The sequence below is a fragment of the Podarcis melisellensis genome (genome assembly GCF_964234715.1).
Source record: "Podarcis melisellensis genome assembly, chromosome: 5".
NCBI classification, from domain to species: domain Eukaryota; kingdom Metazoa; phylum Chordata; class Lepidosauria; order Squamata; family Lacertidae; genus Podarcis; species Podarcis melisellensis.
In genome coordinates, this window is record NC_138537.1 from 2,896,521 (window position 1) to 3,040,699 (window position 144,179).

The 144,179-nt window shown below is 45.9% G+C and overlaps 1 protein-coding gene and 2 long non-coding RNA genes across 8 annotated transcripts; 1 reads left to right on the forward strand and 2 right to left on the reverse strand.

Moving 5' to 3' along the window:
• Positions 1-16,068: 16,068 nt before the first annotated feature.
• Positions 16,069-97,584, reverse strand: LOC309370000. Its single transcript, XR_014168335.1, has 3 exons — positions 96,879-97,584; positions 92,421-96,530; positions 16,069-16,083 (listed from the first exon to the last, which is right to left on the reverse strand). It is a non-coding gene; the product is annotated as an uncharacterized lncRNA (long non-coding RNA).
• Positions 42,205-117,192, forward strand: BCL6 (BCL6 transcription repressor). 6 transcript variants are annotated; one of them, XM_081910972.1, is made up of 11 exons: positions 99,735-100,017; positions 101,130-101,242; positions 102,465-102,503; positions 103,871-104,043; positions 104,337-104,558; positions 105,400-106,395; positions 107,400-107,581; positions 109,475-109,642; positions 111,753-111,907; positions 113,923-114,060; positions 115,649-117,192. In XM_081910972.1, the coding sequence occupies exons 4-11, from the start codon at positions 103,883-103,885 to the stop codon at positions 115,790-115,792; spliced, it is 2,166 nt and encodes a 721-aa protein (XP_081767098.1). In that variant the 5' UTR covers positions 99,735-100,017; positions 101,130-101,242; positions 102,465-102,503; positions 103,871-103,882; the 3' UTR covers positions 115,793-117,192. The 6 variants fall into 6 exon arrangements, with proteins under 6 accessions (XP_081767101.1, XP_081767099.1, XP_081767103.1 ...); XM_081910976.1 differs by having other exon boundaries at positions 99,751-100,017; positions 111,777-111,907; XM_081910975.1 differs by lacking the exons at positions 99,735-100,017; positions 101,130-101,242 and adding an exon at positions 42,205-42,546.
• LOC309369967 lies at positions 74,654-84,307 on the reverse strand. The gene is made up of 2 exons (XR_014168288.1): positions 83,457-84,307; positions 74,654-77,016 (listed from the first exon to the last, which is right to left on the reverse strand). It is a non-coding gene; the product is annotated as an uncharacterized lncRNA (long non-coding RNA).
• Positions 117,193-144,179: the final 26,987 nt, after the last annotated feature.

Genomic DNA, 144,179 nt, shown 5'->3' on the forward strand with positions numbered 1-144,179 from the left:
TCTGAAATTTACACAATATCCAGCTTTCTTGGCTGTTTCACAGAAGCCCAGGCATTGGATGGGGACTTGGAAGTCATCTAGCCTCTTGGGCTTGCCGATCTGAAGGTCGGCGGTTCAAATCCCCACGATGGGGTAAGCGCCCATTGCTCTGTCCCAGCTCCTGCCAACCTAACAGTTCAAAAGCACACCAGTGCAAGTAGATAAATAGGTACCACTGTGGAAGGTAGGCAAAACTGCATTTCCCTGCGCTCTGGTTTCCGTCACGCTGTTCCATTGCACCAGGAGCAGTTTAGTCCTGCTGGCCACATGATCCAGAAAGCTGTCTGCGGACAAACACTGGCTTCCTTGGCCTGAAAGCGAGATGAGCGCCACACCCCATAGTTGCCTTTGAATGGACTTAACTGTCCAGGGGTCCTTTACCTTTACCTTTTTACCTTCTAACTCTGCAGTCCAGAGAGCAATCGGACTCCACCTTTTATAGTGCAGCCTGTCCTATTAGGGTCACAGGGTCCAATGACTGACTGAACCCTTGAGAATGCAGAGTGAACACCTTGGTTAGAGGGTAGACTTCACCTGTTGCAAAAACACAGAAAGAGAAATGCTTGCATGCAATAAAATAGCAAAGTTGCTTATTTTAGGAAATGCATCACTTGGATCGAAAAGGTTTCTAGTTGTAGTGCAACTGGCTAGTTTGGAAGTGAGCAAAGGCAGTGGTGCATGTTCCTCTGTCCTCTCAGAGGCTAGTTCAAAGGGGACCTTTCATTCCGAGGTCTGAGAGAAAAGCGGAGGGGGGAGGGGTTAATGGGATGCAACCTAAGACATATCAGTCTGGTAAACAAACAAAGAGATAGAGAAGTGAGCTGATGGGTTAAAGGTACAGGGGTAGTCTGGGAATGTGGATATTCCTCACTCTGCCCCATGCAGACCCTGTTTTTTTGCAAGCTGCGGGTTTTCGATACTTCTGATATTTGAAGAGCACAGTTCAAGAAGGACACTGACAAACTGGAACGTGTCCAGAGGAGGGCAACCAAAATGGTCAAAGGCCTGGAAACGATGCCTTATGAGGAACGGCTAAGGGAGCTGGGCATGTTTAGCCTGGAGAAGAGGAGGTTAAGGGGTGATATGATAGCCATGTTCCAATATATAAAAGGATGTCACATAGAGGAGGGAGAAAGGTTGTTTTCTGCTGCTCCAGAGAAGAGGACACGGAGCAATGGATCCAAACTACAAGAAAGAAGATTCCACCTAAACATTAGGAAGAACTTCCTGACAGTAAGAGCTGTTTGACAGTGGAATTTGCTGCCAAGGAGTGTGGTGGAGTCTCCTTCTTTGGAGGTCTTTAAGCAGAGGCTTGACAACCATATGTCAGGAGTGCTCTGATGGGGTTTCCTGCTTGGCAGGGGGTTGGACTCGATGGCCCTTGTGGTCTCTTCCAACTCTATGATTCTATGATTCTAGTATGCCTCCCCTTAACCTTCTCTTCTCCAGGCTAAGCGGAAACATGGCCAGCTCTCTTTTTTTAAAAAGAAGTTTTCATAAGATGTGGTTTCTAGACCTCTCAACATCTTAGTCACCTTCTTTAAGACATGCTCCAGGTAGCACATGTGCTTCTTAGTGGTCCCGGGCCCTAAGGAAGTTAGATTAGCTTCAACCAGAGGCAGGGCCTTTTCAACACTGGCTCCAGCCTGGTGGAACACTCTGCCTCATGAGACCAGGGCCCTGAAGGATCTGATTTCTTTCCACAGGGCCTGTAAGACAGAGTTGTTCCGCCTGGCCTTTGGCTTGGAGCCAATTTGACTCCCTCCTGTGATGAGGCTGCATTTTAATATTTTAATGTTTCAATATTTTACTGTTGTATTTTAATCTTGTTTTTAAGTTGTATTCATTCAACTTGTTTTTAATATTGCTTGTTAGCCGCCCTGAGCCTGGCCTTGGCTGGGGAGGGCGGGGTATAAATAAAAATTATTATTATTATTATCTGGCATCCAGGACAGAGCTTCAGATGTGACTTGACCGGTGCTGAGACAGGAGCGGATTTATGACTTCTCGTGATCTGGACACCATTCCTCTGTTGTGTGACATCTGAGTCTGAATATGCATTTTACAGAGCTGCATCACAGTGGTGTGTCCTGATTGTGATGCACTGAGGCGCAGGAAGTGAAAGCTGGACCATAAAGAAGGCTGATCGCCAAAGAATGGATGCTTTTGAATTCTGGTGCTGGAGGAGACTCTGGAGAGTCCCATGGACTGCAAGAAGATCCAACCTCTCCATTCTGCAGGAAATCAGCCCTGAGTGCTCACTGGAAGGACAGATCCTGAAGCTGAGGCTCCAAGACTTTGGCCACCTCATGAGAAGAGAAGACTCTCTGGAAAAGACCCTGATTTTGGGAAAGATGGAGGGCACAAGGAGAAGGGGATGACAGAGGACGAGATGGTGGGACAGTGTTCTCAAAGCTACCAGCCTGAGTTTGACCAAACTGCAGGAGGCAGTGGAAGACAGGAGTGCCTGGCGTGCTCTGGTCCAGGGGGTCACAAAGAGGCGGACATGACTAAACGACTAAACAACAAAGGCGCAGGTAGGGGAAACCTGAACTGTACACAGTATTCCAAGTAAGACATCGCCATAAATTTGTACAACACAGTCATGATGTTGGCAGTTTCACTTTCAGTCCTGTTCACCTTCAGATCCTTTTGGATCTCCTCACCGTGCCTTGTTCTTCACCCCACCTTTTGCCAGAAGTGAAGCTGTCTAAATGCTGCATGCAGAAAACGGAAGGGCTTTGGGTTTTTATTTTTTGTTAAATCAGAGAAATCAAAACTGGGGAGACTGAGCTTAGCAGAGCCACCCTGGCTAGGAGCCATCGATACAGTCCGCCCCCCTCCTCCATAAATTTGTGCAATCCTCTTTGTTGCAAAATGCATTTTTCCTGTCTATAAATACCCATCTTCTGATATTTTTCTCCCTCTTTCTTTTGGAGGGGGAAGGAAGAAAAAAATAATAATAAAGCTTGCGAAGAAGTGAGCCAACAAATTAAACTGCATCACCAGAAGTGAAAAGGAGCCGTCGTGACTTAGGGCAAACTCTGCTAGGAAGCTGCTTAAAAGGGATGGGAGCTACGTCAGAGGCCTCTGTTGGAGTCTGCCCTTTATTTTGTAATCCGGCAAAGTGACTGGGTCAACAGAAGCTTTGCTTAGAAAGCTGACTCCGCGTTCTTGCCGGTGACATCACCTTCCCTGCCCGGCTCCCGTCCCCTGACGAAACGCTCCCTCTCGCTCCAAACACACCATCTCTCCAAAAAACAGTGAGTGGCTGGCACAGAGACATCCCTATCCCCCCCCCCTTGCAGTTAAAAAATCATTATAATGATGAGGGCTTTTGTTTCTTTGTGGATCATTTGTTTTGTCTTTAATAAAGCCTAATGAATTCTGCATCGCTTTCAAAGCTCGGGAATTAACCTTGTCCTTCATTGCAAAATTGCAGCAGTGTGCAAAGGATTCACGGCCATGTCCCGCCTTGCGAAACCTTCTCAAGGCCAACTTCTAGCGCCAATGTTTTTTGGCCACCAATCGAAGGCACCCTTTTCGGACCTTGCAGCAGCAGAGAGAGGGGTACTGGTCCTTTCAAAGTAGCACCACCTGGGAGACCCCTGCTTGTTTTCTCCTGCTCTGGAGGGTAGGACTCGAACCCATGGCTTCAAGTTACAAGAAAGGGGATTCCGACTCAACATCAGGAAAAACTTTCTGGCAGTAAGAGCTGTTGGACAATGGAACAAACTTCCTTGGAGGTTTGTAAACAGAGGTTGGGTGGCCATCTGCCATGGATGCTTTAGCTGAGATTCCTGCATTGCAGCGGGTTGGACTAGATGACCTTGGGATGCCTTCCAGCTCTAAGATTCTGTGATTCTCTGTCCTTCCTCTGAAATTGCTTCATAGCTTGGATCAGGGGTGGTTATGAGGCCGTAGGCAGGACATGGCCGGGTTGGAAACTTGCCCTTTCTGAGCCTGGGAAGAGCAAGAACCAGCAAACTGAGACTTAAGAGCATAAGAAGAACTTGCAGGATGAGGCCAGTGGTCCATTTGGTCCAGCATCCTGTTCTCGCAGTGGCCAACCAGAGGCTCGTGGGAAGCCTGCAGGCAGGATTCGAACACAAGATCCCAGAAGCAGGACCTGAACTCAAGAGCAACACTCTCTCGTCTTGTTGTTTCCAGCAACTGATATTCAGAAGCATGGCTGCCTCCAACTGTGGAAGCAAAGTATAGGCATCCTGGCTAGTGGCCTCCTCCATGGATTTGCCTAACCCTCTTTTAAAGCCACCCAAGTTGGTTGGTATCATTGCTTCCTGAGGCAGGGAGTTCCATAGTTTAACTCTGCTCTGCACAATGAAGTGCTTTCTTGTGAGTGTTGTAAGCGGTAGGGGGGTACAACTCACCCCAAACCCACACCCCAAAACCTGTAGAGGTCCAGGGTGATGGACACTCATAGGATTGGCGCTGCCCACATACTTCCAGGTCTACTTAACATTACCGCAAGGGCAGTAGATGGAACCAAGGGGAAGGGCTGTAAGTTCAATGGGTAGAGCATCAGGCAGAAGGTCCCATGTTCATTCCTCAGGTAGGGTTGAGAGAGACTGAAATCCCCAAGAGCTGCTGCCAGTCTGTGTCGGGCCAATGATCTGACGCAGGGTCAGGCAGCTTCCTAGGCTCCTATTTAAAATCGGTGTTTGTTCGAAACCATGAGGACTACCATCTTTATTTCTCCGGAAAGTTAGCTCAGTGGTACAGCATCTGTTTACATGCAGGAGGTCCCATTGTTCAATTCCTAAATGGCATGCCCAAAACCCTGGAGAGGTGCTGCCTGCCAGTGTAGACAGTACTGTGTTAGATTGACCCATGGGCTGAGTTGGTACAAGGTGACTTCTTATGTCCCTACAGCTCCTGCAATCCATCTAGTAAGGATTGATGATGCACGGAAGGTGCTACCACAGGTCAAATTACCAGTCTGAGTTTTGCATTTTGCATAACAGGTTTGCACAACACAATCACTGCAATGTCTTGATCTCTCAATAATCCTCAGGACACCACTGACAGCCTGCATGTAAACAGATGCATCCCTGCAACTTCCCCCTCTTGGCTCCATTTCCCCCCTCCGTCGCCTGTTTTAAGGTATGTTGCATCATCACCATGTTTGCAGTCTTGCCAACCATTATGCTTTAATGGCACGAGTGGCTTTATTTTTGTATTTTGAAGGGGGGAAATCTACATTGTTTGATTGTCAAAACCCCCCAAAAAATTCAAAGTGCTTTACAAAAAATAAAATAAAATTATCACTGCAAAGAAATAACAGCAATAATTTGAAACTTTGAATGTTAAAATAAGAATAGACTAAAAGCAGATTAATACTTACATCAACTTCCTAAACATCAGGCTAGGCTTGCCTAAACAGAAATGTTTTTAGCAGGTTCCGAAAGAGGGAACACACCTGCCTGATATCAATAGGCAGGGAGTTCCTAAGTTCAGGTGCTAAAATATCAAGTTCTTACATATGTGGAACCGGTATTATATGGCACCTATAATGGAGCCTGTTGTCTTTGTCCATAGAGTTTTCTTGGTAGGGATACTGGAGTGGCTTGCCGGTTCTTGCTCCAGGTGGATCACGTTTGGTCAAAACTCTCCACTATGACCTGTTCATCTTGGGTGCCCTGCACAGCATATCTCATAGCTTCTATGGGTTATTCAAGCCCCTTCGCTGCGGCAAGGCAGTGATCCATGAAGGTGCTGCTAGATAGCATCTTAAAAAGTAGAGACATCACCTTGCTAACAAAGGTCCATATAGTAAAAGCTATGGTTTTCCCAGTAGTGATGTATGGAAGTGAGAGCTGGACCATAAAAAAGGCTGATCGCCAAAGAATGGATGCTTTTGAATTCTGGTGCTGGAGGAGACTCTTGAGAGTCCCACGGACTGCAAGAAGATCCAACCTCTCCATTCTGAAGGAAATCAGCCCTGAGTGCTCACTGGAAGGACAGATCCTGAAGCTGAGGCTCCAAGACTTTGGCCACCTCATGAGAAGAGAGGATTCCCTGGAAAAGACCCTGATGTTGGGAAAGATGGAGGGCACGAGGAGAAGGGGACGGCAGAGGACGAGATGGTGGGACAGTGTTCTCGAAGGTACCAGCATGAGTTTGACCAAACTGCGGGAGGCAGTGGAAAACAGGAGTGCCTGGCGTGCTCTGGTCCAGGGGGTCACAAAGAGGTGGACATGACTAAACGACTAAACAACAACAACAAATAATGGAGCCAGTTTTACTGAACAAAGTGGTTGAGTGGATACATTTGGGGTAAGGGGATCTCCTTGATAAACTGGTCCCGAGTTGTCAAGGTCATTATATACTAATAATAACACCTTGATCTTGGACCGATAGAAAATCAGCACAGATCTCGGAGCACAGGTGTTGTATGCCAGCAAGGCCTCACCCCATCAGCAATTGTGCTGCAGCATTTTGCACTAACTGCAGCTTCCAGATCACAGAATCACAGAATTGTAAATGCACCCAAAGGTCATTTAGCCCAACCCCGTGCAATGCAGGGATCTCAGCTAAAGCATCCATCCAACCGCTGCTTAAAAACCTCCAAGGAAGGAGAGTCTGCCACCTTCTGAGGGAGACCGTTCCTCTGTCGAACAGAAAGCCTTTCCGTAAGTTTAGTCGGAATCTCCTTTATTGTAACTTGAAGCCATGGGTTCGAGTCCTACCCTCCACAGCAGGAGAAACCTGGCTTGTTCCCTCTTCCATAAGACAGCCCTTCAGATATTTGAAGATGCCTGTCTCCCAAAATACAGATGTGCTTTTACCTTCGCAAGACTGGATGTTTTTCCATCTGTGGTACTTGAGGGTCAATTCCAAAAGATCCCGTCTAAGAAATGTCTTTGCCCCTGTGGATATAGTAGCACCGAAACAGCGGCACACGTCCTCCTGTCTTGCGCTCTCTACAAAGACCTGAGGAACGAGATCACCACTTCACTTGTACTAACCATCCCAGGGCGCTCAGCCACTGCCACGATGTCCTTTCTTCTATCAGGTCAAAATGAGCAGATAACAGCAAAGGTTGCTAGGTTCATAGCAGGGGCAATCAGAATAAGGGCCACTAAATGACGACTGATTGTGCTCTTATATCAAATTTCCTTTCCATGTACAGTGGTACCTCTGGTTATGTACTTAATTCGTTCCGGAGGTCCGTTCTTAACCTGAAACTGTTCTTAACCTGAAGCACCACTTTAGCTAATGGGGCCTCCTGCTGCTGCTGCACCGCCGCTGCACAATTTCTGTTCTCATCCTGAAGCAAAGTTCTTAACCCGAGGTAATATTTCTGGGTTAGCAGAGTCTGTAACCTGAAGCGTATGTAATCTGAAGCGTATGTACCACTGAGGTACCACTATATACTGTAAAGTTTTACTTTTGCTATGGCCATTGGCTAATGCGAATAAAGTTTTATCTTATCTATCTATCTCCTCTCAGTCTCCTCTTAACCATGTAAAATATACCCAGCTCCTTCAACCGTTCCTCATAAGGCTTGGTTTCCAGACCCTTGATCATCTTGATCACCCCCAAGATAATTACCGTATTTTTCGCTCTATAAGACACACCTAGTTTTTGGAGGAAGAAAACAAGAAGAAAAAAAATTTGAATCTCAGAAAAAAATCGCTCCACAGTGAAAGCAGCAATCCCTCTTGCTGTTTTGGCTTCTGAGATAGCTGTGCAGCCTGCATTCGCTCCATAACACACACACACACACACACACACACACACACTTCCCTTTACTTTTTAAGAGGGAAAAAGTGAGTCTTATAGAGCAAAAAATATGGTAAATTGTGGTGCCCAGAATTGGACACAGTATTCCAAGTGTGGTCTGACTAAGGCAGAATAGTGTGATAATATTACCTCCTTTGAACTGGACACTAGATTTCTGTGGATGCAGCCTAGAATAGCATTAGCCTTTTTTGCTGCTGCATCACACTGTTGCCTCTTGTTAAGCTTGCGGTCCATTGAGTCCATCTTTTAATTCTGCAGCTTTCTCTTCCTTCCTAAGTACAGGACCTTACATTTGTAAAGTTCAAGGGTTTTTGCCTGCACAGCCTGTTAGGGAACCTTTCTGCCCCATTTACATCTTTGGAGGGGTTTCTTGAAGGATACAACTGAGTTTCCCCTACCTGATCTTCCTTGAGCTGGCTGGTATGTCAGCTGTATAACTTTGTTGTTATTATTTTTGATGTGAACTTGCCCTACAGCTGGGAACAACTGTGCAGATTTTTTTGCCCCCTCAAAAAAAGAAGAAGTTTCTGCAAATGCACACCTGCGGAGTTGCACAGCTGTGTCCAGCTTTGCAGAAGCCTCTTCTACTTTTAATAATGTCTGCAGACCTAGCAGAGGGGGAAGAGTGCCATGGAAGACACAGCGCACCCTGGTTCTTTGGGACATTGATAGAAGTTTTTAACATTATGGATGGTTAGAGAAGATTTTCCTCCGCCTTCTTGAAACATGAGAAGTCAGGGACATCCAGTGAAGCTGAATATTGGGAAATTTAGGTTAGGATTTCTTTGTGCAGTGTAAACTGTGGAACTCCCTGCCACAGGACACAGTGATGTCCGCCATCTTGGATGGCTTTAGACAAGGATTAGGCAAAGTCACAGAAGAATATGCTATTGAGGGCTATTAGCCATGAGGGCTACGTCATACCTTTAGGGAGGTCCTAAAGAAAACCGCCCCTTCATGGATCACTGCCTTGCCGTGGCGAAGGGGCTTGAAGAACTCAGAGAAGCTATGAACTATGCCGAGCAGGGCACCCAAGATGAACAGGTCATAGTGGAGAGTTTTGACCAAACGTGATCCACCTGGAGGAGGAACCGGCAAGCCACTCCAGTATCCCTGCCAAGAAAACTCCATGGACAAAGACAACAGGCATATAAAAGATATGACGCTGGAAGATGAGCCCCTCAGGTCGGAAGGCGTCCAACATGCTACTGGGGAAGAGCGGAGGGCAAGTACAAGTAGATCCAGAGCTGATGAAGCGGCTGGGCCAAAGCCGAAAGGACGCTCAGTTGCGGATATGCCTGGAAGCGAAAGGAAAGTCCAATGCTGTAAAGAAAAATATTGCATAGGAACCTGGAATGTAAGAACCATGAACCTGGTCTGAAGCTCAACATCAAAAAAACGAAGATCATGGCCACTGGTCCCATCACCTCCTGGCAAATAGAAGGGGAAGAAATGGAGGTAGTGAGAGATTTTACTTTCTTGGGCTCAATAATCACTGCAGATGGTGACAGCAGCCACGAAATTAAAAGACGCCTGCTTCTTGGGAGAAGGGCAATTACAGGCCTAGACAGCATCTTGAGAAGTAGAGACATCACCTTGCCAACAAAGGTTCGTATAGTTAAAGCTATGGTTTTCCCAGTCGTGATGTATGGAAGTGAGAGCTGGACCATCAAGAAGGCTGATCGCCGAAGAATTGATGCTTTTGAATTATGGTGCTGGAGGAGACTCTTGAGAGTCCCATGGACTGCAAGAAGATCAAACCTCTCCATACTGAAGGAAATCAACCCTGAGTGCTCACTGGAAGGACAGATTGTAAAGCTGAGGCTCCAGTACTTTGGCCACCTCATGAGAAGAGAAGACTCCCTGGAGAAGACCCTGATGTTGGGAAAGATGGAGGGCACAAGGAGAAGGGGACGGCAGAGGACGAGATGGTTGGATAGTGTTTTCGAGGTTACCAGCATGAGTTTGACCAAACTGCGGGAGGCAGTGGAGGACAGAGGTGCCTGGCGTTCTCTGGTCCATGGGGTCACGAAGAGTCGGACACGACTAAACGACTAAACAACAACAACAACAAAGAAAACCGGGACATTCCAGGACATTCCAGGATCAAATCAAGCCTCCGCAGGAGTAGAGTGATCCCCGCAGAGGCTTGGGAAAATGTCATCAACTCTGGGAAATGGGGGCACTGGAGGGATCTTTGCACCACGGTGCTGGATATGCTTAAGACCGCCCTGGCTGCATGTTTTGATTTCAGCAAATTAAAATCAGTCCGCATGCACAAAACACTTTTGCTGTATGTAGGAGACGCGGGTGGTGCTGTGGTCTAAACCACAGAGCCTAGGGCTTGCCGATCGGAAGGTCAGCGGTTCAAATCCCCGCGACAGGGTGAGCTCCCGTTGCTCGGTCCCTGCTCCTGCCCACCTAGCAGTTTGAAAGCACGAAGTGCAAGTAGATAAATAGGTACCGCTCTGGTGGGAAGGTAAACGGCATTTCTCTGCGCTGCTCTGGTTCGCCAAAAGTGGCTGGCCACATGACCCGGAAGCTGTACACCGGCCCCCTCAGCCAATAAAGCGAGATGAGGGCCACAACTCCAGAGTCATCCACGACTGGACCTAATGGTCAGAGGTCCCTTTACCTTTAGGTTTCATTTTATTTATTTTTTATCTTATATTTTGGAAATGTACATCCAGGTTTTTTTCCTTTAATTTTTGGGGGGCAGAGAGAGTGGGGCCCTAAGCTATAGCTTGCTTAGTTTATATGTAAATCCAGCACTGGACCCTGAGAGTCAATCACCGCGTTGCTTCCCAGAAGGCGTCTGAAAGAGGCAGCAGCCACGCTGCATAAAACTCCCTTAACAGCCTTAAAGAACGAGAATTAAAACTGAACTTTTAAACCCTGGACACATCAGCTGAGGGAGCCAGAAAGCGTCCCGTTCCCTCACGTGGCTCTCGCCTGGCTGTATCTCACCGAGTTCATTTTACCAACAGAAGGTGTGCTCTCAGAACAGCCTGGGGCAGAGTTTGTACTTTGCCTGGATTCGAACTTTTGTTTACCGAGGCAATAAACCAGCCTCTTCTTTCGCAGGTGTGAAAGCTATTATGAAAAGGCCTGTTTGGTGCGGGTGACCCCGCCTCGCGCGGGCCTGGAATGCGCCCTTGCGTCCTACTCTTTGGAGCCTTGTCCTGGATTCCTTTTCCGAGCTGGGGAGGAGAGAGGACAAAATGCAATCGCCGCATCGGTCATGCACATGGAGGCGTGCAGCTGTTGTCCTGCAGGGTTTAAGCTACTGGGAGCGGCCAAAGCCCTTGAAAGCTGCCCTGTCCTTGTAATGTGGTTCCAGTATTCCAACCTCTTTCCTAAGAAGTGTTGCCAGCCCAGCCCTACTCACGAGGAGTGCTTGCATTTGGAGCAGAACTTTAAATCCCAGCTCAGGGACAAGGCAAAGCCATGGGTTAGAGGCCTGGTTGTGTGCTCTGCTTGGACAGGTGGCTTAAACCCCAGTGACTTATTAGGTCATGCCTCCATTCCACACAAGGGACGTGGGTGGCACTGTGGGTTAAACTGCAGAGCCTAGGACTTGCTGATCAGAAGGCTGGCGGTTCGAATCCCCGCCACGGAATGAGCTCCCGTTGCTCGGTCCCTGCTCCTGCCAACCTAGCAGTTTGAAAGCACCTCAAAGTGCAAGTAGATAAATAGGTACCACTCCAGCGGGAAGGTAAACGGTGTTTCCGTGCACTGCTCTGGTTCGCCAGAAGCGGCTTAGTCATGCTGGCCACATGACCCAGAAGCTGTACGCTGGCTCCCTCGGCCAATAAAGTGAAATGAGCACCACAACACCAGAGTCGGCCACGACTGGACCTAATGGTCAGGCATCCCTTTAACTTTTACCACTCCACACTCTAGGGCTGTGGTTCCCAATGTGGGGCACATGCCCCACAGGGGCGCGATTTGATTTTTAGGGGGGGCAATTCGAGAATGAGTTATTAACAGTTGATGGCCTTTTAGGCACCGCTCCACGTAAATAGGAGTTCACTTTTTGAATACAGTGGTACCTCTACTTTTGGATGTGATCCATCCCAGGGTGCCGTTCGCACCCCGAAAAGTCCATAAGTTGAGTGCCGCTTCTGCGTGCGTGCGTGACTCAATAGAGCACTCCTGCGCATGCATGAAGTGCACAGAACACTTCTGTGTGTGCATGCGTGGCAAAACCTGGAAGTATACACTTCTGGGCTTGCCGTGTTCACAACCCGAAAGTCCACAACTTGAACCACAATGCAACTAGAGGTATGACTGTAATAAGAATTATATGTCATGGGGGGCACCAGGCTTTTAGAGGTGCTTAGGTGGCCAAAAAAAGTTGGGAACAACTGCTCTAAGGCCTCATCCAGACTTGTCCTTGCCCCGTAAATTCCCCCGGAAACCACTGAATCCAAGCAAATGGCTATCAGGTGTGTTTTTTTTTTCTTCTGGATTGACATTTCACAGAATCTCAGAATCCTAGAATTGTAGCGTTAGAAGGGACCCAATGGTCATCTAGTCTAACCCTCTGCAACGCAGGCATAATGCAACTTATGTTTTACATATGGGCCCAAGGTGACAACGCACAGGCCCTTCTCTCTCTGTGTGTGCAGACGGGGCTTCTAGAACCTGCCAGACCAGGGTATGATCTGGCCCCAGGTTGTGATTCCTGAACTGCAGCCGGTTGGACTAGATGACTCTTAGAGTCCCTTCCAACACTACAGTTCTATGAGTCTTTGAGTCTATAAGCAGGTCTGGGTTTGCTCAATGCCTCCACAGTCAGAGGCAGCGATGCTTCTGGATGCCAGTTCTGGAAAACACAGCAGAGGGGAGACTTGTTCTTGTGTTCGAATCCTGCTTGAATGTATCCAGTAGGCATCTGCGTAGCCACTGTGAGAACAGGATGCTGGACTGGGTTGGGCACTGGTCTGATCCAGCAGGCAGGCTTTTCTTGTGTTCCTGCTATATTTTTGGGGTTAACCCCCGACCCAGCACAAATGCAAGCTCAGTTTGGCAGCTGCAAGAGCATGCACATTGAAACTGCAACCTCAAGCACCCCGGGAAATGATGCAATTTGGGTTCAGGCAACGCTTGTCCCTGGGAATGACCCCGTATCCTTCGATTGTTTCCTGGGGACAGCTGAGGCTGCAGTTTCAAAGGGTGATGAAGTGCAGAGGCATGCTTGCCTTTATTAAAAGGTTTCGTTGCAATACACAGAAAACTCTGCAAAATAAAAAGAAATAGAGAAAACCCACACACCTTATTCCTGAGGTGAGGGGACAGAGTTCAATGGCAGAGCACTTGCAGCTAAGGCAGGGCTGGGAAAGACAATTTTATGCCTTAAACACTGGAGTTCAGCTGCAAGTCAGCAGAGTACTGAGCCAAATCAGGGGTTCCCAAATGTTTTTGGACCATCTTGGTTCCATGAACTCATCCCAGTGCCCCCTGCCCCATAAAAAGCATTCTTTGGAATAGCGGTTTGCACGGCCCGCTAAGAAAGATGATGATGATTTAATAATAATTTTTTAAAATTTATATCCCACCCATCTTGCTGGGTTTCTCCAGCCACTCTGGGCAGCTTACAACACATATGAAAACAAAGTAGAACATCAAACATTAAAAAGACAAACTGCTACAACAAAACAACAATGTAGATTTACTGCCGGGTAATACTGTCTTCCATGAACGCAGTTTTAAAAGTGAGTCCGTAAGTGACTGTGGAGGCCAATTCTGAATCCAAACGTCCCTCCACAGTGGGGACATTGGTTTCTGGGTGGGAGTTGACCACGGTGAGGGTTTGCCAAGCGTGCCTTCCTCTTAGCACTTTTCTCCCTTGCGTCCTGAGTTCGAGTTTCTTCAAAGCCCATGACACCTTTGGTAAAGCCTGTTCTGAGTTAGCAACTACAGGTGTCTTTTAAGACATATCAGTATCATCCTTCCCATACTGCAGAGTGGAGTTTGAAACTATTATTCATATTTATCAATATCCCACCTTTCCTTGCTCAAGGCAGCTTGCATAATAACACAGCAGAAGTCAAAACACTAACAGCACTTTGAATTGTGATCTGAAACGTACTGGGAGCCAATGTAGGTCTTTCAGGACCAGTGTTATATGGTCTCAGCGGCCGTTCCCAGTCACCACTCTATCTGCCACATTCTGGATTAGTTGCGGTTTCCGGGTCACCTTCAAAGGTAGCCCCACGTAGAGCGCATGGCAGTAGTCCAAGCAGGAGATAACCAGAGCATGCACCACTCTGGGGAGACAGTCTGTGGGCAGGGAGGGTCTCAGCCTGCATACCAGATAAATGTTGATTTGATCTTGAAATATCAAATAAAAAACGTATTAGGAGATTATTTGCAGGGGGGCGGGCAAGATTTTGACTGTCTAGAGGCCTCTCACTTCCATATGTATGGAAGTGAGAGCTGGACCATAAAAAAGGCTGATCGCCGAAGAATTGATGCTTTTGAATTCTGGTGCTGGAGGAGACTCTTGAGAGCCCCATGGACTCCAACCGATCCATTCTTAAGGAAATCAGCCCTGAGTGCTCACTGGAAGGACAGATCCTGAAGCTGAGGCTCCAAGACTTTGGCCACCTCATGAGAAGAGAAGACTCCCTAGAAAAGCCCCTGATGTTGGGAAAGATGGAGGGCACAAGGAGAAGGGGATGACAGAGGACGAGATGGTGGGACAGTGTTCTCGAAGCTACCAGCATGAGTTTGACCAAACTGCGGGAGGCAGTGGAAGACAGGAGTGCCTGGCGTGCTCTGGTCCAGGGGGTCACGAAGAGGCGGACACGACTAAATGGCTAAACAACAACAACAGAGGCCTCTAGGGGGTTTGATCTGGCACTGCCCCAGGGGGGTTCTTGGGCGGGTGGCATCCATCACTCTTCCTCATCCAACCAGCCCCTGACATCACCTGAGCCTCAGGGCTGGAGCCAGGGCAACTGCCTCGCTGCAAAGTTCCTTCTGGGGAAGCCCAGGTGTGTCTGCAGCAGACAAGCTCTTTGTCATTGCGGATGTGAGAATTCAGTACACCCCTGTCTGGGCAAGATTCAGCTTCAATTTATGAGCCCAAATTCAGATCACCACCTCAAAGCACCAGCCTACTGCCTCAAGCAACTGTCCTTGTTTAGATGCAAGAGAAAGATAGAATCGGGTGTCCTCCCCACATTGGTAACAGCTCGTTCCAACCACCCTGGCAACAGTTTCCCGTCCTTTCAGATAGGTGTCAAACTTCTGGGAACAAGTTGTAATTCATTGTAATTTAAACAGCAACGCTCAGGATTGCACCAGGCACGTAGCCTAATAACTAGTGCTGCCAACGCTTAAAATGAATTTTAAAAATTGGGTACCAGGTGCGTTCTGGAGCAGAAATCTAGGCCAGGAGATAAAGACCAGAGTAGGTGGAGTCAGAGGGACAGCCCAGTGGGTTGGGTTGGGTACACTGGTGGACCGCAGCACTCATGAAGACTTTTCATTCCTGATGGGCCAAACATTTGAACTTTTGGATGCTTGCCTGTCCATAAAAAGGGGTGAATTGGGACAGAGGAGCAGTTCTTGTGCCTGAAACATCTGCAGAGAAATGGCTGATCCCTGCGCCTGTGTTCCCCATCTGTAAAATGGGACAAACGGACTTCATGTTGCCGTTTAGATGTTTTGCCAGCTGCAAGCAACTGCTTAATAGTTGGGGAAACATTTTCATTACTTAACTTTTGGTGTGGGCAGGGGGCAACAGAACGGGGAATTGGGGAAGGTCCAACGGCCCCAAATGGGTGATGCTTCTCAATAAATAAAAAAAGTTTACCTCCACCAATCCAGTTTCTGCAGCACCACAGAATCATAGAATCTTAGAGCTGGAAGGAACACCAAAGATCATCTAGTCCAGCTCCCTGCAATGCAGGAATCTCAGCTAAAGCATCCAGGACAGAGTCCACCACATCACAAGGGAGTCTGTTCCCCTGTTCTGCAGCTCTTACTGCCAGAAAGTTCTTCCTGGTGTTTAGTCTGTATCTCCTTTCTTGCAACCAGTGTGGTGTAGTGGTTAAGAGCGGTAGTCTCGTAATCTGGAGAACCGGGTTCGAGTCTCCGCTCCTCCACATGCAGCTGCTGGGTGACCTTGGGCCAGTCACACTTCTCTGAAGTCTCTCAGCCCCACTCACCTCACAGAGTGTTTGTTGTGGGGGAGGAAGGGAAAGGAGATTGTTAGCCACTTTGAGACTCCTTAAAGGGAGTGAAAGGCGGGATATCAAATCCAAACTCTTCTTCTTCTTCTTCTTCAACTTGAAGCCATGGGTTCGAGTCCAACCCTCCAGAGCAGGAGAAAACAAGCTTGCTCCATCTTCCATGTGACAGCCCTCGAGATATTTGAAGATGGCTATCATATCTCCTCCCAGTCTCCTATTTTCCAGGCTAACATATGCAGCTCCTTCAACTGTTCTTCATCAGGCTTGGTTTCCAGATCATCTTGGTTGCCCTCCTCAGCACATGTTCCAGGTTGTCATCCTTCCTAGATTGTGGTGCCCAGAACTGGACACCGGACTCCAAGTGTACTCTGACCAAGGCAGAATAGAGCTTCACTATCACTTCTCTTGACTATACAGCATGAAGAGGCTGCGATTCTACTTGTGCCACCATGAAAACGAAGAAGATCAGAATGGTTTGGTGGCAGCAAGAGATGGAGGAGAAGTTCAGTTGGGCTTTTTAATGCAACCTACCCAGTTTCCACTTCCTGAAATAATCTGCAGACCTTAAGTCAGTTATCTTTTGAGATTCGCACTTCTCCAAATTTTGTAATGCAGTTGCCCAACCCAAAAAAATGGGTTCAAAAATTTTGCATGTGCACAATAGACTTTCATTTTGCATACAGTTTGTGCTTCATGTGTACATTAAGAATCAATATATCTACACCTGGGAGAAGAACTGGTGGAGGAGGACTGGAAGAAATTTAAGGACTATCTACAAAAACATTGTAAATTGTATGAATGTTAAGAAAGATGTAAGATTAGCAATAACATGGTTCCAACAATTTAGTTATAAGGAATATGAATCTAAATGCAATTGAAAGAAAAGACAAATTTTGGATAAATATTATGTTAAAACTAAGTCTCTAAAAGAGTGATCTAAATTTTCTAAAATTTGAGATTTAATATTGGAAAATTACATTACATGAATTGAAACAAGTTAATAAATTGCTGGCAAAATTTAAGAGTTTGGAATGCAGGAACAAGAGTTGTGAGGAAGTCCAATGATGAGAATGAAATGTGGATATTGGAAAATACTATGTTACTATGTATGTCTTTTATTGTTTAAACAAAATTTCAATAAATATTATTATAAAAAAAAGAACCAATATATCTACAATGAGCTTAAAAGAATGTTTAAGGTATCTTTTTTTTAAAAAAAACACCTCTTGGGGATACTAGGCCCAAAAAACGCAAGGGAAATATCCTTGTACGCCACGGTGGGTGCAAGAATATTGATAGCTATGATCTGGAAGGGTGATAAAATACTGGCAAAGCTGGACTGGCAAAATAAATTGTTGGAATATGCTGAGTTGGCGAAATTAACAGCAAAACCGCGAGACCACACTGAACAAACTTTTATTAGGAAACGGGGTGTGTACCAAAGTATCTCAAGGATTGTTGTGATAACATAAAGTCTGTGGCAGCTCTTGAATAACTTCTGTGAGATATTGGATAAGTATTAAAAAACATAATATATATGGAACTTAACAAAAGAAAATTGAAATAAATAGTGTGATAGGTAAAACAATGTTTGCGGACATGAGGGGTTGGCGGGAAGAATCTTAAGAAGAATGTGATCTAATGTAACAAACACTAATCTCTTTTCCCTTTCCCCCCTTTTTGTTATACATTACTTTGTTTCCCCCCTTAATTTCAATAAAGCATTTTTTTAAAAAAAAAGAACCAATACATCAGTGAAAATAACCAAAAGTAATGCTTTATTACATAGTAGGAAATTGTTTGTGAAAATAAACTCACTAAAATGCTGAGAAATCTTCATGAGGACTTGTTATTGTTATGCTAGCTGATGGAGAAATATGGCAAACTGAATTTAAGACTGGGGAGGAAATAGGAAAAAAACGAAAAATGAAATTGATAGAAGCCCCGGCTCATACATTGCTTGTGTGAAGAAGCTAAGCGCGTAGGAAGAGCTGTGGGACTGTACAACTCCCCCGTGGTCATGTTGCACACAGTTGTCTGAGGAAAAAAGCTTATGTTCCTAAAAAGGGTCAGGAAGAATCAATTTTGATTTCCCCAACCCAAAAAAAAAAAGGTGGAGTGTGTAGTATTTGACAGCAGATGAAAAGGAAGTCAGAATAAACTGCTAGTGAAGAACAGGGATTTGATTTGGTTTGCATTTAAAGGCAAATTTACATCATAATGCAATTTCCAAAATGATACATTGGCCGAAAGAAGGCCATTCCCGCAATGTATTTTTTGCCAGGCAGTTCTCTGACCAAGTAATGTACACAGAAATGCATATAATAGGGTAAAGCACACATTTTAAAAAATGCATATATTCATAAAAAAGCACCCCAAGATGCATTATATTGGGGAAAATTGATATGGGAAAAAATCTGCACATTCGGCAAAATGTGTGCATTTATAGAAATTTGCACTGAAATGCCTATTTTTTAAAAAAAATATGCAAAGTGATATGGAGAATTGAAGATAAGGTTGGGAAAATGAGAAACTGAGAGAAGCCAAGACAGAGAGATTCACCCACCCTTAGTGACGGAAGCTAGAGTAAGTTTAGGACTTGTGCCACAGATGTTTGGCAGCCTAGATAATGTGAACAAACTCAATATGATGCTCCCTCCCTCCAAGTTTTTCCAATGTTCGGCACAGCTGCTTCTCTGGCAGATTGCATGTTTTGTAACCACTTTGCCCACTCCCCTATTCCTGCACACTGCTGGTGGGTGCTGTTCCTGGGTTCTAAATGGGCGCAGCTGGCAGTCAAGAGCAACGCCTTGCGCTTGGTGCCAGTGTAATCTATGGCATGTGCATAATTCATGGCGCCAGTTGGCATGGTGGCTTTTTGCTGTTGTTGCAGCCACAGACAGGAGACCAGAGTGGGCGAGGTTGGCATCATCAGGAGATTTTGCTCCCAAATGTTCCCAAGAATGCTGAGATGAAGGGAAACTCTTCCTTGTCAGTCTTGAGAACCAACAGGCCCCAAAGCTGGCATGGTTCCATGTTCTGGGCTCCACAGCTCGCACAGAGCTTTGCCCAAACCTAACTGCCACACAGAAGTTAGTTGCAGCTGGGGAGAGAAGGGTTAATGCTGTCCTTTGCATGTCATGAGAACATAAGAACATAGAATCATAGAGTTGGAAGAGACCACCAGGGCCATCGAGTCCAACCCCCTGCCAAGCAGGAAACACCATCAGAGCACTCCTGACATATGGTTGTCAAGCCTCTGCTTAAAGACCTCCAAAGAAGGAGACTCCACCACACTCCTTGGCAGCAAATTCCACTGTCGAACAGCTCTTACTGTCAGGAAGTTCTTCCTAATGTTTAGGTGGAATCTTCTTTCTTGTAGTTTGGATCCATTGCTCCGTGTCCGCTTCTCTGGAGCAGCAGAAAACAACCTTTCTCCCTGCTCTATGCAACATCCTTTTATATATTTGAACATGGCTATCATATCACCCCTTAACCTCCTCTTCTCCAGGCTAAACATGCCCAGCTCCCTTAGCCGTTCCTCATAAGGCATCGTTTCCAGGCCTTTGACCATTTTGGTTGCCCTCCTCTGGACCCGTTCCAGTTTGTCAGTGTCCTTCTTGAACTGTGGTGCCCAGAACTGGACACAGTACTCCAGGTGAGGTCTGACCAGAGCAGAATACAGTGGCACTATTACTTCCCTTGTTCTAGATGCTATACTCCTATTGATGCAGCCCAGAATTGCATTGGCTTTTTTAGCGGCCGCGTCACACTGTTGGCTCATGTCCAGTTTGTGGTCAACCAAGACTCCTAGATCCTTTTCACATGTACTGCTCTCAAGCCAGGTGTCACCCATCTTGTATTTGTGCCTCTCATTTTTTTTGCCCAAGTGCAATACTTTACATTTCTCCCTGTTAAAATTCATCTTGTTTGTTTTGGCCCAGTTCTCTAAACTGTCAAGGTCGTTTTGAAGTGTGATCAAGAGCACTCCTGGATCAGGCCAAAGCCCCACCTGTGAGATGCCTCTGAGTAGTCTGCAAGCAAGAGATCAGCGCAACAGTACTCTTTGCACCTGTGGTTCCCTGCTATCCAGAAGCACTACAGAGATGGAACTCGTCTGGCGATAGCTTTTGAGCACATGGCACGGATCCTGCCTTGCCTACTCTGCCTGCCAGTCACCTTCCAGGCCCAATTCAAAACACAATGGTACCTCGGTTTTCCTTTTTTTAAAAAAAAAAGATATTTATTAAAGTTTTACAAAGAGAAAAAAGTTACAGAAGAAAAAAGAAGAAAAAGGAAAAATACAAAAAGTACAAAAATACATAGGAAAAAAATGCAAAATACAGAAAAAATAAATAGAAAAAATACAGAAAAAATAATACAAAATACAGAAAAAATAAATAGAAAACAGCTAAAAACAAATCAATCTTTTCATATCTTAGATTTCATTTACTTATTTCCCTGACCTCCTCACACCTCCCTTTTTTGTATTCCAGTTCACATGGTTAATTCAGCAAATCCTTACCTATATATCTTATATTCTATATCTTAACGTATTATAACTTTATATTTTCATCCGTTATCAATCCATTTTTACATATTCTAATTAACCTTGCTGCTAAGGCCGCTTCATTTCAATCCGACATCATTTTAACATTCATTAATTTTACAATGTTTCTGCAAATAGTCTTTGAATTTCTTCCAATCTTCTTCCACCGACTCTTCTCCCTGGTCTCGGATTCTGCCAGTCATTTCCGCCAGTTCCATATAGTCTATCACTTTCATCTGCCATTCTTCCAGGGTGGGTAGATCTTGTGTCTTCCAATACTTTGCGATGAGTATTCTTGCTGCTGTTGTGGCATACATAAAGAAAGTTCTATCCTTCTTTAACACCAATTGGCCAACCATGCCCAAGAGAAAGGCCTCTGGCTTCTTCAGGAAGGTATATCTAAATCCCTTTTCATTTCATTATAAATCATTTCCCAGAAAGCCTTAATCCTTGAGCACGTCCACCAAAGGTGAAAGAATGTACCTTCATTCTCTTTACATTTCCAACATTTATTATCGGGCAAACGATAAATTTTTGCAAGCTTGACTGGGGTCATGTACCACCTGTATATCTGTTTTCCAATGTAATCCATTCCAGAAGACTGTTTGAATTCCAAAATGTCCGAAAACCGAGGTGCAAAGGGCGTTCTGCAAATCTAACAGAGAAAATTGGGAAGAATAACATATACAGATGTACCTAGGCTCCTGAAGGCCTTGAGAGTCGAACATTACGGCTCCCGTATGATCAAAAACTGGAAGTGAGTGTTCCGGTTTTTGAACATTTTTTTGGAAGCTGAACGTCCGATGTGGCTTCCGCTATTGTTTCCGGCGCGCCTGTGCAATCGGAAACCAATCAGAAGCCGCGCCTTGGTTATCGAACATTTTGGAAATCAAACAGACTTCTGGAACGGATTCCGTTCGACTTCCGAGGTGTGTTCAAAAATGGAAGCATTTACTTCCAGGTTTATGGAATTCGAGTTCTGAAATGTTCTGGTGGCTTCCAGCAAAATATAAAAAATAATAAAATGTCAGACATTAAAAACTGATTTCAGCTGATTTCAGATGTCTTCTAAAAGTCAGACAGCTCTTTATCTCCTTGACATCTGATGGGAGGGCGTTCCACAGGGCGGGTGCCACCACCGAGAAGGCCCTCTGCCTGGTTCCCTGTAACTTGACTAATCCCAATGAGGGAACCGCCAGAAGGCCCTTGGTGCTGGACCTCAGTGTCCGGGCAGAATGCTGGGGGTGGAGACACTCCTTCAGGTATACAGGGCCAAGGCCATTTAGGACTTTAACGGCTAGTACCAATAAGAAACATACTGGAAACCAATGCAGATCTTTTAGGACTGGTGTTATATGGCCCCAGTGGCTGCTACCAGCTATCAGTCTAGCTGCCACATTCTGGATTGTTGTACTTCGTATTGGAGGGCACACCATCTTCCAGGGAGCTGGTTAAACATTCCCCTTGCGGCAGGCAGAGGCCACTCCCAGTATCCCACTGGAGCCTTCCCCTGGGTCTTTTGAATCCACTGGTTCCGGCCCTACCCCCTGGAGCCACAGAAAACAAGCTTGCTCTGTCTTGCATGCAACAACCCTTCTGAGAGCCAGTGTGGTGTAGTGGTTAAGAGCAGTAGTCTCGTAACCTGGGGAACCGGCTTCGCTTCCCCGCTCCTCCACCTGCAGCTGCTGGGTGACCTTGGGCCAGTCACACTTCTCTGAAGTCTCTCAGCCCCACTCACCTCACAGAGTGTTTGTTGTGGGGGGGGAAGGGAAAGGAGAATGTTAGCTGCTTTGAGACTCCTTTGGGTAGTGATAAAGCGGGATATCAAATCCAAACTCTTCTTCTTCTTCTGAGATTTGAAGATGGTCAGCAGTCCAGGAGAAATCTTTGAACAGGTGTTCTTCTACAGTCTACACGCTTGTCAACACAGCTCATGTTTCAAGTGAAAGGCAACTTGAATAACCTGAATCTCACAAGAATGCACCTCCTTCGAAGAAGAGTGGCCTGAGATGTAGGTTCTTTGTAGCATCAATAGTTGCTTGGATAAAGGTAAAGGTAAAGGTACCCCTGCCCGTACGGGCCAGTCTTGCCAGACTCTGGGGTTGTGCGCCCATCTCACTTAAGAGGCCAGGGGCCAGCGCTGTCCGGAGACACTTCCGGGTCACGTGGCCAGCGTGACATCGCTGCTCTGGCGAGCCAGAGCTGCACACGGAAACGCCGTTTACCTTCCCGCTGGTAAGCGGTCCCTATTTATCTACTTGCACCCGGAGGTGCTTTCGAACTGCTAGGTTGGCAGGCGCTGGGACCGAGCAACGGGAGCGCACCCCGCCGCGGGGATTCGAACCGCCGACCTTTCGATCGGCAAGTCCTAGGCGCTGAGGCTTTAACCCACAGCGCCACCTGCGTCCCTTGCTTGGATAAGTAGCGTCTAATTGGCTGGTGGGGGGAATTATTGATGTAATACAGAGCCTTTTGTTCTTCGTACTCCTTGTGCCTCTGATGATTTCAGTTTCAGGTTTACGTTTCTGTACATTTTGCAAGCCACGTGTGTTACACCTCTTGATCTCTCTCTCTTTTTCCTTACATGGTGCTCTCCACTAATCCTCTAATCTGTGCCTTATCACAAACATCCAGATATTATCATTTTTTTCCTTGTGAATGTAACACTCCGTCCCAGCCTTGGCTTGGCTCAGTTAAGATTTTTAGGTGTTTGTCTCAGCAAGTTCTGTTTTGTTATTTGGGTAATATGGATTAATTTTTAATTTTTTTTTAAAAAAAAGAGTAGTCAGGAGACCCAGCTCTAAAGATGCCTGTTTCTTATTTTGTGTTGTAGCTAAATTTATAGACTGCTTTTCCCAACAGGGCCCTCGGGCCTATTTACAATAAAACCACTGTAAACGGAGTATGACAACACCATAAAACAACCCATTAAATGAACATGGAAGACATGTGTGTTTTGTTGCAGGTCTCCAAACAGTCCAAGGTCGTAAGAAGCCTGGCAGAATAACATCAGGACCCCTTTAAATATCGCCAGGGAATGTGTTGGTTGCAAGGGGGGAAAATAGGTATAAAAGGAGAATTCCTGGATGCCAATATCCAAATTTGGGGCAAGTACTCTTTGGTGAGACAACCGAAGCATAGAATTAAAATTACAAATTATGCAGCAAAGTAACGCCTGGAAATATAGGCTGTTAGACCTTTAAAATATGCACTTCTGAGATCCTTCCACAGTTCCTCTCTTCCCCTAGCATAGAAGAAGACCAAACATTTGTTAAGCTTAAAATGGTTTACTTACAAACTCTTCAAAGGCTGGATTCATGTGCTTTTCCATACAGCATTCAGAAAAAAGTTGCTTAGGCAGTACAACTTGGTTTAGTTACAGCGGTGAAAGTTCCTAAATTATCGGTATAGGAATTCAAGAGTGGCTTGCGAGAACCATGTGGTCTGAGGTGGAGCAACTGAGCTTCTCAGGTAGACTGGAGGTTGAATAATAGGCTTCATTACCCATTTCCTCCCAAAGTGATCTAAGCCTGGCAGGACAGCTTACTCTATGGCCTTAACCCCTTCATTGGACTTCAGCATGTTGGTTGGATGAGGCTGGTTGTCCCACAGAATGGACCCAGCAAAGGACTTTGCTTGCTTGCTAGCAGATGGTTTAGCTTGGAGAAGAGAGGTTGATTGAACCCAAAATGACACCTCTCTTGCAGTGTGGCCCTGTGGCTTACTTTGCTGAGGGCAGTTCCCAGTTCAAAGTCTTTAAGAGGACATAAGAACATGTGAAGAGCCGTTTGAGGAGAACAGTGGCCCATGCAGTCCAGCACTCTGTTCTCATAGTGGCCAACCGGCAATGCAAAACAGGCAAGCAGAATTTGAGCACAATTGTCCTCTCCCGTTCCGTGACTTCCAGCAATGAGAAGCACTGAGACCTCCAACTGTGGAAGCAGAGCACAGCCATCCTGGCTAGTGGCCACCAACAACCCTCTCCATCTCCATGAATTTGTCTACTTTGATCAGGAATTTGATTCTGGTGAAGGTTCAAGCAGGTTGTCAGAGAAGTGTCTCACCCCTGTGATATCAGTCAGGCACCTCCGATAGGGTCGATGCAGCTGCCAGTTCCTCCTATCTGTAAGGAGCCTCCTCCAGGAGAGTAAGTTGGATACTGAACTGGCACCTCTGGCACCAAGCACATTGAAACAAACCCCACAGAAAAGCGGACACGGAGCTATGGATCCAAACTACAAGAAAGAAGATTCCACCTAAACATTAGGAAGAACTTCCTGACAGTAAGAGCTGTTTGACAGTGGAATTTGCTGCCAAGGAGTGTGGCGGAGTCTCCTTCTTTGGAGGTCTTTAAGCAGAGGCTTGACAACCATATGTCAGGAGTGCTCTGATGGTGTTTCCTGCTTGGCAGGGGGTTGGACTCGATGGCCCTTGTGGTCTCCTCCAACTCTATGATTCTATGATTCTAATTGAACAAGGTGCATTAAATTTGAGTCCTACACATTTTGCAACCATTTCAACTTTACCAGTATAGATTGAGTCTCTTGATTCAAGTCAACCTTGCTGTAACCGATAAATTGAGGCTGTCATGTTTCTCAAAATCCAGCAGACAGCACTCTGGGCATGATGGCAATTGCATGCTTGATTGTTCGTTATATGAACACCCTATAGGTGGTATTAGAGCTATGATGTGCCATAAATGACCCACCTTATTTTTATGGTTGGAAGTTGTTTTAAATTGCTTTTATGTTGTGTTTTAATGCTGCAGGGGCACCAACTATAGGGGGCCCTGGGGGCCCGAGCACCCACTCAAAAAATTGTTGCAGCCCCCACACTGCAGGGCCCCCAACACAACTTCCGGTGCCTCGTGAAGCACCGGACGTCACGTCCCAGGCCTCACGAGACCTCGGAGATGCTATACGAGGCCTGTGAGGTCTCAGAAACCTGACTTCCAGTGCCACCACAGAAAAGGCCCACTCCCATGTTGCCATCCTCCAAACCTCTCCTGGAGGGGGCACAAGAAGCATATTAAGGTAAATCTCTCCTAATAAACAAGAGGGACGCGGGTGGCGCTGTGGGTAAAACCTCAGCGCCTAGGACTTGCCGATTGCATAGTCGGCAGTTCGAATCCCCGCGGCGGGGTGCGCTCCCGTCGTTCGGTCCCAGCGGCTGCCAACCTAGCAGTTCGAAAGCACCTCCGGGTGCAAGTAGATAAATAGGGACCGCTTACCAGTGGGAAGGCGTTCCGTGTGATGCGCTGGCTCGCCAGATGCAGCTTGTCACGCTGGCCATGTGACCTGGAAGTGTCTGCGGACAGCGCTGGCTCCCGGCTATAGACTGAGATGAGCGCACAACCCTAGAGTCTGGCAAGACTTGCTCGAACGGGCAGGGTACCTTTACCTTTACTCCTAATAAACACATTTTTGTATGCAGTTTTGGTTAAGATACACATCTTCGCGAGGAATCCCTCCTAATAGAATGCATTTCTCCGTGGTATTTTCACTAATGTGGTCCTTTTGGTGCCCTTTCCCTCCAACTTCATGTTTTTGTAAACCTCGGTTGGAGAACTGCATTGCAAAATTCAGCTTTGTGCAAATCTCAAAGGATGTCTGTTTCGGTTTTCCTATTGTTTTGGAAATCTGATTTGTCTTTAAATGCAAACCGAAGGTAGCTTCTCCCCCATCCCTCCTGTTCACCCGGAGTCTGCTTAAAAACCTCTAATGAAGAAGACAATTCACCACCTCCTGAGGCAGTCTGTTCCACTGTTAAACAGCTTGTACCATCAGAAAGTGTGTGTGTGTGTGTGTGTGTGTGTGTGTGTGTGTGTGTCATTCAAAAAACCTAGAATTTGAATCCCAACCCTTCAACTTTGGGGCTCCAATCAAACCTACCTTAGTTTCCCCATGTTTCCAAACAGAAGATGACATAAAATAGGATTTGACAGCTCATAATTCATTTGGAAACCAACACAAACTGCTTCCCACCCACCCTTTCAGTTTGAATGTTCCACACAGTATCTGTTACTCCTACCTGGACAATTCACTAGCTCTTAAAAAGCCCTTAGCTAATACTCTCACGAATACTACTGATATACTACAATGAGTGAATCATTCCTGGGTGCGTAAAAGGACAGCTTCGCCATGCACAAGGAAACAGGTGCAAACACCTTTGAGGGATGTTAGAGCTCCAGCCTGGTGAGAGACTATTTGCACAGTACTTTTGGGTGCCAGCTGGCAAGCTGTTCCTATAATTCATCCGCAAAGTTGCAGTGCAGCCAGGGAGCAGGCAAGCCGTACTCCGGCAGAAATTGTGGGAATTTCCATTGTGGAGGCCGATACAAAAGGAAGATTGTCAAGGTACTTCTTCCACTTTGTACGCAGACTGCGAGTCTTACCGCAAAAGAGAAAGCACTGCAAAGTGGCGTGGGCTCAGCAATTTGCCAAAGACGAACAGTGCGAGACGACATCTTGATTTTCATTCCTATGCTGAGCTCCTTCTACGCACCCAGAATTCCACTGGCAGAACTAGTGGCAGACCTACATCTGGGGGGACCCTGAAGCCTGAACCACTATGGGGCCACCTTTGCAATCATCAACAAGGTCTGGGTAACCCCTGTTATCGTCTTCAATGGAGCTCTTCCATGAAAGCTCACCACAATCTCTTTTAAAGAAATTAACTACTACACGTCAGATTTTGATTAGAATTGCTGTACTGGATTATCTCACATGTCAAAGTCATCGGTGTGAATAAAAAAAGTCCTATGCCTCATTTTTGGGGGGGTTATGGGGGGGGTGAAAATTGGGGAAATGCTATATACATGCATAAATAAAATTGCTTCTGGGCCTTTCCAGAATTATTAAGCTTAAGCTTCATAAGTTTCATAGTAGATCTGGCCCTCAGCTGAATCTACTTTCTCTTCACCCCTGTGTCAGGGAATGCCACTACCTGTCCCTTAAGATCAGGAGTGGAGTCCCACTCCACTCGTTCTGCCTGGACGCTGAGGTCCAGCTCCGAGGGCCTTCTGGCGGTTCCCTCATTGCAAGAAGCCAAGAAACCCAACCAGATGGGCGGGGTACAAATAAATTATTACTGTTATTATTATTATTATTATTATTATTATTATTATTATTATTATACTAGTGAGCTGTGGAGTTGGAAGAGACCCAGAGCTATTTCTACTCCAACTCCCTGCAACAAAGTTGGTGAGATTTGTGGCTCATCTTTCTCTGTGGTTGCCCCAAATCCTGCAAAAACATGGTTGCTCTAGCACAGCTTAACAGCATGGATTTCCAACAAAGTTTGCAGATAGATAGATGATAGATAGATAGATGGTGTGTCCAGGGTAGTAAAGACTGCAGAGAGAATAATTGGGTGCACTTTTCCCACCTTAGATCAAATCTATGCTTCCAGGTGTCATAAGAAAGCTGCAGAGATAGCGCAGGATAGTGCGCACCCCGGAAATGGTCTTTTCCACCTTCTGCCTTCTGGAAGAAGGTCCAGGGTTATAAAAACTAGGACTAGCCGTCTGAGAAACAGTTTCTATTCAAATGCGATTTTGGTTTTAAACGCAGTGTAAGGTAGTCTCTGTGGGAGTATATTGTATTTAATTATGGGGTATCAGAGTTTTTAGGGGGCTAACCAGGCTGGGATAGCTGGGATAGCAGGCTTGTTGTTTTTTAATAAATAATAATAATAAATTTTATTTATATCCCGCCCTCCCCAGCCGAAGCCGGGCTCAGGGCGGCTAACAACACCAAAATAGTGTGACATTATAAAAACATTATAAAAATTAATTAAAATCAAGATTGATGGCAGCCATAAAGTTTTGTAAAGGTTGCCAAAGGAGGGAGTCAGGCTGCGCCCTAACCAAAGGCCTGGCGGAACAGCTCTGTCTTGCAGGCCCTACGGAAAGATGTCAAGTCCTGCAGGGCCCTTGTCTCTTGTGACAGAGCATTCCACCAGGTTGGAGCCGCAGCCAAAAAGGCCCTGGCTCTAGTTGAGGCCAGCCTAACCTCTCTGTGGCCTGGGACCTTCAAGGTGTTTTTGTTTGAAGACCGTAAGTTCCTCTGTGGGGCATACCAGGAGAGGCGGTCCCGTAGGTACGAGGGTCCTAGGCCGTATAGGGCTTTGAAGGTTAAAACCAGCACCTTAAACCTGATCCTGTACTCCACCGGGAGCCAGTGCAGCTGGTATAGCACCGGATGAATGTGATCTCGCAGCGAAGACCCCGTAAGGAGTCTCGCTGCGGCATTCTGCACCCGCTGGAGTTTTTAGGTCAGTCTCAAGGGCAGCCCCACGTAGAGCGAGTTACAATAATCCAGTCTGGAGGTGACCGTCGCGTGGATCACAGTAGCTAGGTCAGGGCGAGAGAGGTAAGGAGCCAACTGCTTAGCTTGGCGGAGATGAAAAAATGCCGCCTTTGTAATAGCTGCAATCTGCGCCTCCATGGAGAGGGAGGTATCGAAGATTACACCCAAACTCTTAACGGACGGTGCTGGCACTAATTGCACCCCCGCAAGAGATGGGAGTTGCCCCCTCAGTCCCATATCATCCCGTCCCAGCCAGAGGACCTCTGTCTTCGAAGGATTTAACTTCAACCGGCTCCCACGTAACCATCCAGCCACAGCTTCCAAGCATCTGATCAGTGTGTCTGGGGCCGAGTCAGGATGGCCGTCCATCAACAGATAGAGTTGGGTGTCATCAGCATACTGATGGCAGCCCAGCCCAAAACTCCGGACAAGCTGGGCGAGGGGGCGCATAAAGATGTTAAAAAGCATCGGGGAGAGATCTGCTTGTTCTTTTCTTCCTTTTATTCTTACTTTATTTTTAATTCTTTTTTTTTTTTTTTATAAAAATTTTTATTAAGATTTTTTACCGATACATATTTAACAAACAAAATAGGTTTCATAACATCTTTTCATTCTATTGCGGACTCCCTCACGTCTCCCGCTTCCACTTTCATCATTAAAAACGAATTTTTCCAAGCAAATTATCATCTTGTTTATACTCTTAGGTGCAATATTTAGGTTAAACTCAAATAAAAAATTATAATTTAATGGTAGACAGTTATTTCTGCTCTGGCTTCCTTGTTAGGATTCAACCAAATTACAGTACTTTTGTAAATAAATCTTAAATTTCTTCCAGTCTTCTTCAACCCTCTCCTCTCCCAGGTCGCGGATTCTGCCAGTCATCTCAGCCAGTTGCATATAGTCCATCAGCTGCATCTGCCATTCTTCCAGTGTTGGTAGATCTTGGGTTTTCCAGCTCTTAGCAATAAGTATCCTTGCCGCCGTTGTAGCGTACATAAAAAATGTTCTATCCTTCTTTAGCACGTTCTGGCCGACCATGCCCAGAAGGAAGGCCTCTGGTTTCTTGGTGAAGGTATACTTAAATACCTTTTTTAACTCATTATATATCATTTCCCAAAAGGCCTTCACTTTAGGGCAGGTCCACCAGAGGTGAAAGAATGTTCCTTCATTTTCCTTACATTTCCAACATTTGTTATCAGACGAATGGTATATTTTAGCCAATTTCACTGGGGTCATGTACCATCTATATATCATTTTCATTACATTTTCCTTCAGAGCATTACATGCTGTGAAGTTCAGCCCGGTAGTCCATAACCTTTCCCAGTCCTCAAACATAATGTTGTGCCCAATATCCTGGGCCCACTTTATCATAGCCGATTTAACCAATTCGTCTTGTGTGTTCCATTTCAGCAGCAAGTTATACATTTTTGAAAGTACCTTGGTCTTAGGTTCTAGCAGTTCTGTCTCCAGTTTCGATTTCTCCACCTGGAATCCTAACTTTTTATCAATCTTAAACACTTCCTTAATCTGAGCATAGTGTAACCAGTCTCGCACTTTATCTTTCATTTTCTCTAAACTCTGCAGTTTCCAATTGTCTCCATCCCTTTCTAGTATTTCCCAATATTTTGGCCAATTGGCCTCCATATTGGGTCTTTTTCGGGCCTTGGCCTCCAAAGGTGACAGCCACCTCGGTGTTTTGTTTTCTAATAAGTCTTTGTATCTTGTCCAGACATTAAATATTGCTTTTCTGACAATATGGTTCTTAAAGACCTTGTTGATCTTAACCTTGTCATACCATAAATATGCATGCCATCCAAATGCATTGTTAAAACCTTCCAAATCCAGCACATCCGTGTCCTCCAGAAGTAGCCAGTCTTTTAGCCAGCAGAAAGCTGCGGCTTCATAGTACAACTTTAAGTCTGGCAGGGCAAAGCCCCCACTTTATTTTTAATTCTTGCATAGCTGTGGCCTGTTGGCTTTGCTAATAAAGTTTTGATTGATTCATCGGGGAGAGAATCGCACCCTGGGGCACACCACACACCAAGGAGTGGCGCGATGACAATTCCCCCCCAAGCGCCACCCTCTGTCCCCGACCAGAGAGAAACGAGCGCAGCCATTGAAGGACTGTGCCCTGGATCCCCACGTCGGCAAGGCGGTGGTCCAGAAGTTCGTGATCGACCATGTCAAAAGCTGCTGACAAATCTAGAAGAATCAGCAGCCCCGACCCGCCTCGATCCAGCTGTCTACGAAGATCATCTGTTAGGGCAACCAGAGCCGTCTCGGTCCCATGACCAGCGCGGAAGCCGGACTGGAATGGATCCAGAGCCGATGTTTCATCCAGAAACCCACCAAGCTGTTCAGCAACCGCTCTCTCAATCACCTTACCCAGGAACAGAAGATTCGAAACCGGGCGGTAATTTCATAGATCTAAGGGATCTAATGATGTTTTCTTTAAGAGCGGGCGCACCACTGCCTCCTTCAGTTCCCCTGAAAGTCTGATGTAGATTTTTTCAATTTTGTTGTTCTGTATGGGACAAGGACAATAAAGATGATCGTATCATATCGTATCGTATCGTTTAACATGGTGCTATTTTGATTGTGCTGATTTTAGGTAGATTGTTTTATTGTAGGTTTTATGTTGGTGTTTGTTATCTGCTTCTGAGGTCTATTATCAGCCTATATCTTGATAATTGGAGAGGATAGACCTTTCTTAAGCAAACAGAGCTAAATTAGCTTGGATTAGGTGTGCCAAAGTATACTGACCCTGTTCGGCATAGATCGAAAGAGGGAGAAATGTTTATCGGGGAGCTGATGGAAGGATGGGCAAGAAAAACTGATGGAATATGCTGAAGTGGCGAAATTAACCGCAAAACTTAGAGACAATAGAGATTTTTTAAAAGACTGGGAACCATTTATGTTGTACCTACAGAAAAACTGTAACGATGTAGACTCACTAGCAGGGTTTGAGCAAATATTTACAATTAACAACACAGAAATTAAGATGTAAAAATTGGAAAATGATAAAGTGCCAGGGGAAATGTAAAAATAAGTAGGGTATAAAAATGTGAAGAATAGAATAACATTTAAGTTAAAGACTGCATATTAAGGTAAAATAAAACAAGAGGGGGAAGTAAACATTCAAAGAATCAGAAAAAGAAGTTGAGGGAAGTTGGGAGAGGGGAGGGGGGTTGGGGATCTATATTCTATATTGTTTTTGAGATAATGTTGATTGTGATGATAATAAAATTTGTAAAACTCAATAAAAATTTATTCAGAAAAGAAAGAAAGCGGAAGGATGGGCTGGGAACCTGCCCAGCGGAAACGCCACTTGCCCCCACGTGGACCTGTCTGTTCCCTTGAGACCATCATTGCACCAGGTGATCCTGCCGACAATGACCACAAGCAGTGGTGACTGCAGGTATGAACGCAATAACGTAATAAGAGACTCTGGATCAGGCTAGTGACCCATCTAGTCTAGCATCCTGTTTGTGATGGCCTGGGACTCGAGCTCAGATTCGGAACCAGAGGAGTCTCAGTCCGCACCGGATCCTTTGCCTCAGGCATCACCTGAACCAAGTCTGGGGCCTGATCCTGAAGAGTCCCAGTCTACACAAGGTTCCCTTGCAACAAACCTAGCTGGGCTGAGTCATGGGCCTGAGGCTGCCCTGGCTCCAGATGTGGGGATGACCTGGTTGCCTCCAGCTGAGCCATCACTTACAGCTGCTCCACTACCGGTTGTGTCAGGGGAGGCTGAGGTGGCCTCTGGGTCTAGTAACCCACCGACGTCTCCTGAGCTGCAGAGACTGAGGTCTGAGAGAAGGAGAGACCTGAGAACTTGCAGGAGGTTTGCTCGCCTTTGGGCGAAGCAGGGAGGTGAGTCGCCAGGGGATCAGGACTGGCTGCTACCCCAACAAAGATAAAAGGCTGTTGGACCCCACCCCAGGTTGCGGGAGCAACATTGCTGTATGCCAGATCCTGCCTGAGATCCTGTACCTGTCCTTGCCTGGTTTCCTGCCTTGGCCCTGTCGGACTGACTCCTAGCGGAACCTTTGGATTCTGGACAGGTCCTGGACCATGTTTCATGGGTTACCCCTGGGCCCAGCACACTGTTCTCACAGTGATCAACCAGATGCCCCAATGGCAAACCCGCAAGCAGGATTCAGCCCCCTCTCCTCCTGTGGCTTCAGCACCTGTCTGGTCTGCTTCGTTTAGTTGTTGTTCAGTCGTCTTAGTCGTGTTCGACTCTTCATGACCCCATGAACCACAGCATGCCTTGGAAACTCACTTTCTTCTCAAAGCTTCTCCTTTTTTATGTCCATGAAGTTTTCTTGGCAAAATACTGGAGTGGTTTGCCAGTTCCTTCTCCAGGTGGGTCACATTTAGTCTAAACTCTCGGCTATGACCTGTCCATCTTGGGTGGAACTGCACAGCATAGCTCACAGCTTCTTGGAGTTATTCAAGCCCCTTCGCCATGACAAGGCAATGATCCATGAAGGTCTGCTTTACACCAGCTTAACTCAAGCCAAGGGAGCTTCAGCTGGCTTCCCATCCTGAGGATTGCTCCCTAGGTTTGTCGTTGTTGTTAGTCATTTAGTCATGTCCGACTCTTCGTGACCCCCTGGACTAGAGCACGCCAGGCACTTCTGTCTTCCACTGCCTCCAGCAGTTTGGTCAAACTCATGTTGGTAGCTTCGAGAACACTATCCAACCATCTCATCCCCTTCTCCTTGTGCCCTCCATCTTTCCCAACATCAGGGTCTTTTCCAGGGAGTCTTCTCTTCTCATGAGGTGGCCAAAGTATTTGAGTCTCAGCTTCAGGATCTGTCCTTCCAGTGAGCACTCAGGGCTGATTTCCTTCAGAATGGAGAGGTTTGATCTTCTTGCAGTCCATGGGACTCTCAAGAGTCTCCTCCAGCACCAGAATTCAAAAGCACCCATTCTTCGGCCATCAGCCTTCTTTATGGTCCAGCTCTCACTTCCATACATCACTACTGGGGAAACCATAGCTTTAACTATATGGACCTTTGTTGGCAAGGTGATGTCTCTGGCATTAGTAACTGAAGTCCATTGATTGCAATAAGTCTGCTCTGAGTAAAGACTCAGCCAGGTACAACTCAATGGATAGAAGGAACGTTGGAGTCCAAGCACTTGGCTGAGCAAAACTGTGCAAGATTTCTACCCTCTTCTTCCTCTTGGACGATCACTCGTAGCCAAGTAAGATTGTCTTCCATGAACACAGTTTTAACAATGAGTCCGTAAGTGACTGTGGAGGCCAATTCTAGATCCACACATCCTTCCACAGTGGTGACATAGGTTTCCGGGCAGGAGTTGATTGCGGTGAGGGTTTGCCAAGCGTGCCTTCCTCTTAGCACGTTTCTCCCTTCCGTCCTGAGTTCGAGCGTTTTCAAAGTCCATGACACCTTTGGTAAAGGCTGTCCTCCAACTGGAGCGCTCGCAGGTAAATGTTTCCCAGTTGTCAGTGTTTATACTACTTTTTTTTAGATTTGCCTTGAGACAGTCATAGAATCATAGAATAGAATCATAGAATCATAGAGTTGGAAGAGACCACAAGGGCCATCGAGTCCAACCCCCTGCCAAGCAGGAAACCCCATCAGAGCACTCCTGACATATGGTTGTCAAGCCTCTGCTTAAAGACCTCCAAAGAAGGAGACTCCACCACACTCCTTGGCAGCAAATTCCACTGTCGAACAGCTCTTACTGTCAGGAGGTTCTTCCTAATGTTTAGGTGGAATCGTCTTTAAACCTCTTTTGTTGACCACCAGCATTATGCTTTCCATTTTTAAGTTGGGAATAGAGTAGTTGCTTTGGAGGACGATCATCAGGCATCCGCACAACATGACCAGTCCAATGAAGTTGGTGTTGAAGAATCATCACTTTGACACTGGTGATCTTTGCTTCTTCCAGGATGCTGGCATTAGTTTGCCTGTCTTCCCAAGCGATGTGTAAAAATTTTCGGAGACACCGTTGATGGAATCTTTCAAGGAGCTGGAGATGGTGTTTCTATCCAGTGTCTTCTTGCACCACTAAATCTCCCACCACAGCATAGTAGAGACAGCCACAATGTTAGATAAAACAAATTGCAGTAATACAATAAGATTGGAAATTGAACTAGACAATGCTAGTCTAATTTGCTTTATAAGGACCACAGATATCACATTATGGCAGTGAAGTGCTATAATTGTCCAAACAATGTGGGTTACCCCCAGCTGCTCCTTCTGTATGAAACACCAAATGGGTGCTGATCCCATGACAACCACTCAGGGAAGATTTGCTCAATTGCTAGCTCATCTCTGAGAATTAATAAAGCCTTTCTTTCAAATGCAATCTCCTGCTTGCATTTCCCAGATTACCCTTTTCTAGGTGAAATTTATACATGCAAATGGATCGTCTTTGGAAAAGGCATGGGGTGCGCGTGTGGAGGAGCACTTTCAAAAGAGTTTCTCATGAAATCTCTCCCTATTTTTATACATGTTCCTCACACCCACCCCAATTCCCTTAATTTTGCATATGGTGGAACCAGAATGGCAGCCTTCGCCTCTAAATAGCGAGTGGTCCACCATTAATGAAGTGCTATTTATTTATTTAATTACTATATCCACTGTTTCTTGTATTACTATAAGACCACTGTTTCTTGGTGGAATTCAGTATGTACATCAGGGGAAAATGTACGTAAAGATGCACACATTTGTGAAAATAACACACAAAATTGCATCGCAGTAGTGGAAATTGGTTTTAAAAATTGTGCATATTAGGGAAAGTCACATACAAAAAATGTATATAAGGGGAGGAATCTGCACTAAAATACTGGTGAGTTTTGTGAGAGATTTTTGTGGGCGAATCACAAATTAATGTGGAGAACTAAACTTATGGTTGCAAAGAAGGAGGAACAGCCTAACACGGTGGCTAAATGATGACTATTTTTAACTTTTTTTGTTTTTGTTGCATGGTGCTATGTTTTTATTAAACCATATATGACACAGCAGTATACAGTGGTACCTCGGGTTAAGAACTTAATTCATTCCAGAGGTCCGTTCTTAACCTGAAACTGTTCTTAACCTGAAGCACCACTTTAGCTAATGGGGCCTGCTGCTGCTGCTGCCATGCTGCCGGAGCACGATTTCTGTTCTCATCCTGAAGCAAAGTCCTTAACCTGAGGTACTATTTCTGGGTTAGCGGAGTCTGTAACCTGAAGCGTCTGTAACCCTTTTTTAAAAAATAAATTGTTAAATGAGCAGAGAGAAAATGTGACAGATAATAATAGTGGCAGTAGTGTAAAGACGGACATTGCCTCCCCTCAAGGCACCTTCATGTCTCCAGATTTCCTCCAGAGCTATCTATAACAACCTGGGAATCCAGAAGAGAATCCAGAAGAGACAGCCTGGTGTTGCCCACATCTCAGGAGCTTCCCAGCTTTACTGATGATCCATGAAGGACTCCCAAGCTTTCTGTCTCCCCATTGCTTCCAGCCTTGCTTTCCCTCTCCTTCATTTTCCCTTTTCAGAAGCACCTAAACGGCCTCGGTCCAGTATACCTGAAGGAGCGTCTCCACCCCCATCATTCTGCCCAGATGCTGAGGTCCAGTGCTGAGGGCCTTCTGGTGGTTCCCTCATTGCGAGAAGCAAAGCTACAGGGAACCAGGCAGAGGGCCTTCTCGGTAGTGGCGCCCGCCCTGTGGAACGCCCTTCCAGCAGATGTCAAAGCGATAAACAACTACCTGACATTCAGAAGACATCTTAAGGCAGCCCTGTTCAGGGAAGTTTTTAACGTGTAATATTTTACTGTATTTTTGGTTTCTATGGAAGCCACCCAGAGTGGCTGGGGAGGCCCAGCTAGATGGGTGGGGTATAAATAATATATTATTATTATTATTATCCAAAAGCCAAGGGAGCGATGCCCCACCCAGGCTGGAGGTGAAAACAGGAGCAGAATGAACTGGTCCATCTCCCAGAAGAAATGAGAACTGACCAAGACTTCATCTGAAGAGAGGATCTGAGTTGACCTCCTGGAGCTGTCCTTGGAGCACCCATGGTACTCGGCTGTGTTTGAAAGGCGTGGCTTCCCATTGGGAGGTTAAACAAGGATTGCTCGGGGAGACTCTTGAGAGTCCCATGGACTGCAAGAAGATCAAACCATTCTGAAGGATATCAGCCCTGAGTGCTCACTGGAAGGACAGATCCTGAAGCTGAGGCTCCTAGACTTTGGCCACCTCCTGAGAAGAGAAGACTCCCTGGAAAAGACCCTGATGTTGGGAAAGATGGAGGGCACAAGGAGAAGGGGACGACAGAGGACGAGATGGTGGGACAGTGTTCTTGAAGCTACCAGCATGAGTTTGACCAAACTGCGGGAGGCAGTGGAAGACAGGAGTGCCTGGCGTGCTCTGGTCCAGGGGGTCACGAAGAGGCGGACACGACTAAACGACTAAACAACAACAACAAAAATAAACACTTTATGCTAACAACCTGTCACTCACAAGGGAACTCTGCCCCCGGCTCTCCCCGCCACGTTGTTTCCCTTTTATAGCTAGAACAAATGCTTCGATTTTGGGCAGGCACCCTGCATGATTTCTGAAACCTCCGAATTGCCCAACAACACTTTAGAGATCCTCCACCCCAGTTTGGAGCACTTTGGAGACATTGGCCTTCAACCCAGACCAGACCCACACCTGTCCAAAGCAACCGACTTTGGTTTAGGATTAAGAACATGAGGAGAGGCTGTTGGGTCAGGCCAATGGCCCAACTCGTCCACTTCTCACAGTGGCCAACCAGATGCCCACTATGGGAGTGTCGCAAGCAGGATCTCAGCACAAGAATGGCAACTGGGTTCCAGAGGCATTTATTTCCTCCAGCTGTGGAGACAGAGCACAGCCTACATAGTGGTTAGAAGTAATAATAATAATAATTTATTATTTCCCCAGCCACTCTGAGCGGCTTTCAACAGAACATTAAAAACAGGTAAAACATCAAACATTAAAAACTTCCCTAAACAGGGATGCCTTCAGATGTCTTCTAAATGTCAGGTAGTTGTTTATCTCTTTGACATCTGATGGGAGGGCGTTCCACAGGGAGGGCGCTACAACCGAGAAGGCCCTCTGCCTGGTTCCCTGTAATTTGGCTTCTCGCAATGAGGGAACCGCCAGAAGGCCCTTGGAGTTGGACCTCAGTGTCCGGGCAGAACGATGGGGGTGGAGACACTCCTTCAGGTCTACTGGGCCAAGGCCGTTTAGGGCTTTCAAGGTCAGCACCAACACTTTGAATTGCCATCTCCTCCTCCATGAATCTGTCTAATCCTCTCATAAAGCCATCTAGGATGGCAGCCATAATTGCCTCTTGTGGGAAAGAGCTCCACAGTTTAACCATGTGCGGCATAGTTTCTTTCTTTCAAAGTCAACTCTACTTCATAGCCATAATGTCTCCATTATATTGACATGGTTCTCATGTGCTCCATGTGAGTTGCATCCCAATCCAACCCGTTCCAGGCATTTCTGCCCTTCTGGCGAAAAGGAAGCATATTTGTGGTGTCTTAGTTGTGGCACAGACCTTTCCCCATCAACGCCCAGGTGTTGTGGCCTAGATAGAGTTATTAAATGCAATAATCCCACTGGAACGAGCGAGCCAGTGACTCGAGAGAACGTGCATCTCTCTGGGCATTTAATTTTGGTTGGGTTGAGAAACAGATTTAGCAACAGAGAGCTGGCAACCCTGGACCTTCTCGAAAGAAATACACCACAGGCAGCAGGCCTGGCCTCCACCCACAACACCCTGTCGGCCAGCGTGCCTTGATCTCATTTCTTTGAAGATTTGGAATCAGCAAGCCAATGTGACCCGGTGAATGTACCATGCCATATACCGTACTTTTCGCTCTATAAGATGCACCAGACCACAAGACGCACCTAGTTTTTGGAGGAGGAAAACAAGAAAAAAAAATATTCTGAATCTCAGAATCCAGAACAGCAAGAGGGATCGCTGCGCAGTGAAAGCAGCAATCCCTCTTGCTTTTCTGGCTTCTGGGATAGCTGCGCAGCCTGCATTCACTCCATAAGACGCACACACATTTCCCCTTACTTTTTAGGAGGGAAAAAGGGAGTCTTATAGAGCAAAAAATACGGTATTCTCCAAAGAGATGGTTGTGTCTTTGAGGGGAGTGGCAAATGGATGGTTTCAGTTGACGCAAGTTGTGCGAGGAGTGTTACATTGGAAGATTCAGGACAGATAAAATAAAGCCCTTCTCCACGCATCACATAATTAAACCATGGAACTCCCTCCCACAGGAGGCAGTGAGTGAGGGTCACCAACTGGGATGGCTTTAAAATAAGATTAGACAAATTCATGGAAGAGGAGAACGCTAGTTGCTGAAAACCATAGGAGGGGAGAGTCGACTCTTGTACTCAAATGCTGCTTGCGTGGTTCCCACAATCATCTCATTGGCCACTGTGGGAATAAGATGCTGGACTAGATAGAGCACTGGTCTAATCCAGCAAGCTCTTCTTATGTTCTTATGTGAGGATGGGTGGTGATGCCTTGGATCTGAGCACATTGCATGAAGGAAATAGCCGAGTATCAATGTCGTATCCAAGTAATGGGGGGGAACTTCACATTTTACAAAACTACAGTGGTACCTCGGGTTACAGACACTTCAGCTTACATACGCTTCAGGTTACAGACTCCGCTAACCCAGAAATATTGCTTCAGGTTAAGAACTTTGCTTCAGGATGAGAACAGAAATCGTGTTCTGGCGGCGTGGCGGCAGCGGGAGGCCCCATTAACTAAAATGGTGCTTCAGGTTGAGAACAGTTTCAGGTTAAAGAACAGACCTCCGGAACGAATTAAGTACTTAACTTGAGGTACCACTGTATAGGGTTTTTGTCATGGTAGTGTTTTCAATGTATTGTTATAAGTTTGGAGAAGTATCAGTCTGGATGATGCCCGAATCCAGTGCCAGATTTACATATAAAATAAACAATCTATATTGTAGTTTAGGGTCCCACTCTCTTGGGGGCCCCAAAAAAATTTAAAGGAAAAAACACACCTGGATGTACATTTCCAAAATATAAGATAAAAAACAAATAAAACAAAACCCGCATGCAGCAGCAGTGTTTTGTGTTGTGTGGGCTCCTATGATGTAATTACGTCCATAAATTACCATGCAGCATATATTCAACACAAAAGAACAGTGACAGTTGGTTGTTGACAAAGGACAGCTGGACATATAAAGGGCCCCATTACCTTCAGTAGCTGAGGGCCTCAACAAACCTAAATCCGGCCCTGCCTGCATCCCTCCCAGTTCCTGGGGTTCTGTGTCTGGAGGGGTGGTAGAATGTATGGGAGCAAGCTTGCCAAATCAGTCACTTTGTCTAGGTGATGGTTTTGGCTGATTGGTTAAGTACCACAATTGGCGTAACCAACAAAGGTGCTCTGTGCCGTAGGGTGGGGGGCTTCCCTTCTAACCTAGATACTAGGTAGGACAGGCAAGTCCGATCAGTTCAATCCTGGGGCAGTTCATCTCCTGAGGTAAAATCCCCCCAAAAGCCCAACAACTTCTGGTGGGAATGTAAGAAAGTAAAAAAACTTCTGGGAAATGATATATAATGAGATGAAAAAGATGTTGAAATATACATTTTTTTAAAAAAAACCAGAAGCATTTTTACTTGGTATTATAGGTGAAGATATTAATAGGCAAGATGTTAAATTGTTTTTATATGCAACAACAGCAGCAAGAGTATTGTTAGCCAGAAATGGAAGCAAGAAGAAATTCCGACGAAAGAAGAATGGCAGACAAAATTAATGGACTACACAGAATTAGATAAAACGACAGGAAGGATTTGAAACCTGTGGGACCAGAGATTCACAGAAGATCGGAAGAAATATACGAACTATTTGAAGAGCAACTGTAATCAACAAATTACGCTAGTAGGACTGCAAGAAGTTTTGTAACGAGAAATATATGAAATATTGCAAAGTAGAGCAAGAATAGAGATATTAGTTATGAGATTTAAATGTAATAGTCAAAGTAAGAAATGTATATTAAATGAATAGATTGGAAATTTTTCAGATGTGATTGATGGAAGTCAAAAAAATGGTATAAGATATGAAAGTATGTTTAATTACAGGGGTGCCTCGCTAGACAAAATTAATCCGTTCCGCGATTCTCTTCGTCTAGCGGATTTTTCGTCTTGCGAAGCAAGCCCATTGACAGCTTAGTGGTTTAGTGCTAGAGCTGTCAAGCGGCTTCCAGCGATCAGCTGTTAAGCAGCTTATCAGCGGAACAGCTGATAAGCGGCTTAGCGGCTTAGGAAAAGGGCAAAAAAAGCAAAAAAAAAAACCGCCGGGGGACGCAAGATTTTTTCGTCTTGTGAAGCAACCCCATAGGGAAATTCGTATTGCGAAGCACCTCCAAAACGGAAAAACCCTTTCGTCTAGCGGGTTTTTCGACTTGCGAGGCGTTCGTCTTGCGGGGCACCACTGTATTGTTGAAAATGATATGTTGAAAAACTAATAAAAAGTTATTTTTTTAAAAAAAAAAAGCCCAACAACTTCAATCCTAAAAAAAAGAGCTCAACAACTTTGGGGTAAAATCCCCCCAAAAGCTCAACAACCTCAATCCTAAAAAAGCTCAATAATTTTGGTCGGACCTCACGCACGTTCACTTCATCAAATTTGGCCCTCTTTGGAAAAAGTTTGGGCGCCTCTGAAGTAGGAGAACCGTAGACAGAGAAGGTGTTTGAGCTGAGCTGGAACAGGCTGGAAGCTGGATCCACAGAGAGCTGCTTGCTCTGTGCTGGATCCAAAGGTGCGACTAATGGATTTGCAAGATCTGTTGGGGTGTCGATGCCCTGAGCTCCCCACCTTGTCCTAAAAATTCCACCGTCTCCACTGACCCCCATTCTCTGGAAACAGAACCCTGGGGAAATTCTGGAATCTCCCACCACTCAGAGAATGGGGTGGCTTGTAAGATTATTTTTTAATTTTGTACCGCCTTTGATCATCTGCACTCATAGTTGGCTCCACATAAGAGATGCATCTCTTTCTCACCTTAAACAAAATGCAAATTGCTCATTTTAATTATCCATCATCCCATGGCTCTCTCCTTATTCCTGAAATTAAACCACAAGGCATGCACTGTTCCTCTCAAATGAGAAGGGCCTCAAAGTCCTGAACCTTTGCAGATTCCATTGGCCAAGCATTCAGACTCTTGCCTCATTTGGTTTCATCCTTCCAAGAGGCTGGTTCCTAGAGTGAGCTGCTTGCCTTTCAATCTCTGGCTCACATCTTGGGGCGTGTCTCTCCAAACCTGCCTTTGGTGAACTGGAAAGGCACCTTTTCGCTGTTGACTGAAATCAGGCGTCCCAAAAGCTTTCGCGCTTTCAACCGGGGAGACTTGGCAGCTTGCATAAGGAGGTGTGCTCCACCAGGACACAACCTTGGCTGTTTAGGCAAGCATGAGATGTCCCGGGGACACGCCCCTACTTGACTAGATTCAATATGGTACTGGGAACTTGCCCAAGTTCAGAGACAGGAAAAGAGCCGGCAGGCGTTGTAAAAGCTGGCAAATGTGCGGAAACTAGAGTGGCGACTTCGGAGTAGAAAGTGGTTGAACCGGAGTCAACAGTGGCAAGGAGGCAGCTTCGAAGATGGGACTGTAGCACCATCAGCAAAGCAAGGTAAGCCTGTGGTCAACAGTTTCTGCTAACCTGAAACCCTGTGCTTTGATGCAGAATGAGAAACACACGACATTTTTTATTTGACGCAAGTATGGAAAGGATCTCAGTCAACATTGCCCAGGAGGATCAACAGATGGTCTAATGGCAGGCGATCTCTAGGAACGAGTTCTTAGAAGCTGCGAGACCAACCACTTACTCACATCCTTGTGTAGAGAAGGCAGGCTCCATAACTCTAACCATTCAGTTGCCTTCTGCAAACCTTTTTATTTTCTTCCCAAACCTTTCTCAATGAAGGCTTAACTGTATTCACACATTGTTCTTAATGGAACAGAGCGGTGTTTAGATTCTTCTTGCAACTGAGATTTATAACATGAGCTGAACCTACTTTGTATTTTACATATGGATGTTGCGGTCAGCCACTTAGATGCACCTGTTTGAAGCATCGTATATTCAGGGCCGGATTTAGGTTTGATGAGGCCCAAAGCTCCTGAAGGTCATGGGGCCCTTTATATGTCCAGCTGTCCTTTGTCAACAACAAATTCACAATTTTTAGTGTTGAATATATGCTATATGGTAATTTATGGACCTCACAGGTATGTAGGATTTTTATTTATTTATTTATTTTTATCTTATATTTTGGAAATGTACATCCAGTTTTTTTCTTTATTTTTTTTGGGGGGGGGGCAAGAGAGTGGGGCCCTAAGCTATAACTTGTTTAGCTTATACGTAAATCCGGCACTGAGTATAATAATGGTCTGCTCTGAGTATTCTTATTTTTCATGAATTATTTGCAAATTTAGTAAAGGAGAGGAATGGATAAAAACTAAAAATATATAATTGGGGGGGGGTTATTTAAACATATATATATTTAAAAACATTTTCTAATTATTTTTTTAAAAAACAGATGCCTATAAGTTCATATTGTCTGAGAGAGCCAGTTCGAAAACCTTCCACTTTCTATTCCATGAGCTGCTCCCCATTTTTCAAACTCTGGTTTCCACTTCACCTGTATGAACTTGCCAGGTATTAAGGTCAGAACACTACTGATAGCGCTACTAATAAATGAGGAAGAATAATGTTTTTTATTTACACCTCCAGACCCTCCCCTCCACAGCTGCCTCCTTGTCTTAGCACACCCCTAGGATATCCCTCTGCCTAGTGGATGGTACGGACCACTTTGGGAACTGTTTTCCTAAACCATGTCACATACCGTATTGACCTGAGTATAAGCCTCACGTTTTTTTCCAAATTCTGAACGTGAAAAGTGAGTTAAAGTGTGGCTTAAATTTGCGACCTTGCAAAAATCGGCTGTTACGATATCGCTGCTGAAACAGACATACGGTAAAACAGAACAGGTGTGAGCGCCTGTAGAATTTTAAAGGACTGGCTTATATTCAGGTATTGTCTCCCCCCCTCCCCTCCTTGAATTTTAAAGGTGTGGCTTATGTTCGGGTGCGGCTTATATTCGGGCAAATACGGTAATCAATAGAAGTGATTCCTTCGCGAGAGGCTCAGCCACGCCCTCTGACGGCCACGCCTCTGCTAAGGTTACATATCCTTTTGGGTTTATGCAGGAATTCTGTAATTATACAACGTTAACAACGAGGAATGCATCGCCGACAATTAGCACAGCTCTCCCTGCGTTGCCCTTCAGCAAGACCTGTTTTCTGTGCAACATACTCAGGCAAATCATTTGGCATGCTCCAGCAGCTTCTTCCAGTGTAGCAACCTTAATACTTAGCAGGAGTTGCCCACCGTTCTCTGAAAACTGAAGCACCTGGTGCTTCTGGTGTCCAGAAATGCTTAGCTTTGGAGCACAAAGAATAAGAACTGTTTGGTATTCTTCCTGGGTGCTTTCTCCCAGATTGATCCTAGGAGCCATTCCTCACTTCCTTTTACTCCAATTAGCTGCAGCCAGCACAAAGGGGAATAGGACTTATTCTCAGTGACTCAAAGACACTTTTACATGCCGTTTGAGTGGCCCTTGGACCCTGGAGACTGGGACCATGGTGCAGCAATAGGTTCAGGTCTGCAACCCCAGACCACTGCCCCACTGATGTCCAGCAAAGAATTTCTGGAAGTAGTATAGGAGAAACATACCATAGATTCCGGTGACTGGGCATATAAAATGACCCCCAGCTTTTGATGTTCAATTTTAGAGTTTCTAAAAGTTTGAACACCACCAGGGCAGAGTTATAGAGTTTGAACACCACCAGGGCAGAGCATGCACCCCTCCACCGCCTCTGCCATCGCAGCAGCAGTAGCAGCAGCCCAAGGCGAGGGGTTTGGCGGGCGGGTAAGCACCGCACTCAGAAGGACTTTCCACGTCCCCTTCTGAGAGGAGGGAGGAGGAGCGAGGGCAGAAGGGGTGCCTCTGCTCACCGGCTCCCACTCCTCCTTCCCAAGGCGTATACCCGGCGTATAAGACGACCCCCAACTTTTGTGGTGATTTTCCAGGGATAAAAAGTTGTCTTCTACGCCGGAACATACAGTAAATAACTGTAGAGTCAGGAGGGACCCAAAGTGTCATCTAGGCCAGTCCAAAGCAAACTACGGTGGTACCTTGATTCTCAAACGCCTTGGTACTCAAACAACTTGGAACCCAAACACTGCAAACCAAGAAGTAAGTTTTCCAGTTTGCGAACATTTTTCAGAAGCCGAACGTGCTCTGTTTTGAGTGTTACGCTGAGGTCCGTCTGTTTTTGCTATTTATTTTGTGTTTTTGTGGCTCTTTTTTGTTTTTGTGACTGTGTGGAACCCAGTTCAGCTACTGATGGATTGATTGATTGATTGTGTGACTGCAGTACATTGTTTGTTGCTTGCGTTTTATGGATCAATGGTCTCGTTAGATAGCAAAATTCATGTTAAATTGCTGTTTTAGCGGTTGTTTTTAAAGGTCTGGAACGGATTAATCCATTTTGCATTACTTTCTATGGGAAAGCACGCCTTGGTTTTGGAACGCTTTGGTTTTGGAACGGAATTCCGGAACGAATTAAGTTTGAGAACCAAGGTACCACTGTACTAAATAATCCCTTACAGATGGCCATGCAAACTTCTGCTTTAAAACCTCCGGTGAACAATAATGCAATTAACACTTAAGGGCAAAACAACAGCCCGAGAGCAGCGCAGATTAAAGATATTACGTCTTAAAACTTGAGGCAATGAAAGCTGGCACTGCATGTTAAAAAGCGATTGTCAAGAAATGGTTTTCGATTCCTGGCAAAAGATGCAAATTTGGACAAAGGTCCAGTTAAGGAACCTGCGGAGTTCCACTGTCTGGGTGGGTACTGACCCGGGGTTACCAGACGTCCCCGGTTCCCGGGGACAGTCCCCAGATTTGCAAATCTGTCCCTAGAAAATGTGGCAGCACCAGCCTCAGCAGCCCAGAGCCAGCCTGGAAGCACAGTTGGCTCTGGCCGGCTTCAGGAGCTGCTCACTGCCATGGCGCCTGCCTTTTTTCCTCTTCGGAAGTCCCCATAATGTGTTTGTGTGTGGTTTTTCTGCTGGGCAAGGTGCAAAGCAGTTCTTTCACACCCTGTGAAACATAAATGCGCAGTTTTTTTAAAGAACCAGGCTATGGCACGCCACACGCCCATGTCTCCCGAGCCTCCCCCGATGTCCTGCCCCCTTCCCCCTTTGTTTGGACAGATCAGGGGAGGCTTGGGAGTTGCGGACTGGCAGCCGTTGCCCAGTTTCCCCGGATTCATTGAAAAAGGTCTGGTAACCATATACTGACCTCGGGATCCCAGGATTTATTGGAGGAATTATTGGAGTTTGATGATATGTCCCGGCAAGGCCAAAACACTCAAGGAAGTTATGAAACACCTGCTCTAGAACAAGGACATCCGCACTGGCAGGAAGCTTTATGCTTGCTCATAGAATCATAAAATTGTAGAGTCGGAAGGCACCCCCTGAAATGCAGGAATCACAAAATAATGGGTGGGATGGACGGAACTGGCAGGGATGAAAGCCAGAAGGGAATATGTCTCGCCTCCTTAGCCCTTTGCATCACGAAGGATGCATCGCATTGATCCTGGCCCGGTTTAATTCAAATCCATCAAACCTCCTTTGGGGAAGGTTCTCAGGCAGGGTGGAAGGAGAAAGAACTTGCCCATGTGAAAACCCTCTGGTGGAAACCCTTACACATCTGGTTCTTAATTGTAAACTATATGCTGATCTCTGCCAGCAATTTCTAGATCAACTCTGCATCCCCAAATGGAAACCAAATTTGGAGGTCATACATTTTCTATTACTGGGGAATGATTAGGAGCTCATCAAGTTAGTGGCTAAATATCTCTGTTTGGTCTTTTTGTTGTCAAAATACACTGCAGACGCCTGATCCTCCCTGGAGACCAAGAGATGCGATGATAGACTGCTCTGCCTCCTTTCTTTTAGCAAATGTCTTGTGCTGCTGGGGAAGTGGCAATTCTGTATTGATTTGTTTTGGATGTTTGTATGTGATGCCAATAAAAGGGTTGTTGATGATGATGATGATCCTGGCCCAACTTAGGCAGCTAGGGACGGCGCTTGGCAGACTGGCATGGCGCAGTGTACTAGATATGAGCTCGGATTTTGGAAGTCAAGGCTTGAGCCTCCATGCCAAGCAGAAAGTGAATTATTTGCTCCCGGGTCCCTCCGCTGCACTACAGAAGTAAAAAATTGCCTTTGGCACAGAAGGGAGCACCAAATTAGCCGCCATATTCAATTGCGAGATGCCCTTTGGATTCTCTCCCCACTTCTATTAGCTGTGTCTTGATGGGTTGATCCCCTGTAGAAGGAAAATAAGACACTGTCTGGTGCTCTTGGTTGCAGCTAGGTGGGTTGAGAGGACTGGTATTTTACTAGAAAGAGATTTCCTTGAAGAGGCGGTTTCAAGGCATTCGTGGCAGGTTATGTAACAGGTGGATGGGTGGGAAGAGGAAGGAAGTTTTATCCTGTTGTTGTCAGGGTGGTAACCATTGCTAAGAAAACGATTGGCCGTTTAATCCAAGTGGATTGTCCTGGGCTTGGTTTTTTATCCTAGGAAGTTGGCAAAACTGGGAATCTTAATTTTTCTCGTAGTTTTGCTTGTCAACCTTAGGGCAGAAGAGTTAATTTGTTGTTTGTTGGACATGTTCATGCATTTTTGTGATTACTGCATATTGCTCTTTTCTTTTCTTTTCGATTCTATTGTTTTTCTTGTTTGAATTACTTTTGCTGGTCATTGTCTTCTTGTTGCTTTTTCCTCACTTTCTTCGTTGCTCTGGGATTGAAAATACGCAGCGGAGAGCGGTCTATAACTGTAAATGACTAAGTAAATATTGAGGGCCACTGTTGTAGTCTCCTATCAAGGCCATCTGTCTGCTTTCTTTTCAACCTGCCTACTCAGTACAGCTGCACAGGAGTGCAGAAGGAGCTGTGCCCTAATTCAACGTTTATCGCTGTTTGCTCTTGTATTGCTTGCAAAACAGATATAACAGTAATATTGAATTGAATTTTATTATTTCGGTCACAGACCAGTTCCAGCCCACATACAATATCAAGGAAGTCATAAAACACAATAGGGATACATTTGTATTTGCAATTACAGGGACGCTACAGATAGAGCAACAGTTAAAAAATATATAAATTCAAACTTAGTCACTAACATATAACCTAAAATTATTGTTTAAGGCCTTAATCATTATGATAGCACAGCTTGTTAACAGTAATATTGGTAAATGGTATTGCACGAGACCCATGCAATTAATAATGTTGCACAAGGACCATTATTTTGCCAACACCCCTCCCTACAAGTCTGTGATGGCTCCAGAACCAAAGAATTGGAAATGTTCCCAGAGGTCATCTATCCCACCCCCCTCCTCAGTGCCAACTCTGTGCTGGATTCAGGGAGCTGAACTAAATAACCCCTGGGCTCGCTTCCAGTTCTATGATCATGTTGTGTTATTGAGGAGTTTGGAGCATCTGGGAAGTAAAATGATTCCCAGTCTCCCTTCTGACAACCCCTACCCCTCAGATCCAAGCTTAGGAGGGAGCCATGCAAAATGTGCCTCCACCTCCTTCTGTGATCCCTCGTAGCCGAGTAAGATTGTCTTCCATAAACATGGTCTTAACAGTGAGTCCGTAAGTGACTGTGGAGGCCAATTCTGGATCCAAGCACCCTTCCACAGTGGGGACATTGGTTTCTGGGTGGGAGTTGATCACGGTGAGGGTTTGCCAAACATGCCTTCCTCTTATCATGTTTCTCCCTTGCGTCCTGAGTTTGAGTGTCTTCAAAGCCCATGACACCTTTGGTCAAGGCTGTTCTTCAATTGGAGCGCTTGCAGGCCAGTGTTTCCCAGTTATTGGTGTTTATACTACATTTTAAAAGATTCTTTAAACCTCTTTTGTTGACCACCAGCATTACGCTTTCCATTTTTAAGTTGGGAATAGAGTAGTTGCTTTGGAGGAAGATCATCCGGTATCCGCACAACATGACCAGTCCAATGAAGTTGATGTTGAAGAATCATCACTTTGACACTGGTGATCTTTGCTTCTTCCAGTACACTGACATTAGTTCGCCTGTCTTCCCAAGTGATGTGTAAAATTTTTTGGAGACACCTTGATGGAATCTTTTGAGGAGTTGGAGATGGTGTTTATAAGTGGGCCATTTTTCACAAGCATACAGTAAGGCTGGTAGTACGATAGCTCTGTAAACAAGCATTTTGGTTTCCCCGTGAATGTCCCGCTCCTCAAACACTCTGCACTTCGATCCAAATGGAGCTGTGGGTTTTGGTTCTATTTCATATGTGTTGTGTTGACTCAGATGATGAATCTTCAACTAACTTTGTGTAAAAGTGCAAGGATTAGCACTTGTGCAAGAGGATTGCCTCCTCCCTCCCCGCTCACACCCCACAATGCCCCCAAATCTGCTCTGGAGGGTTAGAGAACCCCCTCCCCCAGAACAGATTTAGTGGGCAGTAATGAGAAGAGGGGACGCGGGTGGCACTGTGAGTTAAACCACAGAGCCTAGGGCTTTCCAATCAGAAGGTTAGCAGTTTGAATCCCCACGACGGGGTGAGCTCCCGTTGCTCGGTCCCTGCTCCTGCCAACCTAGCAGTTCAAAAGCACATCAAAGTGCAAGTAGATAAATAGGTACCGCTCTGGCAGGAAGGTAAACAGTGTTTCTGTGCGCTGCTCTTGTTCTCCAGAAGCGGCTTAGTCATGCTGGCCACATGACCCGTAAGCTGTATGACAGCTCCCTCGGTCAGTAAAGCGAGATGAGCACCGCAACCCCAGAGTTGGTCCTGACTGGACCTAATGGTCAGGGGTCCCTTTACCTTTACTAATGAGAAGACGTTTGGATGAGCTTGTAATTTGATCCAGCTACAGGGCATTTCTTATGTCCTCGTTATTGGAGGGGGATGCCAGCCGGTGGCAGAGGACAGAGTGACTCCAGGAGACATAGGTGTAAAAACACCAAACGGAAAAACGAAGACTTTATTACTAAACAAATAAACACAAGCTCTGGTGGATGTTATTCCTGCAGGCAAGGCAACAAAACTCAGCTTTTTTCCTTTATAGCAACGGTCACCTGCAGCCAATTAATCCCAGAAACTTCTTAAAGGTATACACACATGTTTCTGTGCCGAATGTCCTCTAACACCCCCTCTCATTCAAACAGAAACAATAGTATTTTAAACAGAAAAGAACATATTTACATATCACACACTGCAACTCCCAACTTTGTTACCAGTCGTGTATGTTTTTCAAGGGTTAACGCTTTTGTAAATACATCCGCCACATTTTGTGTACTTTCACAATACTTCAGCATTATCTGGTTCTGTTTTACATTTTCAGCTACATTTTGGTATTTAATTTCTAAATGCTTTGATTTGTTTCTAAACAGGTCAGATCCAGACAAGGTTATTACGGCTTGATTATCTTCCATAACTTGAATAGGATAATTACACTCTACGTCTATATCCTTGAGGATCTGAACATAAAATTTTACTTCATTACATAATTCCGACAATGCACAGTATTCGGCTTCAGTTGATGATGTGGCCACTATAGTTTGTTTTTTGGATTTCCATCCTACTAAAGAATCTCCAAATTGAAATGCCATTCCAGAAATTGATTTTTTATCAGGCAGGTTGGCCCAATCGCTGTCCACGTAACACTGCAATTTTGTGGACCCTGAAGATGGTAATTTTAAACAATAATCAAGTGTTTGCTTTAGATACCGGAAAATACGTTTTAAACCTTTCCAGGCATTTTCTGTAGGACAGCTTACTAGTCTGCTTAGTATTCCAATTGCATAACTCAAATCTGGTCTGCTCCACAATGAAATGTATAATAAACTTCCAATTATTGAATGGTACATTTCAGGATTTACAGGTTCTGTGCATTTTTCTTCATTTTTGAAAAAAACCTATTTCCATTGGGGTTTTTATTCCCTTGCAGTTTTGCATATTGTTTCTTTCAAGTAACTCCACTATTTTGTCTTTTTGACTCAACAAAAAACTTCCATCGTTTGTTCTTTGAATTTCTAAACCGAGATAATTTTTTACTGGCCCCAAATCTCTTACTTTAAATTCCTTTCTTAGTTGTTCTGCAAATTTTTTCACTTGCTTGTCACCTTTTGTAGAGTAAAGCAAATCATCAACATAACACAAACACAATTCTTGTTTATCACCCTTTCCTTTAGTGTATAAGCAGTTATCAGCTAAGCTTCTTTTAAAACCAAGATTTTTTAAAGCATTATCAAGACATTCGTTCCAATTTCTAGCTGACTGTTTGAGCCCATAAATTGCTTTGTTCAGCCTATATACAGAATTCTGTTCTCCTGCCTCAAAACCTGGCGCTTGATTCATAAAAATTTCTTCTTGCAGATTTGCGTTAAGATAAGCTGTTTCAATATCAAAATGGTTTACCTTAAACCCACGTTGTGCTGCAAGAGCTAACAATAAGCGTACACTTTCACTCCTTGCAGTAGGAGAAAAGGTTTCATCAAAGCTTTCACCTTTTCTTTGAGTAAAGCCTTGTGCTACCAGTCTGGCTTTGTACTTAACATCACCACCTGCCAAGTGTTTTATTTTATACACCCATCTACAGCCCACTGCCTTTTTTCCTTCTGGCAATGGCTCAATGGTAAAGACATCGTGTTCTGCTAAAGATTTCATTTCTGCTTTCATTGCATTTTTCCACCTTACTATTTCCTGGTGTGGTAACTTTAAAACTTCCTCATAATCACGAGGTTCCTTTTTCACATCAACAGTTTTAGCTTCTTGTATAGTAAACCTTTCTGGAGGTACCCCCTTATTGCTTCTTTGTGACCTTCTAACTTGAACACTCTCCCCCTCTGAACTATCTTCCCCTTCTGATTCATCCTGCTCAGGAGAAATTGGTTCAGCTTTAGGAGATTGTGTACTGGGATCCTCATCCCCTGAATCCTCATCACTGTCACTTTCAGAACTTTCTTTAATTTGTGGCTTATCTTCCTCAGATTTCACAAATTTATCTGTATTATCAGAATATAACATAACTTCTGAATTTCCATGTAAACGAACCCAACCATCTTGCTCACAAAACTCTGCATGTCTTGATATTACAACTCTGCCACGCCCTAGTGCAAAACGATACCCCTTTGACCAAGTTTGATAGCCAACAAACCTAAGTTTCTTTGCCTTGGGCTCACCTTTCCTTCTCTGTCCTTTTGGGATGTGAACCCAAGCCCAGCAACCAAAAGTTTTAACATGGTCCAAAAAGGGTTTTTTTCCATAAAGCAAAAAATGAGGGGTGTTGTTTATGGTAGAATGAAACAATCTGTTCTGTATGTAGTTAGCACACAGAATTCCTTCTCCCCAATACTTCCTGGATAGGCCAGAATCACATAGCATTGAATCTAACATTGTTTGTAAAGATCTTATCTTGCGTTCTGCAACTGAATTTTCTTCAGGTGAAAAAGGACACGATTTACGGTGACAAATACCACGCTTTTTCAACCAAACTTGGAGGGCTTCAGACATGAACTCGCCTCCACGGTCACTTTGTAACTGGGTAACTTTGTAAGGAAACTGCCTTTCTATATAGTTGATCCAATTCTTAATCAGTTGACCAGTTTCACTTTTGTGTTTTAACAAATATACCCAAGTATACCGGCTATAATCATCCACAAGAACCAAAAAAAACTTTGCTCCTCCTTCAGACTCTGCAAATGGCCCACAAAGGTCTGAATGTACTAAAGCAAATGGCCTCTTGCTAATTCTAGTACTTTCAGGGTAAGACCCTCGCTTACTTTTAGACTCCTTGCAGGTATTGCAGTCTAGAAAAACTGAACATTTTTTCATTTTAATTCCCTTGCTTAATTCTGGCATTTTTGCAATACTGCGGAAATTGGCATGCCCCAAACGACGATGCCACAGATGCTGGCACTCATCATGCAAGGCTCTATTACAGGCTTTAACACATGCCCCAGACTCACTTACTAGCTGGTCTTTCAAAACAAACAAACCATTTTGTAGCGACGCTGTAACCACTTTTCCAGCTTTCTCTATTCTACAGCCTGAACCAGAAAAGGTTACTTTAAATCCCTGCTTAACAAGACTTGTAACTGAAAGCAAATTATTTTCTAAGCTTGGTACACATAAAACATTGGTAAACTTGGTACTAAACAAACACAAGCTCTGGTGGATGTTATTCCTGCAGGCAAGGCAACAAAACTCAGCTTTTTTCCTTTATAGCAACGGTCACCTGCAGCCAATTAATCCCAGAAACTTCTTAAAGGTATACACACATGTTTCTGTGCCGAATGTCCTCTAACACTCGTGACTTATGGCTCATGCAAAACTTTCACAAACCCCAAAACAACTACCTGTCCATCCGCGTCTCTAGGCAAAACACATCTTCTGCATTTCCTCCAGAAAGCTATGTCCTTTCTTCAGCCCTGAACTCCCTGTGAGGTCTAGAGAAACCGTACAATCTGAACCTCAGTCTTCGGTTTTTCATATGAGAAATAATTAGGCGGCAAGATTTAATCTGTCCAATCAGTAGATTAATCAACCTATTAGGGGCCCAGCATTATTGCTGTTTTCCTCTTCGTGGGAGATGGAGACCTGGGAGACGGCGATTTGGCAGGGGCCACCCAGGGAGTGCAAGCTCAAGCTGAAATTTTAGTTCTGACTTCTTAATCACCTCACTGCATTCGTATGGGGAGAACCCAGGAAAAGGTGCATTTTGATCAACACAGACTTAAAACAGGGTGGGGGTGGGAATTAAGATCAGTTTAGGAATGAGGGTGAAATTCAGTTCAGTTCATATTTCAAGGCAGAGCCATAACCCCACCACCTAACTGGCAGTTTCCAAAAGCAATATGTGGAACGAAACACATCCATCCTTCGAAATTAGCATTTCTCCAAATTTTGCAATGCAGTTCTCCGGTCAAGAAATGTTTTTTAAAAAGCATAATAATGCAGATGTGTGCATAAGGTGAACGTGTGCATAAAACTGCAGTTATTAGTGAACATGCAAGCGAAAAATGCCTTGTATTGAAGGAAATTGCTTTGCAAAAATATGCATGTTAGGCAAAATTGAATAGATAGATATAGATTGGATTAATTTCAGCTCCATGATTCTAATAGATTGACATTCTGTAAAATCAATGAATGTTAGAAAAACGTTGGAATGAAGTTATATGGCTTTAGTAGAAATGTTATAAGGAACTAAGTACAAATAGATTATTAATGTATTAAAGGGGAAAAATAAGGTTAGAACATGTTAAGAAAAATTACAGGACAGAAAACAGAGGAAGATGGAAAGGAATTGCTGAAACAGTTAACTGAAGTGGAAAAAAAAGGGAGGTGTGAGGAGGTTGTTGAAACAAGTGAATGAAAGATAAGATATTGAAACTATTGGATGTGTTTTAAACTGTTTTTGTTTTGTTAACTCAATGTTTTAGTGTTATTGTTATGTAGTGTCTTGTTTTTGTATTGTATTGTATTGTTTTGTTTAATTCTTTTGCTTTCTTCTGTAATCTTTAAACTGTTAATAAATATTATTTTTTAAAAAAAGATTGACATTTGCGCTTGAGTGCTGGTGAATTTTCACAAGGAAATTAAATAAAGAATTTACAAACGGCAAATGTGGAGGACCAAACATAAGATGGCAGAAATGAGGAATGGAGGGAAACTGAAATTGGCAGGTTCTCGCACCCCCTACTTCGGAGTGGTTAGATGCAGCACAAGGTCTTCCCTCTTCTTGCTCCAACCCAAACACAACTTTGGCAGAGCTGGTTCGGTGTGCCCGCTGGTGCGTTTGCACTGCACCAACCATATCACCAACCCTATCGTATAGTTAAACCTATGGTTTTCCCATTAGTGATGTATGGAAGTGAGAGCTGGACCATAAAGAAGGCTGATCGCCGAAGAATGCGTGCTTTTGAATTCTGGTGCTGGAGGAGACTCTTGAGAGTCCCATGGACTGCAAGAAGATCCAACCTCTCCATTCTGAAGGAAATCAGCCCTGAGTGCTCACTGGAAGGACAGATCCTGAAGCTGAGGCTCCTAGACTTTGGCCACCTCATGAGAAGAGAAGACTCCCTGGAAAAGACCCTGATGTTGGGAAAGATGGAGGGCACAAGGAGAAGGGGACGACAGAGGACGAGATGGTGGGACAGTGTTCTCGAAGCTACCAGCATGAGTTTGACCAAACTGTGGGAGGCAGTGGAAGACAGGAGGGCCTGGTGTGCTCTGGTCCAGGGGGTCACGAAGAGTCGGACACGACTAAACGACTAAACAACAACATAACTTCCCTTGATCTGGACACCAGACTTCTGTTGCAGCAGCCAGGAATCGCATTAGCCTTTTCTGCAGCTGCATCACACGGTGGACTGATGTGAGACCCATAGAGCCTCTTCACATGTCAAAGCGATTCCTACCTTTATCTAAACGGCTGGACGTTCCTGAGTCTGTCTAAGCTCCAGGGAAACTGTAAGTGCTCCTATTAATAAGTGCATCAACGTAGATTGCAACAGACATGGAGACAATTCCTTGAGTGTTAGCAAGTTGCCAAATGCATCACTGTTGTTGATTCCAAGATTTTGCATAGTAGCAGTAAGGATCCAATGGCTGTAAAGAAACATCTCTCCCTCTCTCTCTGCCATTACCTTGTCCACAGCTGATCCACCGTATTCTAAATCAAATATTTGCAAGCAAATACATTAAAAACAGATGCATTAATAATGTCACTGCCTTCTGCAACAGCTACCCGTTTCCCTTCTGGCACCAAACTGTGGTGCAAACAATTAATAGCAGCACAATAAAAAGCTTATCTGTCGCCTCTGTGAGAGCCGGCTGATGAGCTATCAGTTTTGATCCTAGAAAGCAAACTGTCGCCTTTATCTCTTCCAAGGGTGAAGTGTGTTGGTCCAATCCAGACAATCTCTATAGCCTTTCATTGCTCTTGGGGTTTGAGTGCTGAGTGAGTGCAGATGAAATGAATGGCAGAGCTGTGTCACCGCAAGGTCCCCCCCCCCAAGATCATAAGAAGTGTGTGCTGGACCAGGTCAGCAGGTTTTATAAAGCCCAGAATCCTGGCCTCACAGTGGCCAACCAGATACCCCTGTGGGAAACCAGAAAGCAGGATTCGAACACAAGAGCGGCTCTCGCCTCCTGTGGTTTCCAACAACTGGTAAAAAGGTAAAAGGACCCCTGACCGTTAGGTCCAGTCGCGGACGACTCTGGGGTTGCGGCGCTCATCTCGCTTTATTGGCCGAGGGAGCCGGCATACAGCTTCCGGGTCATGTGGCCAGCATGACAAAGCCGATTCTGGCGAACCAGAGCAGTGCATGGAAACGCCGTTTACCTTCCCGCCGGAGTGGTACCTATGTATCTACAGTGGTACCTCAGGTTACATACGCTTCAGGTTACAGGCGCTTCAGGTTACAGACTCCGCTAACCCAGAAATAGCACCTCGGGTTAAGAACTTTGCTTTAGGATGAGAACAGAAATCATGCTCTGGCGGCATGGCGGCAGCGGGAGGCCCCATTAGCTAAAGTGTTGCTTCAGGTTAAGAACAGTTTCAGGTTAAGAACGGACCTCCAGAACGAATTAAGTACTTAACCCGAGGTACCACTGTACTTGCATTTTGATGTGCTTTCGAACTGCTAGGTTGGCAGGAGCAGGGACCGAGCAACGGGAGCTCACCCCGTCGCAGGGATTCGAACCACCGACCTTCCGATCGGCAAGCCCTCGGCTCTGTGGTTTAGACCACAGCACCACCCACGTCCCTTCAGCAACTGCTATTCAGAAGCATTTTTGCCTCCAACTGTGGAGGTGGAACAGAGCCCTTATGGCTAGGAGACACCAGTAGCCCTCTCCTTCTCCATGAATAATAATAACAATTATTATTATTATTATTATTATTATTATTATTATTATTATTATTATTATTATTAATACCCACCCTTCTGGCTGGGTTTCTCCAGCCACTCTGGGTGGCTTCCAAAGGAATAGTAAAATACAATAACCTATTAAACATTAAAAGCCTCCCTAAACAGGGCTGCCTTCAGCTGAATTTGTCCAATCTTTTAAATCAGTCTAGCTTGGTGGCCATCATTGCTTCCTGTGTCAGGGAGTTCCACAGTTTAACTCTGTGCCGTGTGAAGAAGTGCTTTCTTTGATCTGTCCTGAATTTCTTTCTTTCTTTTCATCTGTCCTAAGTGCTGGCCTTGGCTGATGGGAGTTGTAGCACAGAAGACCTTGAAGGCACCCAGTTGGCAAAGGCTGCCGTAGCCACTTTCAAGTTCCCGTAGCTGCCTTGAAGAGAGGAAATGTCTGTTGAACCGGTTTAGGCCTGTACCATGAGATATGCCCTCGGTGAGCTATAATCTTCAAAGCAGATCTAATTCTCTCTTTCCCCACTCTCTTCAGTGCCAGGAAACCCATCTGGGAGCAATGTGGCACACAGGCACCGAACACGACTTGATACCCCAAGCACATGTGGTGATTTGACAAACCTGTTTGTGCCTCAGAGCCCCACAGCCCTTTGGATCGGGGCCCGTGTCTATATCCACTGCTCCATCTGACTGAGATAAGAGTCGCAGAGCTGCTCCCGTTGAGAAAACAGTGCTAATAATTGAATTACGGCAATGACACAACGGTAGCTTATCTTCCAGGAGAAAGAAGTGGGTGAATTTTAGGCCCTATCTGCACCTCACCTTAAAAGCACTTTTGCTTGGCGGGCCCCGAGCCCTGCAGTTCCCCTAAGAAATAAACACACAGATACGAGTATGTTGGGTTAATGGGATAAATTAGGACACAACTTTATTGGTTACAGATGTGAGAGGTTTGGCTTAGGCGCTTGGGTGAAGCCAGACTATAGCCTGACTCTCCTGTCCGTCTGCAGGAAGTCTCTCGAGGGTCAACCACCGATAGGGGGAGCCCTATGACATACAGTGGACCCTCTGGATATGAATTAAATTCGTTCCGGGGGTCCGTGCGCACCTCCCAAAAATCCGTATCCAGAGGCACCGCTTTTGCGCACGCATGCAGCGCTATAGAGTGATTTTGTGCATGCGCGAGCAGTGAAACCTGGAAAAGTGCTTCTGGGTTTGCCGCTTTCGCAGCCCAAAGTTGACATTACTTGAGAGTAATGTAACCCAAGGGTCTAGGTAAAGGTAAAGGGACCCCTGACCATTAGGTCCAGTCGTGGCCCATTCTGGTGGCCATCACTGTTTCCTGAGGCAGGGAGTTCCATAAGTTAACTCTGTGCTGCATGAAAACGGACTTTCCTTTGTCCATCCAGACTCTCCTGTCAGTGGGGGGGGGGATCCCTAGAAAGGGCGGACCTGGCCGTTTATGGAATATTAACCACAGAACTGCAGAAATAGTGACCATGGCCATCTGTGGCGGATGCCTGAGCTGAGATTCCTGCATTATAGCAGGTTGGACTACATGACTTTTGTGGTCCCCTCCAATTCTAGGTTTGCCTTTTATTTTTTTAGAAACGGTTTACCTGTTTTGAGAGTTTGTTACCTTTGCATTTTTCCCTGTTCTGTCTTCTTGTGGACCTCTTCGGTTGTTTCTTGCTGTGCTTTATAAATATGCAAAATAATAAATAAATACTTTTAGAACGATGAGGGCAGGAGATACACTTATTTTTGCATTTCAAACCTTTGCAAGCGACAAGCTGAGGCGTTCCTGGAAAGGCATGTTTGTATGCGCACCTTGCGTGTGGGTGGGTTCGCGCATATGACTGCATATCAATATATTCAAAATCAGTAGGGCACATTTGGGCAAAGCTCTGCCCGCCTTTCCTCCCACTGCCGACAGGAGACCTATTTTCGTCCTGCCGCCTGCTTACTCAGCATAAAAAGCAAAATAAAGACTTTGCTCAGCAAGGAGTTAAAAATTGATTTGGAGGAAGGTGGGTCAGAGAGGGAGATTAATTGCCGTTGATTGGCTTAACACCTCCTAATTGGCAGGCCTGTTGCTTCCTCATTAAGTCAGATTGTGCACGGGATACACAGCAGAGAATAGCAATGACTACTTAGCTGTGTGATAAGGCATGCTAATCCGTATTTCTGTGCTTGCTGAGTGATATTTAAGAGAAAAGAGTTGCATGGAGCTGTTAGCTGTGAGGTGCAGACAGAAGGACAGGGAAAGGAAGAGAAAGACAGATGGATTCACAGAGTCTGTTTCGGGGGCCTAATCCTTTTTTAAAAAAAGATTTTTATTAAAGTTTCAAAAATTTTATAAAAACAAAACAAAACAATAATACAAACAGACAAAAGTAAAAACAAGTATAGTTTCAATCCCTTATTTTCTTATAACTTACTTCCCCGACTTCCTCATACCTGCCCTTTCTGTATTCCAGTTTTTAATTTATTAATTCAGCAAATCCTTTCCCTTAATTTTCATTTAGTTTTTGGCTTTTCTTTTCTTTTTACATATCCATTACAGCTGGAAACCACGCAATTTCTAAACCAACGTCATTCTAACATTCATTCATTTTGCAATGTTTCTTAAGATAGTCCTTAAATTTCTTCCAATCTTCTTCCGCTGTCTCTCTCCCCTGGTCTCGGATTCTGCCAGTCATTTCTGCCAGTCCCATATAGTCTATCACCTTCATCTGCCATTCTTCCAAGGTGGGTAGATCTTGTGTCTTCCAGTACTTTGTGATGAGTATTCTTGCTGCTGTTGTAGCATACATAAAGAATGTTCTATCCTTCTTTGGCACCAATTGGCCGACAATACCCAAGAGAAAGGCCTCTGGTTTCTTCAGAAAGGTATATTTAAATACCTTTTTCAGTTCATTATATATCATTTCCCAGAACGCCTTAATCTTTGTTTCGGGGGCCTAATCCGGCCCGCTGGTCAATTTAATCCGGTCCCCATGGCAGTATATGTCCTGGGGTAAAATCCTAAAAAAGCTGAATAACTTTGAGCTCCCTCCCACATTTCACTTCATCAAATCTGGCCCTCTTTGAAAAAAATTTGGACACCTCTGGTCTACAGTGCCTGGGATTTTACTGCTGGAGTGTCCTGCAAATCCAGATTATCCCCTTTCCTTTGCTAGCACCTAATAAGCGACAAGCGGGTGGCGCTGTGGTCTAAACCACAGAGCCTAGGGCTTGCCGATCAGAAGGTCGGTGGTTTGAATCCCCATGATGGGGTGAGCTCCTGTTGCTCGGTCCCTGCTCCTGCCCACCTAGCAGTTCGAAAGCACGTCAAGTGCAAGTAGATAAATAGGTACCACTCCGGTGGGAAGGTAAACAGCGTTTCCGTGCGCTGCTCTGGTTCGCCAGAAGTAGCTTAGTCATGCTGACCACATGACCCGGAAGCTGTACTCCGGCTCCCTCAGCCAGTAAAGTGAGATGAGTCGTCTGCGATTGGACCTAACGGTCAGGGCTCCCTTTACCTTTAATAAGTGACAAATTGCACAATGCAGGATACTTTTTGCGAGCATAGTATTCAAAATCATGCCAATACGCAATGCTTACTATTTGCAACCCCCACCCCATTGCTCATTTCCATTTTCAAAAACAGATGTCTTGTAGGAAAAAAATGGAAAAGCACAAAAGTTGAAACCGCTAAATTTATTTTAAATTGCAAAAACAAATGATGCAATGATATTTGATTGTTTTTTCTTAAATGCAAAAGGAAATGTTTTAGCACGCGGGTCATTTTGAATAAGCTTGTGGATTGCGGTTTTGTAATGCAAGTTTCTCAAAAGTTTCAATTCGAAATCCTTTTCCTTTGCAAATTTTATCACCAGTTCCTTCGGGTCAAGTGCCGATAGGTAAAGGTACCCCTGCCCGTACAGGCCAGTCTTGACAGACTCTAGGGTTGTGCGCTCATCTCACTCTATAGGCCGGGAGCCAGCGCTGTCCGCAGACACTTCCGGGTCACGTGGCCAGCGTGACAAGCTGCATCTGGCAAGCCAGCGCAGCACACGGAACGCCGTTTACCTTCCCGCTGGTAAGCGGTCCCTATTTATCTACTTGCACCCGGAGGTGCTTTCGAACTGCTAGGTTGGCAGGCGCTGGGACCGAACGACAGGAGCGCACCCCGCTGCGGGGATTCAAACCGCCGACCATGCGATTGGCAAGTCCTAGGCGCTGAGATTTTACCCACAGCGCCACCCGCGTCCCTCCAAGTGCCGATACTTGGGTGTTTTCAAGTGATATAGTTGGCCAAGCAAACTGGTCTCTTTGGAAACATGTGCACATGTAAGTTTTTATTAGTCTGAGCTGTGAGAAACCGCATCCATCGTTTGCCACTGACCCTGGAAACAGTGTTGCCAACCCATGGCCTTAGCACTCAGAAAAGTTTGATGGGTAAAGGATTAGTTTTCTGTAGAAAGACTGCACAAGACTGGAAATGCCATTGCAGGGTCTCTCTCTCTCTCTCTCTCTCTCTCTCTCTCTCTCTGTGTGTGTGTGTGTGTGTGTGTGTGTGTGTGTGTGTGTGTGAGAGAGAGAGAGAGAGAGAGAGAGAGAGAGAGAGAGTAGGGGTCAGCAAACTTTTTCAGCAGGGGACCGGTCCGCTGTCCATCAGACCTTGTGGGGGGGCTGGACTATTTTGGGGGGGGGGGATGAACGAATTCCTATGCCCTACAAATACCTCAGACATGCATTTTAAATAAAAGCACAATTCTACTCATGTAAAAACATGCTGATTCCCGGACCGTCTGCAGGCCAAATTGAGAAGGCAATTGGGCTACATTAGGCCCCCGGGCCATGGGTTAGAGTGTTAGACTAGGAGCTGGAAGATCAAGGTTCAAATCCCTGCTTGGCCGCAAAGTGGTAGTAGTAGTAGTAGTAGTAGTAGTAGTAGTAGTAGTAATAATAATAATAATAATAATAATAATAATAATAATAATAAATTTATTATTTATACCCCGCCCATCTGGCTGGCTTTTTCCAGCCACTCTGGACGGCTTCCAACACAATATTAAAATACAATAACCTATTAAACATTAAAAGCTTCCCTAAACAGGGCTGCCTTCAGATGTCTTCTAAAAATCTGGTAGTTGTTTTCCTCTTTGACATCTGGTAGGAGGGCATTCCACAGGGTGGGTGCCACTACTGAGAAGGCCCTCTGCCTGGTTCCCTGTAACTTGGCTTCTCGCAGTGAGGGAACCACCAGAAGGCCCTCGGCGCTGGACCTCAGTGTCCGGGCAGAACAATGGAGGTGGAGACACTCTTCAGGTATAGTGGGCCGAGCTCATTGGGCCAAGCTTGTTTTCTCCCATCCTGGAAGCAGGGACGTTCTAAGGTGGGAGCAGGGGGCAGTCTGCCCCAGGTGCCATTCCAAAGGGGGGGGGACGACAAAATGCCAACCTCCAATCGGCGGCATATCTGGGGCACGCCACACCCCCCCGGGACGAGCGCCACCCCAGGTATCGGAGCAGTTTGCTTCACCTCTGTCTGGAAGGTAGGACTCAAACCAATGGATTCAAGTTGCAGGAAAGGAGATTCTGACTAAACTTCAGGAAGAACTTTTTGACAGTAAGAGCTATTTGACAGAGGAAGGTTCTCCCTCAGGAGGTTGTGGACTCTCCTTTTTTGGAGGTTTTTAAGCAGAGGTCAGAGGGCCACCTGTCTTTTTTTATAATAATATTTATAAAAGTTTCAAAAAAGTTACAAAAATGAGAAAGAAAATATGAGGGAAAAAAGAGAAGGGAAAAAAACAAAAATTACAAAATACAGAAAAGTAAAAGCAATTAAAAACATTTCCCTCTTTCCATGTCTTATCTTTCATTTACTTATTTCCCTGACCTCCTCACACCTCCCTTTTTTGTATTCTAGTTCAATTAAATATTCCAGCAAATCCTTTCCAGCTTGGTTTTTATGCTAATAGTTTATCCTAATGTAGTATAATTTTACATTCTCGTCTTTCAACAATAAAAAAAACAATTTTTACCTAGTCTTTTATATCATTTCTGCTAATACCACATTACTTCATTCCAACATCCTTCTAACATTCCTGAATTTTACAATGTTTCTGTAGATAAACTTTGAATTTTCTCCAATCTTCTTCCACCAACTCTTCACCTTGGTCTCAGATTCTGCCAGTCATCTCCGCCAGTTCCGTCTTGGATGCTTGAGCTGATATTCCTGCATTGCAGGGGGTTTGACTAGATGACCCTTGGATAAGTTCCAATAATAATAATAATAATAATAATAATAATAATAATAATAATAATTTATTATTTATACCCCGCCCATCTGGCTGAGTTTCCCCAGCCACTCTGGGCGGCTCCCAATCAAGTATTAAAAACAATACAGCATTAAATATTAATAACTTCCCTAAACTGGGCTGCCTTCAGATGTCTTTTAAAAAGAAGATAGCTGCTTATTTCTTCACATCTGAAGGGAGGGTGCCACCACCGAGAAGGCCCTCATTCTGGTTCCCTGTAGCCTCACTTTTCGTAATGAGGGAACTGCCAGAAGGCCCTCAGAGATGGACCTCAGTGTCCGGGCAGAATGATGGGGGTGGAGACGCTCCTTCAGGTATACAGGACCAAGGCCGTTTAGGGCTTTAAAGGTCAGCACCAACCCTTTGAATTGTGCTCGGAAACATACTGGGAGCCAATGCAGATCTCTCAGGACTGGTGTTATGTGGTCTTGGCAGCTGCTCCCAGTCACCATTCTAGCTGCTGCATTCTGGGTTAATTGCAGTTTCCGGGTCACCTTCAAGGGTAGCCCCACGTAGAGTGCATTGCTGTAGTGATGATCGATGACCTTGGCCATTCACTGACTCTCAGCTGGACCTACTTCACAGTGTTATTGTAGGGATGAAATGAGGAGAGGAAGAAGATACGTGGAAGAGGAAGAAGATACGTGCCACCATGAGCTCCTCAGAGAAAAATGGTGGGATCCAAATGCAACAAACAAATGGTGCCCCCAAATTTCCTACAGCTATCACACTCACTTCCCTCGGCATAACTTCTGTGAGCATTGAAAACAAATTTCACGTGACTTCAGAAACCGTGGCAGGGGTGGATCCGAACCTGCTTGTGTTTTGAATACTTTCCACATTTCAGTTGTTGCCTTCTTCTTTTTTTAAAGGCTTTGGATACTATGTAAATATGACATTAAATTAAACCCAAGCACCCCGATCATATGCCTGACTGTTCCCTTCGCCTTCTGCCTTTCCTTTTCTTTTTCCACATCTGATTTTGCTTTTAGCCTCTTGCCGAAATGGAAATTTCATTTTAATAGTTTGCCATTCGGTTGTTTGCCATCCAAAGCGGCAATGTTTTCCTTTGCCGCTCCGTGCATTTTTTTTTGAATTTTTTATTGAAGCTGTTTCATGATGCCTTGTGGCTTTTATTGTGGTTTATTGCTCCGTGCATCTGAGGGTGGTAGTGGTGGGAACTGCAATTGTCTCTGGGAAGGAGTCTGCGAAAGACCTCTGTCCGTTCGCCATCGCCCACCACCCATCCTTGGAGCCCCCCCTTTAAAAAACCCTCTTATCTGCCCTTCGACTTTGAGCACACTTTGTCCAGAGTGAGGGCAGGGGCACCTTGAAAGAGCAGCTCACCCTGTCTAAAGGTTCTTGCCTGGGATAAACAAGGGAACTTTGCAGGAATGGAAAACTACAACGTCTCTCTACTCCCCAAAGCACGTTGCAGGCCTGGCTCAGAGCGGAGTGTGGAGCAGCCTGCCTTCTGCAGGCAGGTGTGTGTGTGTGTGTGCGTACGGAGGGCGTGTTGCACGAAAACAAGGCAGGCCAGTCTGGTTTGACTGCTCCCCTCCCTTGGGCTGGGAGGAAAAGATCCAGACATGCAACCAAAACACTCCACAGTCAAACAAATAGGACTGGCTAATGAGCAAAAGTCATGCCAGACCCTTTCTTTCGTTTTGACAAGGAGAAATCGTCTCTTTCTCTCCCTGCACCACCTCAATACTGCACATTCTTCCTGCTACTTTCTTTTCTTGCAACCGTGCAATGGCGACTCAAAAGCTGCCAGGCAGGCCGAAGAAGCAGCCTCTGGATTCCGAGGAGTTCTGCCGGCATCGCAGCGAGACCTTGACTTCTGGGGAGGAAAAGCAGAACTTCTTCCCCTGGCACAGCCAGAACATCTGCGGCTCACTGGGCAGAGAGTGTTAGACATCTACACACACACACACCAGCTCCCTTCCTCTCCCCTCCTATAACTTATTAAACTAAATAACGCGAGCTGGCATTTCAAAGAGTCAAATAAAATTCATGAGGACCGGCTGCCAGCTTCTCCGGGGGACGCTTCTGGGAGCAGCTGTTGAGATTTCCAAACTTTGCCCCTCTGCACATCCTCTCCCCCCCTTTGCTTCCAAATGTGCCCAGGAGACAGTCTGCGAGATTTATAAGCACCAGTTTCATTGGCCTGCTTTTTTTTGTTCCTTGGAGAGGGTGTGTCGCAGAAAGTCACGCCATTTGGATCGGATTAATTAATCTGGAACAGCTCCTCTTTTGCCCCCATTTCTGTGGTTGCAGCAGCCTTGTGGTTTCGAAAACATCCCAATCCGAGGGAGAAAATAAGAAGAGCCTGCTAGATCACGGAACGGCGTGGTTGGGATGCCAAGGGTCATCTAGACCAACCCCCTGCAACACAGGAATGGCAGCCAAAGAATCTCTGGCCGATGGCCATCTAACCTCGGTTTTAAAACTTCCAAGGAATTAGAGCTCACCACCTCCCAAGGGAGTCTGTTCCTCGGATCAGGCCCATGACCCATCTAGTCCGGCATCCTGGTCTCACAGTGGCCGACCACATACCTGTGGGAAACCTACAAGCAGGATTTGAACACAAGAGTAATTCTCCCCTCCTGTGGTTTCATAAAATCATAGAATTGTAGACTTGGAAGGGAGCCAAGGCGTGCAATGCAGGAATCTCAGTATGACTGATAGCATTACTATCCACCCCCATCGTTCAGCCCAGACACTGAGGTCCAGCTCCGAGGGCCTTCTGGCGCTTCCCTCCCTGTGAGAAGTGAGGGTACAGGGAACCAGGAAGAGGGCCTTCTTGGTGGTGGCACCCGCTCTGTGGAATCCGTTTCATAACCCAACCAAAATTAAATGCCCAGAGAGCTGCACGTTCTCTCGAGTCACTGGCTCGCATGTTCCAGTGGGATTATTGCATTTAGTAACTCTATCTAGGCCACAAGACTTGGACGTTTATGGGGAAAGGTCTGTACCCACAACTAAGACACCACAAATATGCTTCATGGTCGCCCGAAGGGCAGAAATGCCCAGAAGGGGTTGGATTGGGGTGCAACTTGCATGGAGCGCATGAGAACCATGTCAAGTATAATGGGATGAGAACCATGTCAAGTATAATGGAGACATTATGGCTATGAAATAGAGTTGGCTTTGAAAGAAAGAAAGTATGCCGCACATGGTTAAACTGTGGAGCTCTTTCCCACAAGAGGCAATTATGGCTGCCATCCTAGATGGTTTTATGAGAGGATTAGACAGATTCATGGAGGAGGAGAGGGCAATTCAAAGTGTTGGTGCTGACCTTGTAAGCCCTAAACAGCCTCGGTCCAGTAGACCTGAAGGAGTGTCTCCACTCGTTCTGCCCGTTCTGCCCGGACACTGAGGTCCTGCTCCAAGGGTCTTCTGGCGGTTCCCTCACTGCGAGAAGCCAAGTTACAGGGAACAAGGCAGAGGGCCTTCTCGGTAGTGGCACCCACCCTGTGGAACACCCTCCCATCAGATGTCAAGGAAATAAACTATCTGACTTTTAGAAGACATCTGAAGGCATTCCTGTTTAGGGAAGTTTTTAATGCTTGATGTTTTATTATGTTTTTAATATTCTGTTGGGAGCCGCCCAGAGTGGCTGGGGAAATCCAGCCAGATGGGCGGGGTATAAATAATAAATTGTTGTTGTTGTTGCTGTTGTTGTTGTTATCTGCACTGATGTAGATAACTGAGAACATACAATTGAGAGGAGGGGTCTAGTGTACATATGGCTGAAAAAGGAGGGGTATGCTTTAGCTGAAATTCCTGCATTGCAGGGGGTTAGACTAGATGACTCTTGGGGTCCCTACAATTCTAGGATTTGTGAGAAAGCACACCCTCCAACTTTTCTCCAGTTAAAATAGGGGCATCCAATTCCATCATGATAACAATGTTATTATTTATACCCCACCCATCTTACTGGTTTGCCCCAGCCACTCTGGGCGGCTTCCAACTTATATAGAGAAACATAATAAAACATTAAACATTTTTTTTAAAAAAAAAAACACCCCTTCTAAAGATTGCTTAGTTCCTTGTCTCCTTAGCTCAGGGCCCCCTAACTCCATACGCTCCAAAATTTCTCCGGTGAAAATAGAGACGTCCGAAGGAAAAGTGGGACATTCCAGGATCAAATTGGAAACCAGGACAGCTTCTGCAAATCTGGGATTGTCCCTCGAAAACAGGGCCCCTTGGAGGGTCTGAGAAAGAGCCCTAAATCCAGGGCTGTCAACCAGTGACAAGTTTTGCCAGCTGGCTGATCATTTGCCAGTGAAGTGATAGATCAATTAATTAATCTGTTAAATCAAAATGAATGTGCAGGTTAGCCAAATTCCATGCAGGCTACCTTGCAATATGAAGCAGTAAATGATGCTTCGTGCTCTGTTTACGTCCTTGATCAAGTAACAAACCTGAATGAAAAGGAGCTCAATGGACTAAACTAAAAATAAATAAATAAATAAACTGTTGTGGCTGATTTTACTTGGGTGAATTGATGATTGTTTTTCCTTTGCTGACTTTTCTTCACCGGAAAGCCACAGTTTGGTTTACAACATAGAAACATAATTACAAATGTAAAATAGATAACACAATATTCATAAAATGTAATTTAAGAAGTTACTTGGATAAAACTAATAATCATATCACAGAAATATTGCTTTTATTTATATATTTAACCAGGTTTCTCTATCACTGAATCATCAAAAGTTCTAAGTGGTTTACAAAAAAATATAAAACTTGCATTAAATTTACTGATAAAAGCTAAATGTTTAAAAAAAGTTAGGCTTAATTTTTAGGGAGGGGAATCTGTAGTTTTAAAATATACATTATAAAATAAAATTTATAAAATATATATGTATATATTAAATTCCAGTTCAGATTTACATATTTGGTAAAAAAAAAAGAGAGAGAGAGAGAGAAAGGTTTTGGTCGGCTCCAAAACCAGTACTGCTTCCGATATTTTTTATTTTGCCTTCAAGCTTATGAGCAACTTTAAGAGCCGGTATAAAACTTTAAAGGCTGCAGAGATATTCTGTAAAAATATACATAAATAACTCAGTTCTCAGCCCTGCCAATTAAAATGAGCCTCTCCCCTGATGATCTTCTAGAGTTTTAGTTGATTAGATACTGATCAAACTGATTTAGGCTTGCAACCTTAGCTAATGTTTATTATTATTATTGAATAATAAAAAGCATGCTAGATCAGACCAACAGCCCATTAAATGCAGTATCTTGTCTTCTGCAAAGTCTCTGCAAAGTCCAGAAGCCATGCATAAAACCAGCAGCCAGCTCTCTCCCTTGTGATCACCAGTAACTGGAATTCAGAGGCACAGGGCATCGCTGGTCTTACTCAAAGTAGACCCACTGAAATGAACAGAGGTGACAAACTGAGGTCCATTAATTCCTAGGCAGAAGAGAACACAGTTGAATACAGCCCATAATATCCCAAATGGTGGAGGTGGTACACAGCCCCCATGCCTTTCTCACCCATGAATTTGTCTAATGACCTAATCTGCTTTTAATAGCACAATTAAGTGGGACGTTTACCTCCTCGAGGTCTCTGGGAATTATTAAATGGCAAGACCTAAGGGAGTGGCTGGCACCCCAATTACCACAGCAAGAACGATGGTTGTAAAAACCGGAAATAGTGTCGCACAGTGAACATTAAATTCAGGGCCTGAAATAGTGCTAAATTGAGCCTTTTGACAAGTTTTCCTAATGAACCTAGAACCCATGTTTTTCTCTCCCTACCATGGAGTCATCTGTGGTATGTAATCGATATTGTTGCAATTAGTTGAGTACGTGGAACTAATAAAATGCAAATAAATAAGCAGAAGGAGAAATCACTGCTCCAGACATTGAACTGTATCAGACGATGTTTCTAATACCAGTTGCTGGAAATAAAAGGAGGATGTTTGCAGGTTTCCCAGTGCCGGATTTACATATAAGCTAAACAAGCTATAGCTCAGGGCCCCACTCTCTTGGGGGCCCCCAAAAAAATTAAAGGGGAAAAACTTGGATGTACATTTCCAAAATATAAGATAAAAAACAAATAAAATAAAACCTACATGCAGCAAAAGTGTTTTGCGTTGTGTAGGCTCCTATGATGCAAGTCATGGGCCCCGCCTGCTAGCCTGCTCCCTAAAATATCACTGGTTTGCTCCTTTCTATAAACAGCGGTACCTTGGTTCTCAAACTTAATCCGTTCCGGAAGTCCGTTCCAAAACCAAAGCGTTCCGAAACCAAAGCGTGCTTTCCCATAGAAGGTAATGCAAATCGGGTTAATCCGTTCCAGACTTTAAAAAAACAACCCCTAAAACGGCAATTGAATGTGCATTTTGCTATCTAATGGGACCACTGATCCATAAAATGAAAGCAATGATCAGTGTACTGTACTATAAAATTAATAATAATAATAATAATAATAATAACAACAACAACAACAACAACAACAATAATATATTTATATTCCGCCCATCTGGTTGGGCTTCGCCAGCCACTCTGGGTGGCTTTCAACAAAATATTAAAATACAGTAATGCATCAAACATTAAAAGCTTCCCTAAACAGGGCTGCCTTCAGATGTCTTCTAATAAACAAACAAACAAATAAATAAATAAATAAATAAATAAATAATGAGTAAAATAAATGAATAAATAAATATCATTGTAGATGATAAAAATGAAAATGATTTTTTTCCCCCTTGCCTGCATTGATGTCATTGTTTGGATGAGGGGCTTTTATCCATATCAAGGGCCCCATTACCTTCAGGAGCTTAGGGCCTCATCAAACCTAAATCTGGCCCTGCTTCAGGCAGCAGAAGCTATCAAGGTGTCACACCCATGGGTGCCCTGCCTGATCGCCACCTCCTCCAGTGTTGGAGAAGCACCACTGCCAGTGGCACCGATTTTGGGGACGATCACGGCCCATTTGGAGCAAGATCTGCTTGGCCATTGTGAGGACACGATGCATGTTTAGATGGGCAGTGGACCTGATCCGGAAACGATCTTTTCCTGTGCTGAGCCAAAGCTGGCGTAAGTCCCCCCCCCACAAAGGGGGCATGAAAGAGGCAGGACTAGAGATGGCGACAGAGGTCGGATCCTAAGCCCATTCAGAGGAGTCACGGAGCAGAGCACGATTTAAAAGTTTTCATTTTCTGTCTGCCAGGCTTAGTAGCCCCATCGGTGACTGGGGTTTGGATCCGGTGTAAATTTACGCCAGCTTAATTTACGACACTTTGCTCTATGCCCCTTTCTTGTGCACAGGGATTGCTCGCTTACAGTCAGTGGGCTGACTCTGAGTAGGGCTGACACTGCATACGGCCTGAAATCATGAATAAATATGCCACCAAGTATTAAAAGTTAAATTCCAGTTTATAGCATCAGTAAGATTAGGACAGAGCTATTACATAAATCCTGTATATATTTATTTATTTTAAAAAGGAATATTACTTATTTTTACTTTTCATTTAATACAATTCATACATTTTATTCATTCTAAACCCTCCAAGAGTTAAAAAGAATTACGATGGAATTTGATATGCATTCAGGCCCTCAAAACTCTTACGATAGCTCTCCGGCAATCGGTTTAGGGGATTTTCATTGCCGAGGTGAAAAACCGGGTTCAAGAAGATGTCCCGGGAGATTGCTGCCTGTAGTTTATGTGGTTAGGCAGAATGGTGACTGTTGAGATAAATGTGCCTCGAGAGATGCTCTCTATTTAAGAAAGCCCAGATTTTGCATTCAGGTCCATGCTCTTGAAATCTCAGTCGTTAACATCTGGCAAAACACTCTCTGCAGCCGATGAAATACTTAGCCCTACCGCCTTGCGGAGAGCTCCCCCCGACCCGAAAGGACCCTATAGCAAATACAAAGTCACTGCTGTCTTGTTTTTATTGATAATTGTATTCAGCTAAGATGCCTCCATCATCTGCAACAGAAGAAGGGAGCTGAAATATCACCATGGTTTGCTTAGGGAAATATCAAATATAATTGAAGCATTCTGTTTTAGTGGTAAGGGGCAAGTTTAAGAATGCAATGACTGGAAATGGAAATCTGTCGTATCCTGAATCAAATCCATTGATCCATCTTAGTCCAGAACTGTCTGCTTTGATTGACAGTGTTTCTCCAGTGGGGATTTCCCAAATTTGTGACCTGAGTTTGTATGTGTCTGTGTGCGGACGTGTGCATTGCTATTATAAACCTTGCAGACTTGGGACACATAAATGCTATCTATAAATAATAACCGGACATATCACAGCCATCCATAGTCTTCTTTTAAGCCAGCACCTCTAAAGGGTCTCCAAAGTTGTGGAATTACTCGAGAGTAGGGCTCTTTAAGCTCAGCGTCACTTCCCTCGCCCCACAAAATCTGAACAGAACCAGGAAGCACATTTTCTCTTTGGTTAACTATTTGCCTCTGGAATAAAAATAATTAAAAATTGTTTAGTAGTACCTTATAGACCAACTAAGTTTGTTCTGGGTATAAGCTTTCATGTACATGCACACTTCTTTAGATACACTGAAACAGTGTATATAGTGGGAGGGTGGGGTTTTACGAGATGGGTGATTAACTCAATGGGTATGGTCAACCTGTTGATGACTGTTAACGACTGCAATTAGTCCTACAGGAAAAAGCAAGGGATAGTATGCAGATGATTAGCATATGTAATGAGACAGGAATCCCATATCTCTATTCAGACCAGATCTCTCCATAGTTTTCCATAGTTAGTGATAAGTTGTAATTCAGCAACTTCTCTTTCAAGCCTGTTTCTGAAATTCTTTTGTAATAAGATAGCTGCTTGGAGATCCTGTATTGAATGTCCTGGGAGACTGAAGTGTTCTCCTACTGGCTTCTCTGTCGTGATTCCTGATGTCAGATTTATTTCCATTTATCCTTTGGCGTAGGGTTTGGCCTGTTTGTCCATTATAGAGAGTTGAAGGGCACTGCTGGCATTTGATGGCATACACAATGTTAGAAGGTGAGCAATTATTTGCCTCTGTTGAGAGAGGCAGTGTGGTGTAGTGGTTAGATCTGTTGGACTAAGGGCTGGGAGATACCAGTGCCAGGGCCATGAAGCTCGCTGGGTGTCACCGTGGGCGCCAGTCTCCACCTTTCAGCCTGTCCTACCTTGTCAGGCTGTTGTGGGGATTAAATGAGGAGGGGAACAAGGCACGTATTTCCACCTTGAGCTCCTTGTTGGGGGGGGGGAGAAGAGGATATAAATGCAATAAATACATGAAATAATAAATGAATAAGTCTCTGAGAATCATGAAATTCCTCCCTGGGCACAACTGGCCTTTGTGCCAGTTATTGCAAGAAAGAAAGAAAGAAAGAAAGAAAGAAAGAAAGAAAGAAAGAAAGAAAGAAAGAAAGAAAATAAGGAAGTAAATAAATCAAATTGGAAATGGATTTCACCACACACTGGATAAGAAAATTTGGGATGGGATGAGTCAAGGGTGTATTTCAAAAGAGGACTTGCTTAATCGGTTATCAATTGATTACGCATTTTGCGAGGGGAAGGGGAAATCCCTGCTGGCTTCAATAATTTGAATGTGAAGATACCCTTAATGATCAGAGAGTAAATGGGATTTGGTCCTCCCTCGGCTCAATTGATACATAGTGATTAACTGTGGCACAGAATTCAAAGCGGTACGATCAAAGTTTTATTCAACTATAATATATGGTACTAACATCATTATCTGTCTCGAAATAATGTCCAGCGAAATAGGACATTGTGCGGGGGAGAAACATTATGGGATCAGAGTTGTGCAAGAACTTCACGAAGGAATTTCCCTTAGAGAAAAGCCATTGTGGGATGCTTTGCCAATTTGCATTTCGCACCGCATGAATTGGATAAAATATACAGAGAGCGCTTTAATAAACCCTGGTGGTACAACTGTTTGTTTGCAGTTTTCCTACACATCTGTAGAACGGACCACAATATTGTTGAGTTTAGAAATTAGCATGTTTATTCCAAAGTCCCGCTGAGTTCGATAGGACTTACTCTCAGATCGGTGTGAGTAGGATTGCAGTTGAAAGGAAAATAAAATTAATGAGACTGCGGGTTTTCTCGTCAGATCTATTGGCTGGGTTATTTAGATTTATTAGGCAGAGCACAACTCCTTTACTGATTCCCCAAGCTTCAGGCAGCGACCAAGATAATCGTTGCAAAGAATCGGTGTTGCAGTACATCTCCATCTGTCAAACTGTGGCACGTCACGCAAATGCCAAAACTTAGCAGAAATAATTTTACTCAGAAAAAGAAGACAAGAGAAGATACAGTTTTGTCAATATATCTCATGTTTATTCATTGAGCTCTGGAAAACTAGCCATGGTATTTTGATATTTCCAACACATTTCTGTTATAATTTCTAAATGCTGCGTTTTCCACTTTCCGGATTTATTTTCTTTTATTGATTTATGAACAAAGGGCAAACATAACAAAAACAGAAGAAGAAAGACAAAGAATCAGACATTTAAACCACAAAGCGTCACAGTCTGAAAGGGCACAAAGGTACAGGGAGGCTCCGAAGAAATAATAATATATTAACTCATGCAAAGATTCCCTTCGCAAATAATAAAGATTTCTAAAATAAAAGCATTCTCCACTGGTGTGGGTCCCATAATTATTAAGAATAAAGGTTCTATCTCGTCTTAAATGAGCCAGACCTTTGCATACGCTGGTAGTACCTCAGTATTTGTATATGGAATAAAATCAGGCCATCAAGTTCTTTAGATACTTTCAGTTTCTGAGATATCTTTTCCAGAAGGGCAATTTGCCAAAGCTTTGAATACCAGCGGTCCAACTGGTTAAGCTTAAATGTATTCCTACATTTGGCAAAAAAAAACAGAGAGAGGGAAATGAAAGAGGGGGAAATGAGGTGTTGATGGAATATTCACCCTGGCAATATACCGTACTTTTCCATGTATAAGACTATGTGGTTTTTTTACTCTAAAATAATGCTCAAAATCTGGGCTTGTCTTATACACGGATAGTATCTCCCCCTGTTTTCTTAAATCGGAGTCCCCCAAAATAGGGGGCATCTTATACATGGGGGGCGTCTTATAGATGGGGAAATACAGGATCATTCAGGACAAATGGCTGGCCTCTAATAGCAGAAATTTATTTATATAAATCTGCCTACATCCTCCCAGATTTTAATACTCCATGTGGAACTTCACCCAGGATGGATCATTACCAAAGTTGAGTTGGAGAGATGGAGAGGACTGTGCCTTTCCTTTGTAGGAATAACCAAAGGGTCATCCTGGATCAGGCCATTTGGCCACCGAATCCAGCATCTTCTGCCTAAGCAGATTCTCCGCCAGCAGGGTGTGGGGCCCTCAGAATGCCCCCTCCCCAATATTTGTGCTTGAGCGTTTGGCTTTCGGAGGTATACTGCCTCTGCAAATGGAAGTCCTTTTTTAAAATAAAAAAAAGCCGTCATGCCTAATAAACAAAAGCTTTTAAGGGATTGTCGCCCACAAAGCAGCCACAATTAGCTTCCACAACTCTGAGGTAGCAAAGGGTTTTCAGGTCTAAAAAGCCTAACTTCCAGGAATGCTGAAACCACGCCTCTCGATGCAGAAAGGCGTTTGTGACACATGCATGTTCTTAGGGGAAGGAAACGATGGGGTCTGTTCAGTGCCAGATTTATGTATAAGCTAAACAAGCTATAGCTTAGGGCCCCATTCTCTTGGGGGTCCCCCAAAAAATTTAAAGGAAAAAAACAAAACCTCTGGATGGACATTTCCAAAATATAAAAGACGAATAAAATAAAACCTACATACAGCAACAATGTTTTGTGTTGTGTGGGCTCCTATGAGGTCCATAAATTACCAGGTAGCATACATTCAACACAAAAAACAGTGGCAATTTGTTGTTGACAAAGGACAGCTGGACATAGAAAGGGTCCCAATTCCCTTCAGTAGGTGAGGGCGTCATCAAACCTAAATCTGGCCCTGGGTCTACTCATAGGAAGGGTTCTGTTTGGAGATGCAAAGTTCTACATGTATTAAGTCCTAAATTCAGCACCCAGGTTGTCCCCTGCAGTGATCCTAAGGTTTGTCCCCTGCCCAAGGACAATAGGATCTGGGATGGGGAACATTTGCATCCCTCCAAGCAGCTCTGAAGAGGTACAGATCTTCTCCTTCCCAACTTTAGACACTCAGCGCCGGGTTAAGCAATGATGGATGTATCTAAATCAGCCAGTCCACTTGTTTAAATGATCTAAAACACTGGTTACCAAATTGGGTGGTACCACTCGAGGGGGGGGGAGTAACCTAGGTGATGTTAAGAGGCAAGGGGGGGCAGTCCTGGAGGTATAAATGACTATCAGAAAAGGTGGATCATCAATTTTGTTGAATTAAACAAATTAGTTTTAATTGGATTTTGGATAACCGTGCAATTAATTGTTACTGTTTTTGAATTGTATTGCTTGAGTTGTGCAAACTGCTATTCTGAATAATGCCTTTTATAGAGTTGGGTAAGGGGCACGAGGAGATGAGCTTATGGGAACAAGGGGCCTGGAAAAGTTTGGGCTGCATCATACGAAGGAACACATTACGATGCTTTTGCAAAAGTTCAGCTTTAGTGCACCACCCAGCTCAAAACAATTCTGCCGTCACTGGTATTATAGACTAGTAATGCTGTTTTGGAGATCAATTGGAGGCTTGCTCCCGGCTAATTATTTAAGTGCATCTGTAGTCCAGGCAAGGAGCAGAAAAGCAAACCCTAGCAGCTTGGTTACATGCATTGCTGATGCTATAAAACCAGAAGACACATAATATTAAAAAAATTAAAAATTATACGACCATGCGATGTTTATGTACATTAAGCAAGCAAGCAGGCAGGCAGTTAAAAACTGAACATCAGGGAGATAAGATCTTGGACACCTCATGCAGTCTGCTGTGAATTATACCGACGCTTGGGAACAAACAAATAAGAAACGTAGTAGCAGGAGAAAATTATATGTCAGACCTGGAAATAGCACAGGGGCTGTACAGAAAGCCGCCACCCAGCCCCAAACTTTTTTAAAAGAAGAAGAGGAGGAGGAAGAAGAAGAAGGCTAGATCGATTGCAAAATAAGGCTGAAGTGCTCACTAACTGGTCAAATAGCAGGCAATAGGGCTCTCCCTAATGTGCAAACAATCCACATTTTGGCTAGGATGCTCAAGAGGCAGCTAGTACAAATCTGGTAGTGCAATAGTTACATTGTTTTGACATATCGAGGGATGAAGGGGGATAACAAGAGTGGATGCCCTTGTTTGCATTTTATGGGCTCATGAGAAGAAGAAAAAGAGGAAACGTTCATTTTTTAAAAAAACAAAACCGACACCATTAAAATGTAGCCCATAATATTCACCAGTGCAAGGACAAAGGCAGATGGGTTTTATACCCACCAGATAATAATCATGGAATATGCCCACTCTGTTCTTAATCTGGGTTAATCAGTCAGGAATGACTATCGGTTTCACATATGCACACACATTCCGTATTATATATCTTTGGACAATAATCACCAGTGCTTTTCTTCTAGAAAAAATGGTACTGGTACTCTTCATGAAGTCGTTACAGTAAATGCCACATTTTTAACCAGTGCTTCTCTTCCAGATAAAATGGTGCCAGTACTGCATACCTTTGAGTATCCGCAGAAATAATAATAATAGTAATAATAATAATAATATATGATCCGAAGACTCATGAGGCTACCTCATTGCAGATGCTAAACATGTCCTCTTGTTATAATCCAGGTGGGAGACTTCCGGGGAACCCCTTATACATTGCCTTGGCTTCTAAAAGTGGGATATAAATCAAAGTTTTAATTTTTTTTAAAAATGCATGGATTAAAATTCCAGAGATAATTTCCCATAAATAATTTTTGTGGTCTGAAAGAGATGAAAAATCTCCTTTCCCTCTGTGCATCACATAAATCACTTTGAGGGTCTCTAAACCACAGTAGAGATGTGATACAGGGCAACTTATCGAGCTCGTTTATGAGCCCGTGTTCCCTGAATAGGTTAATGTTTCCCCTCCCTAAAATTGTTGCAATTGAAGATGTAATTGGGTTATTAAAATATGCATTCTTCTCTCGTTTTTGTGGGGGGAAAGAGTGAGGAATGTAGGTGGAGGTTAATTTTGAAAATAAGGAGAAAAGAAGAAGAAGAAACTTATTAGAAGTTCTATTATGTCCTGCCACGGAAGGTAGGGTTGATGGCATGTAATGACAGCTGTCATGTTACCCCGTGGGCCTTGCTGTGAGGCCTCCACCTCAGAGAGGGAAAGGTGCACAACCAAGGACAGGACGGCAGTCGGCATAAACATGCAACCAGTTTAATTTCCCGTGAGCTGTCCTGCTCCGTTTGGAAGGGCTTCGCTTTCTTTTGGAACTGGACTCGTTCTGCTCCCTAGAACTGCACATTATTCTACTGTTGCTCCTGCCCTTAAACCATGTGGTGAAGAACCAGCTTTCCTTCAGGGTCTTGGAGATCACCCTATCTAAGGCCAGTTCCTCTTGGACTGTGAGATGACTGAACAGCCTTCATCGGGTTTGGGACGGCTGTAGAACCAAAAGTGCAGCCAAAAGTGCGGCCCAAACAAAACGGCTGCTAACTCTTCCCTGAATGCTCGAATATTTGCCAAGCAATATTCACCAAAGATTTCTTAACTTGCATTGAAACCAGCCTCGTGATTATTTGATTCCAAACCTTTTGATGACTGCCAGTCGACACTGTTTGATAGCTGACAAGCAATGCTGTTTGCTAGGAGAGCATGGCCCAGCATTTAGCACTTGACAGCTGACAGCTTACGGGATTTCACATTTCATGCCTGCCAGTGCAATCGGCAAGACACCCACAAGGCTAGGGTTTCCAATTTTGAAAAGCTTCACATTCAGATTTCTAATGCCGGAGATTCCAATTTGGGACTTGATTGAAGTTTGGAGATGTGCAAACACTTCTTTTGAGTTCCAGACAGTTGCATGATTTCTCTTGTTTGCCCCTCCCAATGTCCCTGCTCTCAGTTTTGGGGGGCACTGTGGCATGCAAAATGGACTCCATCAGTTATTCACCCGGAGATCATCAAGCTAAAGATCTGCTGCATCTGTACCATACAATTTGGGTGAGGGGAAACAAGAGAAGGTACAGTGGTACCTCAGGTTAAGACTTAATTTGTTCTGGAGGTCCCTTCTTAACCTGAAACTGTTCTTAATCTGAGGTACCACTTTAGCTAATGGGGCCTCCCATTGCTGCTGTGCGATTTCTGTTCTCATCCTGAAGCAAAGTTCTTAACCCAAGGTACTATTTCTGGGTTAGCGGAGTCTGTAACCTGAAGCGTCTGTAAGCCGAGGTACCACTGTATCAAAATAGAAATTATTTGCAGTTGCAAAAGCATAACAGAATTGTTCCGTAAGAATCAATTGTGACTTAAAAATGTGTATTTCATAATCTGTGCTTCCGTCCCCTTAGGAAAAGATCCTGTGACAGGGCCCTCGTTACAAAATATCTGTGCCTTTTTGGTGATTTAGGCACCATCCTTCAGAGGACACTTCATTTGCTTAATTCCTCCAATCGAAAAAAACAAGTTTAGTGACAGGATGTCAGCTTATTTAAAGGGATGAATTTGAGTGTAAATCTGCTCCGAGAAGCAGCACTCCGGCTAAGCTCCTCCAAGGCATGTTGAAATCATTGGGATTTACTTCCAAGTAAACATGCTCACGTCTCAATGGCATCATCGAACGCTCCTGCGTTTAAGTCATTTGCTGGATCAGTAAAGCTTTGGGGAGGAGGGTTATTTTGAGGGTGTTTGCTGGGGTCCTGCAATGGGCATTTTAACCTGACTGCTCATCGAACGGTCACTTAAGAGCACGACAATTAAATGGCTTAAATGTTTTGTGCCATCCCTGCACAGAGCTTTTCCAGGAAGGGAAACAGCAGGCTAACTTCTCCGAATGCGAGGCCAGGGAGTGGGCAGGCAGGAATGAGCCATTTGGCTGGGGAGCCAAGGCTCAAATATGCCCTTTTTTAATTTCCATCCGATCAGAAATAGCAGCTCCAACCCAAATGCAAAGCAGATGCCCACTTGTTGTTGTTGTTGTTGTGGGTTTTTTCCTGCACGCAGGGCCAACCCATCCCCCCTGGCCACAGTGGATGTCCTACACCCCATTCTCTCCTGATTGCTCTCAGATGAAACAAAAGCCCCTCCATTCACTTATATGGGAAAATCAGTGACTTATCCGGCAGGTCCTGGGGTGAAAGCTAAATTCCCTCCTCAGCTGCATGAAGCAAAATTGATGGAGAGGGCAGGATCCACAGTGAGAGCTGGATGAAAATATATAGATGAACCAGCTGGAGACAGAACTAAGATTTTAAAATATAAGGGACCTTATTTATTGTATTTCAGGAGGGGTGGGTGGGCAACATGGTCAGTTTCAGTTTCCTTCAGTTTCTCATTTTTTGCAAATGTTAAATTCAGTTCACCTTTCTATATCACTTTTCATTTTTAAAAAACCACTTTTCAAAGTTTTCATAAATATTCATAGCTACTGCAAATATCTCCCAATATACACAATTTTGCATGCAGATCTGCCTAATAAACATATTTTTTGCAAAAACATTTCCCTCCAATACATTCTGCAGTAGCACGTAAGACTCAGGCAGTTCTGCTGTTAGCTTCTGTGAGACAAGGATTGGAAATCTAAAGGGCAAATGCCAACAGTTATTTATTAATTAATTAACTTTCTATACCACCCTTCATTTGAAGATCACAGGGTAATTTACAATATAATGTAAAAGAGATGTGTTATAACAATGCATTAGGTATAGCTCTCTCAAAACATCGAAACATCTCTTGAAACATCTAACCACTGCTGGGTAATTCAAAGGGAGACTGAACTCAGCTTGTTTGATAAAGAATAATATCCCTTCTTAAAGTTTATTAATGGCGGAGGTGAGTTTAGAGAGCCTCCAGTGATTCAGTCATCTTCATGGCAGTTTTATTTGAAAATATTAGTGACTTAGTTTGGGCTTCCAGGTGTATAGCAGACTTAATATTGTATGTAATACTGTTGCATTGCATCGTGCCAGAGTTGTCCATGATTTTTCTCTTTTGCTACTATTGAAAAGAACGTTGTGATTTCTTTAAGAAAGAAAAAAACCAGTAATGTATGCCTTTAATGCATACTTTGCCCCCAGGATATGCATTTCCGTACACATTACTCGGCTGTAGAACTGCCTTGCAGAATTCAGAAAAGTGCAAATTTCGAAGGACACTTCCACTTTTCGGTTTGCTTATTATTCACAGAAAGTGCGAATTAGGTCAGTTTGCCTTTAAATGCAAAACCGAACTCAATTTCTCCCTCATCTCCAGTATGCATGGTGGGTGGTCGGATTCCATAGCCACCTATCGATCAAGGCTCCTGTCTATACCTTGTTGCCCCATATACACTTTTGCTTTGCATTTATATTGTGCCTTTCCAGGGCTCTCGGCGTTGTTCATCTCGGTCAGACAATTCCCCCTCACAGTCAACTGTGTGAGGGCATTCAGTCTCGCGATTCCCATATTAAAAATGGCAGGTTCCACTTTCAAAGTGGGGAATGGGGTGTAACAGAGATGGGGACCCTCCCAGATACTTAGAATCATAGAACCGTACAGTTGGGAGGGACCCTAAGAGTCTTCTAGTCCAGCCCCAATGCAATGCAGGAATCTCAGCTAAAGCATCCCTGACAGATACTTATGGAGATGACGCCTTGCAGGGATATTTGCAGACACGGGGACTTCAAAGCATGCAATGGGGAAATGGCAAAATCAGATATTCCTCCCCATTCTTTTCTCTTTTGCACAGAGGGGCTATTGCAAATAAACAAACAGCTGTTTCCTACCCAGATCCTTTTCTCGGGGCCTCTCTACCGAGGCTTTAAAAACATGGAAGCAGGTGCAATGTGTGTGTTTGTGTGCACTTGCTAAAAGATGCTCGCTTTGCAGGGTTGATGGGCTTGGGGGGGGTGCAGGGGGAGGAATCTGGTCCCTTGAGAACAGCGCTTGAAACCCAGCTGGGAATTTGCAAAGGCGATTCATGGCTTCTTCCTCCTGCTCTGCAGTGCCCCCTCTGGCTACTTTAGGAACACTACCCTCTGACCTCTGAAGGGGAATGGCTCTGAAGAATAATACATTTCTTCCCCACTTAAAATCAGCCTATAGGGAGGAAATATTAGGCTGCGGGCAGATGATGGCACACAGGGAGGAGCGCAAATAGGAGGCGCACTCAAAGCCTTGAGGTCCATTTTACTTGGGGCCGCAGGCAGACATCAAAGTAAATAATTTCAGCCAGTTTGGTCCATTATTTACAACACACATATGCATTTATATTCTTTTTGGCTCTGTATTGGCTGACATCCTGTCATCTAGTGGGTGGGAGCATGGTTCGCAATAATGAATTTGAAACGAGTTTTCATACTCCAAGGAAACACAATAGGAATTTTGTCTCCCCCTTCAAACTGCGATTGTGCTAAAGCATTAAGGTGGTCAATGTCAAACCGTTCGAACAGCCCATTCACTGCCTCAAACTCGAGAGATTTAAATTTCAGGAAAATATAGATTTTTATTTTCAGGAAAATAATGACTTGTAAATATAGTTGTTATCTATCTGCACACAAACAAACAAATGCAAGGACAAATCGTCCCTCTGATTTATGGCTCTATTTGCAGACATCCACCAAAACATTGTGCCCTTTGCTCTGCAATCGACAAAATGAGATAAATCCATGTTCCTGAATTGCAGTTTTTCTTAAACTGCATTTAAAGTCTGGATTCTCTGCAAGACATTAATCGCTGGAAGGTGCATAACCCCCAAATCATATGTATTTCTTCCTTTCTCAAAGATCTGAGAGGATCTATGCGATATTTATACTGAGAATTAAACACACACACTGAAGTTACAGCTGAGTGTTTCAAACAATTTGCATGTCATTTAATCAGTTTCCCTAAGCAATTTGATTAGCCAGTGTGACTGTGCTGTGATTCAAACTTGGAGAGATTGTTGTAAACAAATTTCCATTCATAGTTTATCGAGCTTCCTTGATTCTCTTCCCCTCCCCCTTCTGTCAAAGGGGGGGGGGAGTTTAAGAGAGAAAGAGTCACTGAGCTATTTATAGATCCTCCCACAATCTCATAACAATTAGAGGTTTATTATCATTAAATAAACAAATAATTGAGAACTCTGCTTGATAGGACGGCATCCTGCTTAGGCCCTGATACTGTACAGTGAAAGTCGGAAAGACATCTGCATCGTCATAAGTTCCAAAACAAGAACAACAACACCTTTGATCCTCAAAGTTTTGGCAAACCGTCTTCCCCCTCCATGCCGCCTCCCAGGCCATGCAGGGATACATATATATATTTACAATCTATTTAGCTTGATAAAACCCAACAGGCCACACGTTTCCAGGTCTAAAGTCTCCTTCAACAGTTAAAAAGAAGGGAGGCCTTTTCACACAAACACACAGGCAGTTCTGAAATGCTACAAAGCGAACAAATAATCCCCCCCTCAAAAATTCCTAGCAATAATTTTCAATCTACAACTTTAAAATAAAGGCTTTGCAGAGACTCTGGAGCACGCAGAACGATCCGCATTAAACTGCTCTCATTTCTAATCAAGGACAAGCTTTCGAGGCAGAAAACTGTTTTGACAGCTAGGGATTCCCAAAGCCTGGTTTCATTTTACATTTGCTCCAGATTGAAACCCCCCCCCCAACACACACAACTCCCCTTCAAAACCAGAGATCTGCTATGACCCAGCCTGCAGGGCACAAGGGGGTCTGGATCTCCCCTCCCCCGTCACCCAGCTGCCCACCCCACAGCTGCAACCCAGGCGTGGGTACTGCAAGGCCCGCTTGCGGTTCCACCATAAGCAAAGTGGGCTCCTTCTGCAACTTTTCCTCTTGCCTTCCCCACTGCAAAGGACTGAAAGGAGCTGGTCCATTTGGGAGCCCCCGAAGGCCCACAATCTGAACAGGGGAAAGGGGGGAAAGTGAAGCGTCCCAGAACCGAACCACCACGCCAGAATCCTTCAGAAAGATAAGCCGAGTGAGTCCTCCCAGCAAATTGAGTTTGATCAAGAGTCCTCGATTTATAGAAGAGCCAGTTGGAACGGAGGGGGAACCCCACAAAGCTGAAAAACTTCTAGAAAAAGTATCTAGAACGGAAAAACAAAAACAAGAATCCACAAACCAACCACGACCTTGTTTCTCCAGCAGCGAATCCTCCCCCTTCTCTGAAATCACAAGAGCCCAGAGGAGATGTTTTCCAAAAAAGCAAAAAGGCAGGTCCCAGGTCTCTCTGGAAAGCAACGTTCCACAAACGCACTGTCGATAAATTAAAAAAAAAGAGACAAGGTATTTGCACGCACAAACACACGCAAAATTCCCCAGTAAAGCACAGAAGAAAAACAAAACAAAAGTGTCTTATTTCTGAACGGGCTTCTTCTCCTTCTTCCTCGCTCTCAGCCCGAAAAACTGCAGGTCTGGGTCCCCCCCCTTCTTCCTTTTTCAGTTTTTTAAAAATACGAACCTTACTCCAATTCTTCACCCTCACCAGCGCCTGCGGCGCAACGAGGATCTCTCTTTGCCCTCCTCCTGCTCTCGTTTCTTTTTCTCCCCTTTCCTACTGAATATTGCTGGCGGCGGTGGGGGGGGGGGAGAGAAAAAGCAAAAAGTCAAAGCAACCCCCCCCATCAAAAGCTGCATATTATTATCACCATGTTTTGGGTCTCTCTCCCTCTTTCTCTCTCTGCTTAGGACCTGGAAAGCAAATGCAAAAACCTTTGGAACGAGGAGGGGGGGTTGTTAAAGCTTTTTTTTTTCTTCTCCCCTTAAAGAGATGCTGGGATGGGGGGGTGGGAACCGAAGCTGCGAAATGGAATTCGCCCCGGATCCCCGGATTTCTCTTATGTCACCGCCAAGCAAATTAGTTCTCAGAATTCCAGCGGGGGGAGGCGGGCGGGAGGGAGGAGGGGGGAGGAAAGCGAATAGAACTCTGCAACATTGTATTGAGGCCGATCCCTGACGTCACGGTAGGCAAGGTCCCCACGTGACTGCCAGAGAGGAGCCTACCATTGGCGACGGGGGGGTCCGGGCCCCGCGCCTCCCTCCTGGCCCCTTCCCGCAAGTTTTTCCCCGGGGGTCTCCTTGGAGACCCTTTCCATTCGTCTCTCTCCAAGCTCGGGGGTGTTCCCGAGTGGGTTCCGGGCCCCCTTTGGCCCCTCCTGGCAGAAAGCCCTTCCCCGGGATCCTCCCCGGGCTGCCCGCGATGGTAGCGCCTGCCGCTCAAATTCCGAGAATTGAGCTGTGTTGATTCTTAGAACTGGGGTTCTTAGAAGTGGTGATGCAAGGAGTTTCTAGGAAAGCGCGGAGACCAGGTGATTCGCTCTCGCTCGCTGCTTTGCATTGCTGCCGCTGTCCGGGCTGCTGCTGCTGCTGCTGCTGCCTGCGCCGTGCCTCTTTGGATGAGGACGATTAATAATAACCAGAATAATAACCATAATAATATTGAGAGCAATAACAATAGCAACGCAGCCAAGATGCTGGCGGCGGCGGTGCCAGGGCTCCGTTGCGCGCTGCGCCTCTTTCATTTCCATCCATCCCATTGCCACCTTTTTTGTTGCCTGGAAATCGGGGGCTTTCTTGAGCAAGGAGGGGGAGGTGGCTGGAGGGGGGGGGAAGGCTCTGGTCCCGTTCGGCGCCGGTGCTTTTGCAAAGGGGGGTCTGTTTCTCGCGTTGTATGTGTGTGTACCCCCTCTCTTTCCTTCTCCCTGGCGCGGCAGGTGGAAGGCAGGCAGGCGGGCGGGCGCGCAGGGCTCCCCCTGCTCTCCAATCGCCCAGAGTCACCAGGAGGGGGGGGGGAAGCCATGCTTGGCTCTTAAGCCTTGTCAGTCTCCCCGGCGGGGTTTGCTTGCCTGCCTGCCTCGCTCTCCTGAGCTGGTCCATTTCTGCTTGCAGGGAGCAGAGAGGGTGGCTGTTTTGACGCTTGTCAGTTTCATTTTGGAAAGGCGAGGAGGCGCGGGGCGTTTTGCCGAGAGGATCGTGGCTGTTGTGTTGGGATCGCGTGTTTCCTGGGCTGTTTTTTTGGGAAGGGCTGCCCGTGGAAGGAAGCTGGCGGGGAGGGAGAGCGCGAGAGAGCTCTGGGGGAAGCTGGTGGTTGGGCTGATCGGGCGAGCCGAGCAGGGCACCTCTTCTCCGCGAGTCCTTTCCACGCACAGAGCCGGCGGCTGCCTTTGCTCGTGTTTGTCCCATCGTGACCGGGTCTTAATATTTTTTGGCCATGGAGGCATTTTTCAATTCCCCCCCCCACCCTCTTATTTTTATTTTCATTTTCAAGCACTTTGCAAAACTGGGTTCCCCGAAACGTGTTTTGTTTTTTCCTTCTCCCCCCTCTAGTCTCTTTCCTTTCGGGCGCTCGAGAACGCCAGCTCGCCTCGCTCGCCTGGCGCCGCTCCACCGACCAGGGCCTCGCGTGCGCGCGGGCGAAGCGCACAAGGGCAGCCGGGGAAGGGAAAGAAGCGGAGGAGGAGGAGGAGGAGGAGGGGACGGTTGTTTGTTTGTTTGTTCCACCGGGCGACCCAAATATAAATAAACAAGCACAAGTAAACATGCAACCGGCTGGCGCTCCGAAACCCACCAAAGCGTGTATATATAGGATTGCGCGCCGGGGTGAAGGGGTTTCCTCAATGGGGCTTACTCCCGAGGAAACATGCAGAGGATAGAAAACACGCACCCCCCAAAATGCCCTTTTTGTCTTTTCTCGGGGGCAGACAAAAAGCCAGCTTACGACTGACTTATGTCCGGGCAACTCGCCCCCCAAAAGAGATCGGCCGGGTCCCGAGGCTTTGGGCACCTGCCGCGGCGCGTCTCCCGGGATCGGGGCCGGAGAGGGAGGGGGGCGCCTCTCTGGCCTCGCTCGGTGTGTGTATTTCTGCGGCGGCCGGGGCTGCGTGCCTGCCACTCGCCTCCCAATGGCCGGGCCGGCCTCCTCCTCTCTCCTTCCTCCTCCTCCTCCTACTTCTCGGCCGGCTGTCATCCGGCGCGGCCCGGGTAGCCGCCGCCGGAGCGCCGCGCGCGAAGCCGGAGAGCGCCGGGGCTCTTGCAAAGGCGGGCGCGCGCGCGGAGGAGCGCGGGAGGCGGAGGTCCCTGGCCCGGCGCGCAAGATGCGCGCACGAGCCCAACGTAGGACGGTGCTTCCCTCCCGTAACAGCCCCAGAAAAAAAGGGAAAAAAACCTGTCTGGTTCCGCCGGCAGCCTCTGCCGCAAACCCAGAGAGGCAGGCAGTTTCCAACATCTCTATCCCCGCATCGCAATTTCACATGTGCATGTACAGTATATATATATATAAATAATATATATATATATATATATGTATTTAAATGGAGCTGCAGAAAAAAATATTTGCCACGATGCCTTTTGTTTCTCTCTTTAAAAATATGGGAGGCGATGAATATATGGGGGATTCATGTCTTTGAAAAATATTAGGAAAGGCGAAATCCTTCATCTTGGATACTTTGGCGATGCCGGGGGACTTTATCACGCAGCAGAATTCTCCAGGGTGGGTTATATTTGGGTAGGGCGATGTGAAGAGAAAAAGTTAGGGGGCAGACCCTCTTGTTTATTTATATCCGCGCCCCTGCCTCCGCGGGGCGCCGGGTTGTTGTGTTTCTCCTGAGCGAAAAATAGGCAGGTCCCGGCCCCGAGGAGACTCCATCTGCGTTCGATATCGGCTGGCGCGCGTCGGGTCCTGCTGGCGCGCGCATGTTTCCAGGCTCCCCGGCGTGTGTGTGCGTGGGGACGGTGGCGGGGGGGAGAGAAAGGCAGCCAGCTGAGCCTGGGAACAGAAGCTGTGCCATGAAAACAGAGTCTGCCTGGTGGAGGTGGCTGTTGGATTAATATTAATCCCTGTTTTCTCTTCTTCTCTTCCCCCCCCCCCCGCCTGATAGCAAATGTGGCGACTTTATTTTCAAGAAACAATTAAAAAATGAGCCTCTCTGAAGGATGTAGGAAAGTCTGGTTTCCGAAACACGAGCCCAATTTTTAGAAGAAGGAAAAAAAACCTAGTGCATTTGAAAGATACATGTAATATACTGTAATAGATATGGGGAACACTAGAATTTAATCTATAGATGTTTTTGCTGGACTGGTGATGGGAAGATCAGGCAAGCCTGGAGTGCGGTTTTAATTTTTTTTTGGGGGGGGGGTCTTTTTGCTCTCTTATTCTGGAGTCACCTACTCCGGAATAACAGACCCCTTCCCCAATTCCATACTAGCCAAATTTTGCCACTCCCCTCCCCTAGACATTAAGCCTTGAAATAGGTGTGGGGAGATGGGAGACCTCATCTTTCTCTACCCCTTGACTATGGAAGTGGGGCAGTTACCGCGCAGTTAAGCCGCGCTGGTTGCTCCAGGCTTCCCCTATCTCTCCAGAATGGCCCAGACGGCCCCTTTAAAAAACAAGCAAACCCAGACGCTTGAAGAAGCGTTCCTGGAAGGGAACACAGGAATTAATAGCGGGGAAGGAGACGCATTTATTAACACTTACCCGTCTGTAAACTGATCTCCTTTATCCCTGCAGAGAAAGAGGCAAAATTTAGGATCTGGGTTTGGACAAGGTGGGGGTGGGGAGCCCTCTCCAAAGCCCTAAAAACCAGAGCAACTAACGGCCCCCTCTGCAGAGCCAAAGACCCACGAGTCAGGGGTGCCCGTTTGTTTTGGTACCCCCTCCCCAAATTAAAATGCTTTGGCGGGCGAGAGCGGGGCCGTGGAGAAGACGGCGAAGTCTTGTTTGTTTGCTTAAGGAACGGCCAAGGCGAAAGGAGATCGAGCGCAGCCAACTCCGAGAGTTCAATCCTCTCTCTCTCCTCCTCCGGCACTTTTTGTAAATTTCTTAAAGCGCTTCCTTAGAATAAAGGGGTCTATATTTACGGGTGGGGGGCGCTGAAGTGGGGGGAAGAGAAGGGGGAAATCGTGTTCTCTTGGGGACAAAGTTATCCAGGTGTAAGGGAAAGTTGTTAGAAATCCAACCTCTTTATTAAAAAAAAAAAAAATCGAGGATTTCCCCGTCCTTCGCTTGACAGTGTGTTTAGGTGTGTCTTCTCCTCCGGAGTGGGGGGGGTGGGAAAACTTTGTTGTGAGTTGGAATGGGGGGGGGGGAGAGACTTCTGATTTAAATCGGTATGTTTGAGTGTGGGGCAAGATTGACCCCTGGTGGTTAAATGTGGAATAGCGGAGAAGGATCGCTCTCCCCTCCCCCCCAACCTGCCCCCTATTTGGCAAATCTGTGGGGTGTGCGTACCGTATTGCAAAATAACCTCGGTTGTGGGTGCTGAGAACGCTGTTGGGGTTTGCCCTTGTCCTGTGGGTGAGGTGCTGCCTCTTATATAAAACAGCATTTGCCCAACGTTCACAATGCTTTGCAAAAGGCCTAGAGTTTGTTTGCGGAGTTTTGTTTTGGGCTTTGAATTGTTTCTGTCCACCAGCAAACCCGCCCTGTGACCCTCAGATGAAGAGCTGTATCGAAATCTAATACATTTAAACTTTAGTTTAAAATAACCCCTAGGCCCATTTTGCAGATGGGGAAACTGAGGCTTCAAAACCACAGGCAGAGCAGGGAGTCTGAATATGGGTGTCTGTATGTCAGGTACTAGAGACACAGAAGGGGAGAAGGTTGCTCTTGTACTCAGATCCTGCTTGTGGGTTTCCGCAGAAAGGCATCTGGTTGGCCACTGTGAGAACAGGATACTGGATTCTATGGGTCATAGGCCTGATCCAGACAGGCTCTCCTTAATGTTCTTATGTGTGATTCTGCCCCACATTTAAACTGTGTATATGAGCAATAGAAAGGAGTTTTGCAGGGTCTAAAATAGGAATGGGGAACCTGTGGCCGTCTAGATGGTCACTGGCTTCTCCTCATGGTCGTTGGCCATCCTCAGGCTGACGGACAGGCAGGTGTTGGAGTCCAGCACCATCTGAAAAACTGCAGGTTCCTCACTCCTAGGTCTTAAAATCAAACCAGGAAGCTCCAGGGTTTGACACACTAGAGTTTGGCAATGGGAGAAAAGTCCTTACCATCCAGTACAAGGCTTGTGTTTTTCCACTTCCATCAAATCAAAACACAAAGAGAGGCTTGATCGGAGGTTTGTTTGTTTTTTTAAAAAAATTGTTTTAATTATTGTTTGCGACGCCGCAGGGAGAGATTTAAAGGAGGAATACAAAGTACAGGCTGCCTTCAACTCTTAGGGGGGGGGGGTGTCCAAGCTTGCTTCAGAGTAAATTGAGGCAATCTATTTGAAAAGAGAGAGAAACTGGACCAATAACTGACATTTATCCAGCTAAATGGATGGGTAACTACTCTCAAGTAGAAGGTCTTCTCATATAGGTAGGGGGGAAAGTGCAGAACTTCACCAGGGAAAGGGTCCATCAGCTCTCGGGATTACCTTTGGTTCCAAATCGGATACCAATAACAAACTTAGTTAGTCTCTTAAGGTGCTACTGGAAGGGATTTTTAAATTTTGTTTCATCTCAGGGAAGTTTGTCAGACAACCTATAAAAGGAAAAACATCTTTATCACTTGAGTGTTGGGTCTTCTGATGACTCTTGGCTGTGCAAAGATCACCTAGTTTGGTTAAAATCAGCCTTCATCATTCTGGTGCCCTTTTCCAGATAGGTTTCTGGAAGAATGGTAGCTTTATTTGCACCGGTGGGTTCCCGGCTCAAAGCATGGCCCCTTAACCTAGGTGAAGCCCACCTGGTGCCTTCCAGGTACTGGACAACAACTCCCATCAGCCCCTGTAGGAGGTTGATGGGAGTTGTAGTCCAATCTATGGAGGGCGCAAGGTCGGCAAAGGAACGAGCTTGTCTTCTCCTGCTCAGGGTAGGGCTCAAACCGATGGATTCAGATTGCAAGAAAGTGAGATTCCAACTAAACATCAGGAAGAACTTTTGAGAGTAGGAGCTGTTTGAGAGTGGAAAGATAGCTGGTGGTTTCTCCATCGTTGGAGGTTTTTTAAGCAGAGCTTGGATGGCCACATATCAGGGATACCGCGTGGCGGTAGACTAGATTACCTTAGAGGGTAATCCAATTTGACAATTCTGTGATACCAGAAGTCAAATGATTTGGGGGCAGCAGCAAGAGGACTACTTGTTGGAGAATGTCTCCCCATATATATGTCAACACCCACTGTTTTGCCTTGCACAACTTCTCATTTCAATGGGGTTTGCGCAACACAGTGGATGGAGCCTCAAGTTTCAGCTTCCCAAACTAAAGGATGCCAAGAGCTGTAGCTTAATTTTAAGAAAACTTTTTGAGTTCTGCAAAGGTGTGAAGAGGTGAGTGGGGGTGTTAATTGGTGGGGGTCTGGGGTCAGTTTTGAAACTTGAATTTGGAGATCGGGTGCTGGTAACTGGAAAGCCAGCAGGGCACATCAGAGTTGACTTTTTTTTAAAACAAACAAACAAACCATAATACCAGTCAATCAGGAAAAAACCTGATCCTAGGATTTCAGCCATTTCAGTTTCAGGAAACGCGTGCTTAGCTCTCCCATTGAAATAAATGGACTTTCTGTGTGCTTGATGGGCTGGATTAATGGGTTTTTGTGTTGCTCATGTTGCACTGAAGTCTCTGTGTGCAGAGGAACCCTTGGAAAATTGAACAATGCTTTCCGCCTCCCTCCAAATATGTACTCGTAAGTATTGAGCCAGTTCAGAACTGGGCCCGTCAAAGTTGGCTCTGCATTGTCCTTGGCCAAGCCAGTACGCTCCAGATGTTTTACCTGAAACATCTGGAGGGCACTGGCTTGGCAAAGGCTTGCTCTGCGCTGGAAGAAATCCCATTAGCAACGTCTGAGCTGGTTGGAGTGAAATGCAACACTGGTTTTTGCACGGTGGTCCGCGTGCGAGAAGCTTGTTTACTCTTCCTCCTTCGTCTCCCACGAACTTTCACTTTGTTTTTCGGGTCAGTATCACTTGTGGTTACTGGGGAGGCAAGGGAGCGGGTGGGGGGGGGGTGAAGAAAGAGATGGCTTTGGGGAAGTGGTTACAGCCACGGAGTCCTGTTTTCACTCTCGCTCTTGCTCTCCCAGTGGCAGGTTATATAAAAACTCTGTTTGCAAGTCCCCCTCCACCACTTCTAATCTGTTCTCTTACTCATTGTGGGCATAAAAACATTTATTATTATTATTATTATTATTATTATTATTATTATTAATAATAATAATAATAATAATAATAATAAAACCTCTTGCATGTTATGATTACTGATTTATTTTCTGCGCTCTTGATTCATTCATCAAACGATTCTCACGAAACTTAGCCACCCCACACAAAGCTTGATTTTATTTACCCATTTCAGTAAATTTATATACTGCTTGATTGCAAAGAAAACCCCAAAGCGGTTTTCGTTAAAAGACAAAGCAATAAAATGACCGCAGTGCAAAATTAACAACAGAACGCTACTACCGTTTTCCCTTTCTGGGGGAGGGACAGGTGAAATATCAGGAGGGTCTGCTATGCGTCTGTAAGTCAAGTGCCCCAAATGAACCAGAGGCGTTAAGAAATTCTCCCCTTCTGAAGACATCTGCGGTTGACTTCCAGACCATAGTAAATTTGTTAGCAGATCCACTGTAATTGAGGGGAAATCTAATCAATTTCATTGGGTCTCCTCTAAGCATAACTTAAGTCTGGATCCAACCCTTTGTTGAGCCCAGGGATGGGGAATGGGGCACCCTTTAGGTGACGATTGCCAAACTTCTGTTGTCTACGCTCCTGTAACCTCTAGGTTAGAATATGGCAATGTGTTATATTTGGGGCTGCTTCTGAAGATGGTCTGGTAGTCATTTACACCTCTAGTGCCCCCTTGCCTCCCTCCTGCCTCTTAGCCTCCCCCCAGCTCCCTGCCCCAAAGTGTCCATTGATTATAGAATAAAATGAGAGCCAGCGTGGTGTAGTGGTTAAGAGCGGTGGACTTGTAATCTGGTGAACCGGGTTTGCATCTCCGCTCCTCCAGCTGCAGCTGCTGGGTGACCTTGGGCCAGTCACACTTCTCTGAAGTCTCCCAGCCTCACTCACCTCACAGAGTGTTTGTTGTGGGGGAGGAAGGGAAAGGAGAATGTTAGCTGCTTTGAGACTCCTTAGGATATTGATAAAGCGGGATATCAAATCCAAACTCCTCCTCCTCTTCTTCTTCTTCTTCTTCTTCTTCTTCTTCTTCTTCTTCTTCTTCTTCTTCTTCTTCTTCTTCTTCTTCTATTAACTAGCCTGCCTGATCTGTAAGGAAATCCCCATGGACTCTAACCCTTAGTTCATCCTCTTTTGCTGCATCTCTGCTGAGGTTTCCCTTCCGCAGATGGCAGCTGCGATGTAGTGATCATACTTTCCCCAGGACCAGCTGGCACCCAGGCTTTGAACCCAGATCCATAGCTGATCCTGTTTGTCAGAACATTTGCGTTTGAGCTTCCATCCCTGATTGAAATCCAACTGGGAGGATTGCTGATCCCTGCGAACTGGCGGTGGGGAAGGGTGTTTGTGAAATCACGGAATCCAACAGTTATTAACACCAGAAAGTTCTTTCTGAAGTTTAGTTGTTATCTCCTTTCCTGTCATGGAACCCATTGGTTTGGGTCCCGCTTATAAGATGGTGTCATATCCCCTCTCTTTCTCTCAGATAAACAAACCCAACTCCCTCAACCGTTCTTCATCAGGCTTGGTTTCCAGACCTGTTATCAGATCTTTCATATGTGTGTGTACAGGGGGAGAGTAATTTTCTTGAATATGGGAATTGGCCTTTGGGAATTGGCAACAACTCAAACATTTCGCACATGAGAAGAGAGTGTGTCTGCGTGAGTCAGGCAGCCTGTGTGATAAGGGACGGACGGACATGGGATGCCCTGAGCAGGAAGAAAGGAGGGAGTGTTGGCAAGTCGGGGTGAGCAGTGGTTACATATTTTCATGCCCACTGCTCCTTGTGCAATTTTCTAATCTATGGGTTGTGCTGAAGAAGATTCTAACGAAACAGTCAGATTATCCGGGATCACTGTCCTACGTTGTTCTTCACTTACTATTTTGGCACCATGAACTCCTAAAAAAAGTTTTACCGCTTAGCCCACAGGATAGCATCTATTACTTTGTTTCAACCATAGACTCATTATACTTCTATGGATTTCCAAAGATTGACAGATGTGTGTTCATTTGGTTACAAATATATTAGAGAATTTACAAGTGTACACGTTTTGTTTTTGTTGGACTAAATCATGTATATTATGCAATAAGAATCGCAGTGCTATCTAGTATACTGGTCTTCGTGTTGCTTGTGTTGTTTGTTGTGTTAAGTTTGCAACACAGGGGTTTGTTGTTCTGTAGGGCTGAGCACCTTGGCCCATAAGAATGGGCTTGAGTCAGAAATCCTTGCAGGGAGATCTACTGCTAGATTCAAGTATACCTTACGTCGCCTGCACCTTTGAGGGAAGAAGCACCACAGCTCAGTAGCAGAGCATGCACTTTGCAAACAGAATGTCCCAGGTTCGAATTCTCAGCATCTCTGGGTAGGACTGGGAAAATCATCCGCCTGAAACCACGGAGAGCCGCTGCAATTCAGGGCTGACAGTTCTGAGCTCAATGGGCCAGTGGGTTCCTATGTTCCTGTGCTCAGATCGCTTTAACTGACAATGCTGGGAATTCAACCTGGGATCTTCTTGCATGCAACCTTCTCGTAATGGTTTTGCATGGCCAGCATGCACTTGTAACTGGCTGTATAACTGTTTGTGCTCATGGTCAGCAGGTTTGTGGGTCTCCTGAGTTGAAAAGCAGAGCGTGGATTTAGTAAAATGTGCCTCACCGCTGAGCAGGGTTGTGATGTTTTTAGAACGAAGCTTCTCCTTCACCCAGTGCAGAGTTAAACTGTGGAACTCACTGCCACAGGAGGCAGTGATTGCCGCCAGAGACGGCACCCCTTTAACACTAACCCTAGAACTTGTAGACATCTCATGAAGCTGAACGTTGGAAGACCCTGGATGGCTGGATGAAATGGCTTATCCGTGAAGCACATAGTTAGCCTACGGAACTCCCTCCCACAAGAGTGGCTTTAAAAGAGGACTGGACAAATTCATGGAGGGTGGCTACTAGCCACAATGGCAATGCTCTGCCCTCCACAGCTGGAGGCAGGAAATGATTCTGAACGCCAGCTGCTGGAAGCCACAAGAGGGGTGTTGTGTTCGAATCCTGCTTGCGGGTTTCCTTCAGGCATCTGGCTGGCTGCTGCGAGAACAAGATGGTAGATGAGATGGGGCCGCTGGCCTAATCCAGCAGCCTCTCCTCATGTTCCTAATGCTTTGAAGAGTGGAGGAAGGAGGACATCGTACAAAGTTGCAGGCCTCCTTACCTGAGTCGTCGCAAAAAGGGGGCTTCCCACCTCCCTAGCCTTCTCCTTTCGGCAATTCTGAGTGGAGACCGCGTGCGTGTTTCTGGCTTTTTGTTTTCCTGGTTACAGGCTAACAAACCTGCCCCCTTTCTCTGCCCTGCCATTGTGTTTCCTAGAAGCATTTGTGTCTGCTCTGGCAGGAAACTGGATCAGGCAGGAGCTTGGAACAAAATGCTCAGTGTGGTAACCTCTTAGGCGCACAATACAGGAGGGGAGGAAGCTGGCAGAATCAAAGTCTCTTTGATCTGCACTGACTAAGGAGTTTCGATGCTCAGAGCCGTGGTTGGCCTCCATTCTCGTCGCCCTCACCTCCATTTTCCTCTCGCTGCTGCTGTCGAATCTCAGGTCGCTTGTCTTAGACAGCAGACAGGGACGGCTAACTTGGGAAGTGAGAGAAAGAAGGCCTCTCAAGTCCTTCTACCAGGAGGGGGAAAACCCTGCAAGCGATCTTTGCTCATTGCGAGAAATGCTGTGGCGAGGATCAGTGACTTCCAAATTTCCCCTCTTCCGAGAACTCTATCTGCATCAATCTGCTTGCTGCAGAACTCCTGGTTGGGGGGTCCAATTGCCTTGCATAGAGTGCATGAACACCAGGAACAGTGCCAGTGTTCGAAATTAGCCATGCGCCAGGCGCGTTTTGCTACCCGTGCAGTCCCATTTGCAACCGCATGGGGATTTCTGGGCACCAGGTTTAAAAACCTCTGCCTTACTCTGTAGTTAATACCGTTTCTGTTTCCACATTGCATGTTTCTTCTTCTTGCATACTGGGACAAGCAAATTGTAAGAGCAAGCGCAATATCAAAGAATCGTGGAATTGTAGCATTGGAATAATAATAATATTATAATAATTTATTATTTATACCCCACCCATCTGGCTGAGTTTCCCCAGCCACTCTGGGCGGCTTCCAATCAAGTGTTAAAAACAATACATCATTAAATATCAAGAACTTCCCTAAACAGGGCTGCCTCCAGATGTCTTTTAAAGAGAAGATAGCTACTTATTTCCTTCACATCTGAAGGGAGGGCGCCACCACTGAGAAGGCCCTCTGTCTGGTTCCCTGTAACCTCACTTCTTGCAATGAGGGAACCGCCAGAAGGCCCTTGGTACTGGATCTCAGGGTCCGGGCTGAACAATGGGGGTGGAGACGCTCCTTCAGGTATACTGGACTGAGGCCGTTTAGGGCTTTAAAGGCCAGCACCAACACTTTGAATTGTGCTCGGAAACGTACTGGAAGCCAATGCAGGTCTCTTAGGACCGGTGTTATGTGATCCCGGCGGCCACTCCCAGTCACCAGTCTAGGGGATCCCAAAGGCCATTTAGTCCAACCCCTGGGCAAACTGACATTCTGCGTTGGCAACCGCAATCTAGATTCAAGGTGCCATTCGGCGCCTAGGTTATATATCTGAGTTTTTAACATTGGAACAGCCATAGCTCAGTGACGGAGCAGCAGGCAGAAAGAAGGTCTCCTTCCATCCCTGGGATATCTGCCTTGAAACCCTGGAGAGAAGATGCTGCCAGTCAGTGTGGGAAATGCTAAGCTAGTCAGACCAGCACTATGGCTCTATCTAAAGCAGTTTCCTATCTTCCTGCGTTTGCCAGAACTTTAGGAGTTCAGCATCGCCTTGGGTGAGCCGAGAGCAAAGACAGGAGAGCACCTGCTACTCCTATGATCACGTTATGCAGAGGGCCTATAAGTTGTCCTTCGGGGAGGCTTGTTTGCCATTGCAGATCTGCTTCCAGGGGTGGGGGGAGACTCACAACTGTGGCTCTATTCCTTCTGAGGGATACCTGGTTCCCTTCAGATTTGCTTTGGCATTTGCATTTTGCTTTCTCAGCAACAAATGTTGGGCAAAAAGGGAACTCAGAAGGATCGCAGTGGCATTAAGGAACAACAACACATTGTAGCCGCTGAACTATCAAGCCGAACAGCATACAGTGGTACCTTGCAAGACGAATGCCTCGCTAGACGAAAAACGCGCAAGACGAAAGGGTTTTTCGTTTCTTGAGTTGCTTCGCAAGACGATTTTCCCTATGGGCTTGCTTCGCAAGACGAAAACGTCTTGCGGGTTTGCTTCCTTTTTCTTAAAGCCGTTAACACCCAGGGAATCCGCGCTCCGCAAGACGAAAAAATCGCAAGACGAAGCAACTCGCGGAACGAATTAATTTCGTCTTGCGAGGCACCACTGTATAGACAAAGCAAACGGCGACAGCAAATCCATCAAAACAATTAACACAATTTAGAAATGATGTATTGAAATTTTTCCGAGCAGTGGTGGTGCTGAAGCATAAGAAATATACTTTAAAAATAAAAACCACCTTTTTTTGGCGAGGGCGTGCCTTGCAACTGAAATGAAACAGTACGGAATGCAGTTAAAAATTCCTTCCCTGCAAGGCCTTGAACCCAGTGACCCTTTGGGTCTCTTCCAATTCTATGATTCCGTGAAAAAGAACCCAAATGCAGCAGAGGTGATGCTGCCTTCAGAAAGGGGGGCAATGAAGGGTGTTTGGGGATGATGGAATTGCTTCCCAGATGCTGTCCAAAGGCAGAGTTGGAAGAGACACCAGGTGTCATCTAGTCTGACCCCCTGCTGCAATGCAGGAACCACAGCCAGAGAATCCATGACAGATGGCCATGCAACCTCTGCTTGAAAACCTCCAAGGAAGGAGAGTCCACAACCTTTGGAGGAATTCCGTTCCAATGTCTCAGAAAGCTCTTCCCAATGTTTTGTTGGAATCTCCGGACTTGTAACTTGAATGCATTGGTTTGGCTCCTGCTCTGCCTTCCATATCTACGGGACCGTATCTACGGGACGGCCTTTCCTGGTCTGCCCCGCAGAGGATCTTAAGGTCCATGAATAACCATAGTTTAGAGGTCCCGGGCCCTAAGGAAGTCAGACTATCCTCCACCAGGGCCTTCACAGTGATGGCTCCGATCTGGTGGAATGTTCTGTCCCATGAGACCAGGGCCCTTCAGGATTTAACCTCCTTGCGTTGGGCCTGTAAGAGCTATTCCGCCTGGCCTTTAATTTGAATTCAGCCTGATCTTTTATTTCCCTTCCATTCCCTCAACCGCTCTGAGACCCCACAGCTAATTCTCCCCTGGCCTCCTTGCTGGCCCAAGTAGGACCAATTCAGCCAGCTAGCCCTGGGGATTATCTAATGCTTATTTCCCCTAAATTGATTTTTGAATTTTATTGTTATTCATGTTTCTATACTGTATTTTATGCTGCTTTTATAATTAAGTGTTTTAAATTTGTTGTTAGCCGCCCTGAGCCCGGTTTTTGAACCCGGAAGGGTGGGGTATAAATAAAAATATATTATTATTATGTGGCAGCCCTTCAGATATTTGAAGTTGTAGTCTCAACTCCCTCATCCCCAACTCCCTCAACCGTTCCTCATCAGGCTTGGTTTCCAGACCCTTGATCATCTTGGTCACCCTACATTCCAGCTCGTCAACATCCTTCTTAAATTGTGGACACAATCGTACAATTTCCCTATAGGAGTCTGGATTTCTCTTGTGCATGGTGAGAAATTGCATGAGCGTTTTTTTATCCTCTTTCCCCGAAGGATTGGGAGATCTTGATGTCTTATCTTTTATTGGGCCAGCTTCTGTTGGTGTAAGGCTTTGCGGCTTAGGGAAGGCCGGGAGATTGTGTGGAGCAGGAAGGCAGGCGATTGGATGATTGGATCCGGTAGCTTTCCATTCTGTGTGTAGCCATTCTGTTGTGCCAGCTGAATGGGTGGGTAGCTGGTCAATGATTGCAAGGCTGGCTTGTGATCTAAATTCCTTCAATAAAAGGAACTGCAAGAAGGGACATGGGTGCATTTCTCATGCAAGGCTGCCCTCTTGCGGAGAGAAAGGTGGCTACAATTTTAGTGTGAAACTTTCTGACGAGGGCAAGCGCGATGATGATTAATTTTAGCCTAGCGGTTTTTGTTTTAAAGTGGAGCATGGCAGCTGAGTTGGAGATGCACAGAAAAGGCTCTCTCTGCCTGTGAAAGTGAGATCTGGTCTGGAGAGTTGATGGTCAACGTGCTTTCTCTTCTTCCTGTTGGTATAGGAAACAGGCTGGTCAAAAATAGAAAAATACAGTTTCAATCCCTAACTAGTGAATCACAGCTTCCCTTGATGGCTTTTAATGAGAAGCTCTGACAAACATCCGAATGGGTATATAACTGGGATTTTGTGACGTGCCCCAACCTTTGGTGCAGCTGATTTAAGCAAGGGGGGAAAGGCGAAAGATCTGCAAATCAGAAGAGAAGGCTTACTGAGACCAGTAGCCTTCTGTCCCGCAGCTGCCAACCAGATGATGACGATAATTTAATTCATATATCGTTTCATGCCCAAATAGGCTTCTGAGTGGTTTACACAGTGAAGCCGCCAATTACACAAACATTATATCACCCGTAATTAAAACGCGCTATAAAACAATCTCAGTAAAACAACCCAACTATTAAAAGTGGAAACTCTGGTCGAGAGATCAAGAAAACCCAAGACGCCTCTGGGTTGTCCACAAACAGGTGGTGATGAGGGCATATGGATGGGCGACTGGAGCAATGTTGTGCACATTTTAGCAAAGCAGGAGTAGGCTATGAGCAGGAAAGGGGGGGGGTTCCCTTTAGAAACTGAAGGAGGAATGAGGAGTTCGGAAAGGGTGCTTGCATGTTCACAAGGCGTGAGATCCCTTCTACCAACTTTGCAGGAGTTGCTAAACTTTGCAGGCCCCCTGCAAGATTTTATTGTTCAATCTTCCACAAACCGTTTCCAAAATACCTTATCAGCTCCTATGCAATATTTTTTTGCAATTGTGGCAAATCTTTTTGCAACATGACTGATGTTTTCTCTAGACTAGACTTGTTATTTGTTTTAAAAATTCCTAATAAAAACATTGATTTTTAAAACATATTAAAAGTTTTCCCGCTTGAGCGCAGGAATCTGGAGGCAGAGCATTGGCTCTCTGGCTTTTGTTGCTGTCCATTTATTTATTTCATGGAATTTATACAATGTTTGATGGGTTTTTTTTAAAAAAAAAACACAAATCCTCAGAGCACTTTACGAAAAGATAAAACGGGAAAATCAAGAAAAAATTACCACTGTACCTCGAAAACATACAAAAAGTTAAAATACTGAAACAGGTTAAAACTCACATCAAGTTTCTAAGCATCAGGATAGACTTGAAAAGAATACACTGATATCAATAGGCAGGGAGTTCCAAAGGATAGGCGCTGTCACACTCAAACATTGAGTTCTTACACACGCAGAACAGATGTGATTTGGCACCTGGGCTGCCCGTTCTACTGATTGAAGAGATCAAGTGGGCACATCTGGGATGAAGCAATCTCACAGGTAAACTGCTCCCAAGAGGAACACCTTGGATTTGGTCTGGTAGCTAATGAGCCCAGATGTTAGGCGCTGGCACGCCTGTTCTAGCTGCAGGTAGCTCCCTGCGTCTTGTGTCATCACAACCGCCACAGCCGCAACGCGCCCCTGGCACTCCCTCTTCAAGCTTGATGGCTTGAGACGAGCTGTGTCAAGAGAGGCTATCCTCAGAGCCTTCAAAATCTGAAGCGGCAATTATGCAAGATTCCCGGGCGGCTTTGTGGAGGGGCTGCTCTCCCTTTCATGTCTCCGAAATGGAATCGTAATGGCACACATTTTTTACGCTGGCAATTAGATGCTGCATTGCAATTCAGCGCCACACGTCCCACACTGTTTTTTTCCTTTGTGGGTGTGGGAGTGTTTTTATGGGCCAGATCACAAGAGCCACATAACAGAGGATTTTTTATTTTATTTTTACAGTGTGGTTTTTATTGAGATTTCAAAATGCAACGCTGGGAAGACAGGGGATCTGTCCCCGGCTAGATTTAAAAGAAAGAACTGCGGCATTAAAAAATAATAATGTGTGGGATGTTTTTGGTTCCACCTCCATTCCCATCCCTGTGGATCAGAGAATTGTAGGGACCCTCAAGGGTCATCTAGTCCAACCCCCTGCAATGCGGAGATCTCAGCTGGATGCAATTTACATGACAGATGGACATCCAACCTCTGCTTAACAGTCTCCAAGGAAGGAGAGTCCACCACCTTCCAAATTAGTCCGCAGAAAACAGTCTTGCTGCATCTCCCATGTGACAGCCCTTGAGATATTTGAAGATGACTATTGATGGGAAGCTATTGTTGGCACCACAGGAATTGTCCTATGGTTTCCCACAGGGTCCCACATTTTGTCCCCTTTGCTGTCTGACATCTGGGAGTTGTCATCAGGAGGTCTGGAGTGAAGTGTCATCAATATATGGTTCGCACTCGGCTCCATCTCTCTGTCCCATCTGAATCGGGAGAGGCTTTTGAGGTGCAAACTGCATCTGTTGCAGCGAAACTATATTTAAACTGTAATCTTCACCAGCTGTAATCTTTGCATTCCATTGCCATTCAACTCCCACCTTTCGATATTCTCCTTTTAGATACCGGCCACCTAAGATTTCGCACCGGGTATCTGACGACATAGGCTCGAGTCCATGGGAGCTTTATGCCATGATAAATTTGTGGTGCCACAAGATTCTTCTGTGCTTTTTGTGTAAGAGCCTGACACCTCTATTATTTTTTTTTATAAAAAACAACAACCACACATCTGTTGTGTGACTTGTGATGTTTGGAAAAGGTCATGGGAGGGAGTTTTGCAGAAGTGTGTGTTGGGTTTTGTTGCTGCTCTGACAAACCCCACCCTGATTTTGTGGTCCAAGTGCCTTTGTAAGACCTTTGGGGCAGAGTAGGTGAAAGAAAACTACTGGTCATGCACTGAGCATCTTCAATGGAGTTATAACTTTCACACTGTACTATAGAAAAAAAGCATTGACCACTTGGGTCCCCATCATGTTAATACGTGGCTAGAACTGTAGTTTTATTTTGTTTATAATATTTTGTTAAGAGCCACCCAGAGTGGCCAGGGACAACCCAGTCAGATGGGCAGCTAATTGTTGTTGTTGTTGTTGACTGCAATTCCAGACTGCTGAATGTTGCCAGACAAAGGGAACATGCCACTCCCTTGTTAAAACGACTTCACTCACTATTGATCTGTTTCTGGGCACAATTCAAAGTGTCCAAGCTACCTGAAAGATCACATCTCCCATTATGAACCTACCCAGATGCTGAGATCCCTGGCTGAGCATCTTCTCTCGGTCTCGCTGAGTTCCCTTAGTCTCATCAACATCCGAAGTACAGCTGGTGGTGACCTAGACAGAGCCTTTTCTGTGGCTGCTTCCATATTAGGGCACTGGCTGTGCTTTGGGTCCCTTCCAACTCTATGATTACAAGGAAGGAGATTCCTTGGTGTCCCTCCAACTCTATGATCCTACGAATTCACTCCCAAGAGAGGTCAGCCTGGCTCCCTCTTTGTTATCCTCCTGGTTTCAGAAAGGCCTTTGGAGATGAAGGTGCAGACATTGCTGACCGCTGGGCTGCTCTCGGGGCAAACTGTATTTTTAATTGCTGGTTCTCAATGTGTCCTGGTGTATTTTAATTATTGTTTTCAACCAGTTTGCATTCATTACTTTGCATTTTATAATGTTGTTTTTAAATGTCAGGAGCCACCTTGAATCTCAGCTTAGGAGAAAGGCGGAATATAAACACAATTATTGATAATTATATGAATACTTGCGGTTTTCCTGTTGGGGCCTTTGGCTGGCCACTGTAAGAACAGAATGCTAGACTAAATGGACCACTGGCTCAATCATGCAGGCTGTGCTTATATATATATATACTTACGAGGTTCTTTGTGTTTTTGTCTTTTGTCTGTGCAGGTCTGAAAGAAACCCATCGACTGTGAATTGAAACAGGAGGTACGGCTCCGTAATTGCATGCCTCATTCCTTCAAGTGTGTCGAATGGAATATTGCAGCCGGCTCAGCTGGAAGCGTTTTTCAGGAGGGCGTCTGGCTTGATTTAAGGAAATAAAAACACAAGTGGCGTCCTCCCGCCCTTGCTGATGGGAACCGTGTGGGTGGGTTTGGTGGAGGCTGCCCTCCCATAGTCGGGGGTCGAAGGCTTCCTTCCACCTGCCCCTCTTCAGGAGGGAATTAGCGTATTTTTCGCTCTATAAGACGCACCACACCATAAGACGCACCTAGTTTTTGGAGGAGGAAAACAAGAAAAAAAATATTCTGAATCCCAGAAGCCAGAACAGCAAGAGGGATCACTGCACAGCGAAAGCAACGATCCCTCTTGCTATTCTGGCTTCTGGGATAGCTGCGCAGCCTGCATTCGCTCCATAAGACGCACACACATTTCCCCTTACTTTTTAGGAGGGAAAAAGTGAGTCTTATAGAGAAAAAATTGCAGTACTTTGTGGTCTCTACTTCTTGGTGTTTTGGTTTTCCTTAAATTTCTTGGCCTTGTTTGTGACCCCCCTGGGGGCTCAGAGCAGCTTTCGCAGAGTCAAAACCAGAAACGGCAAATCAGACCCGGCATGATACACTTTGAAAGAATTTTAAAAGATGGTTTCAAAGTGCAATTAAAAGGCAACGCTGACAATCACCAGCATTCAGCCATCCAGCCCTAAAATTCAAAACGAGCCTTTGAAGAAATTTCTGTGGCAGATGAAATAAGCTGACAATTCTCCTTAGGCAGAAAAAAATCCGCTCTAAGGAATTTTCACCAGTGAAAACGTTCAGCTCCCAGTCACTGCCAGCCTGGCATGGCATCTTTCCAGTTTGGGACGGCCTTTTCTGGATCAGGCTAGTCCCAACCAGCTAAAGCTTCACTTTCCAGTTGCTTTTGGGAGCTTACAAGCAGGGCATGGAGGTGGGTTGCAGTTCCACCAGTTCACTTGCGATCTATGTTAGAGGTACACTGCCTGTGACTATGGAGGCTCCTCTTTACGGTCCCATGCGGTAATATCTAGCAGGCCTGTTTCTCTGTGGGCTGCCGCTCCTTCACAACAGCTTTGAGGTGGGACTCAAACAGGCCTAACCATGTGTTTGGAGTGTATGGGGCTGATTGGATTTGTAGTCCGAAACTTCTCGAGGGCCCCAGGTTGAGGAAGTCTTGACTAGAGCCTCAGGTGTGTGTTCTATAGATGAGTTCACCCTGCTGAAATGAAGAGCCCTCCTGACCCCATAGATCTCCGCCCAGGGCCACCTGCAGCCAGGACCTCTTTGCAATGCTCGTAATAATTTCTGCCTTTGCTCTCTTCTTCTGCACGCCGACAGGACAGACCCAAGATGGCTTCACCGGCAGACAGTTGCATCCAGTTCACCCGACACGCGAGCGACGTCCTCCTCAATCTCAACCGCCTCAGGAGCAGGGATATCCTGACGGACGTGGTGATCATCGTCAACCGGGAACAGTTCCGAGCCCACAAAACAGTCCTGATGGCCTGCAGGTGAGGAGAACGACCCCAGGACTCGCCAACGTCCCCCGAAGCTGAGTGCTGGGAGATGCAGGGCTGATAAAAGGAAGTTCCTTCTTCACACAGCGCATAGTTAACTGTGGAACTCCCTGCCAAAGGACGGCCACCAACTGGGATGGGTGGAGACTAATTGATGGAGCAGAGGGCTATTGATGGCTCTGCAATTCTTCTGAGTAAAAGCCGTGTACCTTGGAAGATAGGTGGGCTGTAAAATGAATAAATAAACACTCCTCCACTTCTGTTTTTTCTTCTTCTCTTCACCCCAGTGGCCTTTTCTACAGCATTTTCACCGATCAGCTGAAGTGCAATTTGAACGTCATCAACTTGGACCCAGAGATCAACCCCGAAGGCTTTGGCATCCTCCTGGAGTTCATGTACACCTCCCGTCTCAACCTGCGGGAAAGCAACATCATGGCTGTCATGACCACGGCTCTCTACCTGCAGATGGAGCACGTGGTAGATACGTGCCGGAGGCTGGTCAACACCAGGTGAGTTGGCCTGGGCTAACCTTAGCGAGGTCAGTCCATGGTGATGCATTTTTCGAGAATGTTGTGTGCTCTTAGGGTAGCTCCTTCTACCGCTGGGTCCAGCAGTCCTCACTGTTAGGGGTCTGCTGTGTTAACTCTACCACCATCAGCCCTGGTTTCACCCCAAAGTAGGAAACACTAGAAATCGTGGACATCCAAGGAAGTTGAATGTTCTGTCTATGAACTTGCTCCTACAGTGGTGACCATTGATCTAGATGGCTTTAAAAGAGGAGGAGACAAATTCCTGGAGGAAGAGAGGTCTGTTGCTGGAAACCACAGAAGGTGGAGAGTGCTGTTGTTGTGCTCTGATCCTGCTCCTGGGTTTCCCTTGGCCACCATGAGAACAGGATGCTGGACTAGATTGGCCTGATCCAGAAGGCTCGTCTTACCCTCTTATGTTGGTTGGCATCCATCTGTCTCAGGAGACAATGGAAGAAGAGTACACCTTCGGGGGTCAAACTAGTGCATGGATAGCTCAGTTGGTTAGAGCATGGTGCTAATGCCAAGGTTGCAGGTTTGATCCTCATATGGGGACAACTGAATATTCCTGCCTTGCAGCGGGTTGGACGAGATGATCCTCGGTGTCCCTTCCAAGTCTACAATTCTATGAAACTGTTGGAGAGTCACAGCGCCTGCTGTGGCTGTAGATACAGGAGAGACATGCTTGGTTGCAGCTGGGGCAGAGGACAGTATCTTCTATCTGTGTTCTTATGTAGGAAGAAGGAGTTGCCTGTTGTGACCATGATCTATCAATTATTCCAACATTTCCCTCTCTCTTTCTCTCCCTTCCTGCCACGTCCAGTGACACAGAGATGATGTCTGCCGTGAAGACCCAGCGGGAAGACTTTCTGGGCGGTCGCCTGGCCAGCCACCCGGACATGATGGCATACAGGAGCAGCAGGGAAGTCTCCGAAAGCGGGCTGCCTCTCCGAAACGGGTCCATCTGCGACGGAAGAGCCTTCGTCCCTGGCTTGTACAGTGGCCTTTCGGGCTCCCCCATCTCCTACACTGGATACAGCCCAATGCCCGTCGGCGGGTACCTCTTCTCAGACGATGAGCTGCGGGAAGCAAGGATGCCCCTGTCGGACATTTCTAGGGCCAACCCTTTCCCGAGGGAGCGGGCGCTGCCGTGCGGCGCATCCCGGACGGGCGCTGCCGGTTATGCCCGGAGCGTCACCGAGGTATCGCCCGGCATGTGCCAGGCCGCCATCTACTCCCCGAAGAAAGCTGCTGCCGAAGAGGTCAAAAGTGATGTGCACTACAGTGGCGCCCCTGCCCCCAAGCCTGCCGCCCCCTTGGTAGCCCGGAACAGCGCCTACTTCCCCTGCGACAAGGCAGGGAAGGAGGAGGAAAGGTCCCCGGCCGAAGACGACATCAGCCAGCGCTTCGAGGCAAGCAACGCCCCCATGAACCGCAAGGTCCTGGTCAGCCCCCAGAGCCCCCAGAAGTCGGACTGCCAGCCCAACTCGCCCACCGAGTCCAGCAGCAGCAAGAACGCCTGCATCGGGCAAGGGCCTGGCGGGCCGCCCTCGGCCAAAAGCCCCACCGATCCCAAGGCTTGCAACTGGAAGAAGTACAAGTTCATCGTGCTCAACTCGCTCAACCAGAGCGCCAAGCCGGACGGCCCGGAGCAAGGCGAGGCGGGGACCCTCTCCCCCCACACCTACGCCCCCTCCCTGACCTGCCAGCAGTCGATGGAGCCCGAGAGCTTGGATGTTCAGTCCCCCACCAAGATGAGCATCAACGGGGAGGACTCGACGATCCCTCAGGCCAGCAGGCTGAACAACATTGTCAACAGGTAAAAGCTCCTGGTTGGTTGGGGCTCCTTACGGGCTCACCAAAGGCCCTTTGAGTGTGGCAAAGAGGTGGAGAGCTTCCATTTTCTTTCTCCATCCTCCTCCCCATCACTGAAGCCCTCAGCTTCGGGCAGAGCAAAGAGGGATGAGAGTCAGGACTGCCTTTTCCAATAATAATAATAATAATAATAATATATTTATACCCTGCCCTTCCCGGTTCAGAAAACCAGGCTCAGGGCGGCTAACAACAAATTTAAAACACTTAATTGATGCAACAAAAAAACAGTATAAAACGTGAATAACAATAAATTCAAAAATCAATTTAGGGGGAGAATCCATTCAATAAACATTAGATGTTCCCCAGGGCTAGCTGGCTAAATTAGTCCTATTTGGGCCAGTGAGGAGACCAGGGGAGAATTAGCTGTGGGATCCCATTTCCCCCAAATAAGAACATCAGAAAAGCCTGTTGGATAAGGGCAATGCCATGGCCCAATCTGCTCAGCATCCTCTTCTCACGAAGCCTGCTAGCAGGATCCGAATGCGAGAGCCCTCTCCCCTCCTGATGCTTCCAGCAACATTGCTGCCTCCAACTGTGTGAGGCGCAGCATGGTCATGGTGGCTAGAAGCCATCGATAGTCCCCCTACTCCATGAATTTGTCCAGTCCTCTTTTAAAGCTGTCTGGCCGTCACTGGCTCCTGTGGGAGGGAGTTCCACAGTTTAACTCTACGGCGCGTGGAGAAGGACTTTCTTTTATTTACTCTGAATCTTCCAACACTTTGGATGTCCACAAGTTCTGGTTGTGTCATCAGAGAAGGAGGAGAGATGAAACAGGGGTTGCCATGAAACAGGGGTCAGGTGCCCATCTGCCAAAAGGGTTCTTTATCTGGGATTCCTTTCACTGCCGTGGGTTGGACTGGATGACCCTTGGGGGCCCCCTTGCCAGGTCTACAGTTCTGTGATTCCGTCTCCGTTGCTTACACTCCTTCCCTCACCCGCTCTGCCTAGGTCGCTAGATGGGTCTCCTCGCGGCAGCGATGCCCAGTCGCCTTTGTACCTGCATTCTTCCAAGTGCAGCTCCTGCGGTTCGCAATCCCCCCAGCATTCTGAGATGTGCCTTCATACCCCCGGCTCACACTTCGGAGAAGAGATGGGAGAAACGCAATCGGAATACTCCGACTCCAGTTGTGGTAAGCCCAGACCAATCCATTTCCTGGTTATTTCGGCAATGGAGTTCCGGAACTCGGCACAGGGACACCTGCTTGGCTTGCAGAAGGCCCCGGCGGGTTCAATCCCAGGTTGGCGCTGCCAGGCAGGGCTGGGATTGCCCTCTGCCTGAAACCCTGGAGAGCATTGTGGGCAATAGTGGATCAGACGGCACAATGGTCTGATTCGCCATAAAGCAAGATTCCCTATGTTCCCTGCATGCTCTCATTTCCCCTGCTTGCTTGCTCGCTCTACGGGCAAACAATATATAGGTACCCAGAAGCCAATCTCTGGCCTTATAAGATGCAGCACATAGCAAGCAGGAAATCCCTCTTCTGCCAATGAAATCCGTTCAGATAATGATTGGGTGGCTTTCCCAATTCAAAGGTTGGGTATTTTTTAAAAAAGGTCTCTTAAAAAACCAAACCAGAGACATATGGTTTGTTTCTGGAACCAGATCATTCCTGTGCCACACATCCCTTTCAGAGTCTCATCCGCACACTCCAAATATTGCATCCCTTAATTCGGAAATTCAGAACGTCCCGAATTCAGGTTCCGAAAACCTAAAGCCAAAGCGATCCAAGGCTCTGAAGTTCTCCAAAATTGGACTGAAAATTTTTCATATTTGATTTAAAAAAACAACAGCCACCCAAAATGTATTTCTCTAGCTCCAGCAACATCTGGTTCAGAATCTCTATTTGTGGGGGTGGGGTTGGCAAAGCCGTTTCACATCCTTTCGGATCACATAGTGCTGTACAAACCTCTTTTGCAGAGGCCAGACGTGACTTTTGTAGGATAAGGCCTGGATTTGGGGGGGGGGGGAGTGTCAAGCCATGCATCCAACATTGTGCGCCACCCTGCTGGCATGTAGCCCTGAGGTCCCCTGCTCTACCCACACGCCTGGAGTTTTGCACAGCACCCCTTCCCTCTCCCCAGAAACTGAGCTGGATCAGCTCTGGTACCAGTGCCAAAGGGGCTTTATATTAATGGCAGGGTCTCCTGGCATTTGCCCCACTCTGCCAGGAGAAGCCGGCGCCTGCGTTCGCCGTGTAATTTCGCCTCTGCTCTAGAGCATGCAGCAGCTGTTTATCTTACCCAATGCATCTGTAGTCCACCTTTTCCTTCTCCAAGGAGTGAAGTGAAGGACATGAGGCAGGAGTTGATAATGCAGGTGAGCTGCGCACAGGTGAGCTGCAAGCAAGCTGCCGGCCAGCTCTGTGGAGGCTCCTTTTATTGACACAATATGCAAACCCAGGCAGATACATTTTGGGCTGCGACCTTTGCACATCTTCCAGTCCCGAGATTGTGGGGTGGTACAAAGCTATTCTGGCACCTGTTTCCACCGCGTCATTTTCCCCTTGCACAGTGTGTGACGAAGGAGACAAAGGTCTCAGAGACAAAGGTCACAGACAGGACATGGCAGACTACTGAGACTGCAAAATATTAGACAGAGGGCAAGATGTTCAGACAGCTGTGGCCTTATCCGTGAGGGGGAGTGCTCCGCACCCAGCGATCATTCCTACAGAGGAGCTCGAGCTGGAGCACATGGCTCCCGCCTCCCCCCTTTAAACCCCACAACGACAACGCTACAAGGTAGGCTAGGCTCAGAGAAGGTAGTGACTGGCCTCAAAATTCAAACCCAGCGAGTTCATGGGGATTCAAACCCAAGTCCGGCACAAGCGCTAGGCCACGTTGGCTCTGGCGGACGAGGATTTCCAGCAAGGAGGAATTGAGGGTCCCACTGGATCTTCCCGTCCCCCAAGCAGCAATACTGGCACAAGCTAGCCCCCGTATGTGTGTGTTTGTGTGTGCTTAGCTGTTGCGCTTAGCTTCCTCTGACTCCCGGCCGCCTCTTCCTCCTTCGGTTCCCCCGACAGAGAACGGAACCTTTTTCTGCAACGAGTGCCACTGCCGCTTTTCGGAAGAGGCGTCGCTGAAGAGACACTCCCTCCAAATGCACAGCGACAAGCCCTACAAGTGTGACCGTTGCCAGGCCTCCTTCCGCTACAAAGGGAACCTTGCCAGCCATAAAACTGTGCACACAGGTACGGCACTTCTGGGCCGCCACAGGGGCAGGGGAGAGGTCTGTCGGGATGGTGGACGGTCAGGCCGAGGGAGCCATGCGGCCTGGGGCCGTGGAACCGCAGGATTGCCAGGTTGGAAGGGGCCCCAAGCGGCCATCTAGTCTGACTCCCTGCAGTGCAGGGATCCCGGACAGACGGCCCTCTGAGCTCTGTTTAAAAGTTTCCAGCGAAGGAGGGTCCACCACCCTCCGAGGTCATACGATCACGGAACCGTAGAGCTGGAAGAGATCCCTTGCAACACGGTAATCGTAGCTAAAGAACCCCTGACAGTTGCCCACCGAAGCTCTGCTTGAAAACCTCAAATGAGTCATTGAAGGGCTCCCCAAGGGACATCTAGTCCAACCCCCTGCAATGCAGGAATCTCAGCTATAGTATCCCTGGCAGATGGCCGTCCAACTTCTGCTAAAGCACCTCCAAGAAACAAGAGTCCACCAGCTCCTCAAGGAGTCTGTTCCACCTTCCATTTCCCCCCGTATGTCTGGCTGAAATGAAACTAAACCCCAAAAACCTTCAGTGAGGACCAAAAGAGGGAGAACCGGTGCAGGAATGGGAACCTCCAGATTAATGGCGGGCCACAATTCCCGCCTTCCCTGACCAGTGTTGGAGGACGGTGGGAATTTGTGTCCCCGCACAGTGTTGAGGTGCCCTTTTTCGAGGGACAAAGCTGTTTCTGTTTTGTAAAGCACTTTGTGATCTGTGGCAGCGGAAGGATCTGAGACAGGCAGTATCATCGAGTTAAGGGAGCGAGCTTTGAGCCAGGGAGTCAGCAGTTCAAATGACCTCGCCTTGGCCATGGACTCTCTGGCTGGCTTTGCAACCTCCGCTCCTCATCTGTAAAATGGGGGCAAACCCTTATCCGGTTCTGGGAAAATCATGAGGGGCGCTCACATGTAATGTTTTAACGAGTATGCAACCTGGGTACACAAAAAGCTGAGCTGTATCCTTGTAGAGTTATTCACATGTAACGTGGAAAAAAGTGTACGCAGTCTAAGTATCTGTACTTAGCTGTAGGTTTGGTTGTGCTGGATGCAGGCAAATAAATAAATAAATAAATAAATAAATAAATAAATAAATAAATAAATAAAAATTTATTATTTATACCCCACCCATCTGATTGGGTTTCCCCAGCCACCCTGGACGGATTCCAACAAAATATTAAAATACAACAGTCCATCAAACATTAAAAGCTTCCCTAAACAGGGCTGCCTTCAGATGTCTTCTAAAAGTCTGGTAGTTGTTGTTCTCTTTGACATCTGGTGGGAGGGCGTTCCACAGGGTGGGTGCCACCACCAAGAAGGCCGTCTGCCTGTAACTTGGCTTCTTGCAGTGAGGGAACTGCCAGAAGGCCCTTGGCGCTGGACCTCAGTGTCCAGACAGAACGATGGGGGTGGAGACAGAGGAAGTCACTCAGGCGCCGGGGGCAGCGCACCCAGAGGCAGGGCGAACCACCCATAGGGGCAGGGCACACCGCAGGGCCTCGAGAGTCTGCCTACCTCCTCCCACTCAGCCACCCTACAGCAGGGAGGGGGGAGACAGTGGGTGGACCGTTTGGGCAGCGCGGAGCCTGCGTGCACCCAAGCCACCATGTCTCTCCCAGGAGGATGTCAAGGAAATAAACAGCTATCTGACTTTTAGAAGACATCTGAAGGCATCCCTGTTTAGGGAAGTTTTTAATGTTTGATGTTTTATTGTGCTTTTAATATTCTGTTGGGAGCTGCCCAGAGTGGCTGGGGAAACCCAGCCAGGTGGGCGGGGTATAAATAATAAATTATTATATTATTAAGGTCCCATGGCATCTCCAGGCAGGGCTAGAAGATGCTGCCAGCCCGTGTAGACAATACTGAGCTGCAGGGGCCAATGGTGTGGCTCCGTATAAGGCAACTTCCTATGGCTTTCCTATCCGTTTGGGTCCTTGGCGCTGAGAGTTTTGAAGGCGAGGGGGCACCCTAGTCGCCCAGGCCCCATTCCTTACCCAAAGGAGCGCCCTCCCTTCTAGGCGGGCCACACACACTTTCATAGAAGCACCTTCTCTTTTTTTCTTTCTTTTGCTTCATACCGCGACACTAAACAGGCTCCGTTCTGTTTGTCGAGACAGGCGAGAAGCCGTATCGCTGCAGCATCTGCGGGGCCCAGTTCAACCGGCCGGCCAACCTGAAGACCCACACGCGGATCCACTCGGGAGAGAAGCCCTACAAGTGCGAGACCTGTGGGGCGAGGTTTGTCCAGGTGGGTAGCTGGTAGGCGGAGGATTTGGCCGTATTAGCAGAACTTGAGTGATACTTGTAAACACAACCAATACCGCTTGTGGAGTAGACGGGAACAATATTAAAGAATATAAAACTTTGCAGAAAAAACGACAGTATAAACAGTACAATGAGAATGATTGAAAGGATTTGCTGAAATAACTAATTGAACTAGAATACAAAAAAGGGAGGTGTGAGGAGGTCAGGGAAACAAGTAAATGAAAGACAAGACATGGAAAGATTGACTTGTTTTTAATTGTTTTTACTTTTCTGTATTTTGTATTTTTTGTTTCCTTTTCCCCCTCATTTTTGTAACTTTTTTGAAACTTTAATAGATATTATTTATTTAAAAATGAATGATTTGAAGACTTGTTTTGTCAGAAGTCTTTTTTATTTAAGCGTTTATTTAAGTATTACAGTGGTACCTCTAGATACGAACGGGATCCGTTCCGGAGACCCGTTCACATCTAGAAGCAAACGTAACTAGTGACGGCACGTCTGCGCAAGCGCGCGTCGCTTTTTGCCGCTTCTGCGCATGCACGTGACGTCATTTTGAGTGTCTGCGCATACGCAAGCGGCGAAACCCAGAAGTAATGCACTCCATGACAGTGAATTAGGAAGATTAAGGGTTTTTTTATGCACACAAATCTGCTTTTTCTTCTTTCTTTTCCCCTGTATTTTCTTCTTTTCTTTTTTCTTAATTGTTTTTTCTTTAATTTTCTTTTTGTAGTATGAGATTGTAAATTCTTTGTATATGTGTGTAATTTAAATTAATAAAGATTATTTAAAGAGAGAGAGAGAATTTGGCCCTTCTGGAACCCCTTTGCCAGCACCAAAGGGGGTCTTTCTTTTGTGTGTTTTAAATTTTGTAATGTAATCTTTATTGCATTTATAAAATTTACAAAAAAAGAGAAAAAATTCAGCCTAACACCCACGTATATTTTTTAAAAAAGAAAACACATTAAAGGAAATTATAAAAAGAAAAAGATATTTGTCAAATACGCAAAATTCTTTAAGGAGTACAACCCATAATTTGAATATTCTATACACAAAATTCATAGAAAGAAGTTATCTTCATATTTCTTCTTTCCTCCCCTTACAGTCACATTCTTTCTGTTCCCCAAAACTGACTTGAGTCCCCTATATGTTTATTGACTTCCCTCTATCTCTTTGTGGCTTCAACACTTCTCTTACATTTAAGTAATCTCTATTCAGTTATAAAAAGAAAATTCCCTTATTCCTCTGAAGTTAATCTAGGCACACAACCAAGTATCGTTATTGGAACCTTATTTTGTCAAGTAGCTTTTAAAACAATCCCATTCTTCTTCTTTTTTTCTTTTTAATTTTTTTATTAGTAATTTCAGCATCACATTTTATCAAAAAACATATCACCCTTAAATTCTCCCCCTCTGTTTGTCCCCTCCCCCTCCCCAAAAACATAACCCACTCTCCCCCCACCCAGACTTTTCTCCGCTCCTCTCTCTGGTTTATCAACATATGTTATTTTCTGCATGTTACAAAAATGTACAGATCCTTAATTTACTGTATTTTTCGCTCTATAAGACGCACCAGACCACAAGACGCACCTAGTTTTTTGGAGGAGGAAAACAAGAAAAAAATATTCTGAATCCCAGAAGCAGTGAAAGCAGCAATCCCTCTTGCTGTTCTGGCTTCTGGGATAGCTGCGCAGCCTGCATTCGCTCCATAAGACGCACACACATTTCCCCTTACTTTTTAGGAGGGGAAAAGTGAGTCTTATAGAGCAAAAAACATAGTATCTATCTAAATGTTATCAATAAAAAGTTTGTGAATGTTTATTCAAAGCCTGCCAAGGAGTCCAGTTCGTTTTGTTGTTTCTTTGTAAAGGGTTCTCATTCATCTTTAAAAAGCAATTCCATTCCTTTTTTAACTTTGATTTCTTATTAATCCTGTTTCATTTGACGACCCAAATGAACTCGTGGGAACCGCCCCTCTTGACACCTGTATTCCTTTCGCCAGGTAGCACACCTGAGAGCTCATGTGCTGATACACACCGGCGAGAAGCCCTACCCGTGTGAAATCTGTGGGACCCGATTCCGGCATCTGCAGACCCTCAAGAGTCACCTGCGAATCCACACTGGGGAAAAGCCCTACCATGTAAGTCGCGGCATCTGAATGCCCCATGGCTGGAGATTCCTGCATTGCAGGGGGTTAGACTAGATTTCCCACGGGGTCCCTTCCAATTCTACAATTTTAGAATCTTGTAAGTCAGGCTTCGCCAAGCTGGTGCTCTCCCCCAACAGCTAGCAGTGGCCAAAAACCTGGATGGCTTTAAAAGTCGTGGTTTTATTACCGTATTTTTCACTCTATAAGATGCACCAGACCACAAGACGCACCTAGTTTTTGGAGGAGGGAAACAAGAGGGGGGAAATTCTGAATCTCAGAAGCCAGAACAGCAAGAGGGATCGCTGCACAGTGAAAGCAGCAATCCCTCTTGCTGTTCTGGCTTCTGGGATAGCTGCGCAGCCTGCATTCGCTCCATAAGATGGACACACATTTCCCCTTACTTTTTAGGAGGGAAAAAGTGAGTCTTATAGAGCAAAAAATACAGTAATTCTCAGGCCACAGGCCATTCATGTATAAGATGAATAGGTACAGCGCAGAAACCTGCAATATAAAATACTGTATAAAATCACATTTCTACTTAGAAGTATGCATCTTAAAAATACCGCGTAAATCACATGTAATGTAGATAAAACTTACATATCGAAAGCACTAAATTTAATACAGAGAAAAAGCATTGCTTATTGAAAGGTAAAAAGGTTTTACCTTTTTACCTTTCAATAAGCAATAAGTTTTGCTTCGTTTTTAAAGGCACACTTAAAGTAAAGGTAAAGGGACCTCTGACCATTAGGTCCAGTTGTGGCCGACTCTGGGGTTGTGGCGCTCATCTCGCTTTACTGGCCGAGGGAGTCAGCGTACAGCTTCCGGGTCATGTGGCCATCAGGACTAAGCCGCTTCTGGTGAACCAGAGCAGTGCACAGAAACGCTGTTTGCCTTTACCTATTAATCTACTTGCACTTTGACGTGCTTTTGAACTGCTAGGTTGGCAGGAGCAGGGACCGAGCAATGGGAGCTCACCCCATCGCATGGATTCGAACCGCCGACCTTCTGATTGGCAAGCCCAAGAGGCTCAGTGGTTTAGACCAGGCATCCCCAACCTGCATCCCTCCAGAAGCTTTGGCCTACAACTCCCATGATCCCTAGCTAACAAGACCAGTGGTCAGGGATGCTGGGAATTGTAGTCCAAAACATCTGGAGGGCCGAAGCTTGGGGATGCCTGGTTTAGACCACAGCGCCACTCTATTCTGTCTTGGTCAGACCACACTTGGAATACTGTGTCCAGTTCTGGGCATCAGAATGGTCTGCGCATGCGCAGAAGTGGTCTTCAGGTTGCGGAAACCTCAGGAAACCTGCTTGTATATTCATTTAAGCATTCCCATTGCTACTGAATTATAATTTTTGGTTTATGCCTTATTAAATCCGTCCGTTTTGCTAACTCCAGGTACTCACACAGTTTACTTAACCATTCCCCTTTTGTTGGGATATAATTTCCTTTCCAATGACTGGCTACCAACAGCTGCTGCTGTTGCATACAGAAAGACCAGAAAAGACAATTTATCCCTGTTCTTAGAGCCCTGACTTGATGCCTTTTCGCTTTTTCTCCTCTCCCCCCCCACTCCAGTGTGAAAAGTGCAACCTGCACTTCCGCCACAAAAGCCAGCTGCGCCTGCACTTGCGCCAGAAGCACGGCGCCATCACCAACACCAAGGTGCAGTACCGCGTCTCGACAGTGGAAGGCGCCGCCGAGCTCCCGAAGGCTTGCTGAAGGAATGACCTGTTTCTCGGGAGAAGAGGGTCTGGCTTAGGAGGAGGAGGAAGGGCAGTGAGGGCGATGTCCAAAGGAAACTTGTAACACTTTAGGGGGGGGGGACGGGACAAAAACTTTATTATTCTTTATTGTCACACAATGGAGTGCCTCTCGAAGCCCGGAGTGCAGTTGCAAAGGAGGAAGAGCGGAATGGTATAATGACACGGGTTTTACATTTCCTTTTTGTTTTTTCCTGCTTCCCAGTTATGTGAATTTTCAAAAAAGTATATATATATCTATATATCTCTCTATATATATCTATATATATATATATAGTCAGATCGACATTTTGTGTGTATGTGTGCGTGCGTGTGTGTTTACGTGCAAGAGAGTTTGGGTTTTGGAGCTGGGGGGGAAAGAACCCCTGTCTTTTAAAAGTCTGTGCTGCAAAAGGCCTGATCCTTTCGCAGCCGGGAGATGAGGAATGTAGATCGTTTCATGGGAACAAATTGTTATTTCTTTTTTCTTTTTCCTTTTTTTTTTTTGCAAATGATATTGTGTGTTTTTTAACGAAAGAGCGGGGGCGGCGGGCGGGGAGATTGTATATGCTATCAGAATGGAGAGGGCTTTAACTTTTTAACCAAAGGTGATGGAATCTATGGCAGAGTTGTAAATATATGAATATATATATATATATAAATATATATAAATATATAAAAAATATAAACCTTTAAAAAAGAGATATTAAATGCATACACACACACACACACACACACACACACACACATATATATATATGCATTAAAGTCTCCTGCTAGACCTCTGCAGGCAGATGGCTGATCCGGGAGTCTTTATTGTGACAAAGCACTTAACAAGATATTTTAAAAGTATTGCATCTGTATTAGTGAGAAAATATTTTGTCTAAGAGCATTGAGTGTGTATTTGTATTTTTTGCAAGTGAAGGTTTACAATTTACAAAAAAAAGAGTGTGTATTAAACCAACAAAGCTGCAGAAGGAATTTAAAATAATTTAAAAAACCTAATTTTGTGTTCTGTTCTCCTTCTTCCTTTCTTTCCTTTCCCCCAGTCTGTATATATGTACAATGTTCGTTTGGGGTTTTATTTTTATTTCGCTCTTTTTTTGCGTTTTCTCACAGTGCCTTTCTTTTCGACTAAATTAGAGCCCAGTTTTGAGGTACGGTGTCGCTATAAAGGGGGTCGTTGCAGACTCTTGATGGAGAATGTCAGGTGTTGTTGTTTTTATTAAGATAATAATAATTTGGTCTCATTTTATACACTTGTGTTACAATCAGTCAATCTCGGGTGACAGGGTTTGGGGGTGTGTCAAACTGCATTAATGCGTTCTGTAAAATATAGCTGTACAAATTCAAGAATAAAACGGCAGAAAGCAACCATGAGCAAGGCTGTGTGGTGTGTTTCTTTCCCTTCCTACCTGCCCCAGCAGCTGTTTCTTGAGAAGGCATCCCTTTGTGCCAGTTCAAGGTCCAATGCAGCCTTCCTCAACCTGGTGCCCTCCTGGTGCCCAGAATTCAAACTCTCACCCATTCCCAGCCAGCAAGACCATTCTCCTTTGTCCTCTCATGTTGCCCTGGGGCTGATGGGAAGTGGAGGATGCAGGGACAAGTCTTGGAAGCGATTCCTCCTAACCCATCGGTAGGCAAGCTAAGGCCATAGCTGTCAACTTACAGATTTGAAAATAAGGGACCAGCAGCCTTGAAAATAAGGGATCAGCAGCCAAAATAAGGGATTTTAGCCAACCAGCTGAAATACCAAGTTAAAAGGGACCAGATAATTTGGGAGAGCAGCGCCGGTTTTTAGCCCTTCGTTTCCAGAGGTTGCTGCTCAAGACACCAGCCAATGAAACACTGCAATTAAATAACTACAAGCAGCAACCACTTTTCACGCAAAACGAAGTCTAAGCTACGAAGATGCTGCTGCAGCTCTGTATCTTTTCTCTCATGCTCCATCTGCAGCTTTCAGTTCCATCAGGTGGGGCGGGAGGGGGGGGGAATAGCGCCCAAAGTAAACCCGCAGATCAGACCATCTATGCTGGTCTACCACTACAAATCTATGGGAGAAGCGCTTGCGGCCCTTCCCTTGTAGCCCTTGGAACACCTGCCCGCGCCTCCTCCTCTCCCTCCTCTCTCTGAACTGCTTTCTCTATGGTTGCCCTCACTCTCCTCTCAAGGCTCCTCAGCCAATTCATAGGCCACACCAGGCTGCCCATCTCATCTGGGCCCTTGGGTGGCCCAGGCAGAGAAACTCAGTTTGGTGGCTGTGAGGAGGATGGCGATGGAAGAGCCCGAGGCTCCCGAGTCCTGGTGGGGAGGGGCTCCCGAGGGGCAAGGCTGGTGAGAGGAGGCCAGAGGGGGGCGGGCTGGGCAGCCAAGCAACACAGTTGGAGCCTCCCTCCTCCCTGGCCGGCAGGGAGGGAGGGAGAGGAGCTGCTTCCTTTGAAACCCCGGAAATTTAAGGGACATCATCAATAAGGGACAGCAGCGGGACACGGCACTGGGATAAGGGAGTTTCCCGCCAAATCAGGGACAGTTGACAGCTATGGCTAAGGCCCAGGGGCCAGATCTGGCCCAACTGCCTTCTAAACCCGGCCCGCGGACAGTCCGGGAATAAGCGTGTTTTTACATGAGTAGAATGTGTCCTTTATTTAAAATGCACCTCTGGGTTGTTTGTGGGGCATAGGAATTTGTTCATTCCCCCCCCAAATATAGTCTGGCCCCCCACAAGGTCTGAGGGACAGTGGACTGGTCCCCTGCTGAAAAAGTTTGCTGACCCCTGTCCTAACCTGACCGAGTGGGTTCTGGTGTATCCACACGTATCAGTCAAATGCTATCTCACAGATGACAAAAGTTGTAACTTCAAGGTGACAGTGTGACCTTGCTTCCCTTCCACTCTGAATACCAAGGCATAGTCAGCTGAACCATACAGAAATAAAAACCAGTCCACATGTATTAATTTGTGAAATCCTCTCTTCACGAGCAACCTCTTACCCCCTAGTAACCATGACAAGGTTAACCACTTACAGAGGGGCTGGAGCTCTGTTCATCTCTCACAGGAAACACAACAAAGAATCTTGTGGCATCCTAAAGACTAAACAAATTTATTATAGCTTAAGCCAATGGTTTCTAAACCTTTTCACCCTCCCCCCTACAAGTTCCATATATTCCTCCCCAGTGGCTCCTACCCTGTAAAAAGCATTATTCAGAATAGTGGTTTGCACAAACCACTAAGGAAGATAATGACTTAATAAAATTCAAAGTAGTTGCAACTTCACTGAAAACTGGTCGCTTCATCTGCCCCAACTGCAACAAAATATGTCTCTCCTATATTGGTCTCTACAGCCACAGGTTTGACTTCACCCTTCAAGGCGCATTTCCCACTGTCTCCTGAGACAAACAGATGTCAACAAGTACAGTTGTACCTCAGAAGTCGAACAGAATCCGTTCCGGAAGTCCATTTGACATCCGAAACGTTCAGAAACCAAGGCACAGCTTCCGTTTGGTTTCTGAATGTGCAGGGGCACCGGAAACAATAGAAGAAGCCACACCGGACGTCCGGCTCCCAAAAAACGTTCAAAAACCAGAACACTTCCAGTTTTCAAGAGTTCGGGAGCTGGAACATTTGACTCCCAAGGGATTTGGGAGCCGAGGTACAACTGTAAAATTATTTAGTTTAATGAATTCAACGGAATTAGTGAACTTGATCCAGTGATAGCAGTTTTCCAAAGTCCGGTAGCCATTTATACCCTTATCTCCCAACAGCTGTGGCCACTTGGCTCTTAGCACCTCCCCTAGGTAATGCTGAATGTCACCTTTGGGAACCACCAATTTAAGATTTGAGGACAACAGCATGAACACAGCTGATGAAGTGGAAACTTATAGTCTGTGAAAACTTATAGCATAATCATATAGATGGATGATAGATAGATAGATAGATATAGTAATTTTTTATTAATTTTCCACATTTTTAACATCCTCACAATATTCATTTTTCATCTCCACTTAGTAGGTTCTTTTGAACCTTTGAACTCCCCTCCACCCCTCCACGGCTTCTTTCTTTATTCCCTAATTAACTGCATCTTTTACGTTTTCCAAATCATTATATAAATCATCAGTAAAATACAGTAGACTTTCACATTACAAGTGCCTTCACATTCCCGCCAGTGTCTTTACATTTTTACAGTGATCTTTTAAATAAGGCACCCTTTTGCTCCGGTCCTTTTCGAATGCTTGATCTTCCTGGTTTCAGATCTTTCCCGTCAGTTTCGCCATCTCCACATAGCCCATCAGTTTTGCTTGCCACTCCTCTTTCGATATACCAAGAAAAAAGCACACCAAGAACTCAGGCCAGACAGGGCCCTGTTTCGATCTATTCACCTTCATCAGCTGGAAGTATCAAATATTACATGAAAATACATTTAAATTCTAAATTATCATAAATTATAAAATTATAAAACAGTATTATATAACATTTGGTTCCTTAACTAATTTCTAAAGGGTCATGTAAGTTTGAAGAATTTGTATAGATATATCCTCTTATTTTCTACTTTTCTCAGAGATAACAACTGAAAATGATCCATATTAATGAATTACATGTGTTTTGTAAACTAAGAAAATCTTTAATAAAAATACATTAAAAAAAAATAATTGGCGAGCCCTGCTACGTTGCTCCCAAAGCCTCAGAATCCTACCTCACACTGGAAACTACACAGATTTACACCAGGCAGCAAAACGTGAGTTTTTTCTGGGTCGAAGGGAAGCTTATAGTTTGACGATAATTATTCCCAATTTATTTTCTGAGAGGCAAGGGGCATTTCAGCTGCAACATCGACCAAAGCAAAGTGGCCCAGTTATTTGTCTACCCTCCAATCGACAGTCAGATCCCTTCACGCACAGCAACCATGGTGAAGAATATACTGGAATGTTGAAAAACATCCAGTGTGGTAGAGTGGGAAGAGCATCAGACTAAGACCAGGGAGACCCGAGTTCAAATCTCCACTCACAGATTCATAGAATCATAGAATGGTAGAGTTGGACGCTTGCCAGATGACTTTTAGCCCCCACCCCCCCTCTCTCAGCCCACCTCACAGGGTTGTTGTGATGACAACATGTGTGTGGAAAAGAACCATGTACTGTACCTCCTCTGAGGATGGATGGAGTGGTATCTAATCATTTTGATAAAATGGCCACAGTGCTTTTTGGAGCTCTTCTCCTCAAAAGCAGCTTGCGGCAATATTTCAAGCCCCAGCAGTATTGCAAAATAAAACTGTCCAAAGTCCGTTTCAGGGGCCTAATCCAGCCGGCCCTCACGCATGTTCACTTCATCAAATCTGGCCCTCTTTGAAAAAAGTTTGGGCACCCCTGGGCTAATCAAACGCCACTGACAGCAAGAATGACAATTTCCACTACAACCACAAGGTGGCAGATTGAGGCAAGATTTAAGTATCATGTGAACATTAAATATGTTTTGGGGGTAACTTTGCTTCCATGGGGATGCAGTCAACTAACTAGACCCACTGAAATTAATGAACATTACCATGCATTTCAATGAGCCTACTCAGAGTCTTCTTTCTTTTTTGGTGATCTCTCTTTTTTTAAAAATAATAATAATTTTTTAAATTAATTTTTCCATAAAATCTCCAATCGTACAGATTTCACATCACATATTTTAACTTTTTTGACTTCCCTCAATCCCTCTAACAATCATCCGTAGTCAAATTCCTAACTTCACATTCCTTAATCATAATATCGCCTTTAGGTAAAAAGTTTCCCCCCTGATTTCCATTTTAGCAATATTTTTTGTTTTTTTCACAAAGCTTCTTTAAAACACACTAGCGTTGTATGTTCTTCACATATAGTTTTCAAATATTCTCTAAATTTTCCCCAGTCCTCTAGAAACCTATGATCCCTTTGAAATCTTATTTTTCCAGTTTTTTGGTGATCTCTCGTAGCTGAGTAAGATGGTACTCATCTTGCCCCAACCTACATCCTTTTGCATGGTGCTTAACTCTTATTCTTTGGTGATCCCTCATAGCCAAGTAAGATTGTCTTCCATAAACACAGTTTTAGCAGTGAGTCCATAAGTGACTGTGGAGGCCAATTCTGGATCCACACGTGCTTCCACAGTGGGGACATGGGTTTCCGGGCGGGAGTTGATCACGGTGTGGATTTGCTAAGGGTGCCTTCCTCTTAGCACATTTCTCCCTTGCCTCCTGAGTTCGAGCATAATGCCGGTGGTCAACAAAAGAGGTTTAAAGACTGTCTCAAGGCAAATCTTTAAAAATGTAGTATAAACACTGACAACTGGGCAACATTGGCCTGCAAGCACTTCAGTTGGAGAACAGCCTTGACCAAAGGTATCAAGGGCTTTGAAGACACTTGAACTCAGGACGAAAGAGTGAAACGTGCTTGGCAAATCCACACCGTGATCAACTTCCACCCGGAAACCAATGTCCCCACTGTGGAAAGACGTGTGGATCCAGAATTGGCCTCCTCATTTACTTACGGACTCGCTGTTAAGACCGTGTTTATGGAAGACAATCTTACTCGGCTACGAGGGATCGCTAAAGAAAAAGAAGAAGATACATTTTACACAGCGCTTTTACATTACATTCCAATAGGTCGCAAAGATCAAATTCTTGCAACTGCAGAGCAAGTATTATGTGGCACCCGTGACAATGCCAGTTCTGCAACAGTAGCAGCAAATCCATATAGGAGACAATTATGGTGCCAAAGCAGGCTGTTAAAGTCACTCTAATGTTCAACTCAAAAAAATTTAGGATATAAAAAAAGGTTGAATGCCTGCTATAGAGCCTGATACCCAGTGGAGGGCAGAGGAGTACCTGATTTCTCCAACATCAAACAAGAGCTGTTTAGCTCAAAGAATCTCCAGCTCTTCTTAATATTTCTGCACTGCACCGAATATTCAGTAGGACACCAGACATCCAAGCACCCCAGATTTGGAATGGCACTTATTTTGCTCTCAAAGTTGGTCCAGGTGATTTGGCCAGGATATGAAGCGCAGACAAGTGATGGGCAGAACAATCAAGTGATATGAAACAGAAGGGCAGGGAAGATTACCCAGAAACATAAACTTGAAACAAATAAATAAAAACCAAAAGTTTAGGAAGGGTTGTCATCTTTACAGCGGCAAGTCTGCTGAGAGGGGACAAGTTAAGTGGCTCCTGAGAATTTAACTAAGAATTGATACGTCTAATTGCTGGAGTAAAAAAGGTAAAGGTAAAGGACTCCTGGACAGTTAAGTCCAGTCAAAGGCAACTATGGGGTTGCAGCGCTCATCTTGCTTTCAGGCCAAGGGAGCCGGTGTTTGTCCACAGACAGCTTTCTGGGTCATGTGGCCAGCAGGACTAAACTGCTTCTGGCACAACGGAACACAGAGGTGGAAACCAGAGTGCACAGAAACACTGTTTACCTTCCCACCGCAGCAGTACCTATTTATCTACTCGCACTGGTGTGCTTTTGAACTGCTAGGTTGGCAGGAGCTGGGACAGAGCAATGGGAGCTCACTTCATAGTTAGGATTCGAACCACCAACCTTCCGATCGGCAAGCCCAAGAGGCTCAGTGGTTTAGACCACAGCGCCACCCACGCCCCCTAATTGCTGGAGTATTGCTCAGCTGAAATGATTTGTGCAAATTTCTGGGAATCCATAGCCCTCGACAGAGAACAGAGCCAGGGCATATCTGAAGGGCCTGGCGTGCTCTGGTCCATGGGGTCACGAAGAGTCGGACACGACTGAAGGACTAAACAACAACAACAGCCTGGAGAAGAAAAGAGAAATGGATGATATGAGAGCCATCTTCAAATATCCAAAGGGTTGTCACTTGGAAAAGGGAACAGATTTGTTTACTTCTGCCCCAGAGGGTAGGACCTGGACCAATGGCTTCAAGTTACAAGAAAGGACATTCTGACTCAACATCAGGAAGAGATTTCTGATGGTAAGAGCTGTTTATAGGTGGAACGGACTCCCTCAGGAGGTGGTGGGTTCTCCTTAATTGGAGATTTCAAAGCAGAGTTTGGGTGGCCATCTGTCATGGATGCTTTGGTTGAGATTCCTTCATCACAAGGGGGTTGGACTGTATGGGTCTTGGGATCCCTCCAAACTCTACTATTCTGTGATTTTTTTGTGGTGCCCATAAGAGCCTATGCCCAATTAAAAGGTAAAGGGACCCCTGACCATTAGGACCAGTCGTGACCGACTCTGGGGTTGCGGCGCTCATCTCGCTTTACTGGCCGAGGGAGCCGGCATACAGCTTCCGGGTCATGTGGCCAACATGACTAAGCCGCTTCTGGCGAACCAGAGCAGCGCACGGAAACGACGTTTACCTTCCCACCAGAGCGGTACCTATTTATCTACTTGCACTTTGACGTGCTTTCAAACTGCTAGGTAGGCAGGAGCAGGAACCGAGCAACGGGAGCTCACCCTGTTGTGGGGATTCAAACCGCCTACCTTCTGATCGGCAAGTCCTAGGCTCTGTGTTTTAACCCACAGCGCCACCCGCGTCCCTATGCCCAATGGGTACCAGTAATAAACTGGTAGAGTGAACACACACTCATCTAATGAGTCCTTTCCAGACATTTTCAGAACAGCAGCCAGGAACGTAAAGCATAAATTTAGGGGAAATGTGCCGTAATCCATGTGATAAAGCATGTGGTGATTTTAATTTTGGGGAGGCAGGGGATTTAGCATTTGCTACAGAAATCGAGGTGTCATGGAGTTTTCACAGCTTCAGACAAACAGCAATTAGATATTTCCAGTCCTTGCACAATTTTTGAGCTTCAGACCAGAGATCAAAGGGGAGAGCCATGTGTCTTGTCCCACTTTGGGTGATCATTAATCCACTCCGCTTCCCCATCCATGTCAACAGGGAGGAAAACATTGCATTTTGAAAACACTAATGAGCCTGGGTAACATTTTCCTAACAATGAAGTAAAATCCTTTAAAAATGCTAAATTAGAAGAAAGAAAGTGACGCCTATTGTCTCCCTCGCTTGCTTTGTGTTTATTATGCGCAACGCTGAAATCTCATATCGAGGAGACCACCCTCCTCCTTAACTTGTGACCAACAGAGTCTGGATTCCAGACACAAATTTAACTGTTCACTTTCCTCCAGGAGGGCCAGAGGCTGAGTGTCACCTTGTCCCCAGGTGTGTATGTGTTGGAACAGAATAAAATGGAAATAAAAAGTGAATTAAAAAATAAAGGAATAAAGGAAAGACTAAGTATCTATCATCTATCTATCATCTATCTATCATCTATCTATCTATCATCTATCTATCTATCATCTATCTATCTATCTATCTATCTATCTATCTATCTATCTATCTAATCTATCTAATCTATCATCTATCATCTCTCTCTCTCTCTCTCTCTCTCTCTGTGTGTGTGTGTGTGTGTGTGTGTGTGTGTGTATGAAAACAACTAAATTCCATATTTGCTTGTCTAGTATATAGACATATGGGTGGCGCTGGCTCCGGGCTGCTGAGACTGCTACTGCCCCTGCCACTGCCAAGGGGGAATGGGGGACGCCTGGCGTGTCAACTGGGGGAACCGCTGACACACTCCGTGACCCAAATTGAGCTGGGAGCAAGAGCGCCCGGCCACCCGGCTGACTTCCCAGTGGCGTTCTGGGGCCAGGAAAACCCCTGAGTGGATGCAGGGAGAAGGAGGAGAGGAGAAGGAGAAGGAAGAGAGAGAAAGAGGAAGGAGAAAAAAGAGGGGAGCCCCGACTTTGCCGTGCTGCCGCTGCCACCACTGAGGAAAAGAGGTAGGAGAGCACTGGGAGGACAAGGGCATGTGGCCAAGCCCAGGCCTGACCCAAGCCTACTCCATGGCAGCTAGCTCTCCAAGAGAGCAGGGCAGGGCCAGGAAGGCTGACCGACAGAGGAGACCACAGAAGACAAGATATTACTTCTTTTAAACAAAAAACCTTTTAAAAAATAACTTTTTCTCTCTCTCTCTCTTTTTTAAAAGTATCCCCGGATTCTTTGAGAAAAATCTGGTAACCTTCCTCAAGACAGAGCCCTGTATTCCCAAATAGGCAGTACGTGTTTGACTCCATCCCACAAAATAGTGGCAGTCTGGAGCCATCCCTTTGTGTGAGCTTTACCTCTCCTTACCTTTGTGAATTTATTTGGGACATTTACACCAAAACTTAGGTGTCCACTTAAAATGGGAGACATGTGTACGTCTAACAAAAACTTCAGTGCACAGAGTGGTTCCCAGGTTTCTTGGCGCAGGGTGAATTTTTGTGTCTGGGAACCTCTACAAAGGTTCCTTCCTCATTTTCCTCCCAGTCTCCAGTAATTTAATTTACGCAACATCCAGGATCGTGCCCTGCTTTCTGTTTGCCTCAATGAATATTGATGCCGCATTTATCCTTAGTTAATATTCATTATGAAGAAGAAATCACATCTATTCACATTTAATTACATCCTCCGCGGTAAACAAATCAAGACCCATTAGAAAGAGTTCTTAGCCCACCCAAACAATCCACACTTGAAGAAAGATGACACTAAATTTTACATCCCACAAACAGGACTCAGCCAAAAAGAAAAAAAAGAAAGGAAGCAGGATAAATTTGTGCTCCTGAAACAAGGATTAATTATAAAATTAATGGTAGCACAGAAGTTTGGAACAGCCGGGGGTTGGAAATTGAGCCTGGAGTATTGTGTCTGGGCACCACAGTTTAAGAAGGATGTTCATAAGCTGCAACAAGGCAAGCTCACCCACGAGGCAAGTTGAGGAGACCATCTTGGGTAACAGGATCCATGGGTGCAGAAGATCCTGGTGTAGATCTTTAACCCACCCCCTTTGCTCTTGATTGAGATATTCACTCACCCCTTCTTCCCTGGTGGGGATGCCATTTTGTGGTTTCGCCAGCGCAGAGGTGGAACCTGTGCAGAGGAGGGCGACCAAGGTGACCAAGGGTCTGGGAACCAAGCCTGATGAGCAACAGTCGAAGGAGCTGGGTATGTTTACAGCAGGAAGGGTGAGGGCCCTCTTCTAATACCTGAAGGGCTGCCACGTGGAAGATGGAGGAAGCTTGTTTTCTGCTGTTCCGGAGGGTAGGACCAAAACCAATGGATTCAAATGACAAGAAAGGAGATTCCGACTAACTATTAAGAAAAACTTTCTGATAGTAAGAGCTGTTTGACAGTGGAATGGATCACCTCAGAAAGAGGTAGACTGTGCTGGACCTGGGGGTAACCCATGAAACGCGGTCCAGGCAGGAAACCAGGCATGGACAGGTACAGGATCCCAGGCAGGATCTAGCATACAGCAGTGTTGCTCCTGCAACCTGGGGCGGGGTCCAACAGCCTTTTATCTTTGTCGGGGTAGCGGCCGGTCCTGATCCCCCCCCGGTCCTGATCCTGCCAGTACTCAGGTCTCTCCTTCTCTCAGACCTCAGTCTCTGCAGCTTGGGAGACGTCGGTGGGTTACTAGACCCAGAGGCCGCCTCAGCCTCACCTGACCCAACCATAGCGGAGCAGCTGTAAGTGATGGCCCAGCTGGAGGCAACAAGGTAATCCCTGCATCTGGAACCAGGGCAGGCTCAGGCCCCTGACTCGGCCCAGCTGGTGTTTGTTGCAGGGGAACCTGTGCAGACTGGGACTCTTCAGAATCAGGCCCCAGACTTGGTTCAGATGATGCCTGAAGCGAAGGATCTGGTGCAGACTGAAACTCCTCTGGTTCTGAGTCCGAACCCGAGTCCCAGGCCTTCACACTGACTCTCCTTCCTTGGAGCTATTTCAACACAGGTTGGGTTGCCATCTGCCAGGGATTCCTTAGGTGTGATTCCTGCATGGTGGGGCTTGGACTAGATGACCCTTTTGTCCCTTCAAGCTCTAGAATTCTATGATCCTATGAGTACAACCCAGGCCCAAATTGGTCCAAAATTGCTGCCAGATTTAGAAGGGCTCCTCACTCCTTTGAATCCTCCATACCACCAGAAACACTCTCCCTTCCTTTTTCAATCCAAATTTATGCAGCAGCAGTACTCACAGTGCTTCCATTAGACTTCCCCGAGCTCCACATTGCTCTCTGGCTCATTGATATGGGGCAGAGCCTTGCTTCTTATGTTCTTGGGCAAAGCATTGGTGCTAAATATGCTCCCGAGGACCTGGACTATGCTTCACCTTTTGACTCTTGCTTCCTGATGAGGCCTAGAGATTGTTAAGTATAATTGCTTGATTGACACTGAACTGAAGAATGCTAACACTGGGGATTTTCCATGGCAGCAAACTTAGAGCCCTCTGAGCTTCCACTAGTTGATAGTGATGTCCTCTGCTCTTAATCTGAGTGTTTAACTTTAGATCATGTGATGAATGTATTCCACTGCAAATTCACCATCTTAGAGGGGTGTGTGTGACTGTTTTATTTGTTCCCAGGCTTTTATTTGTTCCCAGACTGTTTTATTTGTTCATGTGAACATGAATCTCTCACAGGAGCTCACGGCCTTGGACTGCAATGTAAGCTAATGGAGCCTGTGTGTGAGAGAGCTATGTTTGTCATCTCTGATTATAAGTTATTTTATTTGTCAGAAGATGAATTTATGTCTTGGTCAGGCATATTTCTTAAGGAATCATTTGGATATATCTTTGATTGTTTTGTTTCTGTTTTGAAGAAGTTCTAGTAGTGAAGCTTCAAAGAATGCTTATGGGTCTGGACAATGTTTTATTCCTAAAACAGTCAATTTTTGTGCATCCAACTGCTTCATGCTGTGCAATATTAATATCTGCAATAGAGACATGTTAACCGTGTTTGTTGGCACACAAGAGCCCCCCAATCTTTAGGGAAGCTTTTAATGTTTGGGAAACCCAGCCAGATGTGCAGGGTATAAATTAATAATAATAATAATAATAATAATAATAATAATAATAATAATAATAATTAAGTCTAGGCATCTCAACGAAGTTCTCTGCAGTTCAGGGGGTTGGACTAAATGACCCTCGGGGTCCCTTCCAACTCTAAGTTTTAAAACAATTCTAAGTTTTGACTCTCCTTTGTGTCCAGATGTTTCCAAAACATTCAGTTTCCATGTCATGAAATAAACACCGTCAGGTTTCTTCTATCAGTGGGACTCAAACTGATTTTCCTAATCTGCTTCTGCTCTTCCTTCTCCCCGCCTCCCCTGCCGTTCATCTTCTCTTTCTTTTCTTAACTTTGACGAATTATCTGACCTGCATCATCAATTCATTATTCCCCTCTGCTGGACTTAATGCCCACACACATGTGAGGGAAGCCATAAAAGATTAAACTGACGTGGGCAGGGGAGGCCCAGACCTCAATGAAAAATTAACAGCCCTCTTGTCAGGAAAAGATATTGGCACATTCATAACGGATGAAGACTCCTCGGTGGGGAAGTGAATACATGTTGCTTCCTTCATCTGGCGGTTAACCTTTTCACACCCAGCCAGACAAGCAGCCCCTTCCTCTCCAGTCTGCCTTGCCAGCGCCCAAGAAGAAGAAGAAGAGTTTGGATTTGATATCCCGCTTTATCACTACCTGAAGGAGTCTCAAAGCGGCCAACATTCTCCTTTCCCTTCCTCCCCCACAACAAACACTCTGTGGGGTGAGTGGGGCTGAGAGACTTCAGAGAAGTGTGACTGGCCCAAGGTCACCCAGCAGCTACGGGTGGAGGAGCGGAGACGCGAACCCAGTTCACCAGATTACGAGTCCACTGCTCTTAACCACTACACCACACTGGGGGCACAAGGTGAGGGCACCCGACCTTTTCCTGGCTGTCCAGTAGAGTAAAATAACAGAATCTCCATCACGCCCCCCCCCCCCGAGATAAGGAAGCTGACCAGTGCCCAGCTTCCCAACAGAATCTCTACTGCTGAACTGGGATTGGGGGTGATGGGGGTGGAATAGGGTTCAGTTTGCATCTGTGAACTGCCCTGAGACCTCTGGGTATTTTGTTGTTGTTTAGTCGTTTAGTCGTGTCCGGCTCTTTGTGACCCACTGGACCAGAGCACGCCAGGCGCTCCTGTCTTCCACTGCCTCCCACAGTTTGGTCAGACTCATGCTGGTAGCTTCGAGAACACTGTCCCACCATCTCGTCCTCCGTCATCCCCTTCTCCTTGTGCCCTCCATCTTTCCCAACATCAGGGTCTTTTCCAGGGAGTCTTCTCTTCTCATGAGGTGGCCAAAGTACTGGAGCCTCAGCTTCAAGATCTGTCCTTCCAGCGAGCACTCAGAGCTGATTTCCTTAAGAATGGAGAGGTTTGATCTTCTTGCAGTCCATGGGACTCACAAGAGTCTCCTCAACACTATAATTCATAATAATAATAATAATAATAATAATAATAATAATAATTTAAAGGCAACTCTACCTGACTCACAGTTTTCTGAGACAATACTTGAACCAAAACACAGCTATCCTTCGAAATCCACACTCCTTTGAATTTTGCAACGTGGTTCTCCAGCCAAGTCACGTGTACAAAAAATGCATGCAGCTGGGGACAATGTACAGAAGAATGTATGCATTAATGAAAGCAACATAAAAATGCAGTATAAATTGGTTTGCCAAAATGTGTCTCCTGGGGGAAGGAAATAATATTGTAGTCCACGTGAAAATTCACCAGCAACTTGGTGCTATTACTGTTTTTGTTGTTGTGATTTTTAAATTATTTATCTATATCTATCTATCTATCTATCATCTATCTATCTATCTATCTATCTAATCTATCTATCTTCACCTATCATCTATTTATCTATCATCTACATAGCTGTCATGTCAACGTTTCCCCTTTTTTAAGGAAAATTCCTTTATTCCGAATAGGATTCCTCACAAGAAAAGGGAAAAGTTGACAGCTATGATAATCTATCTATCTATCTATCTATCTATCTATCTATCTATCTATCTATCTGATGCAGAAGCATGGAGGGCTTAAGATTGAAAAAAATGAGAAACTGGGGGAACCCAAAAATTTCAGATTTTCCCATCCCTCCTTTGAGAGCCATGAGATTTCCCCAGGGCTTTGCAAAGCTCAGAGAGCACAATCTAGATTGCAGTTTTTCAGTTGCCTATTTTGTGTGACATCTGAACCGCATCACACAACTAAGGGGGAGTAGGACTGTGCTATGAACAGCCCCCACACCACAGCTGTCTAGTCCACAGGATACTGGACTAGACAGGCCATTGACCTGATCCTGCAGCAGGCTCTTCTTATGTTCTTTTGGCGAAACCGATGGCTGTGCAGTTGTTCAAAATGCTCTGGCCACAACACACCGAACTATCTGCAGGCGTTGGTGGGGTGTGAAATTGCTCCTTTGGTCACAAAGGTTGGTCCTGTTTTGTCTATACAAAAACTTTAAGTGCAAAATGCAAAGTGTGAAACCAGGATCAGTTAAAAGTCAGGCTTACTCAGTGGCGTAGCAAGGTCAGGTGGTACCCGGTGTGGAAAATTTCTTGTCATCCCCCCCCCCCAATTGAAAATTTATTTATTTAGCCTGCGAAAAGGGTTTGACTTTATTTCTTTTTCTTTTTGCAGAGCCAAAGCGGGAAGCCTGCACGTGCCAAAGCCACAGTGTCTCTCACTGACGTTGAGTGCCACGCAACATTTTGTCACCCCCCTCAGAGGTGTCACCCGGGCTGCACCACACCCGCCGCACCCGCCTTGCAACACCTCTGGGCTTACTTCCCATGGAGGGCCATTCATAGAATCATAGAACTGCAGAGCTGGAAGGGACCCTGAGGGTCATCAAGTCCAACCCCCTGCAACGCAGGATGGGGCCACCACAAAAAAGGCACCTAGCTCTTGCCAAACCTGGGGAACCTTAATGCTGGGCAACTGGGCAGGGCCTCTGGGGCTGATCTGGACCTTGGCGGGTCCATCCAGGTGCAAGCAGTCCTTCAAATAACCTGTTCCAAAATTGCTCAAAGCACTAGGAGAATCACACAGTGCCTCTAGTACAGAATTGGTGTTAAAAGTTCTGGTTCCTGAGCAAGTGGGTAGCTTCATTCTGCACCAGCTGAAGCTCCCCAAACTTTCTTTAAACGCAGCCCCATGTTGGATATGCAGATAAGCACCCATTCTCTTTCTGGCTTAAAGAGAGAGAGAAACCGCCTACACAATTTGAATCTCATTTGAATGCCAACTACTGCAGCTGCCTCTGATCTATACTTTCTTTTTTATTTTTTGGAAAGCTCAAATGCACAGATAAACAAATTAAAATAAATTAATTGGAAAGAATCCAACTAAAAAGAATGTTTCTTTTTTATATATATGGGAAAGGGGAAGTGAGGTTTTTTCATCACCCACTTAGTGGATTGCACTAAGCAAGTGAGCCTTGCAGAGCTGGTGTTGGTATCTGTCTGTCTCAAGAGATGATGGAGGGAGCTTTCACAGGAGGAGACAGAGCTCTTGGGCTCGAATCCTGCTTAAAGGTTTCCTGCAGGCTTCTGGTTGGCCACTGTGAGAACAGGATGCTGGACTAGACTGCTATATACAACTGTTAAATGATGATACCCAGCTCTACCTCTCTTTTAAAGCAGAACCAGTGAAGGTGGTGAAGGTCCTGTGTGAGTGTCTGGAGGCGGTTGGAGGATGGATTGAGGTTGAATCCTGACAAGACAGAAGTACTGTTTTGGGGGGACAGGGGGCAGGTGGGTGTGGGGGACTCTGTGGTCCTGAATGGGGTAACTGTGCCCCTGAAGGACCAGCTGCGCAGCCTGGGAGTCATTCTGGACTCACAGCTGTGCATGGAGGTGCAGGTCAATTCTGTGTCCAGGGCAGCTGTTTACCAGCTCCATCTGGTACGCAGGCTGCTCTAGTTATCTCCCACTTGGGCTACTGCAATGCGCTCTATGTGGGGCTACCTTTGAAGGTGACCCAGAAACTACAACTAATCCAGAATGCGGCAGACTGGTGACTGGGAGTGGCCGCCAAGACCATATAACACTGGTCGTGAAAGACCTACATTGGCTCTCAGTACGTTTCCGAGCACAATTCAAAGTGTTGGTGCTGACCTTTAAAGCCCTAAACAGCCTCGGTCCAGTTTACCGGAAGGAGCGTCTCCACCCCCATTGTTCTGCCTGGACAATGAGGTCCAGCGCCGAGGGCCTTCTGGTGGTTCCCTCATTGCGAGAAGTGAGGTTACAGGGAACCAGGCAGAGGGCCTTCTCGTGGTGGCACCTACCCTGTGAAACGCCCTCCCATCAGATGTCAAAGAGATAAACAACTACCTGACATTTAGAAGACATCTGAAGGCAGCCCTGTTCAGGGAAGTTTTTAATGTGTGACATTTTAATGTATTTTTAATCTTTGTTGGAAGCCGCCCAGAGTGGCTGGGGAAACCCAGCCAGATGGGTGGGGTACAAATAATAAATACTATTACAGTACTATTAAATCAGGGAGCAGGCCTTGGAGGACTCACAGGACTCAAGGTCCCTAGTGCCTTTCTGTAGCCTCCCAACATCAACCCTGGATGGTCTTGGAAGGTGAACTCACCCAGTCAACATTAAGTGATCTTGACAGGTGTAAAGGTGCATTCTTAAACACAGCATGTCCAAACCACCCTGTGTTTCTATGCCACCCAAAAGTTGGAGGCTCATTAATTTGAACAAACGGGCGTCTGAATCGCTCTGTTGATCTCAGGGTATTTGGAGGCAGATCATTATTTCGACACTGCATGGATCATTTAACTGAACTACAATTGCCGCCGCGTTAGAATTAATCATCTGCGCCTGCAAGAAATTGGTGGTGTTGACGAGAGTTGAGAGTACCTGACTCAAATCTTTGGGGCTCTTCTGTTTGTTTATTATGTTGTTCAATTGGCTGTGATGGCTTTCTGAATCTGGCTAACCTATTTCCACCCCCGTTTGTCACTTAGTGAAAGTTGTGTCAAGCCAATGGGGAGCCACCTCCATGTTTAACACAATTAGGCTCCTTTGAGATGAAGAACCAGAGAAAAGCAAGACAAGATCGCCTTATCCCCAGGAGTCACCAATCCCTGGAGAACTCACACAAGTTCTGAGTAGACATCTCCTTAAAAATCCACACCACATATGACACCAACCTCGTTCACACCATAAGCCCAGAGTGGTTTCAACACCAATTCCCATTTAAAGCAGTGTCGTAACACTTCAAATGTGTTGTGCAAATGTGGCCTGGGAATTGGTTTATCCCACAGCCTGAGCCAGACAGCCACCATCTGCTACAATGCCCCTAAATCTAATTCTGGGCAACTCTTCAAGGACAAAGTCAACCTATGTACTGGTCGATACAGCATCTGCTTTGCATGCAGAAGGTCTCAGGTTGCCCCACACTGGACAAAAGAGTTCTGCATTGCAGTGGGTCGGACTAGATGACCCTTGTGATCCCTTCCAACTCTTTGTTGTTGTTGTTTAGTCATTTAGTCATATCCGACTCTTCGTGACCCTATGGACCAGAGCACGCCAGGCACTCCTGTCTTCCACTGCCTCCCGCAGTTTGGTCAAACTCATGCTGGTAGCTTCGAGAACACTATCCAACCATCTCGTCCTCTGTCGTCCCCTTCTCCTTGCACCCTCCATCTTTCCCAACATCAGGGTCTTTTCCAGGGAGTCTTCTCTTCTCATGAGGTGGCCAAAGTCTTGGAGCCTCAGCTTCAGGATCTGTCCTTCCAGTGAGCACTCAGGGCTGATTTCCTTAAGAATGGATAGGTTTGTTCTTCTTGCAGTCCATGGGACTCTCAAGAGTCTCCACCAATAGTTCTATTAATCAGTCCCTAACAGCACCTGCACTTAGGGCTAAGAATGTCCCCTTTCTGGAACCCTGGAGAGCCACTGCCAATCAGAGTAGACAGTACTGAGCTAAACAGACCAACTGTCTGATTCAGCACAAGGCTGATCCATACATTCCTGAGCCCTAAACAGCCTCGGTCCAGTAGACCTGAAGGAACATCTCCACTCCCATCGTTCAGCCCAGACACTGAGGTCCAGCTCTGCGGACCTTCTGGCAGTTCCCTCCTTGTGAAACGTTACAGGGAACCAGGCAGAGGGCCTTCTCGGTAGTGGTGCCCTCCCTGTGGAACGCCATCCCAGCAGATGTCAAGGAAATAAACAACTGCCAGACTTTTAGAAGACATCTGAAGGCAGCCCTGTTTAGGGAAGTTTTTAATGTTTGCTGTTTTGCTGTGTGGGGCGACCCAGTCAGAGGGGCAGGGCAGAATTATTATTATTATTATTATTATTATTATTATTATTATTATTATTATTCCTGGCTTCCCAATGTCTTGCTTGCCATCGGCCTTCAGCCTGCCACCTACCTGCCTGCCTACCTACCACAGGTGCTTCTTTCCAGCCTTTCCACCTGAGCCCCTGACAGCAGGAATGGGTAAGCGGCATGGCACTTGATGGATCATTAGTTTTTCCCTGGCAGTCAGTTTTGCTGCTCTCACATGATCAGCCCGGCTGACAGCCCCAGCAGGGAGAGCAAGATGTAAATTGGCCGCAGATGCTGACTCTTTCCAGTCGATGAAGCCCTCTCGGGGCATCTGGGGGGGGGAGAGATCTCCCGGATCTGCCACCAACGCTGCACTTAAGTCGGTGAATAATCACGGCCATCCTCCGAGGAGCTGTCAATCCAGGACTAGCTCTCACCATCAAGATGCTGTCTGAAAGCCGACATGTGTGCCCCTTTCTCACCCGCCTCCTCTTCCCCAAATACGTCAATTCTGGGTTTCTCACCCCCGTCCCGAATATCAACTGATGAAGATAATTTAATCCAGCCCCCTGGCAAGAGAAGAAATCCATTACAACTACGTACCTGATCTGTGGCTGTCTAACCTTTGCTTACAAACATCTAATGTAGAACACCCAGCCACGTTTTCCTTGTAAAACAGCTTGTACTATCAAGAAGTTCTTCCTAAAGTGTCCCTCTTAAATCCTTTTTTCTGGCCACCTGAGCACTTTGGTTTGGGTGTTCCGTACAACAGGAGGGTGGGCGGGAATCTGCTCCAGCTGTGTGCTCAGGATTTGAAGATAAGAATAAGAATAAGAATAATATTTTATTTATATCTCGCCCTCCCCAGCCGAAGCCAGGCTCAGAGTGGCTAACAACAATAAAAGTAAAACAGCATTCTAAAATCAATCCATTTTAAAATCAGTAAAATAAGAACATAGGAAGAGCCTACTGGATCAGGCCGGGGTCTATTCAGTCCAGCATCCTGTTCTCCCAGTGGCTAAACAGAAGAGGGTTTGAGAAGAACAGTCCTTTCCCTTCCCATAGGTTCCACAAACTGGCATTCAGAAGCACTTCTGTCCCCAACTGTGGAGGCCCAGCCCAGCCATCATGGCTACTTGCTTGGCTTTTAGTCTTAAGTGTCTTTGTGGTTTTGACTATTTTAAATGATCTGGTATCATTTCCTCCAACATCCCGCTGATGAAAATCAGAATGCGAGACCCCCAGATCCAGTTTGCAAAGGCAATCACACACACACACACACTGTTGTTGTTGTTGTTGTTGCTGCTTAGTCCTTTAGTCGTGTCCGTCACTTCGAGACCCCCTGGACCAGAGCACGCCAGGCACTCCTGTCTTCCACTGCCTCCTGCAGTTTGGTCAAACTCATGCTGGTAGCTTTGAGAACACTGTCCCACCATCTCGTCCTCCGTCGTCCCCTTCTCCTTGTGCCCTCCATCTTTCCCAGCATCTGGGTCTTTTCCAGGGAGTCTTCTCTTCTCATGAGGTGGCCAAAGTCTTGGAGCCTCAGCTTCAGGATCTGTCCTTCCAGTGAGCACTCAGGGCTGATTTCCTTCAGAATGGAGAGGTTTGATCTTCTTGCAGTCCATGGGACTCTCCAGAGTCTCCTCCAGCACCAGAATTCAAAAACTCACACACACTAGCCAGGTGCAAAAGCAGCAGAGGGGCTGGACCAGTGAGGAGTCAGGCTCCTCTCACCCCTGGACCAAAGCACCAGCCATGACTCACCTTTGAGGATGCACAGCTTCTGCAATGTGATGGTAAGCAGGAACCAGGAGGCGGCAGGGCAAGGGGACTCTGTTCTCCAGGAGCCATCCTGCTCCTACCTCCAGCTCAGATCCCCACTTCTGGTGCTGTGGGGATCACACACAGCCCAACACAAAAACATGCATCTTTTGGCCCCCATGTTCTCACAAGAAACAGCTGGCTTGTGCAAGAGCACGGGGGCACGAAATCGGACATTCTCAGACCCAGTCAGAAGCTGGGGTGGATTCTGTAATTCTGGGATGTCCCAGTCAAATTGAGGGGTATGTGATATGTAAATTACCTTGAGTCAATGGTTTTGAAGGCGATTAATATATGGAGAAGGGAGGAAGGAGGAAGGAGGAAGGAGGAAGAAGAAGAAGAAGAAGAAGAAGAAGAAGAAGAAGAAGAAGAAGAAGAAGAAGAAGAAGAAGCCGCCACCTAGCAATTTGTGGGAGCTTTCCAGAAACTTCTATACCAGTTTGGGAATTCCAATAGCTAATCCAGCTGTGGGTTTGTGGCATCGTTAAGTCTGACACAAGGAGATCACTGAAGCTGCCGATAGCTGACTGATGGTGACAGTGAACCCCTTTGAACTAGGACAGCTATCATTTGCCTGCTGTCATCATGATGACGGGTGATTGACAGGTGAGCGGTCTCATCCCCATACAACTCCCATAGAATAGCTGAATTGCAGAGCTGGAAGGAAATTGGCCATGCTTGTTCAGACAAAGATGTCTCAGGTGTGACATAGGTTTGCCACACTCAGGGGCGTAGGAAGGGGGGCAGTGGGGGCGGACGGCCCCAGGCGCCCTCACTTAGGGGGGTGATATCCGGTGCACCACCTGCCCGTAACTCCCAAGTCTACCCCAAGCTGTTGGGAGAAGGGGCAGAGCTGGGGGAGACAGCTTGGGGGAGGCTTGGGAATCGCGGGCGGGTGGTGCGCCGAATGTCCGCCATGGGCAGCTCGCTCCGCCCCTGGCTGCAGGGCACGCACGCTGCTCCGGGCAACTGAGTGGCTATCCCGCGCCTGGGAGGGCACCCTCTGCTCCATGCCCCCCCCGGGAGCACGCCCGCCCTGGGCAGCTTGGGCATATGCTCTGCCACTTGCCATACTTCCTCACCTCCATTCTGCACCTTCAAATGTGTCGCCATGAAGAGACCTCAGCACACAGAGCAGCAGGCTCCCAGTCGCAATCCCAGCTGATCCAAACTGGTTTCCCTTAGGCAGCCATCCAGCCAGGATTGCAATTTTGCTTCCAAAACTTGAATTCAAGCCCATTTTTGGTAGCGACGTTACAATGATGCATATGCTCAGAAACTCTTTTCTCAAGGTATGGGCTGCGATGTCCTGGGAATCGGAGGCTGAACCTAAGGAATCCCAGCCTGCACAGGAGTCCCCGCCTTCAGGACCAGCTGAGCCGGGGCAGGGGCTTGAACCTGAAGGGCCCTCACCTGTGCCGGATCCTCAGAAGCAGACACCAGCTGAATCTGCTCTGGCTCGGGAGGTGATGGAGGACCCATTGCCTGCAGGTGCTCCACTCTCAGCCCCATCAGAGGCTGGGTCCAGTAACCCTCCAGCCTCTCCTGAGCTGCAGAGGCTCAGGGCAGAGAAGCGGAGGGAACTAAGTTTTCGCAGGAGGAGTGCTCGCCTCCAGGCCAGGAGAGGCGAGTCACCTGTGGACCAGGGCTGCCCTATGCCTCGGGGCAGATAAAAGCCAGGCAGCCCTAGTCCCAGGTTGTGGTAACCTGTTCCTGCCAGCACCCTGGCCTGCTCTTCTGCCAGAGTTCTGCCAGAGTTCCTGACCTCACCCGACTCCCTGCCTTGGACCCCACTTCAGCCTTGATGGACAGCCTCCATACCACACCCTCAACCTGGGACTGGACTCGGACCATGCCGCACGGTAACACCCCCCCCCCCCCGGGACCAGCACATGGCCTTTTCCAGGTGTGAACTATGGTGTTAACCCAAGGCTATCCTTTTGCTTCCTATTTATGCTTCTGCTACCACCTTCTTTCTGTTTGGAAAAGTAGACGCTTTCGATTTTACAGCCTGGCTTTGCCGTTTCAGAGGTCGAAGTTTCCAGAACAGAATATCACCAGGGCCTCCTTTGTATTCTGTTATTTTTCACTCTGCTGATTAAAAAAATGTTTTAATAGTCCCTGCAGGAATAACAGAATTAATGTTTGCCCTGCATTCTGTTTTGTTATGATTAAGAGGTTTCTACAAGCGTACATTTAGAACCAGACTACACAGTCCTGAGCATGAAAAATAATTACTATGTCAGACCATCTAACCCATTTTGAACTCAAGAAGGAGAAGTAATGTCTGCAGTTTAGATTCTCTGCCTAGAAGACGCCACTCTCAATAGCATGGGACAATTTCTCTTCTTCTTAGGCCTTCTTAGGCCTAGCCAGAGGTAAGAACATCTGGTGCATCAGACCAAAGGTCCACCCAGACAGGGTTCCTGTGTCCAACGCTGGACAGCAAGATGCGTCTGTAAGCAGGAGATGAATAGAATGACTTTCTCACTGCTCCCCAAAGTATTTTTTCCAAATCTGGTTGGCCCAAACTCGGAACAACACCCACCCACTGACCCTCTCTTTCCCAATCACTGGCTCGTTTTGAAAAAATGGAGGGGTGCTTGGTGGCCTTTGTCTTTTCAGAAAGAAATAGATAAAAGTTGCATTGATTGCCAAAGGAGGCGGGAGAAGTAGAGAGGCCCTGATGCAGCATTCGCCAGCTGGCAGCCACCCGGGTGATTTTGACTGCCACTCACTTCAACACCTGGAGGGCACCAGGTTGCCAAAGGTTGCTTTGATGTCTTCACAGAAAGGAGGAGGCCTCCCGTCCTGTATTTGTGCTGCAGGCAGCCGGAAGAGAAAAACACTTCTTTAGGAGAGAACAAATGTCCTCCTTCAGCTTTGAGCACTTAATACTTGGACACTGAAGAGCTGCTGAGAGTGGACCACTCAAGCCTAGGAGAGGGATATTTTTAAATGCTGGCAACGCACCTCACACATGCATCAGAGAGCCTGCCTCATTTGAACTAGAAGGTCTGAATTCAAGAGACTGAGAGGGAGGAAACTGCTCTCTAAATTTTGGGACTGGTATAAACTGGTTCCAATTTTTTATGAGCTTTAGATACTGTAGAACCCTGCAGTGCAGGAATCTCAAATGAAGTATCCATGAAAGATGATCACCCAACCTGTTAAAAAACCTCCAAAGGAGAGTCCACCACCTTCTGATGGACACCATTGTCAAATGGCTCTTACTGTCAGAAAGTTCTTCATGATGTTCAGTAGGAATCTCTTTTCCCGTAACTTGAATCCATTGGTTTTGTGATGGCCTGGGAATCGGATTCAGAGGCTGAACCTGAGGAATCCCAGCCTGCACAGGAGTCCCCGCCTCCAGGACCAGCTGAGCTGGGGCTGGGGATTGAACCTGAAGGGCCCTCACCTGTGTTGGATCCTCAGGAGCAGACACCAGCTGAATCCGCTCTGGCTCCAGAGGTGATGGAGGACCCATTGCCTGCAGGTGCTCCTCTCCCAGGCCTGTCAGGAAGGTGAGGCTGCCTCTGGATCCAGTAACCCTCCAGCTTCTCCGGAGCTGCAGAGGCTCAGGGCAGAGAGGCGGAGGAAACTAAGTTCTCGCAGGAGGAGTGCTCACCTTAAGGCCAGGAGAGGCGATTCACCTGTGGGCCAGGACCGCCCTAGGCCTCAGAGGAGATAAAGGCCAGTCAGCCCAGTCCCAGGTTGCGGGAGCAACATCGTTGGAAACCCGTTCCTGCCAGCACCCTGACCTGCTCTTCCAGAGTTCCTGGCCACGCCCGGCTCCTTGCCTTGGACCCCGCTTCGCCCTTGATGGACAGCCTCCAGACCCTCGACCCAGGACCGGACTCAGACCACGCCACACGGTAACCCTCCCCGGGACCAGCACAGGTTTGGTTCCTCCCCTCTGGAGCAGCAGAAAGCAAGCTGGCTCCATCTTCCATGTAACAGCTCCTCTCATCCAAGAAAAACATACCCGGTTCCCTCAACCATTCCGCATCAGGCTTGGTTTCCAGACTAATAGCAACACATTGAACTTGGCTTAGTAGCAAATCAGCAACAGCGCAGGTCTCTGAGCATGGGTGCTGTATGCTGGCAAGGCCTCACTCGCCTCAGCAACCTTGCTGCAGCATTCTGCACTTAGCTGCAGCTTCTGCGTCAGGTACAAGGAAAGCCCCACATCGAGCGCATTTGAGGCACACATTATTGGCCTCTAGAAGAGACGGGTTTCAGGAGGCAGAACAAGGTTGAGATTATGAAGCATTTTAGCAGAGGTGCTATCTACATATTCCATGCAAATGTAATAAGAAACTGTTGCTTAAAAAAATTAGTACCGTATGTTCCGGCGTACAAGATGACTTTTTATCCCTGGAAAATCACCCCAAAAGTCGGGGTCATCTTATACGCCAAGTATATGCATTAGGAAGGAGGAGAGGGAGACGGTGAGCAAAGGTGCCCCTTCTTCCGTTGCTCCTCCTCCCTCCCCACATAAGGGGACGCGGAAGGCCCTTCCGAGCGTGGCGCTTACCCGCCCGCCAAACACCTTGCCTCGGGCTGCTGCTACTGCTGTTGCGACGGCAGAGGCAGTAGAGGGGTGCGTGCTCTGCCCCTGGCGGCGCTCAAACTCTATAACTCTAAAACTCTAAACTTGAACAGGAAAGGTTGGGGGTCGTCTTATACGCCCAGTCGCCTAAGACGCCGGAATCTATGGTAATACTGGTTTAGGAAGGACGACTTTGAAGCAGAGAAGGAGCAGGGGAGGGAATGCTTGACCCTTTCCTCACCCACCATTTTCCAATTTCAACTCCCCCAAACAATTTACCCCCAGTCATGGGGAACGTAGCTGTGGGTGGGTGTTGTTGTTGTTTATTCGTGTCCGCCTCTTCGTGACCCCCTGGACCAGAGCACACCAGGCAATCCTGTCTTCCACTGCTTCCAGCAGTTTGGTCAAACTCATGCTGGTACCTTCGAGAAGACTGTCCCACCACCTCGTCCTCTATCGTCCCCTTCTCCTTGTGCCCTCCATCTTTCCCAACATCAGGGTCTTTTCCAGGGAGTCTTCTCTTCTTATGAGGTGGCCAAAGTCTTGGAGCCTCAGCTTCAGGATCTGTCCTTCCAGTGAGCACTCAGGGCTGATTTCCTTCTGAATGTAGAGGTTTGATCTTCTCGCAGTCCATGGGACTCTCAAGAGTCTCCTCCAGCACCAGAATTCAAAAGCATCCATTCTTCGGCAATCAGCCTTCTTTATGGTCCAGCTCTCACTTCCATACATCACTACTGGGAAAACCATGGCTTTAACTATATGGACCTTTGTTGGCAAGGTGATGTCTACTTTTTCAGATGCTTGTGGGTGGGTAGAGATGGGTTAAACCTCTTAGGGTCTTGCCACTCTGATGCCCCTGCTCTTCTAAGAAGGGGAGGGGAAAGCGTGTGGCCTGGGTGGAAGAGAGCAGTCATGGTGGCTTTGGGGGTGTTGGGTGGGGGGCAGAAATGGATGAAGGAATGGGACTTCCTCTCCTGAGTGATGCATTCCCTTCTGAATGATCTTCCAATGGCCACATGTCAGTGGCACATGGTTCCAGAGGCAAAAGTGGATGGCACAACAAATGGAAATGTAACCTTTCTACATCAGGCTAGCTTCTACACACACTATCCTCCATCCAAACACACGAAAGGCATTGTCAGAGCATGGGGACATTCTTTAGGCAGGAAAAGAGCTTTCAAGAATAGTGCAGAGCAGAGCCAAAGAGGGCATGTTGCTGGGGCAGAGAGTTTTAAGGCCAAATACAGTGGTACCTTGGTTCTCAAACTTAATCTGTTCTGGAAGTCCGTTCCAAAACCAAAGCATTCCAAAACCAAGGTGCGCTTTCCCGTGGAAAGTAAGGCAAAATGAATTAATCCATTCCAGACTTTTAAAAACAACCCCTAAAACATCAATTTAACATGAATTTTACTATCTAACATGAATTTTACTATCCATTGATCCATAAAATGAAAGCAGTTATCAATGTACTGTACTGTACTATAAAATGAATAAGACAGTATTGTAGATGATAAAAATGAAAATTAATTTTTTTTCCTTACCTGTACTGATGATAGTCGTTGTTTGGATGGGAGGCTTTTATCCATTTCCGCAGTCACACAATCAATTAATCGAAAAAGCCTCAAAAACAAAAACACAAAATAAAAAGCAAAAACAAAAGCGCCAAACTTAATCAGTTCTGGAAGTCCATTTGACTTCCAAAATGTTCAAAAACCAAGGCACAGCTTCTGATTGGTGCTGGTGCCCCAGAAACAATAGCCAACAGCCGCATCAGATGTTCAGCTTCTGAAAAACGTTTGATAACCGGAACACTTACTTCCAGGTTTTTGGAGTTTGAGAACCAAAGCATTTGAGAACCAAGGTGTTTGAGAACCAAGGTACCACTGTATATAGGCCCGGTGTCTGCCACCTTCAGCCCCTGCACCTGAGGCTCTCCACCCCTGATCCACGGGATTCTAGACACCCCAGTGTCAAGAATCAGCTCTGCTCTGCTGCCAGTGAATCAACTGTATGAGACGGCACAGGAGTAGCTTCCAGCTTGTTTGAATTTCACTGAGTAAAATGAAGGCACATGATTTCTCCAGGTAGGGCTCTGGCCTGCTTGTTAATCTTTTTTAATTTCCGAAGATCATCACCGTGGACAGGTTGTGTGCACGGTCTTCCGCCTCCCGGCCGAGAGCCAGCAGGGGAGTCTGCCCATAAAGAGAGTTCCCTCTGTCTTTTTCATTACAGCCTCCATGCCTCTCTGACCCAACCTGTACTCAATCGTGTCTTCTCCTAATGGGGGGTCTCTCATTCCTAGAAAGAGATATATAAAGGCACACTCATGCGGCGATGAGAAAAAAGTTAACGCAATCATTAGATGCTTCCAAATGACCATGACTTGCATCCTCCAAGGATATGGACTTCTTTGCTTCCTGTTGTCTTTGAAAGGAGGAAATAACACATAACGGCACCCGACTGATAGCCTGCCTATGAATGCCGTAGAAAGGCGTCTCAAAGCAAATTCTCCCAACATGTGCATAAGGGTGTGCATGTGTATGTTACAATGGCTGTGAAGGCGGATGAAGGCTGCGGGAGATAGGAATCCAACTGATTTGTCTTGATAATAATAATAATAATAATAATAATAATAATAATAATAATAATAATTTATTATTTATACCCCACCCATCTGGCTGCGTTTCCCCAGCCACTCTGGGTGCTTCCAACAAAACACTAAAATACAGTAACCTATTAAACATTAAAAGCTTCCCTAAACTGGGCTTCTAAAAGTTTGGTAGTTATTTTTCTCTTTGACATCTGGTGGGAGGGCATTCCACAGGG

Coding starts and splice junctions, on each gene's coding strand:
- BCL6 (XM_081910975.1), top strand. CDS start 103,883: ATGGCTTCACCGGCAGACAGTTGCATCCAGTTCACCCGACACGCGAGC. Junction 107,582..109,474: donor ATACTCCGACTCCAGTTGTG/GTAAGCCCAGAC, acceptor TTCCCCCGACAG/AGAACGGAACCTTTTTCTGC. Junction 114,061..115,648: donor CTGGGGAAAAGCCCTACCAT/GTAAGTCGCGGC, acceptor CCCCCACTCCAG/TGTGAAAAGTGCAACCTGCA.